This window comes from Apodemus sylvaticus, chromosome 22 (genome assembly GCF_947179515.1).
Source record: "Apodemus sylvaticus chromosome 22, mApoSyl1.1, whole genome shotgun sequence".
In the NCBI taxonomy this organism is placed as follows: Eukaryota; Metazoa; Chordata; class Mammalia; order Rodentia; family Muridae; genus Apodemus; species Apodemus sylvaticus.
The window spans coordinates 46,729,406-46,864,240 of NC_067493.1; the positions used below are offsets into that span (position 1 = coordinate 46,729,406).

At 48.2% G+C, this 134,835-nt stretch overlaps 6 protein-coding genes across 8 annotated transcripts; 2 read left to right on the forward strand and 4 right to left on the reverse strand.

The window, feature by feature from the left end:
* Window positions 1-1,969: 1,969 nt before the first annotated feature.
* On the reverse strand, window positions 1,970-16,461 carry Arpc3 (actin related protein 2/3 complex subunit 3). Its single transcript, XM_052168037.1, has 7 exons — window positions 16,344-16,461; window positions 12,555-12,654; window positions 7,618-7,694; window positions 5,166-5,234; window positions 4,076-4,202; window positions 3,041-3,135; window positions 1,970-2,293 (listed from the first exon to the last, which is right to left on the reverse strand). The coding sequence occupies exons 1-7, from the start codon at window positions 16,347-16,349 to the stop codon at window positions 2,231-2,233; spliced, it is 537 nt and encodes a 178-aa protein (XP_052023997.1). The 5' UTR covers window positions 16,350-16,461; the 3' UTR covers window positions 1,970-2,230.
* Window positions 16,462-19,295: 2,834 nt separating this feature from the next.
* On the reverse strand, window positions 19,296-28,918 carry Gpn3 (GPN-loop GTPase 3). Of its 2 annotated transcripts, none has more exons than XM_052168316.1 (7): window positions 28,752-28,918; window positions 26,955-27,063; window positions 23,737-23,904; window positions 22,328-22,452; window positions 21,266-21,381; window positions 21,069-21,165; window positions 19,296-20,322 (listed from the first exon to the last, which is right to left on the reverse strand). In XM_052168316.1, exons 2-7 carry the CDS (start codon window positions 27,043-27,045, stop codon window positions 20,131-20,133), a joined length of 789 nt encoding a protein of 262 aa, XP_052024276.1. In that variant the 5' UTR covers window positions 27,046-27,063; window positions 28,752-28,918; the 3' UTR covers window positions 19,296-20,130. The 2 variants fall into 2 exon arrangements, with proteins under 2 accessions (XP_052024276.1, XP_052024275.1); XM_052168315.1 differs by having other exon boundaries at window positions 28,712-28,918.
* Window positions 28,919-29,016: 98 nt separating this feature from the next.
* Fam216a (family with sequence similarity 216 member A) lies at window positions 29,017-36,936 on the forward strand. Of its 2 annotated transcripts, none has more exons than XM_052168317.1 (7): window positions 29,017-29,455; window positions 30,483-30,541; window positions 31,730-31,851; window positions 33,375-33,510; window positions 33,815-33,986; window positions 34,894-34,976; window positions 36,580-36,936. In XM_052168317.1, the coding sequence occupies exons 1-7, from the start codon at window positions 29,391-29,393 to the stop codon at window positions 36,702-36,704; spliced, it is 762 nt and encodes a 253-aa protein (XP_052024277.1). In that variant the 5' UTR covers window positions 29,017-29,390; the 3' UTR covers window positions 36,705-36,936. The 2 variants fall into 2 exon arrangements, with proteins under 2 accessions (XP_052024277.1, XP_052024278.1); XM_052168318.1 differs by having other exon boundaries at window positions 33,375-33,504.
* Window positions 36,937-38,410: 1,474 nt separating this feature from the next.
* On the reverse strand, window positions 38,411-47,028 carry Vps29 (VPS29 retromer complex component). The gene is made up of 4 exons (XM_052168319.1): window positions 46,862-47,028; window positions 41,518-41,709; window positions 39,388-39,623; window positions 38,411-38,886 (listed from the first exon to the last, which is right to left on the reverse strand). The coding sequence occupies exons 1-4, from the start codon at window positions 46,862-46,864 to the stop codon at window positions 38,769-38,771; spliced, it is 549 nt and encodes a 182-aa protein (XP_052024279.1). The 5' UTR covers window positions 46,865-47,028; the 3' UTR covers window positions 38,411-38,768.
* Window positions 47,029-47,121: 93 nt separating this feature from the next.
* Window positions 47,122-77,727, forward strand: Rad9b (RAD9 checkpoint clamp component B). Its single transcript, XM_052168313.1, has 11 exons — window positions 47,122-47,189; window positions 48,746-48,816; window positions 49,813-49,962; window positions 50,147-50,261; window positions 57,338-57,437; window positions 61,411-61,517; window positions 66,752-66,858; window positions 66,945-67,009; window positions 67,849-67,968; window positions 69,236-69,464; window positions 77,085-77,727. Exons 1-11 carry the CDS (start codon window positions 47,132-47,134, stop codon window positions 77,193-77,195), a joined length of 1,233 nt encoding a protein of 410 aa, XP_052024273.1. The 5' UTR covers window positions 47,122-47,131; the 3' UTR covers window positions 77,196-77,727.
* A 1,106-nt stretch (window positions 77,728-78,833) lies between these two features.
* On the reverse strand, window positions 78,834-120,817 carry Pptc7 (protein phosphatase targeting COQ7). The gene is made up of 6 exons (XM_052168314.1): window positions 120,283-120,817; window positions 94,300-94,479; window positions 89,003-89,201; window positions 85,770-85,893; window positions 83,325-83,454; window positions 78,834-82,332 (listed from the first exon to the last, which is right to left on the reverse strand). Exons 1-6 carry the CDS (start codon window positions 120,515-120,517, stop codon window positions 82,274-82,276), a joined length of 927 nt encoding a protein of 308 aa, XP_052024274.1. The 5' UTR covers window positions 120,518-120,817; the 3' UTR covers window positions 78,834-82,273.
* Window positions 120,818-134,835: the final 14,018 nt, after the last annotated feature.

A 134,835-nucleotide genomic window follows, 5' to 3' on the forward strand; every position in this document is an offset into this window, starting at 1 on the left:
CCTGGGAGGCAGAGGCAGGCGGATTTCTGAGTTCGAGGCCAGCCTGGTCTACAGAGTGAGTTCCAGGACAGTTAGGGCTACACAGCGAAACCCTGTCTCAAAAAAAATAATTAAATAAATATTTAAAAAGTCAGCACAAGTAACTAAAGATACAGACAAATGGAACTTGAATCAAAGTTCCAAACTATTGAGCTCAACAGGATCCTATGAGCAAAATACACAAAATATGAGAAAGGCTTTGCAAATGACACATCTGCCAAGTGTCTAGCGGCCAGAATATATAAAAAGCTCTTATAATTCAACAACAAACGTAGCAGAAGCACAACTTGGTCTTCATGCAGTTCTCCCAACAACTGGAGTGGGCTGCCTCAGGGGAAGAGGATGTGCCTAGTTCTGCAGAGACTTGTTGTCCCAAGGTAGGTTGGTATCTGGGGCGCATCTCCCTTCTCAGAGAACTGGACTCTGTGTGGGTAACTGGGAGGTGAGGGGGCCTGCAGTCAGGATGTCAAGTGAATAAATAAATAAATTAATGGAAAAAAATTCAACAACAAGAAGGAAAATGGCTTCAGCCACCTGAAAAATGGTCAACTCACTCGGCATGGTGGTGACACCTCTAACCCAGGACTCAGGAGGCAGATGCAGACAGATCTCTGTGAGTTCAAGGCTAACCTGGTCTACAGAGTGAGTTCCAGGACAGCTGGGGATGCACAGAGCGACCCTGTCTTGAATCTTCCTCGCCCCTCCACAGAAAAGAAAGAAAAATGGACCAAGTCTAAATGGCTGTTTGGAGAAGATGTGTAAGTGGCCAAGTGCAAAGCAGCTCACCATCTTAAAGGGAAATACAGGCACAGTGAGATGCCACGGCCCAGCCCCTGGGAGGGCAAAGGCAAGTGTTGGTGAAGTGTGGAAGAAAACACGCAGGCCTTCTCCAGGTCCCACGTGACTCAGAGGCTCCACCCTGAGGGATATGATAAGCAAGAAAAATGACAACTTGGGTCCACATTAGAAATATCCACATGGCCGGGCGGTGGTGGCGCACGCCTGTAATCCCAGCGCTCTGGGAGGCAGAGGCAGGTGGATCTCTGAGTTCGAGGCCAGCCTGGTCTACAGAGTGAGTTCCAGGACAGCCAGGGCTACACAGAGAAACTCTGTCTCCAAAAAACCAAATCCAAAAAACCAAAAAAAAAAAAGAAAAAAAAAAAGAAAAAAGAAATATCCACATGGCTGTTCTTGGCAACAGTGTTCAGTCAGAGCTACAAGCTAGAAACAACACAAATATCCACTGGATGATGAGGATCTGTACCCAAAGGGAATATTACTCAGCCATAAAAAAGGAATGGACTATGCGTGGATGTGACACCATGGGTGAATGTTGAAGGTGCTGTGTTACGTGAAGGAAGCCGGATATGAAGGGGTAACTATTGTTTGACTCCACTTACATGGGCAGTGGGGAGCTGGGGAGGGGTGGACTTAGGAACGTGCTAAGTGAAAGCAGCCAGATGTTCCGGAAGGCTGAATTATCCACTCTAGGACTCGATTATATGGAGTACCTAGAACAAGCAAGTCAGTGAAGACAGAGAGTGGATTAGATTAGTCCAGAAGCTGGGGGCAGGGAGACTTAGCAAAGGAGGAAAGTCACTGCTACAGGCACATCTTTCAGGGCGATAAAGCATTGCAGAGACCCAGCTCATGGCTATGAAACTGTACACGCAGACTCACAAGCACCTTTCATTCTTTGAAAGGATTTGATGGAGCCCCGGTAGTAGGGGACTCCTACCTTCCCAGGACAGGGAGTCAAGCCAGGAGGACTTAGGTTTAAGGCCCGCTTGGGAGAGAAAATGAGCCATGGGGCCAGCCTAGGCTACACAGTGAGGTCAGCCTGGACTACACAGTGAGGCTGTCTCAAAAAGACAAAACAATCATAAAGAGAAAAATAAGCCCCACCCTTCAATACATAAAAGGTACAGTGTTGTGTAAGCTTTTTCTCAAAAATGTTTTAATTCAATGTTTAACATAAGCAGCGACATTTATTACATTTTAAGTACCAGCCTGAAATTGCCAAAAATTCAAATCACCCCACACCCACCCTCCAAATTCTTGACCAAGAGCTTTCCCGGCAAAGACAGGCTCTCCTCTCTTCGAGACACGTTATGAACACACACAGGACTGTGGACACCTTGATGTGACGCTGCCCACGGCTCTGCAGGGGAGGCAACGGCCCAGGCTCCTCTCACTGCCCAGGCCCCGAGAGACTCTTGTTCATGAACTGTCTCTTCACAAAGCAAGTCCACCACTGTCAAAGGCACAAGACAGAGCGTGCGCTCAGGGTCAGGGCACACAGGGCACCGCACAGTGCAGGGGGCCAGCGATCCAACTTCATTATGATAAACAAGTGTAAACAGCTGGCCCCTCCCACTAAACTCAAAGGTGACCCCACGAAGCAGGGACACGGGCCCACCCGGCCCTGCACGGGCGTGAGGCTCGCATCCACCCACAGGCAGGAAGGCCTGTGAGGCAGACACGGCCGCATGCCTGTGTACTGCAGATCTAGAGGCCAGGATAGAAGGAGCTAAGGTCACCTGTGGCCACAAAGCCAGCTCAAGCCCAGCTCGGGCCACTGTCCCAACCTCCCCAGCCAAGGGGCCCTGGCATGGACTGAACACACACAGATTGCTCCCTGTGCCTGTTCCTTACTTGACGCCACAGAGCAGCCATTTACACAGCATTTACAGTGTACCTAGGTGTGGGTAACCTGGGGGACTTCAAAGCCCACAGAGATGCACACAGGTCGTATTCAACTGCCATGCCATTTCACAGCAGGGACCGACGGCCTCAGACTGCGGCTGTATGGCCACCAAGGAATGGCTGACTACACGTCCCATCCATGAACCCTGCTCATGACGGAGACGGAGGCAGGCACTAAACGCTATGCTAGCCATTGTCTTCCCGTCAGGATGGTGACCGCTCTCCACAGCTGGCCTCAGTGGTTTAAAAGGCAAAGGACCGAGCTCCGATTAAACAGGCAGAAGGGGCGCCTCACCTTGCTGGGCTTATCATTCTGAGGGTCAAAGACTTTCTCACAGAGCCTCAGTCCGGTCTCTTGCCTGAGCTGCTGCAGATACGCCCGCATCATTTCTGCAATACAAGGAAATCTGTGCGGGAAGGAATCCTAAACACGCACGCGTGCGCGAGGTCTGTCTGACACTGACCTTGGCAAAGGATCAACACACACACACACACACACAGAAAGCGCGTGCACTCGCAGGAGCTGCGTCTCTCCTTCCACTGTGTGGGTCCCAGGAATCACACCCAGACTATCAGGCTTGCGTTGGGGCCTTTACCAGCTGAGCCGCCTTGTTGCCGCAGAATGGTTTTCTAACGACATTCACTCTGGCTCAGCAGTCTCTGCACGTGACACTTGTCAGCAAGCTCTCTTGTGAAAGTAAGGCAACACACGTGTGCTGAGCTCCAGTCAGCGGGCTGGGGAGGTGGTTCAGAGGACCAAGAGCCTACCATGCATGAGAACTGGAGATAGAACCTTCGGCACCCACATAACCGTAGAGTGGGCAGGGCGGCTGGCCCTAGGAGGCAGGGGCAGGGATCCCGGAGCCGGCCGGCCGGTTACACCAGCTCCATCTGTGAGCTCCAGGTTCAGAGAAAGCCTGGCTCAATACGCAATGTGGACAGTGACCCGACACCAACCTCTGGCCTCGGAGTACACATGCACACAAGTACACTCACACACAATTGACTTGCCCACGCCACAAACACTAATACCAATCAAGGCAAAACAAAACCACCAGTGGGCGGAAGGTGAGTCGGAGAAGCTGGACATGACATGGCGCCAGAGCCTTACAATCTCAGCACCTAGGGAGCTGGGGCAGGAGAACCGTGAGTTCAAGACCAGTCTGGACCACAGAGAGAGATCGTGTTTAGGAAACAACCCAAAAACCAACACCAAGAGTAAGAGAGAGACGGGACGGCCACACATGGATAGAAGCATGGGCACACACACACAAACACACACACACACACACACAGAGGCGCGCGCGCGCGCTTCCAGTCCTGTTCTTACCATCCTCCTGTTTGCTCGCAGGTTTAGCATAAATGGCATTGAGAGGGAAGCCAGGCTCTCCGGGGATGGGAAAGTTGGTGATCCCTAGCGTGTACATTTCCTTCTCACCTTGGCTCTTGGAGCTGCACTAAAATCAAAGGACATAGTTGATAAGAAAACAGGAGACTAGCCGGGCGGGGGTGGCGCACGCCTGAAATCCTAGCACTTGGGAAGCAGAGGCAGGCAGATTTCTGAGTTCGAGGCCAGCCTGGTCTACAGAGTGAGTTCCAGGACAGCCAGGGCTACACAGAGAAACCCTGTCTCGAAAAAAAACAAATCCAAAAAAACAAAAACAAAAACAAAAAACAACCCCCCCCCCAAAAAAAGAAAAAAAAAACATGAGAATAATTCCTGAACTGCAACCCCTCACTGCATGCAGTTGCCAGGAGTGTGTGTGTGTATGTGTGTGTTCTATGAGTGCCCGTCTGCAGTGCGTGAACCTGCAGCCCTCTTAGCCCACTGCTCCCAAGAAATAAGCCCAGAGAAACTACCGCTCTCAGGGGAGAAAGCAGTGGAACACAGAGTTAAAATACTAAAAACGAAGCTTGCCACATAGGCACACATTTCTCTTCATAAATGCACACAATCATATCTTTTAATTTTTTTTTTTGAGACAGAGTCTTAATATATAGCTTATGCTGTCCTTGAACTGGTGACATAAGCCAGGCTGGCCTTGAACTTACAGAGATCCACCTGCTTCTGCCTCCTGAGTGCTGGGATTAGAGGTGGGCGCCTCTACCCAACGGTTGGCTCTTACTAGTTAAAATTCTGAAGCAGTGGCGAATGTGGACTCCAGAGTCAGCTCTGTGAAAGAGCTGAGGCCTGGACACGGGGAGACCCTGGCATGCTGTACTGCTGGCCACCGCTCTCAGGGGAGAAAGCAGACTCCCACCTGCGCATCTAACAGCTCCCAGGCTTCTGCCTCCCGGTCAGTCCCCGAAGGGTTCAGAGACACCCTTAGCTTGTGCCCAGGTCTTGGCAGACCTGGGCGGCTGTGAGGGGCAGCCTCTCCCTCTCCGCCGTCCTCGTGTGAGGAGCCACGTCCCATTACCTTTTGGAGTTTCTTGAGACACTCAGAAATATAGAGTGTGATGTAGATCAAGGTCCTGTCCGCTTCATTCTACAGGGGAGAAGAAAACAACACAAGGGCCACGTGAGGGGATCCCTCACAGCACCTCTGCCTCCTGGTCCGCTGCCATCCAAAGGGTGCTGTTTCCCCAAACCCAGCCGCGGCTGCCCCGCCCCGCCCACAGCGGAGAGCTGGGGTCACCACAGGGCGGCTCATTTTAAAAACTCTTTTTCCCTGGAGCGTCTCTGAGAACAGACACAGGCCTTCCTTGGCAGTAGAAGAAGCCACTGCACACGTGGTGAATTCTGGGAGAGTTCTACAGGCCCAACATCCCCACCAACCAGAACCGAAGACAGTGGGTGACTGCTGATCAAATGTCACCTGCACCCCAGTTTTACAGTTTTATTTATTATTATTTATTTAAGCACACTGTAGCTGTCTTCAGACACACCAGAAAACAGCATCAGATCCCATTACAGATGGTTGTGAGCCACCATGTGGTTGCTGAGATTTGAACTCAGGACCTCTGGAAGAGCAGTCGGTGCTCTAACCGCTGAGCCATCTCTCCAGCCCCCCAGTTTTACGGTTACAGTAAAAAAAGATCACACGTGCCTCTGCTCTCTGCTTGTTTCTGAGAAAGGGTCTCTGCTCCACAGCCCTGACTGGCCTCTCCTTCAAGCCTCTGGCTCCTCACAGGCGAGCCCTGCCTCTAGCCTGCCCCTGTCACACCTTGCAGACACAGCACAGGCCGGCTGTTGGTCCACATCCTGATGGACCCGGGGCCGAAGGTGAAGCCACAGTTTACACAGCGTCAAGAGCAGTCCTTGCCCTGTCTGTGCCTGGCTCAGCGCAGCAGCTCGGGAGATGTCTGTGGTACCATCTGTCCCCCCATGGCCAGGCCCTCTACCCTCCCACTCACCACCCTCCTCACAGGGAGGGAAGGGAGCCGAGGTCCAGGGAAGGACCAGGGCACTCACGGTTCCCTCACCTCCATCCCAGGTCCACAGCACGGCAGTGCGGCAGACCACCTGACCGGCTTAGGACCAGACGTGGTCCAGATGCAGGAGCAATCTGGACTTGGGGACGTCTGCACAGACGTCAGCAGTTAAACACCCTGAATCAGAAGCACTCCAAAAGCCAGTCTGCCGTTCAGTCCTGAATGTTTCAGGATTGTCTGTCTTAAGAGTGGGGGAGGGAGGCCATTGTTCTTGAAACACACTCTCAGCGTGGAACTCACAACCATCCCCGACTCAGCTTCCCAAGTGCTGAGATGACAGCAATTGATTTTCAATATCCAACCTGCATCCGAAAAATGAATGGGAGGCTGAGGCAGGAGGATTACCCCAAGTAATCCAGACCAGTTCTGCCAATAAAACAAATTCCAGCCAGGTGGTGGTGGCACACGCCTGTAATCCCAGCACTCTGGGAGGCAGAGGCAGGTGGATTTCTGAGTTCGAGGCCAGCCTGGTCTACAGAGTGAGTTCCAGGACAGCCAGGGTTATACAGATAAACCCTGTCTCGAAGAAAACCAAATCTAAAACCAAATTCCAGCCAGGGCTAATAGCAAAACCCTGTCCCAAATCAAACAAGCAGCCCGTGAGACTTCTGACCGGTTCTCCACGACCGTGGGTCTGGTACGCCATGGGGGCTTAATCAACACAGAATAAGTAGAGATGGGTCTGACAAGGCCGGAGGATAATAAGTTGCTTGGGCTTTGTGGCTAATGACCAGTTGTGACTGGTCAGCCACTGCTGAGTGTGAACACAGACGCAGTGAATGTGGTAACACACTGGCATGGCTGCGCTCCAGTGAAGCTGATTTGCAAACACCGGCAGTGCACAGCAGTAAAGAACACAGAAGAGGAAGAAGACAAAGGAGGGGAGGGGCGAGGAGAGGGCTGAGCGGTTCAGAGCGGCCGCCTCTGCAGTGGACCAGGTTTGTCCCAGAACACACATGGCAGCCGACAGTCATTTGAGTTGTAGGGGATTTAACTCCCTCTTCTGGCCCCTAAGGGCGCTGAATACACGGAATGCATATACACACACACACACACTACATTTTTGTTTGTTTTGGTTTTTGGTTTTTTGAGATAAGGTTCCTCTGTGTAGTCCTGGCTATCCTGAAACTACCTTTGTAGAGCAGGCTAGCTCTGAACTCACAGAGATCCCCCTGCCTCTGCCTCCTGAGTGCTGGGATTAAGGGTGTGTGCCGCCACGCCCAGCCTACAATAAATAATCTGAAATAAAGAAAGCAAGATAGCAAGCAGGAAAGAAAAGGAGGAGGAAAGGAAGGAAGGAAGGAAAAGAAGCTCACACAGCACCCCTCAGGGTCTCTTCTCACATCCAGTTACTTCACCAGTTAGCCCTCACAGCAACCTTGCCTTCCAGGCAGATTTTTATCCCCATCTGAAAACCAAGCATTCCCTGGAAGTTACCTTAATTTCATAGTTCTTGAAGAAGACATTGGCCTTGAAATAATAGATGGCTTCATCCACAATGTCCGTGTCTTTCGCTAAGCGGGAAACAAGAGAAGACAGAGACCGTCACTAAAGGCACACCTCACACCCAGAGGCTGTGAGCACGGGTGTCCAAGCCCAATTATCCGGAGATCTAGGACTTGGATAAAGGAAACCAGGGAAACAGCTGCAGGCTCTCGGCTGGGTTCAGTTCCTGGGGATCTGGCGCCCTCTGCTGGGCTCCCAGGGCACCGCGCAGCACACATTCGGGCAGTGGTGGGGCACAGCTTTAATCCCAGCACTCTGGAGGCAGAGGCAGGTAGATGTCTTGGTTGGAGGCCAGCCTGGTCTACAGAGCGAGTTTCCAGACAGCCAGAGCTACACAAGGGAACCCTGTCTTGAAAACCAAAAGCAAGCCGGGCGGTGGTGGCGCACGCCTATAATCCCAGCACTCTGGGAGGCAGAGGCAGGTGGATTTCTGAGTTTGAAGCCAGCCTGGTCTACAGAGTGAGTTCCAGGATAGCCAGGGCTACACAGAAAAAAACTAAATCAAAAAAAAAAAAAAAAGAAAAGAAAAAGAAAAAACAAAAAACCCCAACCAAACGGAACCCTTATGTGTGTGTCTGTAAGTATGCCACAAGTGTGCAGATGTCCACAGAGGTCAGAGGGCATCAGATCCCTTGGAGCTGGAGTTACAGGTGATTGTGAGGGCAGTGTAGGTGCTGAGAAGAGGCAGGAAGTGCTCTTACCCTCCGAGCCACCCCTTCAGCCCGAACACAGTGTAACCAAGTGTCCCATATAATTCTATTTGAACCCCCACACTTGTCATTTCAGGAGACTTGCTCAAATTATTTAGGAACATTGGGGACATTTCCTTCTTTTTATGAAAACTGTGGCTTAAATCCAGCGTGTTCTAAGTCGCTACAAACTGAGGGAAGCCAGAGCACTGTATGACAGACACACATCTCGTTACACAATTTCTTTGGCAGTCTGTTCTCTCTTTTTCATTTGGAAAGGTCAGACTTCTGGGTTTGACGAGCTGCAGCTGGCTACACAGCTGCCACCGTTCTCGAAATGTGCGGCCTCACAGCGGCCCTGCGGCCACGGCAGCTCCCTCACAGCCTCGCTGCTGCCTCTGCTGAGGGTCCCGTCGGAACTCTACCTTCCTGCTCTCAGCATCCAACTCCTAAGAAAAGGAAACTTCTCCCCAGAACCCAAAGGAGACGGCGGAGGAGCGGAGACCTAGACAGAGCCTGGCACACAGAGGCATGGAAAGCTATCTGCACAGCAAAAGGGATTTCTCTACAGCCGAGGCTTGAACCCAGGGCCTCACAAATGCTCTACGCAAGCTCTGTCACGGGGCTGCACCTCTGCCTCAGACCTCAGCTCAGCTCGCGACAAGGACATCTACTCCAACAGTTCCAGCCTCTCTGGGAGGAGGAAAAGCCACCCTCGAGTGCTCAGTTTCCCACGGTCTCATTCTCCTTGCAGACTCAGCCCAAAGGTGGCCGGTGCGCTCATTCTGGGACGGCTGTGTCTTCTAGCGCAATGTGCTTTCTGTAGCCGTGGGCAGGGCTCACTGGCCAACGCTTTTCCCTCTGGCCTGTAACTTTTAAGTACTGCTGTTCTCCTCAAGTCTGTCTTTTTCCATCTGTTCCCTCTTCTCAGAATCAAGCAAGCCCTGTGGTGACTTGCCAAATCTATTCAGTTTACTTATATTTCAACCGGTGTTGCAAACAAATTCATTTAAGAGGAAGTCAAGTGAAAGAATCTGTCAGAGGAAGGAGGGGCGGGCAGAGAAGAGGTCACAGGTGGGAATCGTAACTGTGTGCTTGGAGACCATGACTACAACTCGGGCCAGACATTCCCAGGGGCTGGGTGCCGTGTCTGCAACAACAGAAAGGACACTGGTGGCGGAGCATCTCAAGATATGTCAGTACTGGAAAAGGGGATTCGGGAACAGTGAAAAATTGCCTCAGAAATCAAATGTGGGCTCTGGAGTGCAGCTGAGGGCAGAGTAGACACCGCCCTGATGACTACAAACAGTAACAATGGGTTGGAAAGGTGTGTGACCCCAAAACTCTCAGACCAGACTGGGAAACAAAGCTGTGATCAGATATCAAAAAATCAAAACAGCTGGGCATGGCAGTTGTAATTAATATACACACCTTTAATCCCAGCACTCGGGAGGTAGAGGCAGGCAGCATCTCTGTGGGTTCAAGGTCAGCCTGGCCTACAGTGTGAGTTCCAGGACAGCTAGGGCCACACAGAGAAACCCTGTTTACACACGCACACACATACACAAATTAAACAAAAAAACCACCAACTACCAATCAATAAATGGACTACTGAACAGATACTTATCAAAATAAGAAACACAAATGGTCTATAACTATTTTAAAAGTGTTCAACATCCCAGTCCCAGGGATACACATTTAAACTGCTCTGAGACACTCCCTCACCTCCGTCAGAAGGCCCATCATTAGGAGGTGTAGTGGCCAGCCAAGGCTAGACAGGAAGACCCCATCTTTAAAAAAAAAAAACAACAATGACGTCATGGGCTGGAAAGAGGGCTCAGCGGTTAGGAGCACTGGCTGCTTTGCAGAGGACCTGAGTTCAGTTCCCAGCACCTACATGGTGGCTCAGAACCATGTGTAACACCAGTTTTAGGAACTCCAGTGCCCTCTTTGACTTCTCTGGAGACCAAGCACAAATATGATATATATATATACATCCTGGCAGGCAAACATTCACACACACAAAATCAAAATAAATTCTTTTATATTTTTGGTTTTTTGAGGCAGGGTTTCTTTGTGTAGCCCTGGCTCCCCTGGAACTGACTTTGTAGACCAGGCTAGCCTCAAACTCACAGAGATTCGCTAGCCTCTGCCTCCTGAGTGCTGGGATAAAAGGTGTGCCCCATAACTGCCCAACTTAAAAAGAATAAAAAAAACCAAGGCTGCTGTTTTAAAAACCTGACAACAAGTGACAGGGAGGCTGTGGGGAAAGGGAACCCTGATTTGCTGGCGGCAATCAGTGAATTACCACAGCCACTGTGGGAATCAGTTTGGAGGGTCCTCAAATGGTTAAAAAAAAAAAGAATTACCATCTAATGCAGCTATTTTACTCCTGGGCAAACACCCAAAGGCCTCCTATCCTGCCACAGTCTTATTTACACATCTGCGTTTATTGCTACTTCATTTAGATAGCAAGGACAAGGAACCTAGCTACTTGTCCATCAACAGATAAACAGATGATGAAAACGTTGTTACATACAGACGGAGCATCATTCAGCTGCAAAGGTAAAGGAAATTGGGCTTTTAAAAAAGATTTATTTATTTTTATGTGCATTGGTGTATTGCTGCATGAATGTCTGTGTGAAGACGTCAGATCCCCTGGAACTGGACTTACAGACGGCTATAGGCTGCCGTGTGGGTGCTGGGACTCTGCTCTCTGGGAGCAGCCAGTACGCTAAGCTACGAACCATCTCTTCAGCCTCCTGATAGCGAAATCATGGAATGTGCAGGAAAGAGGGCGACCATGCAAAGTGAACCATCGAGGGGATCCAAACTCTAGACAGGAAAGAACACGGCTTTCCCCGTGTGAGGACCCCAGCCTGTGACACCCTCATGGAAGCAGGTGTATGTGTGTGCACTGAATAACATCTGTGAAGAACACCAAGGACCAGGAACCTCAGCGAGAGAGAAGGACAGACAGCAGCTCATAGGCCTCCAGGACGTAAAGCTACTTTCCCCATTTTTCAGCTCTGTCTTTGGTTAAAGCGTGAAACGCCAGCAGAGCCCCACGGCCTCGGCTGGGTACTGTAACCACCCACCCAGAAGGTCCCGGAGGCTGACAGAGCTGGAGTGGCTTCCTTAAACCAGCTGGGTTTTTTTGTTTTGTTTTCTTTTAAAAGGCAAAATTAAAAAAGAAAGAAAACAAAACGAGCCACCACCGAAAACCAAACAAGTTAAAATAAGGAACAAGCAAACAACAAAAACCACTAAGAGAGCAAAGAAAGTTCAGAAAAGCAAAAGTTTTGAGTAGGAGGGAGACTTGGGGTTGCGGCGTGGGGGGTGGAGGGGGGACATTCTTGGGAGCCCAGCATGGGGCAAGCAGAAGCAGCAGCAGCAGGAGCACCGCAAATGACCTCGGCTTGGTCTGAACTCTAGGCCCACCAGGGTTTCAGAGAGAGATTTTCTTACGCTGGGGTTCGGTGGGAAACCGACAGGGGGCGCTGTGGAGATGGCTCAGCGGGCAAGCATGCTTGCAGAGAAAGCTCCACTACCCGAGTTCGGATCCTGGGGGCTCACGTAAGGTCTGACCTGGTTTATTATCTTCTTACCACCAACTGTGCACCGCGGCTCACCTGGGCTCTCGCTCACTAATCAGAATCAAAAGCACGTGGCTTTTTTTTTTTTTTAAGTTGACCAAGGAAGTAATAGCAAGGTTCATTTTCCTTCTGTTTTTGCAGACAGGTTTCTCCCTTGAACTACCAGACTCCAGCCACCTCCTACCTCAGCCTCCTAGGTACTGCCCTCAACACATTTCCTCTTTTTTGGAGACAGACTTTTACGTTGCCCAGGTTGGCCTGGAACTTGCTGAGACCGTCTTTGAACTTTGGCTCTTCTTGCCTCCTTCCAAGTGCTAGGATTACAGCCGTGAGCCACCGCACGTGGCTCTCAGTGTACTAGGGGCACGGGACCCAGGGTCTCCCGCGTGCCAAGCAAGGTCGCTACCCACGGGGCCACGCCCACAGCCCGCAGTTCCTTCCAGCTCAGGCAAAGGTCCTGGAGGGGTTCGAACCCAGTTTCCTGTGGGTAAAGTGTGACAGGAAACCGGGTGATGGTGCCTCAAGCTAAGCTCTTCCCTGCTCTCAGTCTGAGGTCGGCTCTGAACCCAAACAAAAGACTTACTCTCCCGAGGGGCGGGTCCTTTGAACTGGCTTCGGATGGGCAGCAGCGCCATGTTGCCGAGGAGCTTGGTGTCGGGGTCCATCAGAGAAGAGTGATAAGCCTGCGGGGCCAGCCCAGGGAAGAGAGAGAGCAAGTGTCAGCAGGAGACAAGGCTAGCCTCCCAAAGGAAAATACCCTCAGGACCAACCGGGAGGACAGGGCTGGCAGCAGCCATAGGAGCCAGTGCCTGAGTCAAGAGAGCCAAAGGCTGGATTCTGAGACTGTCACCTGGTTGGTTGGCACAGCCGTTCCCTCAAACTAGACGGACACGCAAAACAAAGGCAGGCAGCACCTAAAACCTCATCATTTAAAAAAAAAGTTCACTTTACCGCTGTCTCTTACTACATTTTTCTTTCTTTTTTTTGGGGAGGGCGGGGTGGAGGTTCAAGACAGGGTTTCTCTGTGTAGCCCTGACCGTCCTGGAACTCAAGGTGTAGACCAGATTGGCCTCGAACTCAGAAATCTGCCTGCCTCTGCCTCCCAAGTGCTGGGATTAAAGGGGTGTGCCACTATGCTTGTCTTTATTATTTATGTTTTTAAACAAATACAAAGTTATTTGTATTTTATGTACGCTGCCTGAATGCACGTCTGTGTGAGGGTGTGGGATCCCTTGAAACGGGTGGGTGCTGGGAATTGAACCCAGGCTTGCTGAAAGAGCAGCCGGTGATCTTAACTGCTGAGCTGAGCCATCCCTCCAGTCAGGCCCTGTCTATGATATATTCTCTGTCTCTCTCTGTCTCTGTCTCTGTCTCTGTCTCTCTCTCTCTCTCTCTCTCTCTCTCACACACACACACACAGTTTCTGTGAGACCAGTTTTCCTATTCTGTGGTGTGTGTTTGTGAATCTGGGTGGCCATGTAGGAATGTCAGAAGCCACCATCAAGTGATTTCCTCAGTTGCTGTCACTGAACCTGACATTCAGCACCTGGACAGACAGGCGGCCAGCGAGCCCGTCTTTGCCTCTCCAGCACTGGGCTTACAGACAGACGCTACCAACCTGGTCTCACTGCAGCCCTGGCTGGCCTGGGCCTCCCCAGGCCGACCAAGCTGACCCCAGGCTTAGAGATCCAGCATGTGCCTCCTGGAACCATAGCCTTAGGCTAGCCGTGCAGTATGGAGGGCTGTTTCCTCCGGTTCTGCGTTCAGTGACGTGAGCAAGCGGTTAGCAGGCACATTCCGCTCCAGACACAAGAAACAGGCTTCCCACCCCTTCCCACCCTCCAGCAAACCAGGACCCAAGCTCTAGTTCTGAGATCCACCACTTCCTGTCTTTATGAGCAGAGCATGATTCTTCCTTGAACCTGTTTCGTTTCCCCACCCCACCCCCTTCAACCACAACACGTAGCCCAGGCTGGCCTCTCACTTATCTGTAGGAGAGGATGACCTTGAACTTCTCACCCTCCTGCCTCTACCTCCCCAGTGCTGGGGTGACTGGTCTAGATAACCACAGTCCTGGCGACTAAACCTAGGGCTTCAGGCATGCTAGGCAAGTGCTCTGTCAGTTAAGCTCTACTCCGGTCCCCGCCAGCCTGTTTCTAAAAGTGCAACATGAACAAGACACACGACACCTTTGGTGAGTAGGATAAGCTAAAGAGAAGGAACTGTATTGATGGACAATTTTATATGCTGGTTTCTATGTCTCCTGTGAATGAAACTGTTTGTTCATTCATTCATTCATTCATTCAATGGCTGTTCAGCTCCTTTTCTGTGTAAGATACAATGAATGACAGTGTGATTTTTTTTTTAATGACTAAAAAAATATCTTGGGGCTGGAGAGATGGCTCAGCGGTTAAGAGCACTGACTGATCTTCCAAAGGTCCTGAGTTCAAATCCCAGCAACCATATGGTGGCTCACAACCATCCGTAATGAGATCTGATGCCCTCTTCTAGGGTGTCTGAAGACGGCTTACATGTAATAAATCTTTTTTTTTTTTTTTTTTTTTTTTGGTATTTTTCGAGACAGGGTTTCTCTGTGTAGCCCTGGAACTCACTCTGTAGACCAGGCTGGCCTCGAACTCAGAAATCTGCCTGTCTCTGCCTCCCAAGTGCTGGGACTAAAGGCGCGGCCACCACTGCCCAGCGTCACCCCTTTTCAAAAATAAGAAAGATGTGGGAATACAGCTCAGTGGTAGAGCATCTAGGTAGCATGCCACGAGGCCCTGGGTTCAATTCCCCACTGCTGCCCAAACACACACAGCTCAAAGCTATGCCTGCTCTCCTGTTCATTACTAATAAGCCTTATCTATGCCAGCCTCTTGCCCACATCCTGGGTCCCCTGTTACCCCAACCCGTCACCAGGCACTGGTTTATTTTCTTTTTTTGCACATGATAATGAATGCGTGTGTGTGTGTGTGTGTGTGTGTGTGTGTAAGGACAGAGGTTAATGTTGGGTGTCTTCCTCAAGTGCCTCTAGTTGTGTGTGTGTAGTATTCATGTGTGGTGTGTACATGTGTGCATGTAGGTATGTATGTGCATGTCTACAGGTGGAGGCCATAGGTCTCTTTCTTATCTGCTTTGCACCGTGTATTTTTCGGCAAGGAGCCTCAGGGAACTCTGTACATCCCTAGCTCTGAAATTGCAGACACCAGTTGCCTTCCCTGTCTGTTTTACTTGGGTGCTAGGCACCCAAACTCAGGTCCTCAGAGAGAGAGAGAGAGAGAGAGAGAGAGAGAGAGAGAGCGAGGGAGAGAGACAGTGTCTCTCACTGAACCCAGAGAGAAGAGAGAGAGAGAGAGAGAGAGAGAGAGAGAGAGAGAGACAGTGTCTCTCACTGAACCCAGAACTTGCTGACTTTTGGCAAGGCTGGTCAGCCAATAAGCTCAGAGGATCTGCCTGTCCTTTGCCTCCTCAGAGCTGGGGTCATAAGCATCAGCTGCTGTACCCCGTAACCCCACCTCCTGCACAAGCTCTTTCCCCAGCCTCCTCACCCCCGTCCCCGGCCCATTTCTTGGGAGACAGACTTTACAGCTATGTAGCCCAGGCTGGCCTAGAACTCACCACTACATAGTCCACACTGGCCTGAAATTTGCAATCCTCCTGCCTTGGCCTTCGAGTGTTGGGATGAGAGTTAATTGCCACCAGGGGTAGGCTAGCTGCCATCTATCTACTTTCGTCACAGCATCTGTTAAGATCTGAAGCTACTTCCTATTTATATTTACATGGTTATTGTCTACCCGTTAAAATATAAGCTCCTTGGGTGGGCCTTAGTCGCTGCTGGTTCACAGTGAGCGTTCAGGAACACTTGTCCGATGTAGGCAGACGTTATTCATGTGTCCCTTTACTAATCTGCAATCAGCATCCATTTCCTCCCACTCGGATGCACATGAAAAATGAAACTCCTGGAAACCAGCGCTGACTCGGCGGCGGTCTGGGAGTCGGGTGGGAGTGACAGCAGGAGGGCGAAGGAAGGGTCCGTCAGGGTCGTGAAGTCTGACAGGTGACTAGAAGCAGGCCGACCCACTCCCTGGGGCGGAGGAGGAAGTGGAAATGACAAGGGGGAAGAGAAAAAGGAGAAGCCGGACCCAGGATTTAAAAATAGATTAAAAGCCACCGTTCCTAGGTTCGAGGCTCTAGGGTGGGATCTGGAAACACTGCAGGACTGGGGGGGGGGGGGGAGCAGCGGGGCGATTGAGCCGGTGCTGGGGGCAAAGGCTAGGGACCAGGGCGGAGGTTTCCTTCTCCCAGGCCTTCTCCTGCCTCCCCTCAGGCCCTCGCCCGCTCGGCTCCCCGCCCTTGGGATTCGAAGCCTTACCGGCATCTTGACGGTGTCCGGATTCGATCCAGAGAAGCTGAATCCAGAGAGCGTAGCGTTTCCGGCGAACTAACCAGGGTGGAGTGGGCGGAAGTAAGCCGGAAGAGGCGGGCCAAGAGAATAAACGCACTTCCGGTCCCGCTTCCGCTGTTTGCTACCGCTGCGCTGATAGCAAGGGACGCCAGGGGGCGCGCCAGCATTAAGCTCTGAGTGTGGAGCATGCGTAGAACGCGTTCAGAGAAAAAGGGCTGGAAGTCCCTCTCAAGTGCTCAATAATCAACTCCCGTTTTTTGCTCTTTCCCAGGCTTCAGCTGCAAGCCCGATACCACTCAGTTGCCTGATTTACCCTTCTGCTATGTCCAGGTGTATACTTTTACCACAGTGCAAGTGGAGCAGGTCAGATCTTACTTTGGAGCCCAGGCTGGTCCCTGCAATATCTGGCTTGTACCCCAGTTCTTACATGACCGCTGAGGAGGCAAGTTCTGGGTTTGACTCCTAGGTCAACATGACTACCTGTATTATTCTGGGCAACTTAATTTACCTCTCTGTGCCTCTGTTCCTCACCTAACTATAGAGACGGCAGTACTTACCACGAGTCTCTCGGGATAAACTCAGTCTTCAGAAACTCTTACACACTGAGCCATCTCGGTGGCCATTATTTTTATCTTTCAATCTTTGTTTTGTCGTCTTATGTAGACCAGGCTGGCATATACATATGTACGAATATGAACTTATCTGCCTCCACTTGTATTCAGGAATTACAGCTGTGTGCTCATCACACCTGTTAGTTTTATTTTTGCCTATTTTGCTTAGTTTTATGATGCCCATTGTGGTGTTTCTGTCTCCCTATCTTCCTTGTCATGTTAAGACAGTCAGGTACCAGCACAGGGTTAAAGGGCAGAAAGGCCCGGGCCTACCCCTTGACCGGTCTGTCACCCACTAAATGTGTGTCATCTATCATTCCTAATCTTTCAATAAGGTATGGCGCATGTCTTCCCCAACCATGGCAAGGACGAATTGGTCATGAAAACCAAGCACATTATAATGGCCTGAGTGATGCCATGTGTCTGAAGGGATGTAGACAAACCCATCACTGACACCCATCATATATGTATGCAAGTATATATTTAGAGTTTCACTGTGTAGCCCTGGCTAGTCTGGAACCTGCTTTGTAGACCAGGCTGCCCTTGCCTCCCAAGCACTGAGAAGGAGGGTAGATGTACCACCATACCCAGACAACCACTTTTTACGTTTTTGAGACATGTCATTAACTATGGAGCCCAGGCTGGTCCCTGCAATATCTGGCTTGTACCCCAGTTCTTACATGACCGCTGAGGAGGCAGGTCCTGGGTTTGACTCCTAGGTCAACATGACTACCTGTATTATTCTGGGCAACTTAATTTACCTCTCTGTGCCTCTGTTCCTCAGCTAACTAGAGACGGCAGTACTTACCTCACGTAGGGAAGCTGAAGTGAGCCACAAGAAACGTCATGAGGGGCTGGAGGGATGGATGGCTCAGTGGTCAAGGGCACTGACCTCTTCCAAAGTATTTCTTTGGTCAACAGACTGAGGCAGCCCCCACTTTGTCACTCCTGCATCCCCTTTTCAAGGTCAGTGTGGCCAGGCTGTGTGTGAGGATGTCCACTCCACCCATCTGTATGTCATCTTCACCTCCCGTGAGGTGGTCAACTCTCTGAAGTCAAGTCTTTAAAGCCCAGACGTCCAAGGAGGACAGCAGAACTGTCCCCACTTTGACCCCGCCCAAAGGTTTTTTGGCTTTTTTTCTGAGAAGCAACCATGGAGACGGGAGTTACAGAAACAAACGCTAACACCCTCCCCCACCCCACAGGGGACGTTCCTGGGGACCTGTCCAGCGGGTGTCCAGAGACCAGAGACCAGGCGGTGTTCAGCTCTCCCACAGTCCTCGGCCACAGAAAGTCACAGGCAGCTCAGCCCATCCCACACCAGGCCCTTGTCACGGCTCACCAGTCAAGGCACAGACATGTGACTCTTCCCAAGCCTTGGCCTCTGGGTGCCAGCGACTACTGATTCAGAGGGAACCTCACTTGGCTTCATTGAAAGCGGATCAAATGCCAGGCAGTAGTGGCGCACGCCTTTGATCCCAGCACTTGGGAGGTGGAGGCAGGGGGATCACTGAGTTCGAGGACAGCCTGGACTACAGAGTGAGTTCCAGGACAGCCAGGGCTACACAGAGAAACCCTGTCTAATTAAAAAAAAAAAAAAAAAAAAAAAGGAAACGGATCAAACACAGCTATGGGCAACCATGACAATATTCAACCTGAGTTCCATTTCTATGAGGGCTTGATTATTATCACCATGTAGGTTGGTCACCAAATAACCAAAGGAGCCTTGGGCCTTGCTGCAAGGATTCAATGAAAGAATTAGGAAATGCTTTGTACCGTCACGTCTACCTGGGCGTAAAGCGCTCCAGCCTCCCTCTGCCAGAGCCTGGCCTGCGGGGTGCTGGAGCGAACCTCCCAGCTGGCTGCCATGGCCTGCTGCACCGCTGCTAACAGACTCTGAAAAGCTGAACTTAATTCAATGTAAGTTAAAAAGAAAAACTGTTTCTTCTGCCTTAGGGTACGCAGTATTCCAGGGAAATCTAAGCTTTTAAATTCTCAGGGACTATAAACCAAAATTTTTTGTTTTTCTCATTTTTGAAAACACGGCCTCATTCTGTAGCCCAGACTGGCATTGGTCTCATGACAATCCCACCCCAACCTCCTGAATCCTGAGACTATAGTCACGAGCCACCATGCTCACACGGACACAGACTGGATTTCTAAACAGTCACTGCCGACATTCTGACCCCTGGGGAAATTAGCCTGTTTCAGGGTTTTCTGGAATGTGCATTTCAGTCTGTCTGGGACAGAAGAGTGTAAAGAAGACCTGTTTCCTCTTTGTGTATATTCACATATGCAAATCTCAAACTCAGTTTTCATTTTTAATTATATAAATAATACATGTTTGACTTGGAAAAATAAGATTTATGTATATCCTTTCAAATATTTTTCATTTTGATGTAGATGTATGGTTTTTTGTTACAATAATTTGTGCCTCTCCAAAAACAAACAAGTAAATCAAAAGAAGACCCCTCAAAAAATAAAAATCCAATTGTAAAAATGAGGTTACATTAGCTCTAATTACATGTGTGTATGCACACGCACCCCTCCTCGTGCACGCATCCACACGCATATAAATGCACACATTGGTGATGTATGCATGTGGCAAGGTTGATTTATATTATATACAAGTCTTTGTGCATTAATTTCTACTTTGATTTTTCAAAAATCCAAACAAAAAACAAACAACAACAAAAAACAAAAACAAAACAAATCCAAACAATAGTGTCAGGATAAAATCTCCTGAAAGGCCTGGCAGTGGTGGCACAAGCCTGTAATCCCAGCACTCTGGGAGGCAAAGGCAGGCGGATTTCTGAGTTCGAGGCCAGCCTGGTCTACAGAGTGAGTTCCAGGACAGCCGGAGCTACACAGAGAAACCCTGTCTCGAAAAACAAAAAACAAAACAAAAAAACCCAAAACAACAACAACAAAAATCTCCTGAAAGAGCAGCAGGTTCAGAGGTCAGAGCACAGAGCACAAGTCAGGCTCGCTCACCCGACCGACCAATAGCTCGCTCTCTCCCTCGCTCGCCCCCAGAGCCCAGCGTTCCTCACAGACACAAGCAGCAGCTTCCCACGGCCACCCTCTGGAGAGGAGCACTCCACAACTCGGCCACAGGCGGGACGGTGGCTTCGTGGTCAACCTCACTCTTTCTGCCGTTCTTGAAAGTACTCATCGAGCATGGAGGAGGACTCCTCTTCGTGCTCCCTCGGCTCCTTGAACTCCAGGTCCTCCCCGTACTGAATGGCAAAGTCGATGTGCTGCAGCACGATGTTCATGCTCTCCTCGTCCGACTGGTCGTACGGCAGAAAGCGGACCATGCTGTAGTCGTCGACCTACAACGTGGGTTTGGAGAAGCAGGTGATTCCCACTGCAGGCCTGTTTAATAATCATTTCTACTTCCCCTCAACAGTGCAGCTGCTCGGCAGGCAGGGCGGCTCAGGGGTAAGGTGCCTGCTGTCAAGCTTGCTAAAAGTAACAACCTCATCTTGATCCTTCAAATACACACGATGAGAGGAGAAGATAATCACCTCCTGCATACTGTCTTCCTGGCGCACATGCGCGCATGCGCACAAATAAAGGTAAAAAAAAAAACAAGGAAGCGGGGGCTGCAGAGAGGGCTCAGCGGTTAAGAGCACTGACTGCTCTTCCGAAGGTCCTGACTTCAAATCCCAACAATCACATGGTGGCTCACAACCACCCGTAAAGAGATCTGACTCCCTCTTCTGGAGTTTCTGTAGACAGCTGCAGTGTACTTACATATAATAAATAAATCTTAAAAAAAAAAAAAAAAAAAACCCAAGGAAGCAAACACACACTCACACGCACTGGGCAGGGAAAGGAGCCCTGGAGAAAGACCACCAAGGCTGACCTTTCTGACCTCTGACCTGCTAGAACTGTGCTGCCCCACTGTTACCTGGGCAGCTGCCTGCACTAACCATCACGTCCCTCCCCACCCCCACCCCAGCTTCTCACAGGGGACAACACTGACTGTGCTGCACACAGTGCACACGGGCTGGCCATGGGCAGATACCCGTGGAACCACTGGAGAAGGCCTATAAGGCACCACTGGGACGCTTACCAGGCCACACACGGCCTTCGTCAACTTCTTGAACTTTTGGCTTCTTAAGTCACCTGTTGAATCTTCTAGCAGAGAGTACATGTCTGGATCTAGAAACCTTTAAAGTGAGAGGGAGACATGAGGGAAGACACCGCACCGAGGCTGTCCCCAGGGGCAGAAGGCTCGCCCGACAGAGCTCTGCTGCGGACGGAACTCACTTCTCAATTTCCTTCTTGGCTTTCTTACTCAGCAGGTCCATCTTCGTCATGATGTTAACCTGTGGGATCTCTAGAGAAATCATGGCACTCAAGGCAGCCAGGATGCCAGAAATAAACTGGAGAAGGAAAGAGAACAGAAACGACCAGTTATCACCAACAAGGGCCTCCTGACTCACTGGAAGGACACTGTACCCAACCCAAAAGACTAATCTTACAGGGAAAGACACTGCTAAAAAGCTGGTAGACGCCTGCCTGGCCTTGAAGGAGAGAAGGGAAGATGAGACCTCATCGACGTGAGCGGAGGGAGAGGCAGGCCTTTAATCCCAGCTGCACAGATGAGGATCCAGTTCTGGGCCAGCCTTTGCTATACAGAAAGACTGTCCCAAACCCATCAATGAGTCACTTGATCTACCTTGATCACATCTCTGGATTTTGACCATGACATAGGCTTCTTTTCCACTAACACCCCTCATGACTACTAATGAGAAAATGGAGTCTTCAATTTCTAAACAGGAATAAAGGTCCTTAGAAAATTAAAAGTAGACTTTTCTGCTTATTTTTAATCTTCATATTTGAGATACTGTCTTACTCTGTAGCCCAGGCTAGCCTTGAACTAGCAGCAATCTTCTTGCCTCAGACCCCTGAGTGCTGCGACTGCAGGCACAAGCCACACACCCAACTCACTATTTTTAAATATACTACCTGATACAGTGCCCATTTGCCTCGATTCCTATTTCATAAGCAGGTCCCCCAATCTAGTTTTCTTCTTATTTTTTTGGAGCCAGGGAACTCTGGCTAGCCTGAAACTTGATTTGTACTCCAGGCTGGCCTTGAACTCAAAGAGATCCTTCAGACTCTGCCTCCTAAGTGCTAGGATTAAGGTCACCACACCCAGCTATATCTGTTTCTTAGGTAAACATATATTTACATCGCAATTTGATCACTGGAGATACTAAATACATGTTATAGCCTATGAACTGTGGAGACTCACACAGAATGAGCAGAGACTGTCACCTGCTTCCTACCCAGGGCTGAAAATGTACAAGAGATCCCTCCTCAGACCTTGAACGACTCCACCATGAACTGAGAGTCAACCAGGAAGACCCCGCACACCCGGAACTCCCACTGCTCCAGCTGCTGGACCAGCTGCTTCATCACGGGCAGGTGGGTGTAGAGCTCAATCTGACCTGCAGGGGGAGCACAAGGGCAGGTGGGAGGGGTCACTGCAGTGCCACGCCCACCCCGCCAGCGAGATGCTGCAGAGATGGAGTCAAGGCAGGAAGGGCACAGTGGAGACATGTCTAGTGAGTGGGAAACCATGGGTTTAAGTCCAGGCACTGAAGGAGAAGGACACCAGCTCCTGCCACACATCCAGGTGCTCGGCTTTGTGCTGTCTGTGGTGCTGGGGACTGAACTGCAGCCTGTGCACACTAGGCCAGTATGCCACGACAGTCCATCTGCTCAGACGATGCAGTTTTTCCCTTTGATTTTTGTGGAGGTTTTGCATGTTGTTCCCAAGCGTTATTGTTTTGATTTATGCATGTCTGTATGCCATGTGTTTGCAGCTGCCTATGGAGGCTAGAAGAGGGCGGCAGAGCTCAAGTTACAGAAGTTGCTGGGAATTGAACCTGGATCATCTGGAAGAGCCTCTCTTAACCTCCGAGCCACCGCCCATTCCTGGCACCCAGCTGTTATGGGAACATTACAGGCTCCCAGGACAATCACAGAACCTGAGGTACAGCCACCACAGGGACGTCAAGCAGACTATATTTTTACATTTCTTTTTTTCCAGGGCTGGGGATGGGACGCTGTGGCAGACTGCCTCCCTGACATGAATTAGCCCAGGACTCAACCTTCAGCACAGAAACAGTAGCACAGGACAGAGAGGCAGCTAGGGAATATTCACACCCGTCTGTCTGTCTGTCTGTCAGTCACACGCACACACGCTCGCCCTTCTGAGGGAGGCCACGTGTTTAATTAAAAGCAAGAGAAAGAAAGTGGGTGAAGGCCACACACGAGGGAGGCTGGCCAGGCTGCAGTCCGCAGCGCACGGGACACCTGTCCTGCCCAGTTTCACCTCACAGCACCGCTGCTCCCCAGCCACCCCGCCTCCGTCTGCCGACGGCTCCTTGTCTGAGGCCCTTTGCCTGCACAGCTCTCTCAATTTTGTCCCACAGCCTAGTTTAAAGGACAACTGACAGTTGCCTCCTGAACCCTTCTTCTGTAGGACAGTTTATGTTCCTTCTGTGAGTCACCTGCCAAAAATATTAGTCAGGGGTGACTGTTTCTCCTACTCGCCTGCCACTGAACCAGAAGCTCTCTGGCCAGCCCCGGCTCCCTTCCTCCTAAGGCTGATTTCAGTAAGCACTTGGTAAACCCATGGGATAGACTGAGCCAACTGGGTTCCTGTCCCCACGAGGACACAATGTCACAGCTTCAGGGCAGACTGGACATTCAAGTCACTGATGTACCTGGACAGTCAAAAAGGATGTAATCGTCCTCAACATGGCCTAGGCAGCTCTCCAGCCAGTCAAAGTTATTGGCGAAGTACTCCATGCAGAACACCAGCCCTCCGTTGGGACCGAACCGCAGAGAATCGTCTTCCATCACGTCGTCCACCTCGATCAGTTCTCGGATGTCTGGAGAGCCAGGCAGGGACCAGAGTGAGTATCAACTTGGAAAATTTAAATCAACGGGTATATAAAAAACTTGCGCTAGGCAGTGGAGGCACACGCCTGTAATCCCAGCACTCTGGGAGGCAGAGGCAGGTGGATTTCTGAGTTCGAGGCCAGCCTGGTCTACAGAGTGAGTTCCAGGACAGCCAGGGCTATACAGAGAAACCCTGTCTCCATAAAACCAAATCCAAAAAACCAAAAACCAAAAACCAAAAAAACCTTGCACACTGGGCTGGGACGACGGCTCGGTGACTAAGCGAGCTTGATGCACAATCGTGAGGACCAGAGTGTGAGTTTCTGACACCCACGTAAAAAGCTAGACATGGCCGCACATCAGTAACTGCAGTGCTGTGGGCAGAGACAGGAGGATTGTTGGGGGGATTGTGTCCAAGGTTCAGTTAGAGACCCAGCCTCAAAGGTGGAGATTGAGGGACCAAGACAGCTGACCGAATATTACTGCAGAGACATCACACAGTACAACTATGCAGACATAAGAGGGGAGGGGGGCTCTTCTTTGAGTGTTTGGTGTTTTGTTTTGTTTTGAGACAAGGTCTTAGACCAGGCTGTCCTAGAACTCAGAGAGACCTGCCTGCCTCTGCCTCCCGAGTGCTGCCACACCCGGCTTGGAGGGGGAGCCCTTTAAGCTCTGCTACAGAATAAAGTCCCAGGTGTATCATGAAGGGAAAATTTAAGGCATAGAACTTCCTGTAAGAATCAAATGTGCTGAAGAAAAAACCTGGCTATGATGTCCTGCACCTACCATCTTAGCTCTTAGGAGAGTGAAGAGGTCTATACTGCTAGGTCCTGTTTCAAGACAAAAACCAAAACCAAACAACAAAATACAGAAGTCCACTACACACACCTTATATATATACTCAGGCTGGGTTTTATTTTTTTTATTATTTATTTATTTATTTTTTGAGACAGGGTTTCTCTGGGTAGCCCTGGCTGTCCTGGAACTCACTCTGTAGACCAGACTGGCCTCGAACTCAGAAATCCACCTGCCTCTGCTGCCCAAGTGCTGGGATTACAGGCGTGAACCACCACGCCCGGCTCAGGCTGGGTTTTAGATGCAGGAGTTGATTACAGAGGAACACATCAGAAACCAGCACCTCTGATACCTAAAGGAGCAGGCTTGACAGTGGGGCCACGATTCCAGAGACTTTTCTGGACACTTCCTGCTCTGTGTGGCTCACATTTGGAACCATTTGGCTATGCAGTGCCTATATCAAAAAGTAAGCTGCCGGCAGTGGTGGCACACGCCTATAATCCCAGCACTCTGGGAGGCAGAGGCAGGCGGATTTCTGAGTTCGAGGTCAGCCTGGTCTACAGGGTGAGTTCCAGGACAGCCGGGGCTATACAGAGAAACCCTGTCTCCAAAAAACCAAAACCAAAATCAAAAAAAAAAAAAAAAAAAAAAAAAAGTAAGCTAAAATGAAGCCAACTGCTGTCTCTTAACCTGATGATCAAGAAGCCAGTTAACTCCTGGGCCTGATTACACATTGGAGATGGGGAGGGGAGCACTCACCCTGGGGTGGGAGGATGGGAGCTGTGTGACGGACCTCCAGAAAGTTATTCAATCCACACAGAACCGAAGTCGCCTCTGTGAGGCCTCCGAGGTCCCTCAAACATCTTTCTGCTTAAGGAACTGAGTGCTTCACCCACATGATTCCCAAGCAGCAGCCTTTCTCTCAGAGACAGAAGGTGGCTTCCATTTCGTCTTCAGCCTGCTCCCCGACGCCACCTCCTACATGGCCATACACTCCTCAAGAACACACCCCTGGTCACATCTGTGATGTCAGCAACCAGAGGGAAAGGCAGGAAGTTTAAAAGTACAAGGCCATCCTTGGCTACATAAGGAGTTTGGGGGCATCTCTAGCTATGTGACTCCTTTCCAAAACTCAAGCAAAAGTAAAAACGTTCTGTGGCCGCATCCATACTGCAGAGCCTTCGCCCCGGCTCTCCGTCCCCTCCCACCAGCTGTTGGTTCCACTGCTCCACTGCTAACTCAGGTCAAAGCTGCCAACGTCACCGTGGCCCCACACCTGTCACCGTCTCGGACAACTGCTCTGTTGGACCTATGTAAACGACGTCTCTGTCCTTTCTATAGCTTACTGATGCCCCTCCTCCATCAGCCTCCAGGGAGCACGGCGCGTCAGGCTCAGCCTAGGTCCCTCTGTCTAACCAAACTCTCTCTCAACATGAGGTCAGCTCCCCTGGAACTCAATGTGCCCAGATTTGATTTACTCATTTATTTATTTTGCTGCTGGCTCAAATATTTGCATCTTCCATCTAAGTGAGCAGTTCTGTTTGAGGTTTACTGTTTTTAATGAAAAAAAAAAAAGCTTTGTTTTCGTCCACTGAGTGCTGAGGTGACAAGCACTACCTCCTCACTTGGTGCTGTGTGGTTGGTGCTGAGGAGAAACCCAGGGCTTCATGTACCTAGGCAAGCACCCCACCACCAAGCCACACCCTAGCCTGAGCCTCACCCTAGCCCAAGCCTCACCTTTTGTTCTTGTTTATTTATTTATTGTATATACAATAGTCTCCCTGCATTTACACCTGCACATCAGAAAAGGGCATCAGGCCCCATTACAGATGGCTGTGAGCCACCGTGTGGTTCCTGGGAATTGAACTCAGGACCTTTGTAAGAGTAATCAGTGCTCTAACCGCTGAGCCATCTCCAGCCCTGAGCTTCACCTTTTTAAGCCAGCACAGGTGCTTTTTACTGGGGGAAAAACCATTTTACTCCCAACTTACCAGAGTAAGCAACAGAGATCAGAGGGAAAGGCAGGGAGGCACCCACCCTGGAGTCTCCCAGCAGAGACCAGAAAAGGAGGCCACCGTGCCCGTACCCACAAACACCACCACGTGGCCCAGGGCCTCATCTCAGTCCTCATGACACCAGGGGTGGGCACGGAGTAACTGAGCGCCAGGTCCTGGGCTGAGCAGCCAGTTCCCAGTGCCTTCTGAGCTTTACTGCGCCTGAAGAAGGCAGCCCTGCCAGGACTCACCAGCCATCACAGGGTAGCTGAAGTGCTCTGCCGCCGGGTCCAGGTTGACCACCTGGACAGATCGGTTGAGGGCCTCACAGTGCTGAACCATGGTGGAACAGTAGGTGCTCTGCAACGTTACAAGGTGGGGGTGAGCACCCAAGGCAGCAGAGTGCCCCCCTCCACACCCCCAGACACGGCCCCCTCTCTGAGCCAGTGTCCCCCCAGGGAAACCCTGGGAAGGCAGCGAAACCAGAGCTGCTAATCAGGATGTGGGGCTTGCGCTCCAGGAAGGTTCTTAACACACTCCACAAACTAACAAATTATAGAAATGACCTCCACCGTGATTCCTTCGGACATCTGTTCTCTCTACCTGGGGCAGCCCCTCCACCAGAAGACAGGCCCTGTGGAATCGCATGGACATCTCTGTACTCTGAATATTCTGTTTATTGAACATTAAAATGAAACAAGCACCCCCACAGACTCTAGGAATCCCTCAAACGACATCATTCCCTTAATATGCATTTACAAAGAAACACTGTATCACAATTAAAAATAAAAACCAAGCGCATGCCTGTAATCCCAGCACTCTGGGAGGCAGAGGCAGGCAGATTTCTGAGTTCGAGGCCAGCCTGGTCTACAGAGTGAGTTCCAGGACAGCCAGGACTATACAGAGAAATCCTGTCTCAAAAAAACCAAAAACAAAACAACAACAACAACAAAAACCAGAGCCTGGTGGTGGTTGTGGTAAACACCTTTAATCCTGGCAGTAGGATCTTTGTGAGTTAGAGGCCAGCCTGATCTACAGAGGGAATTCCAGGACATCTAGGGCTACACAGAGAAACCCTGTCTCAAAGGGAAAAAAAAAAAAAAAAAAAAGAAGAAGCTGAGTCTAGTGGAGCACACCTTAAATCCCAGCCTTTGAGAGGGCAGAGGCAGGGAGATCTCTGAACACCAGGCTAGATAGCATGATATATATAATGAATTCCAGGCCACTTAAGAATTAATAAAACTCTGCTCCAGAAACAAAGAATAAAAAGGCACCCCCCCCCGCCCCCAGTCCCACACACAAGGAAAGAAAGCCTGCTATCAGCATTCTTTGGGGACTGGACAGATGACTGAACACTTAAGAGTGCCTGCTGCTCTTGCAGAAGACCTGGGTTTTCTGTAAGTGACAGCGCTTCTGGTCTCTTTGGGCAGTGTCCACAAATGGTGCATATACATATATCCGAAACCCATACCCCAACTTTATCCCCACTTCCTGGGGTCGGAAGGAACCCAAGGTCCAAAATTCTGAGAAACAGGGAAGACCCCATACTGGGTGTGTGGCAGAGGGCCTGTTCTACAATTAGACAAAAACAGACTCAAAACTCTGGGCAGAACTAAGCGTATGATTCCGAGCAAATAAACCTTCCTGTGTCTATAATCTGTATAAGATCAAGCACACACAGTGGTTCTGAAAACACCTGGAACCTCCAGGGCAGTTCCTGGAGCTTAAAGCTACCCCACTGCTATCAATTTAAAGTTAGGTGTTGTGTGTGGGTGCGTGCACACCGAGGCTGGAGTTAGAGCTCTGTGTGGGTGCTGGTAAAGAGCTAAAGTCTTCTGGAAGGTCAGAACAAGCTCGTAAGCGCCCAGCCTTCTCTCCAGCCGCCCAATAGCTATCAAGACTACTGTTACTCTCAAACCAAAACAAGGTACAAGCAGAGAGCGGTAACGAATTACCCAGGGTGCCCCGGGGCCCAGCCGCCCACGAACCGCAGCTCCTCGAGCCTCACCTTCCCGCTACCCGCGGGGCCCATGACGAGCTGCGCATACCGAGGCATGCCGGCTCTCCGCGTTCACACAGCCTTCTGCCACACTCCCTTCAGCCTTCGCGCAATGGCCCCTGAGTTCCGGGAACGTACGTCGGAGCCAATCGCGACCCAGATCGCTTGTTCATCAAGGGTATTTACTACACCTAGGGCTACGGAGCGTCCCGAAGGCCAAAGCCCTACGAAACGCGTAACGTGAAAAGAGGAGGCGGAGACACGAGTTCACGCGTGCGCAGAGAGAGCTGCGAGCCGTTGTCGGTTGGCCCACAGGCGAAGGCGGTTGCCTGGGTGATAGCGGATCGCGAGTAACGCTCCGCGCCCCAGGGCCGGAGCACCGGTTCTTGGGTTTGACTCATAGGGTGACAACCCCAGGTTTGCGGCTCCTCTGAGGGTCTAGAATACTGAGGTGGAAGCCTCCTTTTGCTTTAGGGTGCGTGTGTATGGATTTGCCCTGACGCGTCCTTGTCACGGCGCGATGCCAAGGCGCAGGAGCCTGGTTACCTGAGGTTACTCCGCCTGCCTCGGGTCTAGCTCCAGGATCTCGGGCTTCCTCCGCCCGATCCAGGAGCCGCTAGAGCAGGGTCGGAGGGTAGAGCCGGAGGCCGCGGACTCACAGCGGGTGTGGCGCACGCGTGCGGACGGGATGCCGAGCCGTTGTCCCGGGGTCGCGGGGCCGCCCGCCTTGGTCCGGACGGAAGGCGGCGAAGGGTGAGGCCTGGGACCCCTTGCGGAGGAGGCGCGAGACGGGCAAAGGCTCTAGCGAGGCCCGGACTCGGCCGCCTCGGAGCAGGACAGCCACCGAACCTGGCGGGGAGCCGAGGGCCCAGCCGCCCGGGCCGGGCGCGGTGTTAACCATTCCCCAGAAGGTTGAGGACAGGTGACTTCTGCTGGCACAGCTGGATGCCATGCTTCCCTGTCCCCTCCTGGCCTCCTTCCTTAAAATCAAGAGCAGGCATGACTGGGATCCAACTAGGCCCGCAATCATGGCTCTTGTAGAGTCTGCGTCCCTGGCCATGAAATAAATATTTATGTTTATTAATATACACTTATTATCAAATGTACACTTTATTGTACGTATATATTGGTGCTAAGACGTCTTAAATATGCGATGCGGTTCCAGTTTTTCTTCCCTGTTCTTCACAACGCTTGGAAGTGTGCTGGCTCAGTGGACTCACACTCACTGAGAAGCTACAGGAAGCAATTTAATTTTTTGAAAAATGTAAAAAGAACAGATACAAGATTGGAAACACTCCAGACCAACATACTAGTTCCAGCACAACATAATTGTACGTTTCAGTACAGAAATTACTTTTATTAAAGAACAAGAAAGATAACCATGTGGATAAATACAGAAACCAAGCAAAGTACAGGCCAGGTCTCACTGTAGAATTAGACTAGGACGCTAGGAGACCAAATTTAACTAAGTACATTCTGGTAAAGAAAACATTGGACCGGAGATCCAGCTCAGTGGTAGTAGAGCACTTGCATAGTGTGGGTTCTATCTTCTAGTAACAGACACACTCACATGTTCATCCTAATATGATAAAAGTCTGACCGCTCACTTAGAAAAAGCTTTATTCTTTTTTTGTACCCAATCTAGTGGAGAAAGTTTGTAAGACATTGATGAAAACAGGAAAAAGCAAAGAGCATGTGAAGCAATCTTTGTCTTTAGACTTCAGTCCTCAGTGGCTATCAGGCTGCCAGATTACATAGCATGCGTGTCCTTTTCTAACAGATCAGCTGGACATTCTTACCACCAGAATTCCAGAGGCACTGGCGAACAGCAAAAAGCAGGTAATGCATGTTGGTGACAGACTCAGAGAAGCTAGGTTACCTGTGACTAAGTACACAGTGGTGCTTTACCAATAGGCTCAAAGGGCTGGCAGCTAAGGGCAGTGTGGTCACGCTAGACTACCTGAGTTCAGTTCCCCCAGGACGCACAGGGAGGTGAGAACTTTTTTTTTTTGAGTTGTAGTCTTTCAAGAGTTTCAAAGATAAGCTCTTTACCTTAATATGATTTTTTAAATTCTTAATTTTTTAAAATTTATTTATTGTTATATGTAAGTATACTCACTATAGCTGTCTTCAGACACACCAGAAGAGGGTGTCAGGTAGCAGATCTCAATACAGATGGTTGGGAGCCACTGTGTGGTTGATGGGATTTGAACTCAGGACCTTTGAAAGAGCAGTCAGTGCTCTTTGAGCCATCTCACCAGTCTTTTGGTTTTTTGAGACAGGGTTTCTCTGTGTAGCCTTGGCTGTCCTGGAACTCACTCTGTAGACTAGGCTGGCCTCGAACTCAGAAATCCGCCTGCCTCTGCCTCCCAAGTGCTGGGATTAAAGGTGTGCACCACCACTGCCCTGCAAGATTTTTTTAAAAGTACCAATGAATTGTAAAAGAAATTTGTTCAGAATTAGTAATGGTTGGGAAGCGCAGGGCATACCTGTTGTTTACACATGGACTAAAGGGAAGAATCCTGCATAAGCATTAAAAACCATAAACTATTGCACAGGAAGCACTTTGAAAATACCTATTTTCTGATCAAGTGGGGGGGAGGGAGAGGGAGAAAGTGCGAGCGAGCGAGCCTTACTAATTGTGCAGGCTAAGGGTTTAGGGGAGGTAGACTGCTGGCTGTGGGGACATGGCTGTGTGTGCAGGGGATGCCAGAGGATAGTTCTGTGGAGTCACTTCTCTTGTTCTGTTTTACAGTCTCAGATTGCCAGACATGCTGGGCAGAGCCTTTACCATCTTGTCAGGCCTGCATCTCTTTTTCATTTGTACTGAACTGCTGATGGGTGATTCTGAGCATCTTTTTGTGTTGATTCCAGATGTTTGTGCACTCTGAAAATAAAGGGCATATTATATATTCTCTCAAAATTTAACCGACATAAAGTATTATAACTGCTTCAGGATAATCACTGGTGGTCATAAATGTGTATTATTCATATTCTTAGAAACTCATATAATGTCTTTGCCCACAGACAGAATCAAGGAGGGACACAGAGTGTCCTCACACATTGCCAAACTGCAGGAGTTATGGAAAACTACTCAAATCCAAACAATTCATATCCCTAAATCAATGACAGATGCATCTTTTCTAAAGGTAAGACAGAATTTAACATTTTAACTACGTTGTGTGTGGAGGTCAGAGGGAACCTTGACCCTCTGTGTCCTAGAGATCAAAGTCAGGCTGTCAGCTTGGCAGCAAGCCCTTAGCCTGCTGAGCCACGTTGCCAGCCCCTGGAATGTTTCTGAAGGATGCTGAATACAAGGTCCAGGGCCTCAAGCATCCAAAGCAATTTGTGTCTGAGCATAAGCTACTTAGATAGAATGTAAGGCCCTGCAGCCTTCGTGATCTACTTAACACTGTCCGTGAGTCCATGAAGGGAGCCCTGGCAGAGCTGTGGTGTGACCGTGGGGCCCAGCCACTTCCTCTCTTCCTCTGGCTCTTTCCTTTGGACACCCTTTTCTTGACTCTTGGCATGTGCACTTGTGCACATATAGACATACAATTTAAAAAATTTTGGTTGGAAGGTAACTCAGAGTGTTCCACAAACATACCAGATATTTTTCTGATTCTGGAAAATATGTTTCTTTAGCAGAGACAGAGCACACTAAGGTGCTTTCAGGTACCACCATCTTATATCTCAGAAATCACAGTAAGAAGGCAAGGGTGGGAGATGGCTCAGCTGCTGAGGGTGCTGGACACCAAACCTGAGCCTGCATCGAATTCCTGAGATCCAACAGTGGAAGACAACAACCAAAAGCTGCAAGCAATAACCCCAACCTCCACACACACTCACAAACACTCACATACACACTCACATGCACAGGACATGAAATCAAGCAAGCAAGCCACCAAGATGTCCACCTTGAGAAGACAGATGGGGTCTAAAGCTTACGGACAGAGAGCAGGGCTCCTTTTTTAGTTCTAGGTTCCTCTAGTTCTCAAAGCTCAAAAGATACAGGAATTCTTGTGGGTGGCAGCTACAGCCATTTGCATGATAAACTGTCATTTCCTTCTCTGGGCAAGTTGAGATAACTGAATTCGCTTATGAGAACCATAAAGATGAGGTGAGACAGCCCACAGCGTCTATCCTTTCAGTAAGAAGACTACCGACTGTGTTCTACAGTGTCAGGGGTCTCTGCAACCACCAAGGCCAGCATTATGTCAGTCTGTGCAAGATAAAGCAGTTCACTTCAACACAACTCAGTAGCTGGTGTTGGGTTCAAACTTTGAGAGTCTTACCTCCAGTAGTTTTAGGTATAGGTAAGCACAGCATTTGGGAAAATGTTTTCTGCTGATAAATAACCCCATGTACACAGCTTAGAACATGACTACATCAAAATTCTGTAAAGTAAAAGATAGGTACTATAGATTAACTGTGGAAGAGGCTCAAGGGTCTTTCCTTGACAAGGATCTGGAGAAGCATTTTGTGTTGCCTGGCAACACATAATACAATGGCACTAGACTATTAATCACAGGTTAAATATATACATCTCTCCCTTAGAAGAGACGGGCCTGTGTATTTGACATTCCTAGTTCTCCCAGTGTTTATCTGTGGACACAAGGACCGACATGCCTCCTACACTGCAGTGGTCAGTAGCCCCCATTCTGTCTTTCAGCATCCAGAACTCACCCAGGGCCAGAAGCGCTACCTGTGCAGCATTGCTAAGATCTGTAACTCCAGCTATCTGCGGACCTTAATGAAGAGGCAGTACATGCATCTGTTTCATCACGGGCCACACAAGCCAGGCAAGGGTACCTCCACTTGGTTTCTGGTCAGTTCTTAGGAGAGAGTGTCTTTCTTTCTTTCTTTCTTTCTTTCTTTCTTTCTTTCTTTCTTTCTTTCTTTCTTTCTTTTTTTTTTGGTTTTTTGGATTTGTTTTTTTTGAGACAGGGTTTCTCTGTATAGCCCTAGCTGTCCTAGAACTCACTCTGTAGACCAGGCTGGCCTCAAACTCAGAAATCCGCCTGCCTCTGCCTCCCAGAGTGCTGGGATTACAGGCATGTGCCACCACCACCTGGCGAGAGAGTGTCTTCTAAGAGGTGATTTGTGTTCCAGGTGTCCTCACTCACCATCGAGGCCATATCAGCTCTCGCTACTCACAGAGACAGCATTCCCCCTGTACTACATGGAGACACCATCTGGAGAGAGAAGACTCTCTGAGCATTGCAGCTGAAACACCTGAAATGATCATACATTCCCTTTGGCGACCCCTGAGACACAAAGAAGGGTCTGTCTGTTTCTTGAGTTTAAGAAGGAAAAAAATGTACCCAGTTGTGTGGAAGGGATCCTCCTGAGATTAAAACTCCCATTCCTAATACATTCACTCCACTAATCTCAGATGAGGGAGGCTACTTCTTCTTCATGCAGTGAGTGGAATATGACACTTATGGGCGTTTGCATTTCCATGACAGGATATAGCCCAAGGAATGCCTCAAACGCAGGGGACCCTCTGCCCTCAGCTGTTCACGTGCTAGCAGTACAGGTGTGCCACCTGCACAGTATCTGTGGATTTATAAACATTTCTTGATCAGGGCAAGAAGGTTTGGCAAGTAAAAATATTTGCTATGTACACCCAGCAACCTGTGTTTGATCCCTAGAACCCAGGGTAGAATCTGGTAGAAGAGATTCCCCAAAGCTATTCTCTGACCTCCACACATGAACCATCATAACACATGCACCCATATTCAAACACACAGTAAAGAATAAAAGTCTTGGATCAGCTAGAGATAGACTGAACTTCCTATTCAAATTCCAAATAATGCAAATGCCTCCAGAACCTGCACCTGCAGAGGGGAGGAGTACTACACAGCAGGAGGAAGGGAAAGAAAAGCAGGATCTCTCAGTACTTGAGAAGATGAGGAGGTTAAGGACATCTTGGTCTACTTAATGAATTTGAGGCATGCTTGGACTACATGAGATTGTATTTCAGAAAATAACCCACAGCTTACAACACAAATGTGTTAGTATCCTAGCTATGATAATTGTGTTATACTTCAAGGTTAATAGATCACAGGAGAATCTGGGAAATGAGGGGCTTTGGTAATTCCAGCAGCTAGTAAAAAGAATCTTATGTTGAACACTGACAGAACTGTTCACTGTACTGTCTCCAATGAAAATATTTCCCTTTTTCACAGGTTAAAAATTGGATATGCATCTAAAACAAGATGCAAGTCCTTGAAGATTTTTAGAAGACCAGGCAGACTGTTCTTGCTACCAGGTAAATTGGAGCAAATGTGGAATTAGACACACGCACACACGCACACGCGTTACAGATTTTTGTTTTTAAAACAAGGTCGCATAGAACTGACCAATCCTTCTGTCTCTACCTCTAAGTACTAAGATTATAGGTGGACAGAATTACCATGCCTGCCTTGCACTTTTGAACACTTAAAAAATACTAAAACAAATATAGTCATTTTAATTGTCTTGATTACACATTTTAAGTGTGAAGAGCTCTAACCATGGTGGTACGACACAGGTCCCAGGGCAGAAGCAGGGAATCTGTGAGCTCCAAAGCAGTCTGCTCTACAGAGCAAACTCAAGACCACTCAGAGCTGCTCAGTGATACCCTATCCATCTCAAAAATCAAAACAACTAAACATGAAGAGCTTATGGTTCCCATCAAAAGAACTCACCAGAGATTGAGATTTGAGTGTGTCTTTTTTCCTGTGCTAGGTACGGGTTCTGCTCCTAGACCTCTGCTCCTAGTCCTTCGGGTTTGTTGCTGTGACTGTTGGTTTTGTTTTAGGCCAGGTGTCTCTCTAGCACAGACTGAATACCAAGTGCTGGGACTACAGACTTGTTCCAGTACACCCCGCTTCACATGAACTGTGTAGCCGCCTGCCAAGCATATGCAAGGTCCTATTCCCAGACGTCAGGGAAGGGCCGGGAGGTGGTTAAGTCTGGTCTAAGAAGGCCATGGAGACACTGCAGAGGAAACTTTGTTGAGGTCCTCAAAGCAGGAGGAAAAACTAAAGGATATGGAGACACTGAAAACACAATTGACAGGTTACCATAACTCCTAATTCCCTCAAGCAAAAGACTTTGAAAATCCATGGGAACAGTGTTTACTAAGTGTGGTACCCACACTTACAGTGCTGTGACTCTACCGTAAGAGAGACTTGGGGAAGTAAGTGGAAGGTGACTAAGTTGAAAACAGGGGATTTTGTCTGCTAGAAGCTTCATATGCTGAGCCATTCTGAAGCAGTGTTTAGCTTTTGATTTCCAGGCATGCATGTTGGTGTACACCTTTAATCCCTACCCTCAGGGTGCAAAGGCAGGTAGGTGGATCTCTGAGCTTGAGGCCAGACAGGTCTGACATACCAAGTTCCAGGACAGCCATGGCTACAAGTAAGACACTCTCAAAAAATAAGTGAATGAGTCTGGAGAGATGGCTCAGCAGTTCAGAGCACTGGCTGCTCTGCCAGAGGTCCTGAGTTCAATTTCAAGCATCCACTACTCTAGTTCTCCCCCACCTCCCATCCCATCCCCACCCCCCAGCACCCCCCAGCTCCCAAGATAGGGTTTCTCTGTATAGCCCTGGCTGTCCTGGAACTCACTCTGTAGACCAGGCTGTCCTCGAACTCAGAAATCCGCCTGCCTCTGCCTGGGATTACAGGCATGCACCACCACTGCCCGGCAACCACCACTCTAGTTCTAAGAGATCTGATGCCCTCTTCTGTCATCTGTGGGCACCAGGCGTATACACACACACAGTACACAGACAAACATGCAGGCACAACACTCATACACATAAAATAGTAATAAAATTAGAGAATTTTATTTCCAGAACACATTATAAACACTTCTCTTCCCTTCAGTTTCTGCTAATGATTATCAACAATGTATGAATGAAGAAACAAAGGAAGAGGATCTACTGAATAAGTGCATGCAGTCCATGTCCATTCAAGAACAAGGCTCCTCTCACGTCACCCTGACAGTCTAATCCTCCACCAAGTTCAGCCATCAGCTAATATCTAGAGGCTGAGTGGACAGGGAAGAGTTGGGACCATGTATGGGATAGTGCTAGTAGTAACTGGTATGTTAAATTTGGTTGTTGAGAAATTTATAATAGCCGCCTTCGTCTAATATATTTGTGTTATACTGTGTAATGTATGCTTGTTTCTAGCTAGAACAATTAAAATTGTACTTGCCAAATAAAACTGAATTTTAATTTAGTTTATCTTTATGTGCACATTTATCTTTATGTACACTGGTGTTTTCTCTGCATGTCTATCTGTGTGAAGGTCTTGGAACCCATAGAGCTGGAGTTGTAGGCAGTGTAGGCAGCCATGTGGATGCTGGGATTGAACCCATCCTAGAAAAGCAGCCAATGCTCTTAAACTGGCATTGAGCCATTTCTCCAGCCCCCTGAATCTGGCAAATATAGTATTTCTTCTTTTAGTTTATACATTTATAGTTTATGAGTTTATAAATATGTGTGTGTGTGTGTGTGTGTGTGTATAATTGTTGATTATTCCATAAGGTTTTTCTTTTTTTTAAAAAAGATTTATTAGCCGGGCGGTGGTGGTACACGCCTGTAATCCTAATCCCAGCACTTGGGAGGCAGAGGCAGGCGGATTTCTGAGTTCGAGGCCAGCCTGGTCTACAGAGTGAGTGCCAGGACAGCCAGGGCTATACAGAGAAACCCTGTCTTGAAAAAAACCAAAAAAAAAAAATATTTATTATTACATGTAAGTATACTGTTGCTGCTTTCAGACACACCAGAAGAGGGCGTCAGATCTCATTACAGATGGTTGTGAGCCACCATGTGGTTGCTGGATTCAAGACCTCCAGAGAGCAGTCAGTGCTCTTATCCACTGAGCCATCTCTCCAGCCACCACGGTTTTTCTTGATTAAACTAGAAAACTGAAAAATATTTACACAGAATAGTATTTGCAGATCTCACCTTGAAAAGCAGATTGGTCAATATTTGCTATTAAATATAATTTTTAAAACTATGGATAAGATAGTCATAGTGATAGTACACCATTGATTCTAGTGCTTGGGAGTCAGAGACAGACAAAGATTTCTGTGAGTTCAAGGCCAGCCTGAACTACACTGAATTCAGGTAAGCCAAGGTTAAATAGTGAGACAGTGTCTCAAAAATAATTGTTAAATCCAAACAAACATTGGTGCACCAAGGCTGAGCTGGACAGTGGTAGCCACACCTTTACTCCCAACACTCAGGAGATAGAGGTTTGTCTGTGTAGCCCAGGCTGTCCAGGAACTTAGTCTTTAGACCTGACTGGCTTTAAACTCAGAAGGTCCACCTGCCTCTGCCACCCTAATGCTGGGATTAAAGGCATGTGCCACTACCGCCTGTCTAATATCTGTGTTTTATAATGGTCTCAGGTGACCCCTGTAAAAGGGTCATTAGACCCCAAAAGGGTTTCGACACACAGGTTCAGAACAACTACTCTAACACATCTGCAGTTGTGTGTACTTCACTCTCGCACATCTGCAGTTGCATTTGGTTTCTCAATGTGTTTGTTTTGCTTTTTTTGAGACAGGGTCTCCTGTGCAGCTTTGGCTGGCCTAACATTGCCAATGGAGACCAAACCGCAAATGAGAGATCCACCCACCTCTGCCTCTTGAGTGCTGAGCTTTCAAGTCCATGGTTTTTAAATTAAACACAGGTTTTCAAGAGTCTAAATGGAAGGTACACGTTTATTACCAGAGAAGAGAAACACACACAGTCTGGACTCTTTCTCTTCATGCATTACTTTTGTAACAAAGTCCAAATACCAACTAGGAAGATATTTACAAGGACAAACTTCCTAACAAGGCCCTGCACTGTGGAGTGGGCTTCTTTTTATAGAAACCATATACTGCAAACTACATATATTCTTAACAGTTTACAAGAAGCTTTAGAGCAACTATGTATTAACAGAAGACTTTTTAGTGCAAAATATTATAAAAGTGATACAACTGTGTGCCTCTTAAGTGTTTAATTATTTGATTTGAACAAGGAAATGAGAAAAAATAAGTGGAGGAGACCAGCCTGGCTTTACGACTTTTTATACTCAATTCGTTCTACTTTCACATCATCTCCAATTAGCTGATAGACGTAAGTGACCACAGTAGAAGCCTGGATGTCCATCAGCACAAATGAAGGAATAATATTTCTGGAAGAGAAATAAACAAGGTCAGTGTTTTATAGTAAAGCAATAGTACTTGTAAATTTTAACTCAAGGTACTGAACAAAAGAATACCAGTGGGGCGGTGGTGGTATATATGCCTTTGATCCCAGCACTTGGGAGGCAGAGGCAGGTGGATCTTCTAAGTTCGAGGCCAGCCTAGTCTACAGAGTGAGTTCCAGGACAGCCAGGGATACACAGAGAAACCCTGTCTCCAAAAAAAAAAAAAGAAAAGAAAAAAGATTGTTGATAAGGACTTATTTATTACCTTTACTTATTTATTTAGTGTGTTATTTGAGATAGGATCTCACTATGTAGCCCTGGCTGGCACTGAACACAAAGAGATCTACCTGCCTCTGCCTCTGGAACACTGGGACTGGATCTTTGCACCACCACACCAGCTCTTATTTAAAGGTTGTATCTATAGAACGTCACCCACGTCATTACTACCTGTTCTAAAGCTCTCAATGCCTACGTTGTGGTACTTACGTTTCCAAGGCATTATAGGCCCCGGTGGCAGAACCTGGGTTAATGTAGAATTTATTTTCATGTTCAAATGCTTCAAATTTGTGTGTGTGTCCTGAGATAAGAATGTCCACATCAAACTGCCTCTGCAGCAGGGCTAGGCTGGCCATGTCTCCCCACGGGATAACCTGGTGCCCGTGGATCAGACCGATCTTGAACTGCCCCACAGTCACGACCTTCTGTTCTGGGTAATTCAGATTCTAATAGAGAAAAGAGACAAAACACATTTCAGACAGAATGAAACTTAGTTTGTTTACATATTCAACTTATAGGTATCTTAAAACAGCAACCCACAACAAATACACTTAAAGTTTCTCCTCAACCTGTGATACTGCAATGGCGCTTAAAACATAATTCAGCTGATGTGAACTGGAAGCTGTCAAACCGCTTTACTGACTTAATTTCTAAACAGGTTCTTTAGGGCATGCTTTAAACAATAATTATTCCTATGTTGGTGAGATGGTTTAGCAGGTAAAGGTCCTTGCCAACAAGCCTGGAATCTATCACTGGATCCCACATCATGGAAAGAGGGAACTGATTTCCACAAGCTATTGTCCTTTGACCTTCATATAGCACTGTGGCAGACATGGACAAGTATGTACAAATACTGTAATAATCCCTTACTTGTGATTTTCACAACTTAAGTTACACATTCTATAAGCTGGGATTTATTCAAATTATATTCCAGGCTTAATCATGATACCCATTTTATGGATGCAGGAACTAAGGCACAAAGAAGCTGAAATAACTTGCCAAGGTTATATGCCAGAAAGTGGTTGAGGTGAGATCCAAACCCTGGTTACACAGCTCTAGAGATTGTGCATTTAGCAAACTAGAAATGAAATTTAGCCTTGTTAATTAAACTTTTAAACACAAATACAGAAGCCTTAATTTTTTTTTTTTTAAATAAACTAGGCCTACATTCTAATGAACAAGTAGGCTGTCAACAGACAGTGGTGGCACATGCCTTTAATCCCAGCACTTGGGAGTCAGAGGCAGATGGATCTGTGAACTCTAGACCAGCCTGATCTACAGAGTTGAGTTCCAGGAGAGTCAAGAGTAGACAAACTCTCAAAAAACCCAAAGAACAAAAACAAGTATACTATCCTTCCCTGTCTCCCTCGTCCTTCATCACCATATTTTATCCCACATCCTTTTTTTTTTTTTTTTTTTGGTTTTTGGTATTTTTCGAGACAGGGTTTCTCTGTGTAGCCCTGGCTGTCTTGGAACTTACTTTGTAGACCAGGCTGGCCTTGAACTTAGAAATCCGACTGCCTCTGCCTCCCAAGTGCTGGAATTAAAGGCATGTACCACCACCGCCCAGCTACCCCACATCTTTTTATATCTGCTAAATAAGAACCCTGTATGTTCATTTTGTGTGATATAAACTCTTTGTTTTTTGTTTTTTTAGTTTTAAATTTTTATTTTCTGTGTGTCAAGTTTATGTGCCATTATACACCAACCAAATGGAATAATTTTTGAAAAGTTTAAGAATCCTAAAAGCACAAAGTAATTTCTTCATATTGGAATCAGGTTTATTCTTGTGAATTATGCAATTCCAATCATGTTTATCGAGGATCAGAAGAAAAGTAACTTGTCCAGAATCGTATTACTTAGTAACTAATGAGCAAAGCTTAACTTTAAGAACTATTTCTTACTCCATATCTTATTTCATATCCCCTATATTATGAAAAGACTCAGTTAGACTGGAATCCATGTTGTATCTTCAGGCTACGCAAATAAAGTATATAGAAATGAAACAAAATGAACTTACTGTTTAGAGCTGGTTTTTATCCTCAATAACTCATCATATATGTGCCCAAGTCTGAGAATGTCTGAGTCTACAACACTTCTCGATGCAAACTAATGGAGACATCACTGAGAATTCTATACTTGGGAGACATAATTGTGATGCTGAGGACTGAACCCAGGCAGTTTGCATGCTTAGACAAGTGTCCTACCACTGCATGCCCAGTTCTAGAATTCGTTTTCAAAGGGGCAGGGGAGGAAGAATGGAAAACTTGAGTCTAAAGGATAACGTTCACACAAAGAAGTAAGAGAGGGGCAAAGATGGGAGGGAAAGGAAAATGGCACCTCATCGAAGTCTCCTCTCACGATGTGGACATCACCAGCCAGAGTCTTGAGATAGTCATAGCTCTCCTTAGTGCAAAGGTTTCCAGTGCAGAGAATGTGTTGGATTTTTCCTGGCACCAGGAGTTTTTTAAATTTGGCCGGCAGGCTGTTGCACCGGTGTGGGATGTGCAGATCTCCTAATACCAACACCAACTTTCAGGGGTCAGAGTGAAAAAACACAGCATTAGACATGATATTAACCGACATCATCCTCCCATCACCACCCCTTTAAAAAGAGATCCAAAACAGAGCAGAAGTCACTCAGTTCCTATCGTGGGTCAACAAACACCATATCTAGTCTAAGCCAATATCATCTTGAATGTCAAATTTATGTTATTTATTTATAAATAATAGGATAAAATCAAGTATTCTAAAATGATTCATCAGCCAGTTTTGAGAGCATGCATCTATAATCCCAGCAGAGACAGAAGCCAGAGACCACCACAAGTCCAAGGCCTACCTAGCTATACAGGGAGCTCTAGGCCAGCCACCACTATATACAGATCCTTTCTCAAAAAAAGTAAAAAATCATAAAAAAATGACTTAGAAATACATAAAATTATATTGAATAAAATGAAACTGCAAAGTGAATAACATACTGCTGGGTTCTATAGCATGTTTGGTAGTTTTGAAGAATGACAGTAATTCTTATTTCTGCAACTATATAATATAAAACCTATTTAACTGAAAAGCACTGTTAAAGGAAATTATTGGAAATGAAATAATATGGGTTAGAGAGATGGGTCAGATGTTGAGAGACCTGGCTGCTCTTCCTGAGGTCTCAGGTGCAGTTCCCAGCACCCCCATGACAGCTCAGTACCACCACATGACTGAGAAAGGTGGTGCACACCTTTAGTCCCAGCACTCGGGAAGCAGAGGCAGGGCGAGCTTGGGAGTTTGGGGACAGCTTAGTCTACAGAGAGAGCTCCAAGCCAGCCTGAGAGAACATAGGGAGACTCAGAAAGGAGGGAGGGGGGAGGAGGGAAGAGAGAGGGGGAACGAAAGAGAGAGGGAGAGAGAGATTGATTATGTGGGGCATGATGGTTCATGCTTGTAAATCCAGTACTCAGTAAGGTGAGACAGGAAAATTACTTCTTCAAGGCCAACCTGGGCTACATAGCAAGCCTGGGCTACATAGCAAGCAAGTTCCACTTCTAGGCCAGCCAATGCTGCAAAGTGAAACTATCACACACACTAAATACATACATACATACAATATATGTATATAAATATACTAATAGAAAAAAAAGAAATAGTAGGGAAAAGGTTAATTTCACAGTATATGCTAAGAACTTTTTGGAGAACATTAAGCCAAAAGTAACTAAATTTGTTATTTCAGTGTGCCTCAGGGCACTAACATCTATGCTTAGAGTCTCAGTAGATTCGTATGTACATCTGGTTTTTAAGTTTTACTATCCTTGCTTCCTTTCACTAGAAACTCCCACTGTCATATCTGAATAACCTGGATAAGACAGCTTCTTCCATCCCTTCAGTATAGTTTGTAAACTTAAAACAACACTTTCACAATCATTTATGTGCATCAGAGAAGTAAAACAAACGGAGTGGTGAGTTTAGCAGAAGGCAGCTGGGAGCTACCACAGAGTCTCAGATGACAGCCCTAAGGAGGAAGAGCTAGGCAGATCTCTGTGAATTTAGGACCAGCCCAGGCTACAAAGCAAGTTCCAGGCAAGCCAAAGTTACAGTGAAATCCTGTCCAAAGTGTGTATGGGGCTTGGGGGGGGGGGGGCAGTCCTATGAAACTTTAAATTTAAAAAAAATCTCAAGACTGAACAAAATAGAGAATAGTTTAAAAGTTCATTTAAGGACAACACATGTCCCCAAAGAGCAACAGAAGACTTTCCCTGTTGATTGGTATGAGCCAATCATTCCAGGATTTCCTCATTACAGACTTTCCACACATCAGTGCACATAATCTTTACCTGCTGTTCAAAGCATGGCTACCCCTGAACGGTATCAAAGGAAGCATTACATGTTTAATATGATAAAGCAAGTAGTTCTGCCACCATGATGTTAAAACTATTTTAATATAGTTAATTTGGCAGCTGGGGAGTGGTTTAGTGGTTAAGGGAGCTTGACTGCTCTTCCAGAGGATCTATATTCCCAGGACATGGTGGCTCACAACTGTCTACAACTCCAATTCCAGGGCATCTGACACCTTCATAGCTGGCCTTGGAGGATACGAGGCACACATGTAGTACAGTCAGGCATGCAGGCAAACACATCCAACACAAAATAACTAAATAAAAAAATTTAATTAAAATTTAAAATCAATCAAAAACTAAGATGTGGCTGGACAGTGGTGGTGTACACTTTTAATCTCAGCACTTGGGAGGCAGAGGCAGATGGTCAGAGTTTGAAGTCAGTCTGGTCTACAGATGGAGTTCTAGGACAGCCAGGGTTACGCTGAGAAACCCTGTCTTGAAAAACCCCAAACCAGTTGGGCAGTGGTGGCTGCATGCCTTTAATCCCAGCACTTGAGAGGCAGAAGCAGGCAGATTTCTGAGTTCGAGGCCAGCCTGGTCTACAGAGTAAGTTCCAGGACAGCCAGGGCTACACAGAGAAACCCATCTTGAAACAAACAAAAAAAGAAAAGAAAAGAAAAGAAAAATCCCAAACCAAAACAAACAAAACAAAAAAATTAGTGAAATGAGATGATTACAAAGACAAACTTGATTCATCTCACAACAAAACCAAAAGGAACAGTTATCAGGAGACAGAGTGGCTGAAGTAACAGGTGGGTGGACACAAAATGATCACACTTTGAAAGCTAAAACCAGTACAGAATATCTACCCCCATCCATAGACATGCTTCGGCACACAGCATCTTCATTTCAGGGGAGGGACCCTTCAGATTTGGATTTAAGGACAGAGTTACTCTGGGATGCTGACATTTGAGGAAAAAGGAAAGAAAAAAATTCTGTATTAAAAGAGCTCCGAACTCAGGGTATATGCCTAAAACAGATTCAAAATCCCTGGAACTAAAAATGAAATGTTCAGTGAGAATGTACCAGAAAGAGGTGATTATTCATAACACTGTTATCCTGATTGAAGACGTCAACTATATAAGGTGCCACAGAACCCTTGACAACTAGTGTGTGAAGACTGACTGGATGAATGGCCTTGCAGGCAGCATCATGGCTCCACGCTAAGGCAGAATCCTATGGTTTTCTGCTGGTGACCAAGTTATGGGAAATAGAGCTACATGACACATCTCAAGAATGCCCTTGCCTAAATCCCACAGGGACAAATCAGGTTAGACGGACAGTAGAGGCAGCAAAAGATCAGGAAACCAAAGACTTGTCAAATTCATATATAAGCCAAAACCCCAACAAAGCACGGCAAGTTGGTTACTCCCTATCTGACAGAGCTGGAGAGGGTGAAAACCCAATCAGTTATCAGCCACCCAACCACCATTGTTAGTAGGAGCGGAGAAAAACTTACTCTGTGCCCAGCCTTAGTGGAATGAAGTTGATTGCAGACAGGGGGGATGGAAAAAAAGGGGGGGGGGGTGAAACATGACCAATGTTAAAAGAAAGCAACAAAAGTTAAAAGAAAAAAACAAACAAAAACAAAAACCCATACCAAATATGCAAAAATTGTTAATGATTTCTGAATGTTATGGCAGGAAATGTTAAAAATCAGCTGTGCCGAAAATAATTCCAAAGGAACTACTCGCTTTCTTTTTAAACACAGGACAAACAGCCACACACAGCAAACTGTTGATGTTGTTCTATATTTTCTAAGCTTGTTTTCCACACCAACTCCTGTTCCTTTATTTCTCATTCTCTCTACTCTCTATAAGATTCGATATTTATAATTTGAAGAATTCATCAGGAACAGGTTAAGGTTAATATTTTCTCATTCCTGGGGTCTTGTTATCTATCTATCTATCTATCTATCTAATAAATGTTTGAGGTTCTAGTATTGAAAACTCATGCTCCAGGGTAAGTCATGTGCCATAGAAGGTATTACTAGCAGGAGTACTTTATCATGTGACGAAAATGTCAAGGAACGACCAAGCTCAGTGTGGTGGCACACTCCTTTGGTGCCCACTCTCGGAGACAGAGGCGGGCAGATCTCCGAATTCCAGGCCAGCCAGGGCTACATCCTAATAACCTGACTTAAGACAGGAAAAGATGGCTCACCAATTAAAAGCACTTGCGGATCTTACGAAGGACCCGGATTTGGTTCCCAGTACCCACATGGTACCTCACAGCTGCCTGTAACTGTAGTTCCGGGGGACATCCCAAGCCCTCTGGTCTCCTGTGGCACCAGTACTTGTTTGGCGCACATAAACTCACGTAGAAACACATGCACAAAAATTAAAAATTTAAAAGAAATGTGCAGCAGAGCAGAGCAACTGCCCTTAAACGTAAGCGTTCACCTCTCAAAAAGACTTCAGAGACATGAGGATGGAATCATCCCAGCAAATTCTTCTTCCTTGCAAGTGTCTCCAAATTGCCATCAATGAACTAGTCTACTTTACACTGGAATCTAAAGCAACAATTCGCTTTTAGAAGCAAACAATCCAGTGAATATAAGCATATATCTTTGAAACAGCTTATAAAGCCACCCTTTTAAAGGTTGCTTGCACACGAATAATCTGTGAAAACGCAACGCGTGCCCATCAGCCAGACAGGTGCCTTCAGTGTAACCTTCAGCGGCACACACAGCAAAGGTCAGCAGAAACCCCCCCGTAAACTTTAGAGAGCACACAGTGCCTTCGACGACCTGGTTACAGGGACCTGTCTGCTCTCCAAATTTCACACAGAAAAGTCGTAGGGGCAGCAAACTATTGGGGTGCAAAGGCCTGATGCGGACCGGGGAAGCTAAGGCTCTCCAAACAACGCGCGCGTCTCCGCAGACCTCAAACGACCCCCGCGAGCGAGTTCGCTCTATGGGGTCGCGGCGGTCACCGGAGACGAGCGGTCCCTTTCCGGGTCCCCGTCCGCAGTGACCAGTGCGGCGGCGACTTCGCGCTCTGCACCGAGGCCGCCTCACCCCGAGCAAGCCGGGGAGGGACGGGAGGGAGACGTGCGGCCACACCGACGGCCGGAGGCCTCCCCGGGCCGCCCCGAGCCGATCTCGTGACAGGACGGGAGGCCGGGTCCGCCTCGCACGCCCTCTGGCCGCTGGGGCGAGGGGCGACGCCAGGCCGAGCCGCACCCTCGGCCAGCCGCGATCCTCCCGTTCCTCCGCCGCGGCCACCGGATCCTCCTCGCCCCCTAAACCGGACGCCGCAGCATCCCGGCCCGACCCGGGTCGTCGCCGCCGTAGGGCTCACCATCCTGTCACCGGGGCTCCGTTCAATCACCACGAACGCCGCCGCCCTCTTCCTCAGGCTCTCTCGGTGACCCGCCCACCTCTTCCGCCACCAATGAGACGCGGAGTTTGCGGGAGACTCTCCTACGGGGGCCCGTAAGGGTCCTTCCCCGGCAGAAAGCAAAAAACGGCGCTGTGAGAAATTCCTCGCGGGTGGGGCAAGGTAGAGGCTGAGCTCGCGGAAAGTGCGGGCGACATCCGGGCACCTGCAGCCGGCGCGCTTCCGCCCGCCATGCCTGCTATCCCCGTAGCCATGCTGAAGTGCGGGATGACGGGCGGTCAGGTGAAAGGTGGAGCGGCCATTCTTGCTTTGCTACTTGGAAGAGGGAAAATCTAACGCCCGTGCAGGGTCTCCATCGCCCCCTTACGCCTCCTCTGCCGTTCTTCGCCACGACTGACGACGCGAAGCCCGGGCCATAGCGCCCCTCACGCGGGCCCTGCTGGGCTTCGAATAGCATGCCAGTCCTCTTTCTTTTATTTATGCCTAGTATTTAATTTGGTGACCAAGAAATGAATTGTGGCACTGGGCCTTAAGCTCGGATTGATGAGGGAGGATTCGAGGGGGAAATAATACTTGACCAGCAAAAGTACTTTTGAGCCGAGAAAAAACAACCTGCTCTTTATTCGAGATTCTGCCGGAGACATTTTTTGGTGGTGGTGGTTTTTGGTTTTGTTTTAATATATGATCTCGAACAAGCCTCTATGTCACTCAGTCGAAATATGAGATTAATATTAACTAGCACCTTAGTTGAGAGGTTGTTAGAAGCAGGGACTAAAAGTATACATAATGAACTCAGTAATTAGAAGGACTATATGGAGAACTATATCGTAAATAGCCTTATAAGGGGGAAAGCTTGGGCTGGGGACGGGGTTCGTGAGTCGACAGACAACTTGCTTGGCATGTACAAGGAAGGCCCCGTGTTCCAGCCCCCTGCAGCAGAGGTTGGGAGAACTCAAAAAAAAAAAGAAAAAAGAAAAAAGAAAGAAAGAAAGAAAGAAAGAAAGAAAGAAAGAAAGAAAAAGAAAAACCAAAATGAATAAGAGCATTAGTATGGAAATTGGTTTACAGGAAAAATAATGTTGACTTTTATATCAATGCATATTTATTGAATCCTTACTGCATAGGTAGGTAAGGGTATACAGCATTTCCTAATGTAAACTAGTCTATAAAATGCTGTGTGGGTCAGCAGAGCAACTTAACTCTCAGGTGTATTTTGAGCTTTGTTCTACCCTAAACGTTAAATGTAATCCCTCAGTGGGAAATTGTTCAGACATATTCAGAAGAAAGGATTTCAAACCACTGTTTCCAGCTCTGTGGTAACACATACATTTGGACACTGTGTGGTAAATTCCTGTCATGGTGATGTACTTTGCTAGGGTTTGACACAGTGTCAAAGTTGAGATCGTTATAGTCTAACATAGCATGTTGGAAGCCAAGATGTTCAATATTATTATAGTATGTATAGCCCATGAATCAAGCCTTTATCCCAAGATCAAGCTCAGAGCCATTGGTAGAGCCAGGGTGAAACAGGTTAGTCAGAACAGGCCTTGAAGTTTGGGTAGGATGGTTGCCAACAATTTCGGATAACTAGTGTTTTGGTTGAAGAGTAGTCTTGTCTCTGTAAAACCAAAATCCCCTATTTCCACCTCTGGCAGTCTGACCCACAGGGCAGTAACAGAGCTCAACAGAAGAATCAATTGAATTTGACAGGCATGATTGAGTTGTTGAGTCAATCCCACCATCCTCTCCAGTTTTCACTTGAGTCCTGTGCATGCAGAAGCAGTCTTGTGATTTATCTTTACTGCTCGGGAAGAGTGTGAATGGCGCCTTTCTTTTCCTCCGTAGTATTTGGGAAAGCAATACAAACTCTGTCACGAGTGAGCGATGGACTGTGGCTGGACCCTTCTGAGAAAGGTGTAAGTAAGTCATTACAGAGTCAGGTGTGCCTCAGACCCCAGCACTTGGAAGGCAGAGGCAGGGGGATCTCTGTGTGTAGACCAGCCTAGTCTACAGAGTGAGTTCCAGGACAGCCAGAGCTACACAGAGAAACCCTGTCTCAAACCCTCCCCTTCCTGTCAAAACAAAACAAAGAAACAAAAACAAAACAAAAAAGATCAGTGTGATGGCATAGGCCAGGGAGGCAGAGGTCAGACAGCTGTATATCAAGGGTAAGACCAGTTTGAACTATGAGAACCTATCTGACAAGCCAAAATCAATTAAATTTAGAAGAATGTTAAGTGACTGGTCATATATTAAAGCAAGAGAAGATGTTTTAAAAGTGCTAAGTCCAAGCAAGGTATGGTGGGTAAAATCTTGAGCACTTAAAAATTCTGAAACCCGCCGGGCAGTGGTGGCGCATGCCTGTAATCCCAGCACTTGGGAGGCAGAGGCAGGCGGATTTCTTGAGTTCGAGGCCAGCCTGGCCTACAGAGTGAGTTCCAGGACAGCCAGGGCTACACAGAGAAACCCTGTCTCGAAAAACAAAACAAAACAACAACGACAAAAAAAAATCTGAAACCTGACAATTATAGGCCTGCATTCCCAGGATGACTGAATTAGGCGATAGCTTCTCCCCTTGGGCAAGGTATGAGCTCAGTCACTCAGGGCTCCTCTCTGTCAATTTCTACTACTTCCCACATTAACATATGGTCATGTGGACATTTACAGTTTTATGGTATCAGAGCTTGAGATTATACATTTTGTGTGTGTGTGTATATATATGTATGTATGTATGTATATATATATACATATATATATATATAGAGAGAGAGAGAGATACACATATTAGGTACCATGTGCAAATTCAATACACATGGTTTTATTTGAATGTATTTGTGGCATTGCATTCACAGTAGGATCGACCCAGGGTAGAAGTCGGTTTTCTCTGAAATAGCTCACTTATTCTTTTCCAGCTTGCTCTGAGAGCTGTGAATTCTTGTCATTCCACATATGGCTATGTCCTCTTCTCGTCTATGTTTTTTCAACATTATCAATGGTCACCCTCAGCCATGATGAGTGATAATGACGTACCACTGAACTTAAATTGCAAACTGGCAATAAAGGTAAACACAGTTGGCTTCCTCTTACATGGGAGAGAAATCCTCCTTCTGTAGGTCTTCACAGCTGCACTAAATCATTTCGATGCCATTTATGAATACACAGACTTTCATCTGTTGGGTTTTTAAAAGTTAATGGGGCAGCCCTAGTAAGTGTGTGTTTAATGTTTACGATGCATTTATGTTGCAGTCGATTCTGCCAATCTTTAGATGTCTGAATTACCTTGAAAGAAGTATAGAGAAGTGCACAATAGTCACCAGAGTGGACAAATGCAAAGTCGTCATTCAGTTCTTCGGCAGGCATGGTAGGTGTGGCAGAGAGCAGTGTGTTTCCTAATGTCTTTATGCGTACAATCTGCAGACTCTGTGAAGTGGGTCCTGTACAGGGATGGAGTGCGGCAGGGGCGTCTCTGCAGGTGTAGTGTAAGTAAAGAGGCCACTGTTGCCTCCTCAGGACTAAATGGCACAAGCTCGTCTGCATGCAGAACAAAGCAGCTTTTTAAAACATCTGACCTGGGAGGTGGATCAGTCAGCCTTGCAAGCAAATGATCTGACATCATGATCAGACCTGTGTAAAACACTGTAGGTGCGGTGGCACATGCTAGTGGATCCAGTCCTGCAGAGGCAGAAGCAGGCAGGGTCTCGGGGCTCCCTGTCCCCATAGCCTAGCCTGCTCAGTGGGCTTCAGAGCAGTGAGAGGAAAAAGGACCCCAGATGGAAGACAGGCCCTGAGGAATGACTCCTGAGGTTGACCTCTGGTCTTATGTCACACACACACACACACACACACACACAAGCACACATGACACATGCTCCCTACACAAATGTTAATCAAACATAAACTGGTTTTTCTAGCTGGACACAAGGGCACACATCTCTGAACCTAGCACTCAAGTGGCAGAGACAACAGGGTCATGAGTTCGAGGCCAGTGCAGCAATATAGGTAGTTTGAGGCTCTCAATTACGGAGTAAATTAATTCACACTTGTAACATTGGTCTAAATCTTCTGTGTTCAGGAATGATCTTTCCATACAACTGTTAGAATCATACTTCTTAATTTTGATTTACATTTATCTTAATATATTTTTACTTCCCTGTGTGTTTATAACCCTTGGATTTTACTCTATAAATACAAATGGTGTAGCAGTATTTCTCCTTTCTTTGAATCTAAATCCACATAGCAGAAAACCACATAAGGAACATAAAGACAGCCTAGCTGACCATCACGGGATGTAGCCGTGAATCCTGTTCCACAGCATGTTAGCTTTGTGGAAGAACACGCGTTGCAGGAACCTTCCCTTTCCCATGTGTGCACTGGGAGTGGCTTTGCCCTCATGCCACAGGCCACTGTGGAGAGAAAGTGAGGTCTTACAGGGCAGGCCTGGGCACAGAGCCTGTTGCAGAGTGAGGGCTCCTCAGCCATGACTCCCAGTGGGTTTCAGAGGTCAGTGTCTGAATCATCTCAAACATGGCTCCATTAGAACTAGTCCCAGCAAATATCTCTGTACTAGACTTAGTGGTGTGTGTCTGTAATCCCAGTACTTGAGCAGGTTAGAGGCAGAGGGATCAGAAGTTCAAAGCTATTCTTAGCTACATAGCAAGCTACAGGCCAGCCCAAAATACATGAGTTTGCCTTGAAACAAAGGCAAAAATTGAAATAAAAATACTTGTGATTAATCCATTTAAGATAGTCTTTGCAGGGTGCTTTCATTGTGCAGAATGCTTTAAGAACACCCTTACAAAGATTAAAGGGGGAGTCAGACAGTTCAGCCCCAAAACATTGGCTCAGCTCAGGGTCAGAGTTCAGTTCTGCTACAGGCACAGCTCAGTCCAGGCTGCCCGGCGGCTGCTGCTGCTGCTGCTGCTGCTTCCGCTTCCCATGCCTTCTCTGCCTTCTCCCCTCTTCTTTGTCTTCTTCCTCCTCCTCCTTTCTCCTTCTTTTCTTCCTTTTCTCCATCTCTCCTCCTCTTCTTGCTCCTCCTCTCATCCCTCCTCCTTTTCTTCTCCTTTCTTCTTGTCCCTCCCTCCCTCCCTCCCTCCCTCCCTCCCTCCCTCCCTCCCTCTCTTCTTTCCTTCTTCTCTCATTGTCTTTTTCTCTCTGTTCACTCACTGGATTTGGTTCACAACACACAATGTCAGTACCACCAAGAGCTTCCTAAAATTTACCTTGTACATCCCTTGACACAGTGCTTGACTCTGCTGTGACTAGACCAGCCTGTGCTCTACCTGGTTGCCTGGGGCAGTGTCGTCGTCCATTTGGCTAATTGCCATATCTGGACCACTTGCTACTGTAAGGTTACATCACAGCGTCCAGGACCTGGGAGCGGGGTGGGGGGGGGGTGCTGCCCAGCCTCAGCCCCGGGCCACTTCTATCCAAGGCTGCAGAGGTTTGCAGTTTATGCTTGCGACATTTTGTAGTTAGCTGGTGGAAAAACATTGTTCGGGTTTAGTTGAGAAAAGTCTCCTGAGAAGATACTCAACTCAGTTGACTGCTGGAAATACAGATGGGGACTTTAGGGGGAAATTAAGAGTAATGTCAGTTTAGTTCTTTTGCTAGTAGAAAACCTGAAGTGCCAAAATAAACTAGTCACCTTGACTCAAACCATAAACCTGCAGAAGGGCAATTGCTAGACATCTGCTAAAAGGAAAAGACTGCGGTCCTCTTAAAGCTCCCGTCCATCTGTTGATGTTCCCCCCCCCCCAGTGCTCTGTTTCCCTTTGTACTAGCCACCAAGTCTCTCAACACAAATGCTGCAGAGTTCAGGAAGAACTGGGCTCTTTACTCGAGTTCTGTGCTAGCTCAGAGACAGGCCTGCACAGAGAGGGGCTTCCAAAGGGTCTGGTGGGTCTGGAGAGAATGGAGCTCTGACTCATGCACGTGTATTCAGGAAAGTGGGGGCTGGAGTTGCTTAGGTTTCTGTTGCAAGGTAACTATAGGTGTGGTTAAAAAGAAACACTGACTAACCAACCACGTTGAAAGCACAGCTCTACAGATAAAGTAGCTGTGTAATAATAGTGAATCCTTAGCTTAACTATTTTGGTGTCTCAGGAGTTCTCTGAAGCCACTGAGAGATGTTCTGAACTTTGTGTGGATGAACCTAAAGTACATCTTCCAACAGCTATAACTAACAGCAGTGGCTTTTATGGAGTGTGTTCGCCATGGGCAGCGAGACTTAGATGACACAGAAGATATTTTTGTAGCAGAGATTTGTCAACTTTTGAGCTTAGTGTTTTCCCAAAACATCAGCCCCAGTGCTTCCTTTCACATAGGTCAGATGAGGTATGGTGTCTTTAATGCCAGCTGTCAGGAGGCAGAGGCAAGTGGAACTCTGTGAGATGGAGGTTAGCCTGATCTACATAATGAGTTCCACTTATAGGACAGTCAGGGCTACATAGTGAGGCCTTGTCTCAAAAAAAAAAAAAATACTGTTGAGTGTAGTAGTGGACACACACCTCACCCTCAAAAGGCTGAAGCAGATTTTAAGTTTGAGGCTAGCCTGGCCTACATAGTGAGTACTAGGGAAGCCGAGGCTAAATATCAAAACCCTGTCACACTCAGAGAAAGAGCCAAATGACTGATTATATCATTCTAGAGTTCAGAACTCTGAAATATCTTCTCATTTACCCAGAGACAGGCCAGTGACCATCCAATGCCCTAATCCTTATCCAGGGACCAAGAGCTATAGCATGTTTCCCGGCATCTATGTTCAGATCCACAGGTAAAACCCAACAGCAGAAAACCCTGTCTGTGTCGTAAGGTGTGGAGGACCAGTAAGACGGCTTAGCAAGTAAAGGTTCTTGCTGCCAATCTGATGACCTGGGTTCAGTCCCTGCAGTGTACACGGTGGGAGGAGTGAACTGACTCCAAAAGCTGTCATTCGGCCTACACACACACACACACACACACACACACACACACGCCATAGCATAGGTACTCCCCACACGCAAAACAAAAACACATACTGAAGAAAAGTTAGTGGCCCGAGAAATGGCAGAGTGATTAAGAGCACTGGCTATTTTTTTTAGTGCAGAATTCATATCCTGCACCCACACTGGGCAGCACACTTCTAACCTTGGGTACTTCCTTGGGCATGTGTATATATACATACATATAAATAAATGATTTTTAAATAAAAAAGGTCTGAGAACATAGATTTTATCTGATTTTTTTATCTGCTAGTGTTACAGAATTAACTTGCCAGTGAGAAATCATGCCAATGCTTAGAGATTAATAAAGAAAAACTCTTAATAATAGCAGGTGACTGGTTCTGGCTAATGCACAAAAAGGGAACCAGGCCTGAACAAAAATCCCATCTGTTTACATAGTTTCATGGCCCCAAGTTATACTTTGCACAGTTAAACATGTTTCATAGAGTCTAAAATTCCAAGGTTTAGCTATGAGGACAAATGGAGAGACTTAGATTTACAATGTAAAATATTATCATAGTTTTCTTGGGACAAAGCAGGGCTGCTTTTCCTAGGCCGTAGTTAACCAGGGCCATCCTGTCTGGCTGGGAAGAATGATGCTATTTCAGCTAAAAGAACCTGGACTTAATGAAGGGCCAGGACTTAATGACTGCCCTGACCCAGCTGCCACCTTGGACTGCACCACAGAGGCATGCTCTTTAACATGGGCATGAGTCTAATGCCAGCTGCGTACTAGGACTGTCTCCTGTTGTTATGGATAGGGCCTAATTGGAGGCAATCTTAGTGAACACATCTTAGAAACACTCAGCTAACCTACACTTCAGTTATCTACAGAGCATGGTTGGTACTGATCATCTTTGAGCTTTAACTCAATTCTACTTTGTGTAACTTATTTCCTAAACAAACTTCCTAGATCCTTTATAACCTCAGTTTACCATTCTAGTTTCTTCTATATTGCTAGTTCAAGGTCTTAAAACCATCCCTCTATGGTGACCATCAAAAGTTGCCATATTAGCCAGGTGGTGGTGGCGCACACCTGTAATCCCAGCACTTGGGAGGCAGAGGCAAGTGGATTTCTGAGGCCAGCCTGGTCTACAGAGTGAGTTCCAGGACAGCCAGGGCTATACAGAGAACCCTGTCTCGAAAAAACCAAATCCAAAACAAACAAACAAACAAACAAACAAAAAGTTGTCATATTATCTGTAGCCCCTCACTTGAGAAGTTGGAGTCTGTCTCCCCACTTTGAATCTCAGTGTGCTTTTTTTGTTTTGTTGTTGTTGATGTTTTAATATATATGGGTGTTTTACTTACATAGATATATCTGTGTACCATATTATCTATGCAGTGCTTGAGGAGACCAGAAGAGGGCATCAGGCCATCTGGAACTAGGATTAAGGATGGTTATGTCGCCATCTTGTGGATTCAACCCAGGCCCTCTGGGAGACCAGCCCACGCTCGTAATGACCTAGCTGCCTCTCCAGCTCCAGCTTACCGCGGTCCTATTTTTATACCAGCAGTGGTTTGCCTAGGTTCCTAGCCTGGGCCTCCCAAGGCTGTCCTCATCAGCACTGTCTCAGAACTTCTCTGTCAGCCAGAGAAGAAGCCAGGGATAGACTTCTGGGATGGACGATATGGCCTCAGCCACCCTTGTCCTCCCTCTGAGGTCTCAGACAGACAATGAACCCACCTCAGATGGTCCCCCACAGCTGAGCCTATGTTAGACCTCAAGAAGCACTTCGTAAAAGCATTAGAAATAGCAGGTGTTTGCTGTTCCAAGAAACCCAGCGTGGTGTGCTCTGCAGCCAAAAGAACAAAACATGATAATACATAAATGTACATGTTTATTAAGTTAATAACAGTACTTGGGTTCAGTAGTGCATACTCAGCACTCATGGGCAAAGGCAGATTTACTAATTCTTGAGGCCAGCCTGGTCTACATAGTGAGTTTCCAGCCGCATCAGTCAGGCAGTTCTTGTTGTTCAGTGAAAACAGAGCAGCAACGAATCTGACCAAGTATATAACCTGAGAAATGCGTCAAGTTTTATGTGAGACTAGGCCTGATTAGATCTGCCTAGCTCTAGAAATCACTCTGTAGACCAGGCTGCTGCTGAACTTACAGAGATCTGCCTGCCTCTGCCTCCTGAGTGCTGGGATTAAAGGTGTGTACCACCATGTCTGGCAGTTTTTTTGTTTTTTGTTTTGTTTTGTTTTTGTTTTGTTTTGTTTTTTGTTTTTTTTCCAAGACAGGGTTTCTCTGTGTAGCCCTGGCTGTCCTGGAACTCAGTCTGTAGACCAGGCTGGCCTCGAACTCAGAAATCCGTCTGCCTCTGCCTCCCAGAGTGCTGGGATTACAGGCGTGTGCCACCACTGCCCAGCTTAGCAGTTTTTAAAGAATTTTTAAACTTAAAAAAGTGTAAGTGTGTGTGTGTGTGTGTGTGTGTGTGCACGTGACATGGTTCAAACTAAAGTCATCAGTCTCGGTGGGAAGATTGTCCGAGCCATCTCTTTCATCCTCATAGATCTTACAACTGATGGTAACTCCAGTTCCGGTTATCTAGAACCTTCTTTCAGCCTCTGTGAGCACCAGACACACATGTACTGCACAGATATACATGCAGTGCATATACATAAATAAAGGCAATACTCATAGACATTGATCCAGTTCTCCAGCCCCTGAAACACCAAGCATTTAGGCAGGACCACTCGACCCATATTGCTATTTCTCCTACAGTAAAAAGAAATCACTGGTTGGGCAGTGGTGGCTCACGCCTGTAATCCCAGCACTTGGGAAGCAGAGGCAGGCGGATTTCTGAGTTCGAGGCCAGCCTGGTCTACAGAGTGAGTTCCAGGACAGCCAGGGCTACATAGAGAAACCCTGTCTTAAAAAACAAAACAAAACAAAACTGTAAAGAAATCACCCACCAGATTTAGAGGTCTATAAAGTCCTATAAAGAAAGCCTAGTCCTGAATAAAATATTCAAAAAGAGCCTGTAGACCCGTGACCTGCAGTACCAATTACTGTTTCACATGCATTCAAGACGTTTCTTTTCAGGGCTAGACACATAGGTAAGTTTTCAGAGTGCTCGATTACCATACAAGCAGCCCTGGGCCTGGCTTCCAGTACTTGAGCATGATGGTGCATGCCTGTAACTCCAGCTCTTGGGAAGTAGAGGCAGGAGCGCCAGGAGTTCAAGTTTATCCTCAGCTGTCAAGTTTGAGACCACTGGGCTGGGTGAGACCTGTCTAATTTGCTGAGATGTGACATGTTGCTCCACGTCCACTAGGGGGCGACAACACATTTCCTAATTAGGGCCACATTCCACTGCAGACTGTATGCACCTGCTGCACAAGAAACATTAATTTTATTGCTCTAATTTAGCTGTGAAAGGCAGGCTTTTAAAGCCTGTTCATTTTGCACTTACAGTTATTAAGAGGTTGCTTTGTTCTCTTTAAGGTATTAAAAGAACTCACAATGTGTATTTTCAAGACAGCCAGCCCTTGAAAATTCTCTTTGAAAAGAGCTTGTGTGCGAATATCCTGATGATTAAACCAAGGTAAAGGGTCTCCTGATGCCTCTTTCTCTTCTGAACACAGCGTCCTCGTGCACTGAGCAATTCACCCCAGAGCTTTTCTTTCCTTTTTAAGATTATTTTTAAGTCAGCACACAACTGCTGCGCTTCTGTGTGACGTTTCATGCTGTGTACATTGTGCTTTGGCCACACTCACCCCGTACCCTGTCTTACCCCCACTTCCTCCTAGAGCTTCCTAGCCAGTTACATTTTTTACAAAAGGCTAACACGAGACTTAGAACAATCACTGACATCGTCAGGAAGACTTGTTAGAAAGACAGGTGGCAAACTGCTTAAAGGCAGCAAATTAGTATCTGGGAGCTCTGAAATATCCCACCCATGGCTTCACACTTCAGTCCAGTCAAAGAGGAGCCTCCATTGTGAGACTTCACACCTATACAACTTCCCTTTGAGCCCTAGGACACACAGCCTGAACACATTTGAACATTTTAATGCAAATTGATTTTCTTATTCTGTTGTTTTCTAGTTATTGGAGTGAGCCACTTTTGTCCCGGAAAGGACACTCATTCAGTTCTGTTGCTGCATTGACTGTTAATTAGAATGATTCTGGAGCAAAGCTATTCTATCTTACTGCTTTTTTTTGTTGTTGTTGTTTTTTGTTTTTTTTTTGTGTTTTTGTTTTTTTTCGAGACAGGGTTTCTCTGTGTAGCCCTGGCTGTCCTGGAACTCTCTCTGTAGACCAGGCTGGCCTCGAACTCAGAAATCCACCTGTCTCTGCCTCCCAGAGTGCTGGATTACAGGCATGCGCCACCACTGCCTGGCTCTTACTGCTTTTTTAAATTATAAACGGAATCCATGTTCCCTGCAGCAGGTCCACACATACTGAAGGATGCAAGGGACTTCCCTCCTTCGCAGTCCTCCGTGCTCGTGTGGCAGGGTAGCTGCTAGCAGTCTGCAGACTCTTTATGGCACCCGGCTCCCTACCATCACCCCCAGGCTGTGTGTGAATGCACGTGCTACTGTGCATGTCCAAGGCCAGAGGCCGGAGTGAAGGAGTCAGGTCTTTCCTTCTACCACACAGGTCCTGGGGATGGATGGCTCTCAAGCTGTCAGGCTTGGCAAGCTGTGCTGTGACCTCTGAGCCGTCTCTCTGACCCTAAACTTGTCTTTGAGACTTAAGCTATTGTGAGGAACTTTACATCATTCACTTAAGTCAGTCTTATTTTGAGTAGTTGCTTTTTTTTTTTTTTTTTTTACATTGTGTGTCCAAGCTATAATTTCCTACTGATTACCTTACAAGGGAACAGTTAGGTAGCTTCCTCATTTTTGATGTCAGAAACAGTAATGTATCTATTCCTGCTGAACAAATTTTCCCCAAGTGTCGAGCCTTCACAAATCAGGCAATTATGAATCTGTTGAAATAGCTGGGTCTCTCCTGAGTTTGAGGACAGGTACCACTAGGACTCCAGTGTCACCCTGGGGAGGCTGTGCTGAACTCACTGGTGTGGCTACTGGAAGGAAGCTCAGGAAATCCACTCCAAACTTGCAGATCGCTGCTCAAAGTTTTCACATATTCCAGGTAACGATGGGAAAGGGTTCCCAAGACAGCGCCCTCTACACGCTCCGGTCAGGACTGCCTCCGCACAGCGCCTGCTATTTTTTTCTCTGAATGAGTTTAAACCCAGCTCATACTCTAGGGAAGGGATTAGGGATCAAGGACCGGGAGGTGAGGGCCTTTAGGGCCCTGGTACAGAGTGCCTAACAGTCTTAAAACGGAATTAGGGGGTCACAGCTGATAAACTTTAACCTCCAGAGTGCTCTGACACCATCGGAACAGTTTGTCACTTCACACTCTGACCAGTCCAGAGTCCTTCTAAATAGAGGACATTATAAATCATTACAAATTCTGACAACCTCATAGGTAAACTTGTTGCATTTTCATTCTTAACAGTCTGAAAATTATATATTTATTCACAGCTTATGTTTACCTGAAGTGAGCATCTGACTGTTAGGACTGTAGGTGTGTACTACATGCCTGGCAACTTTCTTCTTTGAATTGCACATTCATGTTGCCTTTTAAAATCAAGTTTATTTGGTATCACGTTGTCTGGGGTGTAACAAAGTGATAGAAAAAAAACCTTTTGCTTGACACGTACAAGTGTCTGGGTTTTGTTCCTATAAACACAAAGGAAAAAGTTTCTTGGAGCCCCAGTACAGGGCAAGCTGTGGCAAAAGAAACATGAGCTCAAGTCCAGCCTGGGCTACAAAGCAAGGCTCAGGCTCAGCACAAATGTACTTGGCATTTGTATAACACCTCCACTTTAAACAAGGGAGAAGTCCCCAGATGAACTTGATAATTGCTCCTAGCATTCTGGCACGAAGATACACAGCTAACTAATGTCTAGCATCAGGCTGACAACTAAGACTGTATAAATTCTAAGAACATCATATTTATCCCACAACACCTCAAGTTCGAGAGGACAACAGAACTTGCAGTTTCTACTTGTTTTGTTATAATGCAATTTTATTTTATTTTAATTTAAAATATTGTATTTTTATATAGAGAGATATTTTGTCTGTGTGTATGTCTACACACCATGCGCATACCTGCCCTCAGAGGGCAGAAGAGGGTATTGATCCCCTGGAACTGGAATTCCAGCTGATTGAGAGCAGGGATGTGGATGTTAAGACTAGAACTTGGGTCCTCTGCAAGATCAGGCAGTGCTCTTAACTGCTGCAACCCAATAGAAACCCAATAGAAACGAGCAGAGAAGATCTGTGCATGTGCAGAGAGCACAGGGAGAAGCTCTGTGTCGTGGTCACTAGGAGAGCAAACTGCCAATCACAAGCCCGAGGGCTTCGCCATGAGTTCTCCAGAAATGGGGGTGCTGTTCAAAAGGCATGGTAGCTCTCACCTGCAATCCCCTCAGGAGCCTGAGGCAAGAGGATTACCTTGAGTTCCAGACCAACCTAGGCTACAGAGTGAGGAGACCTTGTCTCAGAAAAAAAACCAAAAGAAGAAAATAACCCAAAGGGGATCTGTAATAAAAGGGTATTTGGATGCCAGGAGAACTTTGAGGTGACTGGCATTAATTAGATAGTCTAGGAGATTAACAGAAATCCAGGCCATAGGATGTGTGAGAACCTTTACCTCTTATTTGGATTAGTTTGCAGTTGTTGGGAAAAAAAACAGCATGACCAGAGCAGTTTATCAAAGAAAGCTGTGCTGGGCATAATGGTGCACACCTTGAATCCCAGTACTCAGGAGGCAGAAGCAGGAAGATCTTTGTGAGTTCCAGGCTAGGGTTGTCAACACAATGAGTTGAGTTCCAGGACAGCCTGGACTCCATAAGTAGAAACCCTGTCTCAAATAAATACATAAACATAGTTTAATTGGGCTTACAGTTTCAGAGGATTAGAGTCCACTGTGGCAGCAGGAACTGCAGAGATCTCCCCTATCAGAACTGCACGTAAGAAGCAGAACTAACTGCATATGGCACCTGTCTTTTGAAACCTCATAGCCACCCCAGTGTCACACCTCCTCCTCCAAGGCCTCCTAATCCTTCCCAAACAGTTCCATCAACTGGGACCAAGTATTCAGACATCCAAGACCTATAGGGACCATGTCAGTTCCAACCGCCATGTGGGTGTCTGGCTTAGTTCACCTCAGCTGTACACGAGCAGCTCCGTCTTCTACTGTCTCCTTATGGCATGGAACCAGAGTGGAAGGTGCCATCCCGCCCTCTGCTCACACTGCAGCCTCCACATGCTTTCCCAAGGCAGCACCAACATCTCACATGCCCTGGATTTCTCTCAGTCGGCCTGCAAATGAAGGTACAATTTAAAGATACTCACAATAAGAAAGAAGGTGGACCTTCGAGGAAGCCTCTTAAATAATCAACAGGCCTGTTTATTATTTCCAGATTCAAGACTTGAGTACCAGTAAGGTCTTAGCTGTTTTTCAAATAACATTAGCACTTTCCATCACATTTTACAGAGTGCTGTCTGAGGCCATTGCTCTGCTAACATCAAACCAAGAGGAAGTCACCTTCTCTGTTACTCCAGGAAACTTTTGCCTCAAGAGTTCGAGTGGGGAATCGCTGGGTAAGGCTGATGTCTGCCTTGGGCTGGGCTGGGTTGGAATGTACTTCCTGCTTCTTCCTGGCGCCACATGGTGTGCTGTCACTGGTATAATGGCATCTGCCACCTGAGAAGCAGCTAGGTAGACAAAAGTGGATGTGTCTGGGAGGTTCAGACAACTCACAGTTAAAGTGTATGGCTTTGCGTTTCAGTTACTTTAAAATGAAGAGTGGTTATTGGAAATATAAGTATTTTCATGTTAGGACTGACTTCCTGTCATTCTCCCTCCTAACTAGCTCAGGTTGACTTAGAACTCACACTTCTGCCTTGGCCTCCCAAGTAGCTGGGATTGCAGACTCTCTCTAATATGCCCAGCTTGGATTAAGGTTTCAAGGTCTGTGTCTCACGGTTCACTGCCCTACGGGGCCAGCAATCTAACTGAGACTACATGTGACAAGGAAAGTGCCTTGGAGTTAGAGCTTTACAGTATCCCAAACAGCACGCACACAGGGCAACACGTGGATATTCCCTAAGTCTAAATCAGTCCCCCAAGACTGTGTAGAAGGGGATTTTGGTGATGAGCCCTGGAACGAGGACCCCTTGGGGCCCACCTTTCTCGGTGCAGTGCCTGCACCAGGGATCTTCCATTCCTTGTGACTTTGGGAGACATTTTGGAAGAAAAGGAGCCTCATCCTTATCTTGCTGTACTGAAGAACTGTTATGGGCCTCACGCCTATCCATGCCTCTGCACATGCACACTAGATGGGTGTTCTGCTGCTGAGCCCTGTGCTAAGTCAGAAGCTGTGGTGTGGAAGGTGAAAGGTCAGTAGGTGAAGAGCTTGCCCTGGGTCCAGTTACTGATGAGTTTCTGTAATATAGCTCAGGGATCACTTGACCTTCTAAAGCAGGCTGTGAGGTAGGTGTAGTTACTGACATGAATAATGGACGCACAGAGTGGCCTCCCTGGGTCACACTTCATCAGTAGTCACCGGGAGCCTAACATGTCGGTCCGTGAGCTTCAGCAGAAGGCTCCTGACCTGTGACTTTGTAATGGCTTCCCTTGCACGGCTTGGAAAAAGACCCACATGACTGGTGGAAGGATCTGCCTGAGTGGAGGTGGCTGCTGAGGAGCTCGTGAGCACTGCACTGCCAAGAGGAGCTTTCTACTGAAGCTACAGCACGGCTGACCCTTGTTACTGAGTTCCTCTGCTACAGCACTAGCTGTGGATGAGCCTTTTGAGAACCGTAAAGCACCTTCAATACTTGGGACTGCACGGGCGCTCCAGGAGCCTGGGTGAGGCGTGGCGGCACTGAGACCTGTTAGAGGGTCTCCCCTGTGTGGGTTAGCTTCTCTCCAGGCCCTGTGTCATGGGCATTTGTAACCCGTCCCGCGGGTCAGTTATTCCAGGGTTCCGAAGGGGTGCTACCTGCGGGTCAAAAAGGGGGGGAGAAGGAGGGAGGCCAAGCACCAAGAATGACGAGCCAATCTGAGTTGTGTCAAAGCCTCGTTTAATGTTCTGGGGTACACAGGTTTTAAGGCTTTCAGGAGAGGCGTACCCCAAGGCAAGGACAAAGGAAGGAAGGGCAATCCTAGCAGTTTAGCAGGAAGAGATAAGGGTCCTCCGGTGGAGACAACAGGTGTTTGCACAGGCTGGAGCCTGCCGCAGTTATCTCAGGACTTCCTTCCACCACAATTACCGGAGTCAGCAGGTGATGATGCAGGCAGGATCATTCTGCAGTATCTCGAGACAATGGCTAAACCAATGCCCGCGGAAGAGGCTCTAGTTGATTGTTCTTTTTTTTTTTTTTTTTTTTTTAAAGATTTATTTATTTATTATATGTGAGTACACTGTAGCTGTCTTTAGATCTCATTATGGATGGTTGTGAGCCACCATGTGGTTGCTGGGATTTGAACTCAGGACCTTTGGAAGAGCAGTCAGTGCTCTTAACCACTGAGCCATCTCTCCACCCCCTAGTTGATTGTTCTTATATTTTAGCAGCCACCACCTTAGGGCCATGAGTAAGCAATAGTCCGAATAGCTCAGGATGACTTCCCACAGGCATTTCCCACACAGTCTGTGTGCTTCTTTGTTTCGAGACAGGGCTTGGCTGGACTAGAACTTTCTGAGTAGACCAGGCTAGCCTTGAACTTACAGAGATCCACCAGCTTCTGCCTCCCAAGGGCCGGGGATTAAAGGCTGAGCTACCACACCCAGCCAACCAAAGCAGTTTTGTAATGAAAAGCTCAAAACACTAACATATATACAAATTACTATAGAAGAAATGTATTGTCAAGGCAATGTCATCAGGAACTAACAATAAATGTTAGAGAATTTGGGGGGAAGAGAGACCTCATTCAATGCTGGTGGGAGTGCACACCAGTGTGGCCGTCTAGGGACCAGTAGATGTTCCTCAAAAAATTAAAGATAAGTCAGACACCTTTAATCCCAGCACTTGGGAGGCAGAGACAGAGGCAGACAGATCTCCAAGTTTGAGGTCAGTCTGGACTACAGAGCAATTTCTTCTACACAAAGAAACCCTGTCTCAAAAAACAAAGAAACAAACAATCTAGAATTACCATGACCCAGCTATTTCACTCCTGGGCATATACCCAAAGGACTCCATGGCTCTACTATAGAGATATTTGCACTCAGTGTTTATTCACCAAAGCAAGAAAATGGAACAGACTTAGTTGTTCATCAATGTGTAAAGAATACATGTATAAAATGGAAAATTATTTAGCTCTAGAGAAAAATAAAATCACAAAATTTGAAGGAAAATTGATGGACTTGGACTGTACAATATTGAGAGGTCAGCCAATCACAAGGAAAAAGACACATGTTCTCCCTCATATGTAGAGTCTACAGTATAGCATATACATACACACACAAGTGTACATGTGGGTATGGTATAACATGTAGGAGGGGAACAAGAAAGGCGGGTGTTAGGTAATGAAGAAGGGTGGAATGTGGGACAGGACATATGTCATGAAAGAGGACAGAATGCTAAGTGCTGTGCTAATTTATCCTGTGTGGAGTTGTTGTTTTGTTTTTGCTTTTTGTGGTGGGGAAGTGCATGAAGTGTAGTTGATAGTGAGAGCATCAAGTCCGAGGGAGGCTCCGCTGTGTCAGCTTCCCGAAAGGAAGGCCGTGCTCCCTGGAGGAGCTCACTGCTGTGTCAGCTTCCCGAAAGGAAGGCCGTGCTCCCTGGAGGAGCTCGCTGTGGTGGGTGGACTTGGAATGGGGCCAGCGTCTCCATACTCTTGAGTATGTTATACTGTAACCCACACATAACAGACCGCTTCAAGTAGTCACTTACTATACTTGTGGGTAGGATGCACCATTATAATTAGACTATTCCAGTTTTCCCCGCCCCAGCCCTAGGGGACCACTCAGCTACTCTGTCTCTGTGTGCGTCCCAGACTGGACACTTGGTAGACAGACGCGGAACCTGTGTCCTTTGTGTCTGCGCTCTTGCATGCAGCAGGTTTTCTGTGTTGTTGCCTTTCCCTGGATCTCCTTTCTCTTCATTACTGATATTCCTTTGCATGGATTGCTACGTTTTCTTTCTTTCTTTTTTTTCTTGGTTTTTCGAGACAGGGTTTCTCTGTGCAGCCCTGGCTGTCCTGGAACTCACTCTGTAGACCAGGCCGGCTTCGAACTCAGAAATCCGCCTGCCTCTGCCTCCCAAGTGCTGGGATTACAGGCGGGCTCCACTACTGCCTGGCAGTAGGCATTTTCTTCTCTTCTCTTACTTACTCTGAGGAATCTGTCTATGTAACCTGGCTCGCCTTGAACTACTGATCGTCCCAAGGGCTAGGGTAATATGGCTGGTCACCAAGGCCTCACTTCTGCAGCCTTCCTCCTCCCCACCTTCCCCCCTCCCCCAGTGCTGGTTTTTGAACGCAGGCCTCAACCACAATAGGCAAGCACTCTGCTGCAGGGTCTCGGTCCCCGCCAGACCCTTCTCTTTTTCGGGATCAGCTCTGCCTAGTTTAGAACTCACCAAGCAGCCTTGAACTAGTGGCTGTCCTCTGCCTCAGCTTTCTAAATGCTGGGTTGTAAGTATGAGTTGTCAACCATGCCTGGCTTCCAGATGTCTTTTTAGTTTTTATTTTGAGACAGAGGCTGAGATGTGCAAGCTGGCCTAGAACGAACTTTGTTACCTTTTAAGTCATGTTTGTATAATTTAGTCTGATATATCTCTTTTATATGTTAATTAGTTAGTTAATGGTTTTCCTTTTCTATTTATTTATTTATTTATTTATTTATTTATTTATTTATTTATTTGGCTTTTTTGAGACAGGGTTTCTCTGTGTAGCCCTGGCTGTCCTGGAACTCACTCTGTAGACCAGGCTGGCCTCAAACTCAGAAATCTGCCTGCCTCTGCCTCCCAAATTCTGGGATTAAAGGAAGGCGTGCGCCACCACCGGCTGGCAGTTAATGGTTTTCCTAGACAGGGTTTCTTTTTGTAACAATCCTGGGTATCCTGGAACTCACTCTGTAGACCAGGCTGGCCTTGAATGCACAGAGATCCACCTGCCTCTCCCTTTTGAGTACTGGATTAAAGTCGTGTATGCCACCATGCCCAGCTTAATTTATTTTTTAAAATTTTTTGAGAAGTTTTAAATTGTTAGTATTTTGAAACAGCATAGGGTATATGGTTCACTAATAAAGTATAACTTAATTTTATATGTAAGCTATATAGTAGTCCCTTTTAGTGATGACCCAGGCCTATAATTTCAGTAATTGGGAGGTAGAGACAGGAGGATTAGGAATTCAAGGCCATCTTTGGCCACAGCAATTTTGAGGTCAATCTGGGCTACATGAGACTTTGTCTCACTAAAACTTTAGATAGATAGATAGATAGATAGACAGACACAAATAAATGAAGTAAAAAGACGGTATTCTGGTTATTGCTGACAGCAAGCCATTCTAAAATATCATAGCTAGGACAGTCCTTTGTACCCCTCAGGATTCTGCAGGCTGATGTAACTCAGGGTGGTTGCCACTTGGGGCCTCACTAGCTGTAGTTAGGCAGTGATGAGCTAGAAGCACCCAAAGGCCTGCAGGCAGTCCCCAGGCAAGCTGGCCTCTGCTGAGACTAGTTTGGCAAGATTAGAGCAGTCACTGGGCTCCTTAGCTTCAGGGGTGGAGTGTCCCTTAAACCCCACCTTCTGGGCAGAACAATGACTCCCCTCTATGATTAACTCATTGTTAGCACATGCTGCCTTTTAATCATTTTCCTACATCAAACAGATTTAACCAGCTCTGTGTACAGTGAGATGTCATTTGGACCGGAAGAGTTTGACTTCTTTCAGGTTGGATTTGATACCGAGATAACATTTTGCTTTAAAGAACTGAAGGTAAGCAAATGCCAATGTCAGCGTTGAGGGTGACTTTTCTTAAGGACCTTGGGGCTGATTCTAACCTTCCACTCCTCTCCCTGCAGGGCATCCTCACCTTCTCTGAAGTCACCCAAGTGCCCCTCTCCATCTACTTTGACTTTCCTGGAAAGTAGGTCCTCTGGAACCCAGCTGGGCTTGCCTCTTCCCTTTGTTAGTGTAACAAAAGCCTCTGGAGCATGGTGGCACTGTTACACCCCAGGGCCTTTCATTGTTATCAGCATGTCTCCAGGAAAGTTCGGAAGATGCCACTGCATGGTGCTCTAGAATCATCCTTTGGCCAAAGGCTGGAGGGAGCACATCTGTGTTCACACACACGGGAGGTTGAGGCAGCGGGAACAGGAGTTTAATGCTAGCTTTGGCCACACAGTGTGTCTGAGGCGAGCAAGTACTACTAGACCTTGCCTCAGAAAAGCAAAAATAAGTAATTTGGCCTGGGCAGTGGTGCTGCACACCTTTAATCTCAGCACTTAGGAGACAGAGGCAGGCAGTTTTTTGGGTTCTAGGCCAACCTAGTCTATAGGGTGAGTTCCAGGACTGCCAGAATTGCACAGAGAAAACTTGTTTTGAAAAGAAAAAAAATAGGAATAGTGATAAATAATTTGGTACTTTGACTAAAAAAGATAATTCTTCTGCAATGTGAAACATTTGACTGGCTCCTGACAAAGTTGTCTAATTATGCATGCCTTAAGCCTGGAAACTCTGTGTGTGAGCCTTTGATGTAGTTTAGAGCTAACGTGGAGTCAGATTGCCTTCCTGTGGCTGGAAGGGCTTCCCAGCCCTCAGGACTGCCAGCCTGTGGGAAAGCCTGCCGAGGGGCACAAGGGGCGCGAGGGGCGCGAGGGGCGCCTGTCTGCTCTTGCCGCTTCTCTGTTGCTGAGTTGGGGTGCTTGCTCAGTGTCCCTTCCACCTGACAGAAAGGGACATGGTTTGTGCTGATTGTCCTTCCAGACCGGTTGTCCTGAGTGTTGACGACATGCTCTTGGAGGCGAGCTTTATCTTGGCCACGTTAGTGGATTATCCAAGTAGGACATCTTCACCACAGTCACTGCGCCTTTCCCAGGCGCGGAGGTGAGGCTGGAGGCTTTTTATTCTTCTTCCATAATGTTAGGGGAGGGCAGTGCTGCCATCCACCCACCTGTGAGGCCACAGGCCAGCCCCGGGGCTACTCCTTGCCTTCCCCTTGTTTGACAGAAGGCACCTTGCTCTTCACAGTTGCACACAGCAAGCTAGCTAGTCTGTGAACTGGGAATTCTCCTGTCTCTGTCATAAGAACATTGAGATCACGGATGCACATTACTGAATCCAGCTTTAAATAGATAGATGCAAGCTCTGGTCCTCACAAGTGTATAGTGAGTGCTTTCCCTCTGGTGTTGAAACAATTGAATACGATACTAGATCAGTGTTACCACAACCGGCTCACGGTCTTCTTCATGCTGTATCCTGTTCTCTCCATGACATACACATTGCAGGAATGTTCCAGTGTCATCATTTATGATTTGAAAACATGCATTCTCCTGACCTCGTAAAGCTTTATCCATAGGCCAGCATGTGGGCCAGTGGGACAGACACTGGGGGCAGTAAGCCTGATGACCTGAGTTGATCCCTGGGACTCAAACACGATGGAAGGAAAAAACCAACTCTTGAAAGCTGTCCTCTGCTGTCTGAGCATGTGTGTGTGTGTGCATGCCTGCCATGGCACACGTGCAGTCAGGATCCCAGGGATCACACTCAGGTCAGGGTCGGCAGCAAGTGCCTCCTCCCGCTGAGCCATCTTGCAGGCCCACAGCTGAACTTGCTTCATGTGATCCCATCTCAGTTATTTTTCTATTACTATGTTAAAACAACATGGCCAAGGCAACTTATAAAAGAAAGGATTTAACTGGACTTATGGTTCCAAACGGTCAGAGTCCACAACAGTGGAGCAAAGGCATGTGACAGGGACACACATGTTCACATGCTGACCCACAGACTGGGACCAGAGAGTGCACAGGGACGGTGGGAAGTTTCTGAAGCCTCCAATCCCATAGCAGTGATACACCACCCCCACAGGCCACACCTTCTGATCCTTTCCAAACAGTTCTACCAGCTGGGGACCAAACACTCAAACAGATGAGCCTGTGGGGGCTGTTGTCATGGGTCCTATGAGCATAATCCTTGGGGTGTTGGGGTGCTGAACTCAAGCCTGTCCCGGGCATTTCTAGATGACTGGGTGCCTCTCTCAACAAGTGCTTCTGTTCTGTTCGTAGATGTCATAACCCACAGCTCCCATTGTCATTTCACTCTGCTTTCTTGATTTCCCTGTAAACAACTCCATCCCATCCCTCTGAATGCCCAGGTCAGACCCCACACAGGCCCATGCCCAGGAGGGTAAAAGCCAAGTCAGCCAGAACCCGGAGAGCATCTCTCGAACAGCGCCCAAAAGGCTGTTTCCCAAGGGTCCTCCTGACAGCAGCTCTGCAGCAGAGACCAAGAGAGCCAGCACCAGCCAGGATGGCATCTGCGAAGTGCCTGAAAGTGTTGTCAGTGGCATGGAGGAAGGGCCAAGCCCTTCCCACCTCAGAAAGGTAGGAGAGCTGCACTGAGGTTGGCCAAGGCAGTCAAGTTCTCCAGCACCCACCTTGCTGTAGGCCTGGCCTGGCCTCCGTTTCACGGTGGCTATTTCTCCCAGGGATATTTACATTCTTTAAGCTAATTCATCCCCTCTCTCCTCTTCCTCCTCCACCCTCCTCTCTGCTCCCTCCTGCTAGAATTTCTTCCGCCCTCTGCTTTCCTTGTGTATATATGTGTGTGTGTCACATGTTTTGTTATGTGTCATCGTGTGGTCCACAAGTGAGTGAACCGTGCCGTGCTTATGTTACTGTGATGACCTCCATGCACATTCATTGTCTAGCAAATGACTTCAGTTCATTTTCTTTATGACTAAATACTTTTTTTTTTTTTGAATTTTGGTTTTTTCGAGACAGGGTTTCTCTGTGTAGCCCTGGCTGTCCTGGAGCTCACTCTGTAGACCAGGCTGGCCTCGAACTCAGAAATTTGCCTGCCTCTGCCTCCCAGAGTGCTGAGATTACTGGCATGCACCACCACCATCTGGCTAGAATTCCTTTTTTAAAAAATAATTTGTTCTTATTTTGTAAGCATTGGTATTTTGCCTGCATGTATGTCTGTGTGAGAGTGTCAGACCTTGGAGTTACAGTCATGAGCATGTGGTTTCTGGGAATTGAACCCAGATCCTCTGGAAGGGCATTCGGTGCTCTTAATCGCTAAGCCATCTCCCCAATAAAATCCCATTGCATAGATATACCATGTTTATTTATCCACTTATCTGCTGATGGACAGATAATGTGGCTACTGTAATATAATGCAATAAAAGTGGATGTGCAGGTATCTCTTGGGTCTGTTAAAAGTCCTAGAGTTGTACAGTCACAAGAATCCAGAAGCGATACAGCTCGGGCATTTATATGGTGAGACGTGTCTAGGCTTTGGTTTGTTCTGGAGAGGCTCAGGTCACCAGGTCACAGGTGTGCCGCTCCAGCTGGCTTTTCTTTGTTGTGCATCAGACAGCATCTCGTGTGGTCCCCGCTGGCCTTGAAGTCCTGAGCCTCCTACGTTCTAATTACAAGTGTGCCAACACATTTAGCATATATTTATATTTCTGAGGAATCTCTGTGCTGATCGCCATGGGGTCTAGATTAATTTACATTCCTACCAGCAGTGTACAGTTGTCCTGCTTCTCACCATCCTTGCGGGCATTTGTTGTGAGTTTTTGTTTTAGATGGTGTATGTGTGTGTGTGCGCTGCGTGTGCGCATGCACACATAGTATGCCTGAGTATATTACATATATGCACTAAATGTGTTGTGTGCGATGTCCATGGAGGCCTGGGTCAGGCCTGACAGTTCTGGGAACTGAATCTGTGTCCTCTGCAAGAGTGGCAGTGCTCTTAGCCACTGAGGCCTCTCTCCGGCCCCTGGAATTTCTTCTGTCTCTGTTTTCATGTTTGTCTGTGTGTGCACACATACATGCGTGCACATGTAGAGGTCTAAGGACAATTTGCAGGAGTCAGGGCATTGATTCCAGTTTATCAGACTTGGCAGACAGCACCATTACATGACGAGCCATCTTGACAGCCCCCTTGTTTGCTTTTTGGATATTTTTTGAGTCTATACATTATAGATACTGCTCCTGTCTGATGTGAATCTCTAGGCTACCCCAATCTGTAGGCTGGCTGTTCATTGAGTCTTGCTCACTTTGCTGTGTAGGGTTAGTCACACAATGCCAGCAGTCAGCTCTTACCTAAACTGCTGGAGTCCTTTCTACAAAGCCCTTGGCTGTTCCTGTAATTGAAGTGTTTATCTGTACTCTCTTCTAATTTCAGTTTCTGTTTAATGAAAGTCTTAAAATTTGTGCGTGGGCACATGTGCACACGTGCCGCAGCACAGAGAGCTGCTGTCTGGGACGAAGCTGTGGAATCAGCTCTCTCCTCCCACTCTGTGAGTCCCAAAGGCATTGTATGTGTTGTGTGGTATGCACACACGCGCTTGTGCCTACACATGTGGGCACATGGAGGCTCAAGGTCAATTCTGTGGCTTTTTTCTTTATTGAAGCGGTATTTGTGGGGGCTGAAGAGACGGCTAAGTGGCTGGACACACCTGATGCTCTTGCAAAGAACCCGAGTTTGCTTCCAAGCACTCCATTGGCAGCTCACAACTGCCTGAAACTCCAACTCCAGGGATCCTGCACTGTCTCCATGCCCCTGCAGGCACCTGCGTGAATGAGAACGCATGTCTGCACATGTGCACATACGTATCCACACAAGTCTTTGAGAAGGAAGAACCAGCAGCTTTAGAGTTGCGATCCAGGCTGCGATCCAGGCTTTGCCTCTGAGCCAGTTCACTGGCTCTCTGTCCTGGCTGGTTTTGTGTCAATTTGACACAGGCTGGAGTTATCACAGAGAAAGGAGCTTCAGTCGGGAAAGCGCCTCCATGAGATCTGGCTGTGGGGCATTTTCTCAATTAGTGATCAAGTGGGGGAGGGTCCATTGTGGGTGGAGCCATCCCTGGGCTGGTGGTCCTGGGTTCTATAAGAGAGCAGGCTGAGCAAGCCAGGGGAAGCAAGCCAGTAAGAAACATCCCTCCATGGCCTCTGCATCAGCGCCTGCTCCCTGACCTGCTTGAGTTCCAGTCCTGACTTCCTTTTGTGATGAACAGCAGTGTGGAAGTGTAAGCTCAATAAACCCTTTCCTCTCCAACTTGCTTCTTGGTCATGATGTTTGTGCAGGAATAGAAACCCTGACTAAGACACCCTCCATCTTTAGTTTTTGAGACCAGGTCTCAGTGAACCTGGAGTTCATTCCTTCAGTTAGGTTGGCTGACCGATGTGCTCCAGGATTGGCCTGCTTCCACACAGCCTTGGGGTAACAGACAGTACCCAGATTCTTACCCCAGTGCAGGGATCCAATCTCAGGTTCTCCTGCCTGCGCGCCAAGCACTTTCTCCGTTTGTTGTTTTTTGTTATCAAACGAGCAGCTGCAGGTTTTCTTACACAAACCCTGTGTTCCAGGCGCACTGCACTCACCACGTGCTGGAAAACCCTGTGTACCACACAGCAGCTGTGCTGGCTTCCCTGCAAGTTAACCACTCTGACTATTTGTAGTCCCACAGTTTCTGCAATTACAAACTGTCACAAGCACTTGGGAGGCAGAGGCGGGAGCATCTCTGAGTTCAAGGCCAGTCTGGTCCACAGAGTGAGTTCCAGGCCAACAGAAGTGCTTTGTAAAATCTTGTCTTAAAACTATTAAAAGCTCTAAGTACAAAATGGGTCACACGTGCATCTCCTATAATTAGAAGTGTACCCTCAAGGTAAATTGCTCCTGAAAGTGTGATAACTGAGCCAAGTGTGTGCAGATACTGCGTGAGGCCTGCCAGTGTGCCTGCTGCAGCAGTGAAGGGAGTGACCGTTTCCCCGAGTCTGCAAACAGCTCGGAATGACAAACTGGCAAAAAACATTTCCAAATTTATAGTTCAGAAATTTTTTTTTCTTTTAAAATATTTTTATGTGTATGTGTTTGCCTGCATTTATGTATGTGTGTCACGTGTGTACCTTGTGCACACAAAGGTCAAGAGTTAGATGTCTCTGGAGTTAGGGATGATTGTAAGCCCCTATGTGGTTGCTGGGAATCCAACCTGGGTCCTCTGCGAGAGCAGCCCTTGCTCCTAACCACAGAGTCTTCTCTCTAGTTCTAATCATTTACTTTTGAGACAGGGTCTTTCTACATAGCCCTAGCTGTCCAGGAACTCTCTATGTAGTCCAGGCTGGCCTCAAACTCACAGATCCACCTGCTTCTTAGTTTGGGGATTAAAAACATTTTGTTTTTATGTGTGTATGTCTGCCATGTGTGTAGTGCCTAGAAATCAGGAGGCAGATCCCTGGGACTGGAGTTCCAGGCCGTCGTGAGCATCCATCTTGGGTGATGGGAACTGACCTCAGCTGGCAAGAGCAGAGCTGTAATTGCTGAGGCCTCCACTCTTCCTCCACAGGGCTTTAATTTGCATTTCTCTGATTGTGAGTGAAGTGGGAGAGCTTCTGGGAAGCAGACTCACTCGGGTCTTAGAAGGAAGTAGCAGCACACTGGCCAATTGCAGCCACAGCCCTGGCCTCTGTGCACAGGCTCGCTGCATACAAAGGCTTCTCAGCCGCTACCTGTGATGTTTGATGTACCCAGCTACATAGCTTATATTGGATTTCTTTTGTTGTTGTTGGTTTCTTAGCCACAAAAAGCCTTTTTCCTTTACACAGTAAAAATTTAAAAATTCCAGATGATTTTTGAGCTAATTAGAAAACTTTTCCTATGCCGGTTAAGAAATTCACCCCTTTCCTCTTATGTTCACTCGCTGTGCATCTGGAGTCTCTCTTCATGCATGCTGTAAATTATGGGTCTAAGTTTGTCTCTGCAGCTACCCCAGAAGCCTTTAAAATTATAGTGTGCCTTTGCCCCGGGCTCTGGTGTCTCCTTTGCCATGTTATAAACTTGGTATACTTGTGCCAGTCTCTGGACCTGCTGTGGTTAACCCTGTAGTGTCTTCCGTATTCTCTGCCACTATATCAGTTGCTTTTAGTTCGGTAGAATAGTTGCTTTTTGCAGACTTATCTTTTTACATGTGAATATTTGCTTGTAACTACACTTTAGTAACTCACTGATCTTCCTATGAAGTGTCTGTTAGTATCTAAATTATTTTACACTTCCTTTAACTTGCACAAAGCACTATGATGCTGTCCTGCTCCCTCCTGTAGCCCGAGTGATGATTCTCTCTTTAAGCCCACTTGTGTCTTTCAGGACTGTGTTAGAATTCAGACTTTAAAAGATTGTTTTCTTTAATCCCAGCACTTGGGAGGCAGAGGCAGGTGGATTTCTGAGTTCGAGAACAGCTTGGTCTACAGAGTGTGTTCCAGGACAACCAGGGCTACACAAACTATATATATATATATAGTTTTTAAGGGCTAGAGAGATGGCTCAGCAGTTAAGAACACTGACTACTCTTCCAGAGGACCTGAGTTCAAATCCCAGGAACCACATGGTAGCTCACAACCATCTATAATGGGATCCGATGCCCTCTTCTGTGTGTCTGAAGACAGCTTCGGTGTACTCATACACATAAAATAAACCTTTAAAAAATGTTTTTAAGACAGGGTCATGTTGCCCAGGTTTATGTCAAATTCCCTTTGCAGTTGAAGATGGACCCCTAGCCTCTATCTCCCAAGGGCTGGAATGTACTACCACACCCCTTTCCCTGTGGGAGGTGGTGCTGTGAGAACAGGGTCTATGTAGCCCAGATGGAAACTCCTAGTCCTCATGCCCCAGCCTTCTGAGTGCTAGGATTAAAGTGGGCACCACCACACCTAGCCTTCCTAGGGGGTTGAGTATCTACTGTTAAGTGTATTCCTGGCCAGGGATGGGGCACGGGCTAGGAGTGCCAGCACGTGTCAGGGTCAGGCCAGGGTGAGTTCCAGGCCACCCAGTCAGCTTTAGAGATTCTGTCTCTTAGTAAAAAGTGAAGGAGGTAGGGATCTGGAGCTCTATTTTAGTTGGTAGAAGGCTTGCCTAGGATGCCCAGGGTTCTGGGTTGAGTCCCCAGCATCCCAGCCAGGTGTGGTGGTGCACATAGTGAGTCTGAGGCTACATGTCTGTTGCCTGCTGTAGATATTTTTCTCTATCATTTGTGTGTACAGTTATTCTGTGTATTGATTTTATGTCCGTTTGCTGAATTATCCTTTCTTTTTCTTTTTTTCTCTCTCTCTCTCTTTCCTTCCTTTCTTTTTCAGACAGGGTTTCTCTTTGTAGCCCTGGTTGTCCTGGACTTATTTGCTCTGTAGACCAAGCTGGCCTGAAACTCAGAGATCTCCCTGCCTCTGTCTCCAGAATGCTGGGATGAAGGTGTGTGCCATCACTGGCCGGCTGCTGAATTGTCTTCTTGATCTTGTTAGGTTCTCCCAGCACAGTCATCCCCATGTAGGCATGGCCTTGTTTCCTTCTCAGTGCCAGGAGTTAAGTTCTCACTTCCACTGATCCTAAGTTACAGCCAGAGTCCGGCATCCTGCTTCATTCCTGTCTTAGCAGGAGGGTGTGGTGACATGCTACTTTCTTAGTGTGTGTGCCTATTTGAGTACTGCACCCATAGAGGCCAGAGGCACTGGATACCAGTAGCCAGAGTTACATTGGCAGTTGTGAGCCCGCCCAGGTTCTAGGAACTGAATTCAGGTCCTATGAAAGAGCAGCAAACACTTACAGTTTAGCCATCTCTGCAGCCTCTTGTGTTGTTTTGTTCTCCCTCTGCCCCTCACAGCTCCTGCTGTGATCCAGAGCCAGTATCTACCTGCCTTGCTTTGTGGTGCTGGCGACAGAGCCTGGGTCCTTTAGCACACTAGCAGAGTGCTCTACCACTGAGCTCCAGCTCAGCCCTCTTTTCCATGTGTGTGTGTCTGTGTGTGTGTGTGTGTGTGTATTGTTCCTGCTTTGGCACAGGAAGGGCTGTTAGCCAGCCTCAGATTTTAAGCCCAGGTAGACATTAGGAACAAGGGCAGGTGGCAAAGAGCAGTCACTCCAAAGCGAAGTCAGGCAATGTTCAAACACCAAAACATTTTAGCCAGAACTGTGCAGCTTCAGAGGCTGCTGTGAAAACTAATGAGTGAGAGCTACTGCTCAGGACCTGGCACCTGGACAGAAGAGGCTGTGTACTCACTCTAGCCTCAGGGCCTTGACCTTGCTTAAGGCCAGACTCTGGAAGCAAGGAACTGCTTCCAGTTGAGCCTGAGGCAGCTGCCCTTTAACAGGTGGACACAGATTTCCCACAAGAACAGCACGTGTGCTCTCCAGCTGCAGAGGTTAGAGTGAAATGGCTCTCTCAGGGCTAGGTATCAGAGTGCCACTTTGTGCCTTTCAGTTTACTGCCATGGCCAGAGCCTGGCACCTTCCTGCAATCTTAGGCTCCTAAGTCACCACCTTCTTTCTCTCAATCCAGGCAGTCAAGTTTGTACCCTATCTGACTGGTAACATCTGCTTTGCAACCTGATCCTATGTGATGTGATGGGGTTTCTAGGGTTCTGTCCATGGTGATGGCTATTGTACTGCTCACGACAACCAATCAGGTTAACTGCAGTGAGGGATCAGAAACTGCACAAGACATCTCTCCAACCTAGCTCCTGTCCTGTGCTACAGGAGACTGCTTCAGGCACAGGGCTCATTCTCGGGAAGTGCTGAGGAGAGTCTCTAAGTACAGACAGTTACTTGCCTGTGACAGAGAAGAGGCAGCAGCTGGAGAGGGCAGCGGGTGAGACAGCTAAGCAGCAGTAACACTCAGGCTCCCGTTGACAGAGCAGCGGGTTGGTGTTAGGGGTCGTCAGCTTCAGCCTCTGAGTGCAGAGATGGGATGGGGAAAGGGAGCTGGCTGTTGATCCCCTTTGATTGGAGACCCAGTCTTGGTGGACATTTTTGTAGTTCCAGGAGAGGTCACAGTGGACTACCATTCACAAAGCCCTGTCTTGGGCCCTATATTGTTCAGCAGGCAGGATGTCCACGATTCATCCCCATCAGACAGTGACAGCACTCATGGCCACATTTCTAAAAGCAGCAGCCGGAGCCTTCAGTGAGCAGGCAATCTTCAGAATAAACTACCATCTTTTGTTTTCTAGTTTTGCTGTATGTTCTTTGGAGCTGTATCTTGTGAACGACAGGAGCATGCCAGCTACCCCCTGGACAGCCTGGCCACAGCAAGTGACAGTGAAGAGGACGTGAGTGGGTGAGCGTCCACGCTACTGCGCAGGGATAGCTGCCTGGCGCGTGGCTCCCGGAAGGCCAACTGGGACCAGAGCAGACTGTCCCAGGATGCCCGGACAGCGCCTCTGCTCTTGCCCTGTCACTGTGCACTAAAATCCACGTGCCACATGGGGGACAGAGCTGGCAGCACAGGAACGGGTTGTCAGGGTTTGGGTGCCACTCTTTACCCTGCAGCCTTCACGTGTCCTGTGCTGGTCCCCAAGGCACACGTTCCTCAGCATGGGGCGAGGTGGAGCTTCCGTGCCTGACTGCAGACAGCAGGAATCCGGCTTAGGCGACCACCTGACAGGTTTTGTCTATTTTTTTTTCAGAGTAGAGAAAAGGTTGTGAATAAAAAACCACACAGTTACCGTTTCACTTTGTGGCCATTTTATATATTATACAATTGTATCTCCCAGCCCTCCGCTGCTCTGGCTCCTGTATGCTATGCAGGGAGATGCAGAAGGCATGCCGTCAAGTCAGTGTGAGTCACTGGCACACACAGCAGCCCGTGCTCAGCCTGGAGTGGAACGAGGCAAGGGGCAGGGGCATGCGTGTCCCCTGCTGCTCTCGGATCTAGCTACTCACATGCAGATTAAAAACCTGGCCCCAAACACACTTATATAACATCTCATGGTGTAGGACTCTCTCCCAAACCTGTGTACAGTCCGTTATAAGCGACAAAAGGAGCCTTCAGGAACATCTTATTGCTAACTCCTTGAAAAAGCGTCAAACCATAAGGAAATGTCAACCCAGCAGGCCACTGTACTTTAGACTCAGTGCTGCCTATGTGGGTTAGCATGCTTCAGAAATGTGAGCAGAGTTCCAGCTGAAACCAGAGTGACTGGGTTCTTGCAGCTTAGCAATGAGTCACAGCTACCCACAGTAACCTAATAAAAACCCAACTTCATCCTAAAATGTTCCTCTGTGAATGAAAACAGGCTTTCCAGAAGCTTTATGTGGGAGCTGACAGTGCCTGCCTCTCAGCCTTGTCCTCTGTTGTAGGCGCAGGATCTGTGAGTCTCATGTTTACACTGATAACTGGACTTCAGACATTCCTACCCCGCACAGATGGCCGCAGAATGACTCTGCAGGTCTCCCTGCTGAGGACAAGGCCTGGGCCCACACACCGAAGCAGCTTCCCAAGGTTGGCTGCAGCACTAGTCTGCCCAAGACTGACACTGTGATACTACCCCACACTCAGGGCTTTGCACTTCCAGTGGAGTACAAGGTGTGTGTGCGTGTGTGTGTGTGTGTGTGTGTGTGTTGCCAGGATGGAGTCCAGGGCCTCACACATCCTAGGCTAGTGCTCTCCTACCGTCCCCCCTCCACACACACACACACAGCAGAATTTTTGGTAGCTGCTTCACTCAGTACTGTCAGGAAGGCACAAGGCCCCAGCTGCAAACCCTCTATCTTACACTCAGTTGTCAGTCCACTTTGCTGGATTTCTGAGGAAGATAAGCAGCTGTTGATAAGTAGCCATGCCGGGCCAGGCTCAGTGGTACAGCACACAAGACATAGCTCTGAGTGCTGGTTCACTGTCGGCTGGGAGCTGAGGATGTGGAGACGATGCTGATGGTGGTGTCTCAGTTCCTGACCATTCAAACCAAGGGAGTGGCAAATAGTATAAATACTATCTTTATTAAATATCTTTACAGTTTATTTAAATGTATTTACAGAACTATTCCTGCAGAAGTTCTATTTCAGACATGGATTCAGGTCATTGGCTCTGGTAGGACAGACGATGATAGTCTCAACAGAAGACGCAGTTCATGAGCGAGCACAGACTCAGATCCACGCCCTCATTTACCCATCTTTGCCACAAGCTACCTGCTAACAGTTACGTTTTGACAAGGACATTGCTTTATTGACAAGTTCAGTTGTGTGATAAATTTACTTTTTTGAAAGAAATAGAATCCAAATGTCTGTTCCATATTTTGTTTTATGAGCAGATTTTTTTTTTTTACTATCCAAAATTCTTTTAAATGTAAAAATGTGACAGTCTCCAGGAAACTGAGTGTTACAACTTTGCCCAAGAGAGCTGCTATACAGTAACAGGGAGCCACAGCCTACTCAAAAGGACAACATGCCCAGCTTCAGCCAAGCCTGCCCTGCCTCCACACCCTTCCCGGGGACGGCAGCCCTGCCCAGGGCTGTGCCCATCTGCTGGCTGCTCGAAACAGAACGAGGGCAGTGGCAGAGGGCACTCTCCTGCCTCGGAGCTCATACCCAGTCTCTACTCCAGACACAGCCCAACCCAGACACACACCTGGAATGGATTCTTTGTGAGTTTGTGCCTTTCGGCCACGCCAGGCACGCATGGCAGCTCGGGGTGCACGGCCTGTTTTCCCCTCATTTCTTTCTGTCTGTAAGAGCCTAGGGACTCCAGCTACTTCATCTCCATTTGATAATTTTATATTTTTTGTGCGCAGGCAGCTTAAGTTCATAGGAAGAAATAAGGTTCTGATATGTTTAGAGTGCACATCTTTAAAACAGAACAAAATAAAAATTTCAAGCATGTGATAAAAATAGTGATTTTTTTTTTATAATACAGTATTGCTTTATAAATATAGATGGAAAAGCTATAAACTTTACTGGTCTTTGGTGCATCCAGAGGGATAAATAATTTGCCATTTGTAAATTAAAACCCAAATTTTCTCTTTTGTTATAAAAGTTCACTCTGTGAGACAAATACAAGTGCTTACATTGCTTGATTTAAAATACAACGCACGCGCACACCAGGTTCCAGATCAGACCTGGCGAAGGGTGTGTGACCGAGCCCGCAGCCTCAGTGAGTGTGAACAGTGCTTGCTTTGCCTGACCTCTGACAGTTATAAAAGTAAGTGTGTAACAAAAAGGACAGGGTGAAGCAAATGGAATATGTGCTGTCACTAGTCCACACGCCAGGCCCGAAGGAATTCTCTCTCGCTGAGTCCTGACGCCTGCCCTATGGTTTTCAGTTTCCTAGAACAGCCATACTGCCTGTCTGTTTCTAACAATCACTGCTCAGAAAAGTGAGTTGACTGAAAGTAAGTTGTATAAAACACACCAATCTACTTTTACAAACATTGGTTGATGAGCTAAATGAGAGCAGGAAAAAACCAGTGACTTAACCAGCTCTGCTCTTAGTAGGAATTAAATGTCGGCATTGGAAAATTAATGCAAAATATATCCAGATTGTAAGGCTACAACACCTCTGCCCCAAAACTAATTACAAACCACAGAGAAGAGCTGAAGTACTCAGTCCTAGAGTCACACACCCCATCTGGATGCAACCTTACTGTTTTAAACACAGACACTGCTAAGAGTTTGTGCAAAATAAATACCCACCATGTGCCCCTCATGCCCCGGGATCAACAGAGTACGACATCTCCTTCTCCAATTTCCCTCCATACCCAGCCCTGTATCTCCTCACCAAAGAACTCAGTGTTGTCAGGTCAGGGTAGTTAAGGCATTCTGACATGTAATTAAAGGTGATTCAAAATAGGAATCTAACATTATGCCAATCTCGGAATAGTAGATAAATTACTGAACAGCTTACAAATGAGTAACTCATTCTTATAAACGAAATGCCTGTTACAAGCATGATGCGCGGAGAGAGCATGACATGTACATGGTACATGGTAAACAATTTAAATAAGACAAGACAGCTACTCAAATATACAAACGCACAGACAAAACCTTTAAAAACAAGTTGAGGTAACCTCAAACACGAGTTCATTGCAGTAACGAGGGAGCCAGTGTCTCCTGCAGAGGAAGGGCCACACAGCTGCTCACACGGTCTTCACACCAGCGTCATATGACTTGCACAGAAACACGGCTTTAACTTAAGGGTTCCTAAGTATATACGGTTTTTCTACCACCAAGTTAATGAAGGAAAAGAACGGACCCAAAAAATATATATATATATCTTTACAGCAGTCAATTGTACACAAACTTTAAAAATAAGTTTACGCTCGCAGGTAATGGGGAAGTCTGAGAAGGAACGTTACCTACTGCAAATGGCTATTGGAACTGTAAACATTAAGCTGGACTCAGGGCCCCACACACAGCTGTGGTCACTGTGAGGGTCAGATCACCACTAGCTTTCCCGTGGGCTCTAGAGATGCAGCTACCACCTCATCACCTTGAGGACGCAACGCAGGTGGGCATGCTCTAGGGTGGGAGGCCCCTGAGGGGAGGAGCAACCCCCAGCCATCTCCACCGGAGCTGCAGCTGCACACTCTAGCCCAGGAAGGCCCGTGGCATCCTTACAGGCAGCGCGGACGGCTTCAGCTACAGCATTTGATTCCCAGGCTTTGAGGAGTTCTGAAATTTTGCGTAGTATTTCCATTACTAGATTTTGGTAAGGTGTCTCCTTCCCTTGTCCCTCTCCTGTAGGCCAGGCCTCTAGACCGTGACCTGGACAAATCAACAGACTGCCACAGCTGCAGTCACAGGGGCACAATTAAGCATCTTTTAAAAAGCACAAAATATCTGCATCCATAGAACAAAAATTTTCTTCCAACTTGTAACCAAAACCATACGCTGCTGGGGTTGGGATGTCATAACCCAGCACAGAGTTAGAGCAGGGCTGTGGGCTCCTGGGAACCAGGAGTCTGTACAGGAAACACAAGGCCACACCAGTCCTGGCAGAGACTGCACCTAGGGGATGCAGGCTTCTCCTGGGATGATCTGTGTGTTTTCTGGTAGAGGTGTCACTATTTACTATTTGTTGAATGTTAACTTCCCTTTAACACACTGAAATTTTGAGTTCACTTTACCAACATTACTTATTTTCAAAACTTCAACTGCTTTCAAAAAGTAAAAGGCTTTGAAGGCCTCCAGGAGAAGGGAGGGGTCACCTCGGGCGTGGCTCTCAGTGGCTGCCAGCAGGTCCGGGCTGGCAGGTGACAGTAGTGGTTCTCAACGAGGATCTCCAAGGTCTCAAACACGGGCCAGAGCATCCGTCACTGGCCACTGAGATCAGTGGCCAAGAAATGTGGTCCTGCCAGCAGGGTCAGCACACATGGCAGGGAGAAGTCGAGGGCAAGGGAAAGGCAGGAGTCACCAGCGTGGCCAGTCAGTCCGTGTACTCAGCCACTATGGAGAGGAGGACGGTGATGTCATCTGGTTTTCCACCTAAAACACAGATGAAACTTAACAGTGTGTTTGAAGGAAAAGTCAAAGATGTGGCCCAGGACAGCGCTCCGTTTGTGGGTTCCATCTGCCATTGCACCAGACTGGAGAGAGTCAAGGCTGCAAGCTCCAGTTTGGGGAGGAGCAGGAGTTCAAGGTCATTCTCAGCTACAGACCTTAGACTCAGCCATTACATGATGCAGGCTCCCAGAGCTAAAGTAAACAAGGCACGGTTATGCCGCACCAAGGCCAGAGCATGGTGGGGCAACCTGTAATCTCTGTACTTGGTGGGCTGAGGCAGGAGGATCACCACATATTTGAGGCCTGCCTGAGTTATCTATGACCTTGTGATTTAGCTGAAGCTTAAACCCACCTTGCTGCTTTCCCACTAGGTGGCTGTAGTCGGCCACAGCATCACATGAGTGCAGTGAGAGTCGGCAGGACGGCTCCAGGCCGGCAGTCACACACGGCACTGTCCTAATTTGGACAAACATGTCCAGTGTTTGGAAACTCAGAATAGCCTGTATTCTAATCTGCCAAGTAGCTATGGCATGCGCTTTTCTCTGTTTTAACATTTCCTCAGCTCAGATGTGCTCAGCACGTAGTAATATTACACTAGCGAAAGCTGGGCAGCTCCACACAGCTGATACCCCGTCATCCAGCCAGGACTGGCCTGATTCCCGGTCACATCACGGTCACATCACGCTGTAGATCAAGGGCAGTGTCCTACAGCTCCCTCTGCAGACCGCAGCAGCAGTCTGGAATCAGCCTGCTCCTCAGGAGGCAGAGCATTAAGCTGCTGGCAATGTGGCCGGGGAAGGAGGGAGTGCGGGAGTAAAGGGCTTCAGGTTCCAGGCTCTCCTCCAGTCAAGGTCGGCTCTGAAGGGTGACTCAGAGGAGCAGAGCCAGCTGGCACCCTCGCGACCTTGCTGAGAGGACACACGCACACCTACACGTTCTCACCCAGAGCTCTGAACCTTCTACAGAATGCTTACCTCTCACATTTAATCCGTTGTCACATGCGAACTGTGCAAACGGTGACATATAATTTGGGTCATAGGCCAGCTCGTGCGCCTGCTCAGCGATGCTTCTCGCAGTCCGCTGGATACTTTCATAATTGGAATTCTAAAATGAAGGACGGAGTTATTTTTACCACGTTGCTGCCTCGTGTGCGTTCTGCATGAGAACACTTGGTGCAGACAGCGCTGTCGGGTAGAACGCTCACCTGAGCATTTCCCCAGCCCTTAACTTCTTCCAGTTAGAGAAGACATGAGACAGGGTCACAGGGAGCCAGCCCCTCAGAGCAGGGCCCTGCTTGAGAAAGCCTTTGGTTGAGATGGCTCCACATTTTTATTAAGATTTTCATTTTTTGGTTTTCCATTTGAAAACTTTAAGGTATTCTTGCTAAAATGGGATGATCTGAAAAGGTGGGCTCGGGCCACATCTTCATGGCGCCTCAGAAGCCCCCATGTTTATGAACACACCAAGCTAGCCATATTTGCTTTTTTCAAGTAAGAGGTGCCCTGGTGCTGGCTATGCTGAGGATGGCTTCCAGGCCCACATGTTACAGCTTTGCTCTGTGTTCTTCGGCCACGCCCTGTCCCAGCCACTCCCACTTCCTCATCTATAAAATGGGCACTGGAGGACAGGCCTCCTCTCAGCCCTCACTTCAGAGGCTCCAAATCTTTCAGTCTAAAATGTCAACCAGCAGAGGGCGAGGGCAGCTGGAGACATGGCTCCAGAGATTAACAATTTTGGCACTTCTGGCAGAGGGCCCAGGTGACATCCTAACACTCACTTGATGGTTCACACCGGTTCACACCGGTTCCAGGGAGCCGACACACTCTTCTTGCCTCCACAGGCACTAGGCAAACACTCATATACATAAGATTTAAAAAATACCAAGTTTATAAAGAAATGAAAAGCCTTGGTCTGTGTGTCTAGGCCACCCCCTTACAGGGGCCTTTCCTAGCCAGTCTAAGATAGCAGCCCCGTTACTGCCAACCCTGCCGCCAGACTATCCTGCGTATCCATCTCCTCCTCCCAGCCACTCTCCCCTGGACTGGAAGTCCCCGGAAGGTGGGCTCGAGTGCTTTCTGCTTACCACCGTCGCACACAGTGCCCCAGACACACACAGTGCCCCAGACACACACGGTGCCCCCCCCCCGCCCCCCCCCCCTACACACAGTGCCACACACAGTGCTCTGTACACACAGTGCCCTGTACACACATAGTGCCCCAGACACACACAGTCCCCCCCCCTCCGTACACACAGTGCCATACACAGTGCTCTGTACACACAGTGCCCCAGACACACATGGTGCCCCCCTACACACGGTGCCCCCCCTACACACAGTGCCACACACAGTGCCCTGTACACACACAGTGCCCCATACACACACAGTCCCCCCCGCCGTACACACAGTGCCACACACAGTGCTCTATACACACAGTGCCCTGTACACACACAGTGCCCTATACACACACGGTGCCCCAGACACACATGGTGCCCCCCTCCGTACACACAGTGCCCCAGACACACACAGTGCCCCTCCCATACACACGGTGCATCCCCCCCCCTACACACAGTGCCACACACAGTGCCCTGTACACACACAGTGCCCCATACACACACAGTCCCCCCTCCGTACACACAGTGCCACACACAGTGCCCTGTACACACAGTGCCCCTGTACACACACAGTGCCCCGTACACACACAGTGCCCCATACACACACAGTACCCCCATACACGCAGTGCCCCATACACACACAGTGCCCCCGTGCACACACAGTGCCCCGTACAAGCGCAAGCGCACACCACAGGGCAGGCATGGTGTTAGGACCCCCTTCATAGTTTTGGCTACTGTTCCCTGCCATCCTGAAGGATAAGACTTCCTTCTTCCCAGTTCAGACAAGGACACTAGAAGAAGCACCCCAAGCCAGAATGGCGAGGCGCTGGATGAGAAGGGAGTCTCTGCCGGCCAGGACTTTCACTGGGCTAAGAGAATCTGGAAAGCCCAGCTTCGGTCTGGCCCTGCCACCTTTAGTGGGAGAGGCCAAACTCCCTCAGCGCAGCTCTGGTCAACACCCACACTCCGCGCTGCCTGGTCTCAGCCTGACCTCCAGCCTTGCAGCTGCAGGGTGTGTGGGAACAATAAAGGAGAAAGGGATAAGCGACTGCAGAAAAACCAGGAGACCAAACCCTCTGACTCATGCCCTATGGAGGAGGGTCAGGCTGAGCCCAGGGCTCCCCCAAACCCCTCTAATGTTCCCACTTGTAATCACCTGAAATATTACATCCATCACTTCCTGAAGTTCAAAAACTAGTCCTTCCCAAACCAACAAAGGGACAGGGTAATGGGCTCAGTAAAACTCGGCAGCGCAGCGAGTGCAGCTCCCCGGCCTCCCTCCCTGCTCATCAGCCTCCGGGGTCATTACCTTCAGTTTTTTCAGCTCCTGGAGGATCATGTAATCAGGCATGTTGTCAAAGAGACCATCTGTTGCTGTCAGGATGATATCTCCTAACTGGACATCGAAAGACGTGCTATCAGCAGCATCCGGGCTGTGGCAAGGACAGAGGAGGACGGGCAAGGTGAAGGAGCCCTTCAGGGATGTGTCCAAGGCCTGACTACCTGCCTTTTCCAGGGGCATCAACTAAAGAAGCTGGGCTAGGGAGGGGGTCCGCAGACAAGCATGAAGCCCATCAAGCCTGCTTACTGGAGTTCTCCATCCCAAGGGCCCACGAGTGAGAGAACTGACTGCCACCAGTGTCCTGTGACCTCCACACTCCCGCTGGGGCATTAACCTCATCTCACAGCACAAAGTCATCCCGAAATGTCAATCCTGAGAAAACTGGCTGACGGCATCACCTGTCTGCATCAAAGGCTCAACACACGCCCTGGAGTCAAGCTCAGTCCAGGCCGAGACCAGTCATAGCACGCGGCTCAAGAGGAAGGGCTCCTGAGCAGGTCTAACCTCTGCTATGTGCAGGGCAGTGCTCCTGTCCAGCCTGCAGCCTCTGATCCCAGCCGCTCCCGTCCACCACTGTACCCTTTTGGCTCTCAGAAGGCTAGTCACCCACAGACAACATGAGTTCCTGTAGGAATGATACTCAGGATCACCCAGAGAGGTGTAGGCACAGTTAAGGACTGTGTCTCCCACCCTGTTCAAGTATGCCCGACATAGAAAACTTCAAGAAACATGTTCAATGGTGTACTGCAAAGCCAGACTAACCCTCTGAATCAAGAGAAAATCTTTAAGATGCTAAATAGAAAAGGCAGGAGTATGTGGTAGGTACACCTGCTTTTGTAAGGGGGAGAGGGCACACTCGGAGATTTCTAAGCTCAGATCATTAGTCTAGAGAGAGGCCAACCCCAGAGCTGTGGCTGTGCCAGAGGCAGGAGGGCGATGGGTTGCCTTTTGGTTTTTGGCACAAGTTTTCCATTTTAGAGAGAAGGTCTCAACTTGTAGCTCAGGCTGGCCTTGAACTCAAAATTCTCCTGCTTCCAGCCTCCTAGGTGCTGGGATGACAGCTGTGTGACACTGTGCCCAAGCTGGGTACAATTTTTAAAGAATGAGATAGCAGGTATTTTTTTCTGACAAAACCTAAAGGAAACAGATCTACTGCTGGGGGCACGCAGTCAGGGGCTCACAGCCCCAGGAGGCTGGCTCTCAGTCTCTCCTGAAGGCCACCTTCACTGTTTCCCAGCCTGAAGGGGCAGGCAGAGGAGACGCCTAGCTGTCCACCTAACCCTGTGGTAAGGAGCAGCAGCAGGAGGACCTTAGACACTACCCAAGAGAGGCCAGAGCCAAAGCACTCCAGGCTCAATAGAAACCCTGCTCGTGTGTAGTGAGTACTAAGAACACACAAGTGAAGCCTTGTACATGTCTGAGGATCTACTCAGAGCCCTGAGCAAAGTCCTGGCTCAGCTCGGCGTGGCCGAGGGGCGGAGGAAGCAGACATCTAAGGATAAGGGTGATAACTAAGGACAAGCAGCAGAAGGGAAAATCACCATCGTACTGGTGGGACTTGGGTCAGTTCCTTCTGCAAAAATCAAGCCTGCATGTAAGACTCTGGCGTGCTGTCTTTGCAAGCGCATCGGGTTCTAGAAGTGCAGATTAATGACCAGGTTGGAACGGGGGCTCAGTTTTATGCTGAGGTTTTTCTTTCCCCACGAGTGGCCTTTGCCATTCTGCCTGTGTGAGCCTCAACCCCTTTGGACAGTCTGTGCTCTGCTAACACTCCCACCCACGAGCTTGGTGCCCCGCCAGCTGCAGCTCTGCCCATTCCGACTGAACACACTGTGCCGCTGGAAACTCTCGACCACACTGAAACACGAGCCACAGTCACATGCCGGTGAGCTGGGCTCCACGGGCGGCCTACCTCCACTGTACGCCAGGGCAGCGGGCTGGGCTGCTGGCCTGCTTGTCCCAGATCCTGCTTGGGGATCTGGTACTCAGAGGCCAAACCAGGCAGCAGCCAGTGAGGAAAAGGGAGCACCGGGAAGGAGGCTGTCAGCTGAGGCCTTCGCTCCACAGGGCCATGGCTACAGTGTATTACAGCACACTCCACAGCACAGAACGCTGGGTCAGAGAGGGGGCTCAGGGACGGCAGGCACCTGCTGCCAAGCCTGACCCGGGAACCCACCTGCCAGGAGAGAGCCGACTGCACACCTGGGCCATGACACGCACGCACTACCTCCAGCACATGCGCAGGAGAAATACTTTAAACACCGGTAAATGTGTGATCAGATGTTCTCCCACCCGAGGCAGTCCGCACACCTGAGAGCTCACAGGGCCTCCCCCTCAGCAGCAACATTCTAAGTTTTTGAAGACTGGGTCTTTCTAAATATAGTGCAGGCTGGCCTCCAACTGGTAATCCTCCTGCCTTAGCCTCCTGAGTGCAGGGATTACAGGCGCAAGCCCCGTGCCTACCTAGCAAGCAGAGGATTGAAACGGACAACACTAAATACCGAATTATAGAATATCCTAGTTCCAGAGTCAAAGGCGGCATAAATCAGCCCCTGTTTCATGTTAGTTCGGCCTTGAGCTCTGGTTCACCAGGAGGTAATAGGTAGAGAGGAAGTATAAGCAAGAAGACCATTTACTATGAGCCTCTTAACTGAAGAAACTCCACGCAGGGGCTGCCAGTTAGCACATGCAGCCCCTAGAAGGTAGCCAAATAAAGTGTGGTCCAAGCCTTAACCTTACTATAGTCTAAGAAAAGAACAAACTGAAAATTAATTTTAAAGTGCTCCAGTTACTTTGAAAAGACTCCTGGAGGTTTAAAAATAAACGAAGAGACATTAGCCATCATCAGGAAAGAGAGAGGACCCTAGTGAGCCCATTAGGGACGGAGGCAGGCCTGGCCGCTTCTTTTCTGTTGGGTGCACGTGTGAGGAGGACCTCGGAGTGGGAAGTTATTCTGACAGGTAAGATGGACAGAGGGCCGTCAGCCAGTGAGCTGCTGCGTGAGAGAGAACGGGACTGCGTGAGAGAGAACGGGACTGTGTGAGAACGGGACTGGTGGAAGCCGGACTGGCCTGCGCGTACTGCCTTCAGCTGCTGTGTTCAGAGCCCCTGGCAAAGCCCCTCTAACTGGGCCCGTGGAAGGTTGTGTCTCAGGAGAGGGCAGGAGGGAGGCATGGGCCGGGCGCCTCCTGCTTGCTTACCTGTCGCTCAGGACGACGCCCTCAGCCTCAGGAGGGGCGATGGAGAGTTGGAATGGAGTGTTGAAGTAGTGCTGCTGCTCGTCAGACCTGTGCACGACCTCGCCGCCCCGGACCACCAGGAAGCCAGAGTCACCCAGGTTCGCTGTGTGCAAGCGGTGGCTACTTCTGTCCAGCACCACGATGCAGGCTGTGCTGCTGCCTACAGACAACATGGCATGGGCTCACTGCCTCCCCTGGGCTGCTGCCCATCAGCACTCGACTCCAGGGAGCGGCAGGGATGGGAATCTTTTGTTTACACAGGATCATCCATGTTTGCCCCACACCCAAGAACCCCGAGGTGCTGAAGACAAGGGGCGTGGAACATGGTGACCAAGGTACACGCTCTCCTTTGCAGACACGCGTGCCAGGCCCCACCGCAGGTCGCTGTGTCTTAATACGTAATTGCTGGAATAAGGTTCCTGCAGCTGGCACTGCTTTAGTTATGGCGATGCGATGTCACTAAACTTACTGACTTTTAAGACAGGGACATAAGCAGGCTCCTAGACGGACTGCCCTCCGCTGAAGCCATGAAGCACTTTCCAGAGACTTATGACTTACTATGGGGTCACCGGGCCAATTTTCGAAAGTGGCCTGATGATCATCTGTTCCCTCTCCAGAGGCTGGTGCCCAGGAGAACAAGGCCCACCTTGCCGGCAGTCAGCGAGCACTGCATGCGACCACTGCTGTACGAGGCCCACGGTCTCTGGCCTGGCTGCCTCCACCAGGAGAATATGTGGCTCACCAAGAAACAAACGGAGCCTGTCTGCCTGGGGACCGCTGGCAGCCAGTTGTCTGAGATTCTTAACAAGAACGGCGAGAAGATAACACAGGAAACCTGCTCACTCACTCTTACTCTGGGGAGGCGCTGGGTAAATTAATCTGAGAGTCACAGAGCCCTGAAAACATACATACTCGTTATCCAGCAGGTCTCCCTGAGAGAAGCCATGTAAGAAGACCATAAGAGAGGCAAGTCAGACGGAAAGACAAACACTGGCTCAGAGCTAGAGACCCCGAGGGAGCTACGTGTCTCTGGCCGTGCTAGCGGGCAGGCTGGCGGCCACAGGGCAGAGGCTTTGCTAGCATGAGCACAGGCCTGCACCCAGCTCCAGAACAGCTCAGTACCGCCACACTCAGCGCCTGAACTGAACCCCGGGCTCGGCCACTGTGAAGCACTGTGGTCAGTTTCCTCACCCACGGCAACAGGACGCAGCCCAAACCCCTCACAGAGCGCCATGAGGAGAAACCAGGCACACCAGGGGGAACACCGAGAGCGGGTCACCCGGCCAGACACTGGGGCAGTGTGCTAAAGAGCACACTTGGGAAGGGAAGATGAGTGAACTAAGTACATTAAAGCTAGTCTTGGCGGGCTGGAGAGATGGTAAAGAGCTCTTAACTGCTCGTCCAGAGGTCCTGAGCTGAATTCTCAGCAAGATATGGCGGCTCACACCCATCTCTGACTCTAGTTCTAGGGGACCCATCCAACGCCCTCTTCTGGCCTCTGTGGACACACATACGCTCAGGCACACACATACATGCACAGGTAAATTGACTTGAGATGTCACTCAGCTGCCCAATTGCTCCCTGCGCATGCCCACGTCCTGAGCTCACTCATAGGTATCACGCAAAACAGATGCAGTGGTCCACAAAAGGGACCCCAGTATTCAGGACATGAAGGCCAGAGGTGGAGAAACTCACGGTCATCCTCAGCCACACTGAGTCTGAGGCCAGCTTGGGCTGTGTGAGACCCTATCTCTTAATAAATAAATAAATAAATAAAAAAAAAAAAAAAAAAAAAAGCTAGCCGGGCAGTGGTGCCGCACGCCTTTAATCCCAGCACTTGGGAGGCAGAGGCAGGCAGATTTCTGAGTTCGAGGCCAGCCTGGTCTACAGAGTGAGTTCCAGGACAGCCAGGGCTACACAGAGAAACCCTGTCTTGAAAAAAACCAAAAAGTTAAAGCAAGCGACTATGGAGACAGTAATCCCAGGGCACTGCTTTCAGCTGTGCATCCCCAGCAGGCCTCTCAGGGCCCCAAGTTTCTTCCAGCCAGCTGTGGAGAGAGTTCCTACACACCTGCCTCACCCAGTGTGTAAGCAGAGCACACTCAAAGCCACAAGCCACTCCCCTGTGCCGACACATGAGGGAAACAGAAGCACAGCAACTACAGTCATTGGTTTCTCAGTGGGATTCCAATATTTGTTATCTTGTCCCAAAGAAAAGACATAATTTGGGCTGGAGATGGCCCAGTGGTTAAGAGCACTGGCTGCTCTTCCAGAGGTGTGTGTGTCAGGTCAGGGAGGTGTGAGGGTCGGGGAGGTGTGTGGGTCAGAGAGGTTGCTGAGTTCATTTTCCAGCAACCACAGGGTGGCTCACAACCATCTGTGATGGGATCGGATGCCCTCTTCTGGTGTGTCTGAAGACAGCGACAGTGTACTCATGTACATAAAATAAATAAATAAATAAATAAATAAATAAATAAATAAATAAATAAATAAATCTTTAAAAAGAAAAAGAAAAGATATAATTTAATGTAAAGAATCAACATAAGCCTCTTCCATCATTAGTGTCCAGCTATTTGGCTTCCTTATATTCTGAATCAGGCTGACTAAAAGTGGCTCTGACACCCATTTGGTGCCTACGGAAGGGAAAACAGTGGGTGCTGTGCCAGCCAGGGGCGCTGTCAGAACCTGCTCTATGGCTTGCTGTGAAATCAGCTTTCCTTCCTAAAAGCCTTGAGCTACTCAACATTACAAAACGGCCACACAAAAGATCTTTTGGGAGCTGATGAAATTAAATCTTGAGAGTGAAACGACAGGGCCTTGGAGCTGCTCCTCAGGAAACACCCGATGACTCACTGTGAAAACCTCAAGCCACCATTTCATGCCCCTGTGGAATCAAAATGGTCCTAGTGAGTCTTGGGGCTTCCACAGCACGGCCTGGCTGCTCACTCCCCTCCCCCTCCCAGGGACCCAGCACCTTGTGAAGGCGAGGGTCGGACCTCAGATGACCGGGCCGCACGGGCAGTGCCTGGGCAAACCTCTCAGGTTAAAGAGCAAGTATGTTTACCACTCAGCCATACAACCTTCTTATCTCTGACACCTCAGACACTTCTTTCTTCCGTGGTGCTGGAGACCGAAGGCATGGTGCGTGCTAGCTCCCTGCTCTACTACCGTGTACAACCCCAGCTGCAGGACCCATTTTATTATTATTTTTTAAGGCAAAGACTCATTGTACAGCTCTGGCTGGTCTGAAACTCACTCTGTATATCAGGCTGGCCTCACTCAGAGATCCGCCTGCCTCTACTGCCCAAATGCTGGAATTAAAAGGTATCATGGCAGCAACCCTTTGGAGTCTTATGAACTTATTAATGTATTTAAAGATTTCTGAGGACACTCATGTCAACAATAAAGGCTTCTAGAGTATTTCTTGCTTTGTAAACTTTTTTAACAGTTGCTGGATTAGAAAGCAAAGACAGGCTGGGGAGATGGCTCAGTGGTTAAGAGCACCTTAGCTCTTCCAGAGGAACGGAGTTTCATCCCCAGCACCCACATAGAGTGGCTACCAACACCTGTGTCTGTCTCTCCAGCTCCAAGGGATCCAGTACCCTCCCCTAGAGTCCACAAGCACACACACACATACAACATTCACTAAAAATAATAAAAGACTCTTAAAGCACATTCCAGCCACTGTGTTCACAATTATGCCTCAGTTCTGCACACTCTCAGCCAGATCTCCAATTTAGTTGCAAACGCTGTGGAGGTGTGTGGGTCGGGTCAGGGAGGTGTGTGGTCAGGGAGGTGTGTGGGTCAGGGAGGTGTGTGGGTCAGGGAGGTGTGTAGGTCAGGAGGTGTGTGGGTCAGTTCAGGAGGTGTGTGGGTCAGTTCAGGAGGTGTGTGGGTCAGGGAAGTGTGTGGGTTGGGTCAGGAGGTGTATGCATGCCAAACATGACAACAAAGTGGGTCAGTGGGTTTTAGAAACGATGATAATCCCAGCATTGTACGTAAACTTCATTGTACGTAAAATTATATCCTTAAATTTACTATCTCTGTTCCCTTGGGTGAATGGGAAGGAAGGGAAATGTACAGAAAAAACCAAAACACCCCCCTTCAAATCTTTTAGGCAGAAAAAAAAAAAAGGCAGGACATTCTGCACGTAACTGGCTGCTCTAGGCCCAAGTAAACGCCCAGGTAGGGGAAATGGTGCCCACAGAAAGTGCTGGAAACTGTCTAGGAAAGTGCTTTCCACTCACAGGTTAAGTGATTTGCCCACAGTCATTCGGCTCTGACAGAGGAACTAGGACAGAACCTAGAATGTCCCACTGACCCGAGACAATCTCTGACAACATCAAGAGAAGCAGGGAGTTGGCCCAGCAAAGGTCCTGCTGGCCCGCACCCTAGCTCCAGGACCCAAGTGCTGCAGAAAACATGTCCTCCGGGAGGCTGTGCTCTGACCTCTGCACTGTGCTGTGGCACCCGTGACCCCACACACAAAATAAATAAATGAAATGGAATGACAAAAAGCGGTCAGGGGACTGCACATTGGCTCAGAAGGTGAAGTGTTTGGTGCCAAGGCCTGACCGCCTGAGTCTGATGCCTGTGGGAAGGGCACAATGGACCCCCTCCCGAGTTGTCCTCTGACCCACATCAACGGGTGCACACACATACACTGCTAATAAAATAAAGACTTTAGGCTGGGCGGTGGTGGCGCACACCTGTAATCCCAGCACTCTGGGAGGCAGAGGCAGGCGGATTTCTGAGTTTGAGGCCAGCCTGGTCTACAGAGTGAGTTCCAGGACAGACAGGGCTATACAGAGAAACCTTGCCTCAAAAAACCCCCAAAAATCCAAAAACCAAAACAAAAAAAAAAAAGAGAGAGAGAGAGAGAGAAAAAGAAAAAGAAAAAGAAAAAAGAAAGACTCTAAAGGAAGGAAAGTTACTACTAAGCTGAACCCAGGAGAGTGCTCAGTGGAGGAAGACAGACGTGGGCGAGAGCGTCTGTGGAGGGCTCAGGGACATCTTATGACACTGAGCAGAAGCTCACTTTAAATTTAAGTGTGGGCAAGGGGGGAGAGGGGGCCCTAGTAACCAGAAAGGTTCTGGCAATTATGATCCTGGGCAAGATTGATGGCGCACACCTTTGATCCCAGCACTCAGGCTGGGCAGCAGCTCTCTGAGTTCGAGGCTAGCCTGGACTACAGGTAGAATCTGGTTTGTCTGGCTCTCAGTGGGGGCTGTAAGGAGGCCACAGACTTTCTACTCACCCAGCAAGGGGACTTTGTTCTGCAGCAGCTCGCAGTAGCTCGTGGTGAGAATCCCAACAGGGTTGCTGGGGACAAAGCGTCCTTCCTTCACCAACCGCTCACATGTTCGCATTAAAGTCCCTGAGAACTGAGATGGGTCCACTCCATAGTCTCTCCACCCTCCGACGCCATCCGCAACTCCTGAAAGAGAAATTGCCCTGTCAGACCCTGAGCGTTGACTGAGAACGCAGCGGTGAGGCAGAGCTCCTCCCTCCCATGCGCAAGGCCCCAAGTTCCCTCCCAAGGACCGCCTAAAACAAGAAACCACAGTTCACCAACGTCCCAGCACCCCTTCTGCCAGTTCTCCCTAACGGCTCACCCAAGCACACTGGTGTGCACACTCACAAAGCCTCATTTGGGAGTGTCACTGCACAAAGGAACCTGGCCTTTAGAATAAATATATATGAATAAGCAATAGCACACGCCTTAATCCCAGCACCTGGGAGGCAGAGTCGGAGGGAGCTCCGGGTCTGAGGCCAGCTGGGTCTACAGAACGAGCTCCCGGACAGCAAGGAGACCCTGGGATAGAACGGACTAGATTGATTTATGTGAGGGTCTTCCTGGCATCGTGTGCTGCGGCCTGCAGAGGGCGGAAGACACTGGAGCCTCTGTGAGCCGCTATGTGGATGCTGGGAACTGAATTCAGGTCCTCTGCCAGAGCGGCCAGTGCCCTGAACTACTGAGCCACCTCTCCAGCCCCTGGCTTTTTTTCTTTAAGTGCCAATGTCAATGGTGATAACTGTAGGGCCAGAGCTGGGAATTAGAACGAGGAAGAAAAAAGCAGAGCTAGAACAAGTGCTCATGCGCACAGAGCCAGGTCCCAGAAACACCAACAAATGAAGAATAAAATGGAAACCACATTCCATCTCTTTCCTCCTCCTTCAGAGAAAAACAAAACCCTGCCCTGTCCAGCTGGCCAGGCCATGTGTGCTGAGGGGCTCTGGGAAAGGCTACTCCACACTGAGGTTTGCTGAGTGGACTGTGAGAACTTAGAAGGCACAAGGGAGGGTGCTCTCGCTGTTTTATACTGACTAGAGATTCCAACAACACTCTGGGAGCTCGGTCCGGTACTGCAGGGCCATAATCCAAGCTACTCGGGAAGACTGTAACTACCGGCCAGGCTGGACAATTTCTTGACTCGGCCTCAGTAAGTCAGTGAGAAAGGGGCAGGGTGGGGCACAGCTCAGGGGCAGGGCAGGGTGGGACACAGCTCAGGGGCAGGGCTCCTGCCTAACATTCACAAGACCCAGTGCTGCAAACAGAACATTTTAGTAGAAATTACTAGAGAGGTTGATTTCAGATTTTCCTTTTTCTTTCTCCCCCCCCACCCCTTTTTGAATCAAGGTGTCTCTGTGTAGCCCTGGCTGTCCTGGAACTCACTCTGTAGACCATACTGGCCTTGAACTCAGAAATCCGCCTGTCTCTGCCTCCCAGAGTGCTGGGACTACAGGTGTGTGCTACTACTACCTGGCTTCACTTTTTCTTAACATATTTAAATGATTCTATTCTACCGGATCATGCTAGTGTAAACTTTCACAGGCCACAGCACAGAGTCTGCTCGGCGCTCCCTTTAGCACCAGGGAACGAGTGTTCAGTCAACAGAACCTGCACGTCACTGCGTCACTGCTGTACCGTATCCCATCGCGCCCCTTGCAAAACAACTAGCGTCTTAACTCTTTCCAAAGTTAAAATCAATTCCTGCCTACTGGTGTTAAAGAAACAGAAAAGTGTCAGACATGTGCACGCTATGAAGGTTTTCTATGACTTTTCTGGAAGGATCTATAAGAAATATGAACAATAATTGTTTAGAAATAAGGGACTGATTTCTCAATGTCTAGGGCAGGGGTTCTCAACCTGCGGGTTCTGATCCTTTGGGGTCAAACAACCATTTCACGGGGTTCACCTGAGACCATCAGAAAAGATATTTACATTATGACTCATGATAGTAGCAAAATTACAATTATGAAATAGCAACAGAATAATGTTCTGGTTGGGGGTCACCACCACATGAGGAACTGTATTGAAGGGCTCGCAGCATTAGGAAGGTTGAGAACCGCTGCTCTAGGAGTAACTGGAGTCACAGCTCAGGGTAACGTTAGAACACCTGCCTGGAATGCGTGAACTCTGTGACATACCATCTGGTACTATTCTTATCTTCACCAAAAGCATATGCCACAGCTTTATCTTACTGTGCGTATGTTATATGTATATGCACATGTGTGTGAAGACAAGAAGTCAACAACTTTCTATCTTACTATCATCATTTGTGTGTGTGTAAAATGGAACCACAGTGCCCTTGTGGAGGTCAAGGAACACCTCCATCATGGTGGTTTTCTCCATCCACCTTGTGTGGCTCCTGGGACTCCAGGTCACCAGGCTCGCACGGAAAGCAGCCTTGCTGACCACTGAGCCACCTCGCTGGACAGCCCCTCCCCCAGCACTGCGACCACAGGGTACACTGCCACCTTAGCCTTTTCCGTGGCTGCTGGAAGCAAGCTCCGGTTGTCCGGTTGTCATGCCTATGCGGTGGGCACTTCGCCCACAACAGATGCTGGCAGCTCCCTATCTTCCAAAAGTTTATTTTTAAATTTGAGGGGAGGGGCAGACAAGATGGCTAAGTTGATAAGAGGCAAGCAGAATTTGATTTTTAATTAAGTAAACAAGCATGGTGGCTAATACCAGTAATCCCAACCCTGGGGAGCTGGGAAAACAAGAGCTCAAGGCCAATCACTCAGAGATAGTGAGTTGGAGGCCAGGGTGAGCTACACACACACACACACATGGATGCACATACACAGGTACATGCACACACACATCAAAAAGAAGAAAAAAGCAGGTTTGCGTGTTTATTTCTTATTTATTTGTATTGTAAGGCCGGAGCACTCTACTACCTAGCTACATCTCTGGGCCAAATCTAGCTCCTTCTGAGTGTGAAATACCCCTCCCACACAGCATTTACATTTGTGTACATTCATCTGTCGCAGGCATCTTCCAAGCACGTACGTGGACAACCCTGGCTTACCATGGTGAACACAGGAAGCTCCCTGGTGGAGCATGTGGGAAACAGAAGGAGCGAGCGGAGGAGGAGACAATGGCGGCAGCTTCCTCCACAGCCTGTGACCACCAGCAAGCTGAGCCTCCCTTTGGAGCAATTCCAAGCCAGCTGATGGGATGGGAATGAAGCCTGGCCTCTGTGTCAGAATAACGGGGTGGAGGAGAGGGCGACAGCAGAGGCGCTTCAAGCCTGACTGTGAATGGGGTGCTGTTGACTGAATGAGCCATACTCGCCTCCACCTCCCTGATGATACACGGGGAACTTCCCACATCACTGAGTTCACGCACAATGATGGCAGCGCTGACAAAGGCGAAGGCAGGCCCCTTGGGCCTGCTCTGTGGGAAAGCCCACCTCAGTGGGAGCTGCCAGGTGAGGTTTGCAATCACGGAAACCTGGGAACCTAGCAGCAGCTGGGGGTACAGGGAAGAGCCACAGGAGACACCCCTCAGCTCACAGGAGCAGGTGTAGACAGGGAAGAACAGACAAGGGGAGAATGCTTAGGCCGTGCTTCTGAGGAACTCTTACTTCACAGGGCTTAAATGTTAATGATTTATGTTAAAACACAGAATTGGAGATTCCAGTCCTGGGCACACCATCCGATGATGAATCAGGCATTCTCTACTGCACGCACAGGGGAAGAATTTGCTCTTAACCAGGCCCTGGTCCAACAACCACAATTAACTTAAATTACAAATCAGCGGGCTGAGTGGCTGGACAGTCCTTCCTTCCATGCCAGCCATCTTCTCCAGGAGCTACCTGTTGCCTTTAGTGGACAGATCCCAGGCAAAATGCCACTGCTTAATCTCTTGAGGGGAAAAAGAAACTCAACATTACTTCAGCTTTCCCATGAAGCCAAAGAGGGAAATTTACATCTGGAAATCGCTCACTAACCTACCAGGGGAAGAGGTGGTGCGGGACCAGAGTAACCTGTACCTCGTGTATTTCTGACACTCAGACCACAAAGAGAAGGCGAGGCAAGCCTGAATAAAGCTGCTATTCAAAATGTCTATATAAAAGACAAAAGACCCAAATTGCTAAAACTGTGACTGGGAAGATTCCTAAAGCCAGTGCGCAGCAGCCCCGCACTAGAGTCCTAGCGTGAATGGGACATGTTTACTGGCCTTCTTTGCAATGGCATTCTAGCTGTCCCTAGAAGGTCCTCTAATTTTCATACGGAAGGGCATGGGAAGGACCTGTCTCACGGGGAGCTGATCCTCCTTGGGACTACTGGGGCAGAGAGCTGCTTGCTAGGAAATGTAAGGCACCCTGGATTACAGAACACTCAGTGCCAGCAACAAAACACTGCATAGCGGCCTTCGAGGTTCACTACGGAACACACAAAAAAGGTTTTGGGGTTTAATATGTTAATTAAGTGTATTAAATAAAATTAACTGCATTGTGTTGATCTAAGTTTTATTACACTTTTAATTAGGGGTGGGGAGAGACATAGGCATTCCAAAGTCCACGTCAGTCAAATATGTGGGAGTCCAGAGTTCTCCTTCCCCGTGTGTCCCAGGGAATCAGACTTAGTAGGCGAGCCTTTGCCTTCTGAGCATCTTTCTGGCTCTCAGTCTCCACTGTTTCCCCCAGGTCTGATCACTTATTTGTGACTTTTATTTATTTTGGACTGAACTCAGAAGTAGAAGCACTCAGCAAGCAAAGCCTACATCTCCTGGTAATCTGTTCCTGGCAGTTTTCTTTGGCTTCCTTCCTTCTCTTGGCCAAACGTTTATCCAGCAGCCTCTCATTTTCCTTTATTCTGTTTCTTCAGAGCAATAGGTCTATGTTGCAGGACCCGTGTAATAAGACGCTCGATCTTGGGGGCATTAGTCCTGGCCTCTCGTTTTCTTTGTTTAAAGGCTTCTGATGACATTTGGTGGGAATTATCTCCTTTAGAGAGATTAAAAAGCTTTTGGATTCTGCTGGCTCTTTTAAGCCCCAACTGCCAGGGAACAGCAGTATCTGTCAGTCCAGGAGTATCGTCCTCTGTCTTCGGTTTTACAGTAGCCAAGTTGAGAACACTCAGATTGGCACCCACAATGCATCTGTAAAGAGAGTTGTGCCTCCTCTCTCCAGCTCTCCTCAGTCTACAACAAGAAACCTAACTCAACAGCAGGAGCACTCTCCCAGGGTCAGGACTTGGTTCCATGGGAAAACGGCCTCCTTGCCGTTGCTCTGGACCGCACGGCTTCCCACTCTTCCCCAGCGTGCTGAAGGCCCTGCCGCCCATGCTGTGCTGTGTGCTGTGTGAAACTTGGGAAGTCTTTCCCCTTGTAGACTAGTGAGCAATTCCCAGACATAAACTAAAGTTTTCCCTCTATGGCTTTATTGGAAAGTTGGAGTGCTGTTTGGGTTTTTTCCCCCTCAAGAGATTGAGCCGTGGCATTTTGCCTGGGATCCTTGTCTGATGAAGGCAACAGGTATCCGAAAGGTCGTGCTACCCCGGGAGACGCCTGGCGGTGTGGAAGGGCTGTCCAGTCATCCACACCCTGCTATCCCACATGAAGCTTTCGATGAGTTTCTGACAGCGAGTGTCTGGGAAGGAGATACTCAGCTCCATCCTGACACAGCCCGGAAGGGGTCATCAGAGCTCCTTTCTTTGTTTTCTTTTTGTTTTCTATACAGGGTTTCTCTGTGCAGCCCTGGTTGTCCTAGAACTCACTCTGTAGACTAAGCTGGCCTCGAACTCACAAAGACCCACTTGCCTCTTCTGGGATTAAAGGCTTGGCCACCATAGCCCAGTGGCCTCCATGTTTTTGAAACAGATTTATACCATGTTGCCAGGCCAGTCTCAAGCAATACTCCTGCCTCAGGCTCTGCAGTGGGTGGGACTATAGTCCCAGCTGGCACGCGGCCCCTTCACTTTGACTGTAACTACTAAGAACTCCAAGACTGCACACGTGGCTTGCAGGATCTTGCCACAGGACAGCACTACTTACACAACAGAAGGCTGCCAAGGCGGCTCCCGAGTGGTAAAGACAGAAGCGAAGCTGCGTTTTATGAGAACAATCCTCAGAGCAGGTGCAGAGAACGGTCTGGGAGCACGGAGAAATGGAGGGGCAGGGAGAAATGGAGGAGCACGGAGAAATGGAGGAGCACGGAGAAATGGAGGAGCACGGAGAAATGGAGGGGCAGGGAGAAATGGAGGGGCAGGGAGAAATGGAGGGGCAGGGAGAAATGGAGGAGCAGGAAGAAATGGAGGAGCAGGAAGAAATGGAGGAGCACGGAGAAATGGAGGAGCACGGAGAAATGGAGGGGCAGGGAGAAATGGAGGAGCACGGAGAAATGGAGGGGCAGGGAGAAATGGAGGGGCAGGGAGAAATTGAGGAGCACGGAGAAATGGAGGGGCAGGAAGAAATGGAGGGGCAGGGAGAAATTGAGGAGCAGGGAGAAATGGAGGGGCAGGGAGAAATGGAGGGGCAGGGAGAAATGGAGGGGCAGGGAGAAATGGAGGGGCAGGGAGAAATGGAGGAGCACGGAGAAATGGAGGAGCAGGAAGAAATGGAGGAGCACGGAGAAATGGAGGAGCACGGAGAAATGGAGGAGCACGGAGAAATGGAGGAGCAGGGAGAAATGGAGGGGCAGGGAGAAATGGAGGAGCAGGGAGAAATGGAGGAGCACGGAGAAATGAAGGAGCAGGGAGAAATGGAGGGGCAGGGAGAAATGGAGGAGCAGGGAGAAATGGAGGAGCACGGAGAAATGGAGGAGCAGGAAGAAATGGAGGGGCAGGGAGAAATGGAGGAGCAGGGAGAAATGGAGGAGCACGGAGAAATGGAGGAGCAGGAAGAAATGGAGGAGCACGGAGAAATGGAGGAGCACGGAGAAATGGAGGGGCACGGAGAAATGGAGGGGCAGGGAGAAATGGAGGGGCAGGGAGAAATGGAGGAGCACGGAGAAATGGAGGAGCAGGAAGAAATGGAGGAGCACGGAGAAATGGAGGAGCACGGAGAAATGGAGGGGCACGGAGAAATGGAGGGGCAGGGAGAAATGGAGGGGCAGGGAGAAATGGAGGGGCAGGGAGAAATGGAGGGCCGGGCAGAGAAGGTTACGATTAGGGCTAGAACAGGCGATTGCTGAAATAACCAGCAGGGACTCCTGGAGCCCAACCACATCATACTCCACATCAATACATTTCTGGGTTTTGTTTTGTTTTTGAGGCAGGATCTCTTTATGTAGTCCCAGCTGTCCTAGAACTTGCTATGTAGGCCAGGCTGGCTTTGACCTCACAGAGATCCTCCTGGTTCTGCCAGGAAGTGGAAGGAATTGCCGGGCTATGTGCTCAAAGTGGTTTTATTTTAGGAATGAGAATCCTGGTCAAACGGCTCACCCATTTTACATTCTGTGTACTGTCTTAGATCAGATAAGTGATTGAGGTCAAGGAAGTACCGTGTGCCCAGCCTGTGATCTATTCCCCAAGCAGAGAAGGAGGCTGAGTTAGTGAGTGGCCCTTAATGCCACCTGAAGTCAGCATGCAGAAGCTGCCTTTAATTCACTGCAACTATCTTATGTCTCCAGGAGCAGCTTGAGTGACTCCTTTGACCCTAAATTCAATCACCACAACTCTCATTAGATTAAGATCATGGGCACACATCAGAAGAGCTGAGCAGACGCCTGAGAAGACACTGAGGAGAGCGGAAGGCCTCTCTCTGGCCCCGTCGCTACAGCCTGACCTGGAAGTGATCAACCACACACTACTTAGGAAGTGACCAACTACACACTACTTAGGAAGTGACCAACCACACACTACTTAGGAAGTGTCCAACCACACACTACTTAGGAAGTGATCAACCACACACTACTTAGGAAGTGACCAACCACACACTACTTAGGAAGTGACCAACTACACACTACTTAGGAAGTGACCAACCACACACTACTTAGGAAGTGTCCAACCACACACTACTTAGGAAGTGATCAACCACACACTACTTAGGAAGTGACCAACCACACACTACTTAGGAAGTGATCAACTACACACTACTTAGGAAGTGACCAACCACACACTACTTAGGAAGTGACCAACCACACACTACTTAGGAAGTGATCAACTACACACTACTTAGGAAGTGATCAACCACACACTACTTAGGAAGTGATCAACCACACACTACTTAGGAAGTGACCAACCACACACTACTTAGGAAGTGACCAACCACACACTACTTAGGAAGTGATCAACTACACACTACTTAGGAAGTGATCAACTACACACTACTTAGGAAGTGATCAACCACACACTACTTAGGAAGTGATCAACCACACACTACTTAGGAAGTGACCAACCACACACTACTTAGGAAGTGACCAACCACACACTACTTAGGAAGTGATCAACTACACACTACTTAGGAAGTGACCAACCACACACTACTTAGGAAGTGATCAACTACACACTACTTAGGAAGTGACCAACCACACACTACTTAGGAAGTGATCAACCACACACTACTTAGGAAGTGACCAACCACACACTACTTAGGAAGTGATCAACCACACACTACTTAGGAAGTGATCAACTACACACTACTTAGGAAGTGACCAACCACACACTACTTAGGAAGTGACCAACCACACACTACTTAGGAAGTGATCAACTACACACTACTTAGGAAGTGACCAACCACACACTACTTAGGAAGTGACCAACCACACACTACTTAGGAAGTGACCAACCACACACTACTTAGGCCATTACACTTGGGGTTTGCTTTTTGAGAGAGGGTCTGTCTCTCTCTCTCTCTCTCTGTCACCTGAGGCTGTCCTTGAAATCTCCTTTCTGGCCTGACCTCCTGAATGATTACAGGCAGGAGCCACTTATAAGACACAGATCTTAGGAGTTTTAAAAAACATGGTGTTAGCCAAGCAGTGGTGGCGCACGCCTGTAATCCCAGCACTTGGGAGGCAGAGGCAGGTAGATTTCTGAGTTCGAGGCCAGCCTGGTCTACAGAGTGAGTTCCAGGACAGCCAGGGATACACAGAGAAACCCTGTCTCGAAAGAACAAAAAACAAAACAAAACAAAACAAACAAAAAACCAAAAACATAGTGTTACGTTTTCCATGTACTAATTTCCTAAGTGAAGAAATGCAAATGAAGCAAAGCCAGCTCCGCCCCCTCCCACTACCAGGCCGACCGCTCGCAGCATTCCATTCTTGGAGCCCCTCCCACCTCAGGGCTTTCTTTCTCACCTTTCCTTAACAAATTATTCTTTGCTCAGTTCAATTTATTGAAATAAATCAATAAATTTCAATTTATTTTGAAAGTTTTATTTACTTATTTTATGTACATGAGGTACACTGTGGCTCTCTTCAAACACACCAGAAGAGGGCATCAGACCGTATTATAGATGGCTGTGAGCCACCATGTGGTTGCTGGGAATTGAACTCAGGACCTCTGGAAGAGCAGTCAGTGCTCTTAACCACTGAGCCATCTCTCCAGCCTCTCTAACTATTTTTATAAATGGAATCTAAGTAACAATTTTTCATTTTTTAAATTAGAATACTTTCCCCTTCACCTGTCACCGCCATACAAAAATGGCACTGAAGGGCTGGGATGGAGTTCATCTGCACAGGGCAAGTCCAGCAGCCCTGTGCCCGGAGCTCAGTCCTCAGCATGGCAGGCACTTTAAACTGTGTCTCCCCAGCAGCTTGCTGTCACTCTGCAGAAGGCAGGCCCTGGGGAGGCCTTGAAGCCAAGCTGCCCTCAGCAGGAATGCCTCCAACAGCCACAGCAGGTACACGCTGAGACTGCTTTTCTTTTTTAAGGTGTGTGTGTGTGTGTGTGTGTATATACACATACCAATGCCACATGTGTGTAGGTCCTGAAAAGTCCTGAGAGTGTCAGGTTCCCTTGGGCTAGAGTTATAGGTGGTGGTGAGAAACTCAACTTGGGTTCTGGGAACCAAACGTGGGCCCTCTGCAAGAGTGATACTGGATCTTAATGCAGAGCTGTCTCTCCAGCCTCTTCTCAGTCCCCTTACACACACCTCCCAGACTGACCTTTGATTAGGTCTCTGGACAATGACGCCTAGAGAACGCTGCCTTCCAGTTCTAATATAAACACCAGTGAAGGACACACGGCACTTCACCTCTATCACAACATATTTAACTCAGGCCACAGCAAAACTGCCAACTGCACACAGCATTGGCCATGGGAGCACGTCTCACTGACGCAGGAGCCTTACACTCCAGCAAAGAAGTTGCTTCTCAGGGGTTGGTTTTCTGTCAGTAAAACACATCTCATGTGGCTTGGATGGGAGTACCTGCTATAAAGGGAAACTCTAGGACAGAAGCCTATGACTCAAGCTGGAGCTAAGGGCTGAGTAACAGATCAGGAGCCGCTCGCTCACAGGCGGGCGGGTCGACTGAGACAGCACTTAGCAGTGTTTCTCCACCTCTATAGAGATGGAGACTCTCACCAGGCCAGAGCTCCCCTGCAGCACTGGCAAGGCATCACAACACAAAGACCAGGATCCGATGAAGATGAGATCTAAGCACACAGTTAACTCTGTAACAATAGGAACAAGTCATATTTACACCAACATTTCTGAAGCTTCAACTACTGGGGCATTGGGGAACCCTCCCCTGTGACTCAGGACTGAGAAATGTATCTGCAAATGATTATCCCAAAGGGAATGAAAAAAAGCAAGATTACTGAAAAACTATGTTCGCCCCTCAAGTTGCTGCCCAGTCCAATGGACGCTGATGGTCCTCAGTCCTCAGGGGAGGGATCACAGGGGTTACAGTGTTCTGCCAGCCTAACACATTCCCTCTGCACAAAGCTTCCTCAAAGCAACCACCGTGCATCAACCACAAAGAAACCTGCGTCTGCCGGCTCCAGAGGGAGCCTCCACTAAGCTCTCTAAGGAGAAAAGCTAAGATCAGGCTCAAGGACAGAGAGGAAGAAAGGATCCACCCTGTGAGAAACCCAGACTCTGCCAAAGAAATGGACTGCCCAGGGCACCAGTCACGAGACCCAAGCAGGGGCAACGGCCTATTCTAGAGGTTTCAGAATGTGAGCAAGGGAAAAATAACCACTTATTCCTTAGCCTAGTAAACATGAAGACTACTCAGTAATGAAGCTAAAAGAATGTGCACATATGCACCACACACACACACCTATCTTTGTTGTTTTTAAAAGCAGTAAGAAGCCCTGGAAGGAGGGTGAGGAAACAAGAATGTGAAGAGAAACTGAAATAACGTGTGGTGTGTGTGTGTGTGTGCGTGTGCGTGTGCGCGTGTGTGGGCACAGAACTGACGGAGCGAGCCTTCCTCAGAACTCTCTGCCTTACTTCTTGACACAGGGCGTCACTTTGGCTCTCCAACTTTAGCTCCCCATAACCAATAACTCAAGCTCCAGTGGTGCTGACTTCTCTGGCCTCAGAGAGCACTTGTACTCTCTCATGCATTCTCTCCCCCCATGCCCTCTGCTACACACACACACACACACACACACACACACAACCAAAATTAAAAAAAAATCTTAAAAAAAAAAAAGCAGCTGGGTGTGGTGGTACATACATACCTTTAATCCTAGTACTTGAGAGACAGAGAGGTGGATGTCTGTGAGGCCAGACCTGTATGGAGGCCTGGTCTACACAGCAAGTTCCAGGATAGCCAGAGTTACATAGTAGAGCCCGTCTTTTTTTTTTTTTTTTTAAAGACATATGCTTACTGTTACTGTGGAATTATCTATTCTAGCTCAACTGCCAACGGCAGCTTGGCGAACTGGTTGGTAACTTACAGATTTACTATGAATTGCTGGCCAGCCAGACTCCCTCCACACACCACAGAGCTGATGGCTGTCTCTCTGAAGCCACTTCAATCCTTTTTGGCCTCCAACACAATCCTCCCCAAATGTTGAGTGCTGTTAACTTTGCTCTCTGGTCTGGAGGAAGCAGCCAACGGGCCATCACTTGGGAGGAGAGAGGTCCTGCCCGGGCCGTGCCTACGGTCAGCTGAGGGCCTAGGAAGGGCTGTCCACGGGCCGTGCCTACGGTCAGAGCTGAGGGCCTAGGAAGGGCTGTCCACGGGCTGTGCCTGTGGTCAGCTGAGGGCCTCGGAAGGACTGTCCACGGGCTGTGCCTGTGGTTAGCTGAGGGTCTCGGAAGGGCTGTCCACGGGCACTCTTCTGAACGGCATCTGTTGGCCTGCATTGACCCCTTGGGATGAGAGAGGGCTTTTCTTTGTTTTAATTTGTAAGATTAAATCTACACCATTGACCCTAAGGATTAATCTAATATTTCTAACACCTGAGTGCCCCTTTTCCTCCTCTCTACCCTCTACACCAAAGTCTGACTGCCTGGCCCTTAATTCCTAAACTCATTCAATCCTTCTGTCTCACCTCTCCAATGTAATAGGTAGGAAACAGGATACCTCAAAAAACCGTGTATGTTTAACCTAATCTCGGTAGTGCCTGCTTTTTTCATTCCTCTGTAACGTAAGGAGCTGGGCCTGACCAGAACAGCAACCCCTGAGAGAAGATGAGTGCCCCAGGCAGGCCTTGCAGTGCCCCCCACCCCAAGCCCCGTCCTCTGGGCTGGAGAGACGGATTAGCAGCTAAGAGCCCTGGCTGCTCTCCCAGAGGACCTGGGTTCCACTTCCAGCATCCACCTAGCAGCTCACAACTGTAACTCCTGTTCCAGGAGATTTGAGACCCTTACACAGACAGACAGACAGACAGACAGACAGACATGCAAGCAAAATATTAATGAGCATAAAATAAAAATAGCCAGGTATGGTGGCACATGTCTGTAATCCCAGCACTTGGGAGGCAGACGCAGGCAGATTTCTGAGTTCGAGGCGAGCCTGGTCTCCAGAGTGAGTTCCAGGACAGCCAGGACCACACAGAGAAACCCTGTCTCAAAAAATAATAACAATTATTATTATTAATAATAAACCCCACCCACCAACAGCTGGCCATGTACAGTGAGGCCTCAGTGCCACCACTGTCTGTACCCAACCCTGCTGCAGTAAGTGGGCACCTCACGGCAGCCTGCAGATGAGTGATTTCTTCTTTTTCAAAAACATTTTTATGTTTTAAATCTTCATTTTATGTATCTGTATGTTTCTGTGTATTCTACATGTAAGCAGGTGTGTTCAGAGGACACAGCAAGAGGTAGATTCCCCAGAGCTGGAGTGCTGGGCACTGCAAGCCTGACGTGGGTCCTGGGGACAGAACGCAGACCCTCTGCCAAGGCGGCTAAAGGGCTGTCTAGCATTGAGTCATCTGTGCTGGATAGTTTGATGTCAATTTGACACAAAATAAAGCCATCTGAAAGGACGGGACATTAATTAACAAAATGACTCTGGAGAGATGGCTCAGAGGTTAAGCACTGGCTACTTACTCTCTTCCAGAGGTCCTAAGTTCTATTCCCAGCAACCACATGGTGGCTCCCAACCATCTGTAATGGGATCTGGTGCCCTCTTCTGGTGTGTGGGCATGCATGCAGACAGAGTACTATATACATAATAAATACACCTTTACCAAGGAAAAAATAGAAAATGCTACCATAGAAGCCAAACATTGGCCAGGCAGTAGTGTTCAGGAGGCAAAAGCAGGTCAATCTTTGAGTCTGAGGCCAGCCTGGTCTACAGAGTGAGTTCCAGGACAGCCAGGGTTACACAGAAAAACCCTATCTCAAAAAAACAAAAAATGGAAAAAGAAAGAAAACAGAAGACCTCCACAAGATCTAGTCATAGGGCATTTTTTAAAAAATTAGTGATTGATGGGGGAGGGGTGCAGGCAGTTATTGTGGGTCGTGCCATCCCTGGGCTGGTGGTTCTGGGTTCTAAAAGAAAGCAGGCTGAGCAAGCCATGGGGGTCAACCCAGTAAGCAGTGCCCTCCATGGCCTCTGCATCAGCTCCTGCCTCCAGGTTCCTGCCCTGCTTGAGTTCCTGTCCTGACTCCCTTCAGTGATGAACTGTGAGGAAGTGTAAGCTGAATACCCCCTTTCCTCCCCCAGTGGTTTTGGCCATGGTGTCTGACACAGCAATAATAACCCTAATTAAGACACCATCTCAACAGATCAGGTCAGTTCACTAATGCACTATGTGTGTTGTGTGCACGTGTGCAGGGGAGAACGCCACAGCTACCATGGAGGTCAGAGGACAACATGTGGGACTCAGGTCTCTCTTTCACCGCTGTGTGAAGTCCGAGGATAGAACTCAGGCCGTCAGGCTTGGCAGCAAGCTCCCGCAGTTGCCAAGCCATCTCTCCAGCCCTGATTAATTTATGTCCTATACTTTCAAGATTTTTAATAATATCATCAATACATTTTTTACAACAAAAACTATGTAAATCCAATTAAAACTATATCCTTCACTTATATTCAACACTGAAGTTACTCAGCACATTTGTTGACACCTACTGTATGCAAGGGTTACAAGACAGCTCTACAGGGATTTAGATTTCTAAGAGTTCCTGCCCATAGAAGCAGTTACTCCTGTGCTTGGGTGGAGGTTAAGAGATTTAGGACAAGTTACAATAATACAACAAATTAGACATAAACCAGTATGATATGAGATAATATAAACAGTAAAAATGCAAGTAGGAGGCAGCACTAGAAGCACACTGGTGTAGTTCTAGCACTGAGTGAGTGAAAATAGGAGCTCAAGGCTAACCTGGGCTACATGAGACCCTATCTGTTCCTTTTTGAAGGAAACTCAAAAAGCAAAAACTAAAACAAAATCCTAAGCAGATTGTATATCTACAGGAAGGCCTGGGAAAGGGTCGGAATGGTGTGTCGGACAGAAGGGTGCTGAGACGGTTCCTGACATTTTCACCAAGAAGGATAAAGTACAAGTCAGGAAGGCTCAGGGAGAGAGAGCCCCATGGAGAGACTCGGCCTCCAGGTAAATGCCTCCTGAAGCCAGGCCAAGAACCTCTCACCATTAGTCGGTCCCAACAGGGCACTCAGCAGATCCCTGGAGGGACAGGCAGGCCTGCCGCCACCAAAGTCAACACGAGGCTCTGATTTGCCTCAATTGAGGGCTTTGTCCTACGATTAGCTTAGGTAGCGCTGATACCTGCACAGTATTCTGACTCAGCAAAAACCACCTCCAGGAAAGAAGTTACCATCAGTCTCCTTAAGCGGCAGTACTCTGGGCCAGGGAAGGCGAGGCAGATCTGGGCAACTCCAGCTAAGTCTTAGCCTAAGGCGAGTGTCCAGAAGCAGCCTTGCCATCTTCCCTTACAGGTGAGAGGCTCGCACCCTGACCCTCTGAGGACAGCAGTGAACTCTGCCCCCGTCAGAGTGCAGGTGCACGGAAGTCTGCGCGTTCAGAGTGCTGCGCACAGCTGGTTGTGAGAAGCGGGCTGCTGCGGATCATGGTGCACACCAGTAATCCTAGCACTGGGAAGGAGGCACAAGGATCTTGTGTTCACGGTCATTCTTGGCTTCATGGAGAGTTCAAGGTCAGCCTGGGATATGTCAGATCTTGTCTCAAGCAAACACACACACACACACACACACACACACACACGCACACGCACACGCACACGCACACACACACACACACGAGTGGGGATAGATGAAGCCCACAGGTAGAGCTGTGAAGCAGGCCGCGGCTTGGGGCCCACAGCACAGACAGAAATCAAAGATTTTTAAAAAGGAACAGACAGGGCTGGGAGAAATGCCTAAGTGGCTAAGAGCTATTCTTCCAGAGAACCAGATCTGATCCACAGTATCCACATGGTGGCTCACAACTGTAAGTCCAGCCCCAGAAGATCCAATACCTTCTTCTGGCCTACATGGGCACCAGATACAGGCATACACATAGGAAATATCCATGCACATAAAGTAGTAATAAAAGCTTAAAGCAGTACAGCGGCTGGTACAGTCTCCAGGGGGCAGGGCAGGGCTCCCAGCTATTCTGACTGCCATTCATAAGCCGCCAGGCAGCTCTCCAGACACTGGTCTGTGGTCACAACCAAAAGACAATGTCCACTTACAGATAATGTATAAAAGATGAGTGAGAGGATCATTTCTGTTCTCCAGTCAACTCTCCAAGCCTGTCATTCAATAGCTCATTAAATATTTAACAGTGACATTTGCAAGTACTAAGGAAGAAGCATTTATTTGTCTGCAAAAAAACCCCCACAAAGGAACAGAAAGATGCACCTGCACTCTGAGGGCGGGACATGCTTTTTCCCCAGAAGCAACTTCATTTAACAAGGGTCTCTGGCACATGCTGCCTGCTATGCAGGGCTTGCTTCAAATGGGAATTCTAGACAATGAGCAACATACAAAGGGCTAGCCACAGTCTTCTGTCAGTGTGATAACCTCAATGGCTGCTAACATCTTCTCACCCCCAGTGGCTGGCCAACACCTTCCTACAGGCTGAGAGGTCCCTCAGCACCCTGGCCCTCAATGTCTGCATAGCACAGGTGACTCTCATAGGTGTTGCTGTCCCAGTACTCAGCACTCCACGAGCCTAGAGATACTGTCCCCAAGAGTCACTAAGAAACCCTACCTTTCACTCCCAAGCCTGGTCATTTCTCTTGGCAGTCCCAGCCCGTCACAAGCAGCCCTTCAGCCTGCACTTCCAGTGTAGAAATTCTGAGAATCTGCTGGGTGACAACCCATCCCAACCCTTCCTCCCTCCAGTGTCCTGTGACACTAAGTTGTAGTGATTCTGTCTGTCCTGCCTGGTCAGTGACTTCCAACTGCCCTGGTCCAGCCCGTGGAGCTCGGGTCTTTCGGCAGCTCCTGTTTTATCCAAAGCACCCACGTGCAGCTACCTCAGCGCCATGTCCGCAGACCCCTTCCGTGGACAGGCCATGCTCACTCGCTTGTATATGTGAAGTATTCCTTAGGACACAAGGCACTAGCACTGCTGCTTGCCTCTGAAGAGGGGCTTCAAAGCGGAGGCAGGGACAGGGGTGACTCTGGAGAGGGGCTTCAAAGCAGAGGCAGGGACAGGGGTGACTCTGGACTCCAAACCCGCTGCCAGGCTGGGAGCTCAGCTTGGAAACTCCTGAGAAGGTGAGTACGCCAGGCCACTGTCTCTCACACTGCTTTGTGTCTACTCCACGAACTAGTCTGGAGGCAAAGGCTCCATTTCCAGCTTGTTCCTGTCACAGGGCCATGTGTGTATTTTCAGAGAAGTGTCAACAAAGACTCAAGAGAGTAAAAACTTTGTGGTGACTTAGCTAAAATGTTGAAAAGCGTTTTCTACACTAATCAGTTTCGAATTTGAAGTCACACAGCACCCCATGAAGAAAGTGACAGTACCCGGTGAGGACATCCCAGATGAGATCTCATGTCACAGGAAAACTTGGAGACCCATGACCCACTAGTGGCCCACGCTTGGGTCTGGCTTTTCGGGAACACCTCAAGCCTGACCCCACCTGGAGCTGCTGTCCAACGCTGAAGTGAAAACACAGCGCTTCTGTCTGCCTCGCTCTGGGCCGCCAACCTTCAGCAGCTCTGATTCTGAGACGCCAGAAAACAGAAATGTGCAAGGTGATGGGAGCCTTGAAAGGTCAAAACAAGCTGTCAATAAAACAGTCTGTACAAAAAACAACAAAACAAACAAAACCACCAGCCTGCACATTCCTTCACCGGTCACACATTTATTTGAAGGAAGTCCCTTTGTGGACCCTGGTGGAGCTGCAGTCTCTTAGTAGTTTTTGTGATTCACACCGAGGACAGATATAAATTGTGGCCGGCCTAGTGAGTGTATACATGTTAGATGTGACCCCTCCGGGCCGACACGAAGCTTCCTGAAAAAACTGATCCACAGCGTCTGGATAGGCATCAACTGCGACCTTTCTGGAGAGTTTTCCAGTGCCATGTGCAACAGGGCCTTGTGCGCTCCCAGCCTGCTGCAGAGCTCCTTGGTCTGCCCTGAGGAGCATTCCAAATAAAGAGAGGCTCAGCTCACTGTCACTTTATAGCAGGAAACTAAGTACAACCTAAATAATACAGTAGAGGGCCAATTCAGTAAGTTCTAGTGTACACTGCAGGAGATGTGAGGAACTCTGCTCATCAGTATAGACACACCTACACCAAGACATGCAGTGTGGAACACAAGCTAGCACACGGCACTAGTGTGGCAAGGCCAGGGGAGCAGTGCTGATCACGGCCAAGGCATGTGCTACAGGTGGTTCACACACACCTCTTCCGAGCAGGCGTTATTTTATAAGCACAAGCTGAAGCACTAGGAAGGCAGCCGAGTCGCAGGTTCGAGACGAACTTCAACACTAGCCACCCCAAACCTACCGACTAGTCAACTTTGCAGATGAAGAACACGGCAGGGGACAGACCGGTGCAGCTGTGTCTGGAGCAGCAGAACCAACTGTTCTGCCAGTTCCAGTGCTGCCTCCAGGGGATGCGCTCAACTCTTGGAGTCAAGGTATGTAACATGGCTTAGAGGAAAGAAAGGGAGGTCTTCCCTCCTTACACAAAGGACCTGTCTGCCCCTGCAATCTACCCCCAGTCCCCACTTGGCATCTTACAGAAGCGCTCAGCCCCCTTTTCTACCGTAATGATATAAAACTAAACTGAAAGGGCTGTGCCAGGGCCAGCTCAAGCAAGTCTGAACGACTAGTGAGTGGCCTGTTATCAGCGCTATGTCCTCTGTAGCCTCTGCGAGGGCACTGGCCTTAGGACTGATTTTATAAACTTTTGGCCACAGAAAGAACACGAAGCTCACGTTCATAGGTGCTCCTAACAGCAGCAGTGCACGGGATGCCATGCACCGCTTCTCAAAGGGGTGGGAAGTCAACACGTATTTTGAAAGAAAAACTCACCAGGCATATTATTTTCAGTGGATTAAAGTCCAATTTCTTTAGAAATAAGATTCAAAATTACAAAATATTTTCCTGAGAAGTTTGAATCCCATGGCCTAGGCATAGCTGTAGAAAAGACATGGGGGACTACATGAAGGAATTTGGAGTTTAGCTCCAAGCTGACGCTATCCGCTTTGCCTGAGGGCATGCTCTTAGGTCACACTCTGACCTGGTGTGCTGTTCCTGGAGCACACAGGCCGGCACCAAGTCCACCTGGACTGCTTCAGCCATTCAGATTACACAGCGGAGCGATACCTTAGCACCCAAACCTTTCCCCCCACAGGCGCTCGGACTCCTCTGCACCCTACCTTTCCCAGAGATTTAACAAGTCTTTGCAACTCTCTAAAACGCATAAGCATTGTACTTCTAAAATCCAATGGCTTACTGGTCAGAAAGATCCATCCAGAGCCCTCTAGAGACTATTAACATCTTGAGGGAAAAGCTGGAAGTCGGGACAATGTCAAGTCGAACCCGAAGTCTCAGAATTACAACTGGTGGCCAGGAGAAGTAGCTGAAGGCAATGGGTGAAAGTGAAGGTGTCTCATAAGCACCTTCTAACTCACAGCAGGGCGGGGTGGGGCGGGGTGGCGCACAGCTCAGCAAACAGCAGGCACCCTCTCCAGCCCTGTCATTGGCCACCAGCATCTGAAAGCCACACAGCAGCTAGTCAGCACACAGCCCTGTCCCTGAGTCCAGACGGTTCCCTTTCCCAACAGTTCACTCTTTCTTTTTCTTCTTTCTTTTGTTGAGGTAGGGTCTCACCATGTAGCCCTGGCTATCCTAAAACTCACTATGTAGCCCAGGCTGACCTCAGACTAACAGAGATATGCCTGCCTCTACCTCTCAAGTGCAGAGATTAGAGGCCTGTATTACTAAGCTTAGTGACGTTTTCTCTTGAAAACACATAGAGTATGTGACATCAGGCATAGTTAAAGAACTGATTAATCTCAGAACTTTACATAGTTAATTACAAATTAAAAGTTAATTTTCTTTATCTAAAATAATTATATACACAAACTATATCAATATGATAATATGTCCAAGTAAATCCTCTCCCAGTTTTACACCTGAGAAGATTAAAATTACATGGTATAGCCAAGTGTGGTGGCATGTGCCTGCAATCCCAGCATTCAAAGGCCAAGGAGGAGAACCGCTCAGAGTTCAAAGCCAGTCTATGTAGTGAATGTCCATACACACTCCAAAATAATGGATAGCACCTGCTCACACAAAAGCTTATATACAAATATGCCAAATGTTGTTCACAGTATCAAATATGTGAAAATAAATACTGATACCAATGGATGAACAGATCAACAGAATGTAGTATACCCTTGAAACGGAATATTATGCAGTCATGATAAAGGATAAGGCACTGATACTCTCTGACCTCAACTTAAAACAGGTAAAGCTAAAGAAAACAGCCTAGAATATGTGGAAGACCACATATTCTAGGATTCCACTTACACACAATGCCCAGAACAGGCAAACTCAGAGAACTGGCAAGCTCCTACCAAGGTTGGGAAACATCTACAAGTGGGGAACAACTGCAAGTGGACAGACAGGCTTGAGGTTTGGGGGGGAAGGGACAGCAGATTCTGGATTCAGGAAGGCTGTACCACCTTGTGACTACTGAGTATCCATTTTTTAAAGGTACCATGTCATCTCATGTGACTTTGCAACTCAGCTTTGGTATGTATGTATGTATGTATGTATGTATTTTTGACATGTATTGTGGAGCTAGAGTGCAGAGGTCAGTTTGAGGGAGTCAGTTCTCTCCTTCTGCTACGTAGGTCCTGGGGTTCCCAGCCATGTCACGAGACTCGGTGGCACGACGCACCTTTACCAGCCAAACCATGTTCCAAGCACTGCCAGCTCAGCTTAAAACAACAAAAGACTCAAGGTCAACAGATAGACTTGACTTTTTAAAAATTCTGGCTACAAGATGAGAGATGTCTGGACAGGACCTGAGATTCCTGAGAAGACTTCTGGAAACGCTGGTGTTGGTGCGCTCGCTCTCCAGGGATGACTTATGGAAAAGTGCAGTGTTTATCAAGACTGGAAATTTCAAACTGGACCTCACCTATGCACCTGAACTTCACACGTCAACGTTCAAAAGCCAGGCACAGTGGTGCACACCTTTAATCTAACCACTCAGGAGGCAGAGGCAGGCAGATCTCTTATGAATTTGAGACCAGTCTGGTCTACACAGTGAGGTCTAGGTCAGCTATAGCTGCATATAGTGAGGCTCTGTCTCAAAAAACAAAACCAGCACTAGAAAGACAATGGTTCAGCAGCTAAGAGCACCAGCTGTCCGTACAGCGGACCTGCTTTGACTCCCAGCATTCACATGGCTGATCACAACCACTCAGAATTACAGTTCCAGGGGACCCCACCCACCAAGAGCATCAGTCATGCATGTGGTACAACCATGGAGGCAAAACACACACACACACAAAGTAAATATTTTTAAAATGTAAAATACACACATACACAAAACACTGTTACCACCGCCGCCACCACCACCACCACCACCAACCCCACCAAAGAATATTTTTAAGATTGGCAAGACTCACAGAAACACTTCAGAATCCTGGCCCAGTAAAAACTCAAAACCAAAGGCTGGAGTAGAAAACGGTTTTATTTTCATGTTTAGGTTCCAAGTTAAACCAAGCTTAAACAAATATCCCCCAGCTTTTAAGAGCGGCTTCACAGCTCCGTCTTCAGAGGCCAGAATTTATAGTGCACAGACCATGCCTGCCATTTCCAAATAAATGGTTTTCTGTAAGCTGTGGTTAGCATGCAGGGGAGTTTTTGTTGCTTTTCAGTTATGAGTCAGAGAGAATAAAGGGATTATAAACACATTCATATGCTCTCTCTCTCTCTCTCTCTCTCTCTCTCTCTCTCTCTCTCTCTCTCTGACTCTTCCCCTCGCTCTGAAGCATCTGACAGCCTCTCTGCTCATTACCAAAACAGGGAGGAAATGAACCTCGAGGCTGTGAAGTCTCAGGTTCTCAGCAACCTTTTGCTGCTGCTGTTGTGCTAGGGATATAGGTGGCTCTCTCTCATGTTCTGTGTACCTAGGAAGGCACAGCCTGTAAAGCAACAAAGCTCAGGGCGAACAACGGAGAGGAACGAGAAGCCCACACGGCTTGAGCCATGCCGGCTTACTCCTGCTGGCCCAATGAAGGGAATGAGCTCTGCCAATTTTCCACGGGATGGGAGTGGTGCTTGGCCTCACCACACCCTCACCACACCCTCCACAGCCAACTTTTCCTAAAAGAAATCCAGTGGGGACAATAACAGTATGAGACATCGAGTCCTCTTTATCACGACTACAGGACAAGTCACCCCTAATTCATTCTATCTATCTATCTATCTATCTATCTATCTATCTATCTATCTATCTATCTATCTATCTATCTATCTAAACTATCTGACAGTTTCTCTGTGTAGCTCTGGCTGTCCTGGAACTCACTCTGTAGACCAGGCTGGTCTTCAACTCAGAGATCTGCCTGCCTCTGCCTCCCAAGTGATGGAATTAAAGACATGTGGCCACTATGACCTGTCAATTTCAATTTTTAAAAAATATTTTTCAATTTCAATTTTTAAAAAATTAAAAACATAATTTATTTCTCACACCCTAGCTTTCAATCCTAACAGTTGAGAAGTCCACAGTGAGTGAACCCCACAGAGATACATAGCAAGAAAGAGTCTCAACTCAAGAGACACGGTCTTTTATGCAGACCAAGCTAGCCTTGAACTCGCATAGATTTACCTTCACGTAATTCAGCTTGTAACTCGTATCAGTTCAGCCTGTGGTAGGATGCTGTCAGTACAGTGGAAGGTGCCATCTGGTGAACTGGTCCATGGCTGCCAAGGACCAAATGAGGCCAACTCAGAGAGTTGTTTCAGGTGACTCCCAGGATGGCTTTCTGAAAGAGCTCCTCCACAACAGGACAGTCCTGGAGAACCTGTTCCTCACTGTTCCCAGGCCCACTCCCCATTTGCAGGTGTGTGTATGCAAGATCTTTGTCAAATCTGACTGCCTTCTTCTTGGGCACACAGGCAGCCATGCGTGTGGCCGTTCTGTGGCACTCTTTCCAAGAGAAGAGCTGGGGCCCTGTCAGACACCCAAGCGTGTGTGGGCTGCTGCATTGTGAAGGCTGTCTGCAGCCTGCCCGTGCTCTCTTCTCTGAAGAGTCCCTTCCACAGCCAAGGATCCTTCAGTCAGTGAACTAAGGTAATCTAAGAACTGAGTGCTCAATGCTAGATACAAAAAGGGAATAAACCTACCGAGGGGTCTGCAGCGATCTGATAGCTGTGATGTTCAAGGGACAACAGGGAAACGTGGCTGTCTAGCCAGAGCCTCCGCATTAAGTCTGACAGCCCACTCCTTTCATCTTCTCCAGATAAGGACAGCAGACTCAGAGTCCACCCAAGACCAGGAATCACAGAGCTACTAAGTTGCAAAACTTCACCTCAAACTGGGCATGGTTTCTGCCAGAGCATGAAATGGTGTCTGTGCTTTTTTAGAAAGGGTTTGACCAGTATCTCCCACATCCTTGTAAATATGCCACAATGCCAAGATAGCAGCATGTTAACATCCAGCATAGGGACTTAAAACAGTCAGATACAGTAGTCCCCTTTCTTCTTGAGGGACTTAAAGGCCCCTAGTGGATGCCTGAACCTCAGAGAGTACTGAACCCTTTAAGTACTTCTTCAAATACATATATAGCTATGATAAAGAATAACTTATAAGTTTATTAAAGTGTAACTTATAAATTAGGTACACTAAGATAGCAACAATATGTGTTAATATTAAAAAACATATTGCAGGAAAAATGATACAAATTAGTAGCCTACATCTTCAGTTGATCTGTTACACTACCTGGTGGGTGATGGAGAGCGGACAGCTTGTAATGAAAAGGCCTGACTGGGCACGCACGCTCACCTGTGGACCTAGCACTCCTAGGACTCAGGAAGCCTAGGCAAAAGGGTTCCTTGAGGCCAGGAGTTCATGACCATCCTGGGCAATATAGCAAGACCCTGTCTCAAAAGAAAACAGTCACAAGACCTCTGGGTAGATGTACAAGATCCTGTCTCACTATTCAGAATGGCATGCAACTCAAAACCGGAAGAGTGCTTTACTCCTGGTATTTTTCAGTTTATTATGCTCAGACCTCAGGTCTAAAAAGTACTAATTACTGCCAATCAATCAAGCCACAAAAAAATCAATCTCAAAAAAAAAATCAATCTCAAAAAAAAAAAAAAAAAATCAAACCAAAACTATCTTGTAGTCAGCTATATCAGATGAACTTTATGGCTCGGTCCATCACTGCTTAACTTGTTTGTAAGACTGCAGCTCCTAACACCTTTAGGTGGTGTTGGGGGCCTCAGGCATGGGAAGCGGCCTACCCCGGCCTACCCACAGCTAACTGCAACTTCAAAGGCAGCACAGATCCTACGTTCCCTACACGAAGGGCTGCCTAGGTGACCTGCAGAAGCAGCTAATGGCAGCCTCCCAAAAAGTGACCCCTGAGTCTAGACAGACTCTATGGTAAATTTGCATAATTCCAAACCCTGGGAGGCTCTCTGAAAGGCTGGTATCAATAGTGCTGTCCAAATACTAAAAGACTTTTCTCAGCACAGATAACGGGGGTTATTCATCAATTAAAACGAGAACCACCTTCTCAGGATCAGACTCACAAACACTTCATGTGACAAAACCAAAACTTACAAGGTTAACTCTGGTATCTGACTTTATAATGTCGCCGGGTGATGGTGGTGCACGCCTGTAATCCCAGCACTCTGGGAGGCAGAGGCAGGCGGATCTCTGAGTTCGAGGCCAGCCTAGTCTACAGAGTGAGCTCCAGGACAGCCAGGGCTACATAGAGAAACCCTGTCTCGAAAAAAAAACAAATCCAAAAAAACCAAAAAAAAAAAAAAAATAAAATAAAATAAAAAAAAGTCATGAGCTGGGAGTTGTGGCACACACCTGTATCCTCAGTACTTGGGAGCTGAAGGTCGGTAGGCCTGCAGTAAACAGCAAGTGGGCTACAAAAGCCACCGTTCTCAAGAAAATAAGAAAGAAAGAAAAAAAAAAAACAGCAAACAACTTCTGTCACAAAAACTACAGCTTGCTTCGATGCCACATTTTGTCTAAACATATGAGGCTTTAAGTAACCAAAAACTCAATGTTACTGGAGAAGTGAAACCAACCTGACATTTGAACCTAGGAGCCAATGACAGTATGTCCTTCAATATCAAAGGAAGAGCTTCGCGAACTGAAACCCTTTCGTGGCATAGGCAAACTCTTCAAGGGCATACCCTAGGTAGAGTTTCTGACAGCTCTCTATCTCCTCTTCCCAAAGGAGTAACTGGGATAGATTAGGAAGCACCTGTGGCCTAAAAAGCTCTGACCGAGTCTCCAAGCTTTTTTGGCTGCAGCCTACAAGCAGGTCCAGCCATTCTATTTTGGGTCAAGGAGACCTTCTGCCACCCCCAAGTGACCTCAAGTAGACAGGTTGGGTTTGGGAGAAAAGCACCGCTAGAATTTCTAACCAGGCCACCCCCAACCCCGTGGTCCTTCCCGAAAAGGATGGAAATCCGGGGACGATCCTGGCGCGGGGGTGGGGGAGCGACCAACGACGGGGGGCTGTGGGCTCCCGCCGTCTGTCTGTCTGTCTTCGGGTCTGCTCCGGACCCCGCAGTTGGGGGTCCGGGCCGTGGCGTCAGGAGGTCGCCAAGAAGCCGGGATTCCCGGGGCGCACAGAGGGAGGAGGGAGCGAGGCAAAGCGAGGTTAGCAGCCTGCAGGTGTCGCCGAGCGAGGAGGACGAGGTCGCGTGGGGGCTGTGACTAAGAAGAGTGCGGTTCTGCACCGGGACAGACTGGACACATTCCCAAGGCGGTGACCTTGGGCACGTGGCTGCACCGCTCTGCCCCTCAGTTTCCCCAATTCTAAAGTGGGGGTGGGGGAGGATCGTGAGGCAGAAAACGCGTCTCGGGGTGCTCGGCAGGGCGCTGCGCTCAGCGGAGGGAGCAGGGAAGCCTCGCACTCCGGAGTCCCCAGGAAGCGGGCTTGGGGCCGGGGGACTCACCCAGCACGTCGGCCGAGCGGTGGCGGGCCACGAAACACGCGTCGTCCCCGTAGCACGCGCCCTTCTTGAGCAGGCCCTTACGGAAGTCCTTGCCGAAGCCGCAGCCCGCCGTCACCAGCCCGTAGTCGCCGCTGCTGCCGCCGCCGCCGCCGCCGCCCGCCCTGGGGTCGGTCTGCGACAGGCCGCCGAGCACGGCGCGGGCCACCAGTCGCCCATACGACAAGACCGAGAACATCGCCGCCGCAACCCCCCCGAGGAGGCGCGGGGCCCGGGGCGCCGGAGGACGCCGAGGCCCGGAGCCGGCTCTCTCCTCAACCGCAGCAGCGCCGCCGGGGCGTTCCTCAGGGCGGCGCGCACTGGCCACTGCCGCCCCTGCCCGCCGCACGGGGCCTCGCACACGCTCTACCGCACGCACTGGAGCCAGAGCGAGGTCAGAGCCGGCGGCTCCTCCGCCTCAACCAAACTGGGGTCCCGGCTGCAGCCACCGCCGCCGCCGCCATCTTCCGCTCCACTAGCGTGTTCCGGGCCGCGCCGGCAGCGCCGCCCCCTCTCCAGCCCCGCCCCGGCCCCGCCCCCTATTCGCGGCTCAGGTCCAAGCCCCGCCTCTTCGGACTCTCAGCCCTATGTAGTCACCGGAATCGAGCCTGCGCAGAGGGTGTGGGCGCAGTGTCTCCTGGAAATCGTAGTTGAGCAGTTATAGTTGCTTTGGCGTTGGCTACCTGTGATCCAGGAGTTAGATTTCCCAGACGACTGTAAATTATTGAAAATGACACGTAAGCTGGGTGTTTTTTTTGGGGGGGGTGATAAGAGTGAGGGGTCCTGTTTTTTTTTCCTCTCTCACTCTCTCTTTTTTTCCTATTTTCTGATTATTTTGAGATAGAGTCTCATCAGGCACAGGTTGACCTCAGACTCACTGTCACCAGGGTTGGCCTTGAATTCCTTCTGATCTTGCCCACAGCTTCCCAAGTGCTAGGATTATATATTATGTGCCACTATATCCTATCCAACAGTTTCTTTCACATGCACATAGCACACCACACGCACGCGCGCACACACACACACACACTATTTACATAACTGTAAGAAACCAAGATTACTGGGCTTCTACACCATCTAGTATACTCAGTGAGAAAGGGCAGTGCCCAATCCTAACATTTCCATTATCCGTGTGTCTTGAAAGCCCCTCCTCTAAAACGTCTGTACCCTAGATCCCAAGCTTGCTGGTCCACCAGGCCAAGCAGGTCTTTTTCCTGCCTCTGATTAGGAGGCCTTCAGAAACTGTGGCGGGCTGAGAACCAAGGATGCGGTGCCTTTCCCCGGCCATGGCTGCCTTCTCAAGAGGGCTATCCCTTGGCAGAAAGAAAGGGCCAGGCATGATGCCATGTATCTCTAATCCCTGGCGGTTAGGAGGCAGAGGTAGGCAGATCTATGAACTTGAAGCCGGCCTGATCTGCATAGTGAGTTATAGGTCAGTCAAGGCTACATAGACCCTGTTTCAAAAAAAGGAAGGAAGGAAGGAAGGAAGAAAGAAAGAAAGAAAGAGAAAGAAGAGAGGGTGAGAGAAAGAACGAGGGGCAGTTTCTATTTTATTTTTTCTAAAGCTCTTGGCCTACCTTGGACAAAGATCAAACAGCCTTCCCAAAATATTACCTATTATAATTTATTTCCCTTGGAAATTATTTCAGTTGAATAGCAGCTAGGATTTACTCTCATTATCATTATTATTATTATTATTTTTGGTTTTTTTGGATTTGGTTTTTTTGAGAAAGGGTTTCTCTGTGTAGCCCTGGCTGTCCTGGAACTCACTCTGTAGACCAGGCTGGCCTCGAACTCAGAATCCGCCTGCCTCTGCCTCCCAAGTGCTGGGATCACAGGCGTGCGCCACCACTGCCCAGCTATTATTATTATTACTGTTCTTAAGAGAACTTTTTAGATTTATTCTTTTTAAAGATTTATTTATTGGGGCTGGAGAGATGGCTCAATGGTTAAGAACACCGACTGTTCTTCTGAAGGTCCTGAGTTCAAACCCCAGCAACCACATGGTGGTTCACAACCATCCGTAATGAGATCTGACATTCCCTTCTGGAATGTCTGAGGACAGCTACAGTGTACTTACATATAATAAATAAATAAATCTTTAAAAAAAAAAAAAGAGCGTCAGATCACATTACGGATGGTTGTGAGCCACCATGTGGTTGCTGGGATTTGAACTCAGGACCTCTGGTAGAGTGATCAGTGCTCTTAACCACTGAGCCATCTCTCCAGTCCATTGTTCTTATTTTATACTTTTTGTCTACTACATGTGTGTCCTGTGTCATGTGTGCAGTGCCCATGGGAACCCAAAAGAGAGCATTTGATCTCTTAAAACTGGAGTTACAGACAGTTGTGAGAGGCCTTGTAGGTGATGGGAATCAAACCCAGGTCCACTAGAGGAACTCTCAGTTCTCTTCTGTCAGTGCTCTTAACAGCTGAGCTATCTCTCCTTAAGTGCTGAGCTATCTCTCCAGTCTCTAGATATTTTATTTTAAAGACAGGATCTCCTATAATTTAGGCTGACCTTAAACTTTCTATTTGCCCAAGGCTGACTTGAACTCACACTCCTTTTCTTCCTTCCTCTACAGGCCAATTGCCGGGCCTTATAAGCAAGCACACACTAGCATGCCCAGTTTAGCTCATATACACTGTAGGTGTGTGTGCATGAATACATTCACATTCAGGCTTCCTGCCTAGCCAGTGGGGGTGGTATATAAATGACCTAGGTTCCAGATACTTTTTCTACCTATTCGGTGTTTTGTTGCGGACTGGCCTCCTGCCAAGCACACAGCTGCCCCAATACCTTTGTCTTTACTCTTTCTTCTACCAGTTAGGATGTAATTCCATATCTAAGGGTCCTGTGTTTTCTGTTGTGTTCCCAGGCCACAGGGATTTCACTACAATCTGGGTTCCTCAGGAGTCGGGGGTAAATTGGCATCATATTGTCGGGTTTAATCTAAAGTCTGGCACACAGGAGGGGAGTGTGTAAATGTCTGATCTGTTTGTTAAAAGAAAGAGCAACAGACTGGGAATCCTACATATCAGGATGGAAGGAAATGTTTGAAAAGGTGGAATTCACAAACAATAGAACCGGCCCTTTAGTAATCCAGTGTGAAATAATTTTTAGTTTAACTTAATATTGTGGACAAGCATGTGTGTGTGTGTGTGTGTGTGTGTGTGTGTGTGTGTGCGGCACATGCACAGTTGCATATCCGGGGTATGGGGATTGGGGACAAGCCATATGTATGCAAGACAGAGGTCAAAGGGCAACTATCAGGAGTCAGGTCTTCCCTTCCACCTTTACACAGGTTCTCGGGATGGAACTCAGCTTTCCAGGGCTGCACAGCGCATGCCTGAGCCTGTGGAGCCCTCTCACACCCCATAATTTTTAATTGGATCATAAAAATACCTCATCCAGGAACATTCGTCTTTTTCTAGATTTACTTCGAAGAGGATTCCAGCTACTCTGGAGATTCCCATTTAATGCTCCTTTTTTTAAAAATGCGGGTTTTTTTTTTTTAATATACCTGAAGTCCTGCCAACTAAACACACATCACTGTGCCACCTAATTACTCTGGTCCTTAAACACTTCTGCAGGGCACAGTGTGCCAAGCCCAAGCTCCTGGAACTCAGGGGTCTCCATCAGAATCGAGCCTGACGAATAATCACTTCCTGTGGCGAGTGGCAAGTGGCTGGACTCACAAATGAAACAGAAGTTCACTTTTGGGATAAAAGGGGAAGCGTTCACACCTTGCTCTGTATGTGTGTGTGTGTTACAATACAATAGCTGGCACACGTCCTAAAGAGGGGGCAGCGCCTCTCTGGAATCCTCTGCTTGGCATTTCCATCTCTGCCAACTGCGCTGAAGGTTGCCCTTTAAGCCACACACGCCACTAGCCAGTCCCAGCCAGCCTGTCAGGTAATCCTACCCCAAGGACAAGCTTTTTTTTCTAAGATGGTATGCCAACCTGTTCCTTGCCCTGTCTGGCTCCCGCAGACCAATCAAACATTTTCAAGGCATGTATAATTACCCAATTTCCGTGTCAGTCATGAAAACCGGTTGGATCTGGCCAGTGGGAAGACAGGTGGCTCACTCGCCTGGCATTTGCCATAACCTATGTCCCCAGTGAGTCTGCTGTGGCGGCTTTGGGTGTCACGTGCCTTGAGTTCCCAGCCACTGAGATTTCTGCCTACCGGTTGCTCTCAGAGGCATGTGGCAAATAGTTCTTTCTCAAAGCTCCTGTGTGCTTTTTTTTTTTTCCTCTTGCATGTGCAGGGGTGGTGGGGTGGGGGAGAAGAGGGTCCCTGGAATTATTGGTTCTAGAGCCAGCCAGCTCTGAAGTTTCATCAGAGAAGCCATGAGGAAGGACTTTGCAAAACACCTTTCTCGCTGCTCTCCCCTAGGGGAACCATTCCAATTTGACATTTTGCTGTACTTGAGAAACCCTGAGTTTGCCTCCTTAGCGGAGTTACATTCCTAGCACTTCAAGGATTCCTGGGAGGTCAGTGGCTGCTCTCAGAGGCCAAGAAGTGGTGAAAATACCATCCAGGCTCTCCGAGCACCTCTGTGCCATTAGGAAAGAGCCTTGCACAGGGATCACCATAGCCTCTGCTACTAATAGAAGAGAAAGAAAAGAAGAGGCGTGTATTTTCTAATGAGAACACCCTGCCAGGCCGGGTCAGAGAGCTCTTCTGATTTCTATTTTGCCAGCCTAAGGAAAAGGAACGCTAGTTGTTAATAAGTGGAAGGCTTTCTTAACATCAATACCATTGACATTTGGGACAGGATATGTCTTTGACGGAGAGCCTGTCCTCAGCCCCAGAGGGGACTTGGCAGCATCCTCAGCTTCTACCCACTAGATGCTGGTAGCACCCTGTCACTCCCACGGAGGGATAAAGGGAAAGGCCTGAGCTGTCTCCAGATACACCCCCGGAAGGTTCACTCACTCCTGGTTTAGAGCTAGCCAGTTATGGCAACACCAGGCAAGTGAACAGGATATCGGCAGGTGTCCATTAGGTCACTGAGTCTAGCCAGGGAAGAGGTTAACACCCAGCACGTGGAGAGAAAAAGCAAGTGCCGTCAGTCTAGTAAAGGAAGTGGAATCGGGAAGGAGAAGTGTGTCGAAAGGGTGGGGAATGCCAGGTCAGATGAAGAGGTGACACTCTAGGAGCTGGGGCTGCGGTTCAGCGGATAGGGTGCTCACTACCGTACACAAGGCCCCGGGTTGGATTGTGAGCACTACATAAACCAAGTACAATTATGCTCTCCAAATTCAGGAGGTAGAACCCAGAGCATCAGGAGTTCAAGGCCAGCCTCGGCTACATGATGAGTCCCAGGCCAGCCTGGGCTGCTTAACACCCTTCTGAAAGAAGAAGTAAGCAAGAGGAGGAGGACTTGTCATCCCCAAAGGAAAGCATATTACTGTTGCCAGGCCTGAGGGAGAGGGAGACAGTACGGAGGTTGCTGTGAGGGACTTCAGAGACTGGAATCACACAGGGACCATGTGGCACAGCCTTATAAAGTCTGTAATAGCCATTGAGTCCTAGACGGTAAAGAGAATTCCATGGAGTGTGAGTCATATCTCAAAGGGCCCTACAGAGGGTGACCCATGCCAGTCTGGGGGGGGGGGCTGTATAATACCAACCCAGGTGCCGCCATACGCTTCATTTATATACTTGGTATTCGGAAGCTCTTGGGCTAGAGAGCCACGGGCAGGCTAGACGTGATGCTAATATGGTGGGAGGCTCCGCCCTGAAGGAGAGTAACAACCCCGCGGTGGGCTGAGCTCCCACACGAACTAGAAAGAAGGCAGCCAGCCTGGCAGTGGTGGCGCACGCCTTTAATCCCAGCACTTGGGAGGCAGAGGCAGGCGGATTTCTGAGTTTGAGGCCAGCCTGGTCTACAGAGTGAGTTCCAGGGCAGCCAGGGCTACACAGAGAAACCCTGTCTCGGAAAAAAAAACCAAAAAAGAAAGAAAAAAAAAAGGAGGAATCAATGCCCACCAGGGCTCCAGAGCAGGTGGGAAGCAAGCTTGGGACTCTGAGGGCTGCCACCCCGGCTTCTTGGGAAGAACCAACTGTGATATTCATTGACGCCCCCTTCTAAAAATCCAGCTGGGTCTTCAAGAGAGGATCAATCACAAATCACACCAGTTTCCCCTTGGACTTAAGCCTCCGGCTTTGACTTGCAAAACAAAGCGTTCTGACAGACCCTCCACGTGACCGGCTTCCATGGCTACCCTAACAGTGTCAAGAACAAAGTTCCTACAGCAAAGGCGGCTGAGCAGGAGGAGCTTCTGTCTTATTTGCATAGAGAAGTGGGAACAGGTGCCTCTCCTCAGCGACTGAGAAACAACTGAAGGAAATTTCTGACTTCTCTTTTTTTTCTTTTTTGGATTTGGTTTTTTCGAGACAGGGTTACTCTGTGTAGCTCTGGCTGTCCTGGAACTCACTCTGTAGACCAGGCTGGTCTCGAACTCAGAAATCTGCCTGCCTCTGCCTCCCAGAGTGCTGGGATTACAGGCGTGCGCCGCCGACGCCGACGCCGCCGCCGCCGCCGCCGCCGCCGCCACCACCACCACCACCCGGCTTCTGACCTCTCTATACAGACTGCCCTTGCAGCAGGCTCACAAAGATCTGCCTGCCTCTGCCTCTCCAGGGCTTGAATAAAAGATGTGTGCCACCGCATCTGGGATAAACCTTTTCTTAAAATTACACTTATTTATTTTTATTTGGCACATGCGTACATGTGCACAGAAGTCAGAGGGGAACTTGAAGTGAATTCTCTCCTATCTTTGGTTGGTTGGTTTGGTACTTTAATATATATGAGTACAGTGTCACTCTCTTCAGACACACCAGAAGAGGGCATCGGATCCCATGACAGATGGTCCTGGCCACTATGTGGTTGCTCAGAACCTCTGGAAGAGCAGTCAGTGCTTTTTTTTGGGGGGGGGGGGAGATTTGGCTTTTTCGAGACAGGGTTTCTCTGTATAGTCCTGGCTGTTCTGGAACTCACTCTGTAGACCAGGCTGGCCTCGAACTCAGAAATCCGCCTGCCTCTGCCTCCCGAGTGCTGATTAAAGGCGTGTGCCACCACTGCCCGGCTCCTTCTGTCTTTTTATGGGTTCCAAGGATTACACACGAGTCATCAAGCTTGAAAGCACCTTTACCCACTGAGCCATCCTACCAGCTCTCTTCATTTGTTATAAAGTTCAAACTTGGGGTCTGGGAATGTGGCTCAGTGGTAGTACATGCTTATCTAATGAGTACAAGGTCCTTGTTTCAAGACTTGACCCCACAGCACTGTAAAAGAGAAAAGGAGAACGGGTTAAAGGAAGGAAGAGAAGCCAGGGTTTGGGAAATGGGTTTTTTTTTTGTTTTTGTTTTTGTTTTTGTTTTTTTTTTGTCTTTAAAAACAATTGTTTTGGGGGACTGGTGAGGTGGCTCAGTGGTTAAGAGCACTGACTGCTCTTCCAGGGGTCCTGAGTTCAATTCCCAGCAACCACATGGTGGCTCACAGCTATCTCTACTGAGATCTGATGCCCTTTTCTGGTGTGTCTGTCTGAAGACAGTTACAGTGTACTCACATACATAAAATAAGTAATTCTTTAGAAAGAAAGAAACAAACAAAGAAAGAAAGACTTCCTGCCTAGGGACTGAAGAGATGGGTCTGAGGCTAAGAGGGCTCAGTGCTCTTTCAGAAAACCTAAGCTCAGTTCCCTTATATTAATTACTTGTATTAATAACTCCAGCTCCAGGGGTCAGGCACATGTGCACGAAGAAGAAACTCAGGTCTAGAATACACGAACAACTGCAAGTTAATAAAAAGTGACAACAACAAAAATCTAAATACCCACAAGACAACTCAGAAAAGAAAGCCCTTATAGCCAGTAAATAGGAAGAGATACTCCCAAGGCGTCCATAGGGAGACGCCTGCAGTATAGAGGCTAGCTCCAACAGCATGGGAGAGAACGTTAGCCTTTGAACCAAGACTTCTGTGTAACATGGAGAATGGAAACTGGGGAGAAGGCTGTACAACACAAGGACCAGAGTTTGAGTCTCAGAATCTACATAATCAAAGCTAGACACCTAGACGTGGTGCTGAGTTGTGTTGTAATTCCCGAGACAGGTAGATTCCTGGGCCTCACTGGCCTGCCGGCCTGGCCTTGCTAGGCAAGCACTAGGTCAGTGAGAGACCCTGCCTCAAATAAGACGGACAGCCTGAAGACTTAACAGCAGAGTGACACACACACGCACACACACACACACACACACACACAGATTGAGAACAACCAGCTTTTCAATGCCCTGGAGGAAACTGGGCACGTTGACTCAGACCTCTAACCGCAGCACTCAAGAGACTAAGGCAGGAGGATTACTGAGAGTTTGAGTCTGGCCTGGACTATCTAATGTCCTGTAGTAGTTTCTTTGGAGATTAAAACCTATTTTGGAGGGAAGCTCCTTGAAACTCAGGATGTTAAGGAGTAGGTAAAACACTAGGATATTTTAAGATGGTGTGTGTGTAGCAAGCTAGTCTAAACTGAAACATTTCATCCTGCAGGGAAGCTCCTTAAGTCAGGAAGTAAACAATTCAAATTAGCTTCAGGAAGTCCCTACAACTGATCAGATTCACTAGACTCCGCCCCCAGCCCCATGCATATATAAGCAGGAAGGCCTATTGAGTCACTCAGCTGAGTTTCCTGGAAAAGATACTTTCTACTGGCCTCGAACTCAGACCTCATCCATATTCCTATAAGTAACTGCAATAAAAGTCACTGGTTCACCAAATTGGACTTCTGTCACTAGTGGCCTTCCAACCTAGGGTGATTGGAAGTTCAGTCTGTCACTGTCCCCTCTCTGTGTAGGGTGAGTACATGATTATTCATAGATCCCCGATTATAGTCTCACGTGACACATAAGGAAAAGCTTGTCTCCCAGTAGGGTGTGGGTGGGTGTGAGGGAGCCAGAAGCTGAGTGTGAAAATGAGGAAGTAAACCTTGGTGAGGCTGGGCATGATGAGAGAACTTCCTGTATAGGTCACCTGCCGGTCACAGAACTTGGCCTGTTTGGGGTGCAGAGTGATGGACGACGGGGAGAAGTCCCGTGGTTTTCTTTTTGGTCCTTGTCTGTGTTTGTGTAACCCAGAGATTGCGCTTTACGTCCACATCAATGGCACTGGAAGGAAATTCTCCAAGGCCCCTTTCCTTTACCTCCCAGTCCCGTTCTGTGTCAGTTAACAGATCTCACTGCTAATTACCTGGGACAACAGAAGGAGTGAGAAGCCAGAATGTCATATATGACTCTCACAAACGCACCTCAGAAAGAGATTCAGCTTGTCAAAGCCAGAACAGTGAATGTGGTGAAGTTAGCGGGGTGTGGTGGTGAAGACCTTTGATCCCAGGACTCCAGAGGCAGAGGCAGGCCAAGCCCTGGGAGTCTGAGGCCAGCCTAGTCTACATAGTAAGTTCCCAGACAGCCAGGGCTATGGCGAGAGACCGTGTCTCCAATAAAAAATAAAAAATAAAATGTAAAGCAAAAAGTCATAGTAAATAATGTCCTTTGTAGATGTTAAAAAAAAGCATTTTATTTTTGAGGGAGAAGCCCGGTTAAGGCTCTGACTCAAACTAACATTCCTCAACTGAGTTATTTTCAGGGGGACCCCTCATCTTCCCTGAAAGAAGACTCTAGAGCCCTTGTCCACAGTAAGTTCTAAGTGTCTTTAAAACTCTTTATTTGTTCTTTATTGGGGGCGGGGGAGGAATGTGCATGGAGGTCAAAGGACAAGTCGTAGGATTCTATTCTTGATTTCCAACTTGTGGGTCCTAGGGCCGGAACTCTGGTTGGCAAGCCTGGAAAGAAACAATTTGACTCGCTGGACCGTTTTCCTGACCATTGGGTGTTTTGTTTTTGTTTTTGACTACTGTGATCTCCCTGGTTCTCCTCATCTATTAGGTGCTCAGTTAACATTTGCTAAATAAACGGGAGCTAATGAAAAGGAAAAAAAGAAATAGTTTTGCTTCCCCTTGGAGATGAATAATTTTCATGACAAACGCTGCCACCTGCAGGTCGAAGGTGGAAGTGTAAGGTTCAGAACAGCAAAATGTGGAAACCTGCCAACTTCATTCAAAGGCAATATTACCTTTTCTTTAGTTTTATGTGGACTCTAATCAGCCTGCACCTGTCCTTTCCAGCTGTGTAATGTTCTCAAGCCCTTTGAAAGCTCACTGAGTGGCTACTGCCTTGGGACCCCACATTTTGCCACGGTCACCATTACAGGTGACACAACACAACCACACTTTACTAGCAGATGACTGAAGTGGGGGATTTGAACCCAAGCACTGCTCTAAAAAATGTGTCCTGAATTTTTTTATTTTTGTTTTTCTGTGAGTGAGGGTATGTGTGTGTGTGTGTGTGTGTGTGTGTGTGTGTGTGTGTGTGTGAGAGAGAGAGAGAGAGAGAGAGAGAGAGAGATGAGCGCAATCTCCACAGAGTCCACACGAGGGCGACAGATTACCTAGAGTTGAATTACAGTTTCCAGCAGCCTTACAGTGGGTGCTGGGAATTGAACTTGGGTCCTAGTATGTGTAGGTGTCTTGCTAAGGCATGTACAGAGGTCAGAGTGTTGTGTCCGGGTCACTGCAGGATCCCCAGGAGATATATTATATATATGTGTGTGTGTGTGTGTACATATATATATACATACATAAACGTATATATATGTATGTATATATATATGTATATATATATAGAGAGAGGACAACGTTTAGAAGTTGGTTCCTGTCCGGCTGTCATCTGAGAGCAGCAGCCGTGTCCTTGCACTACCCCATGGCTGTGGCCTCAGCAAGGGCCACAAGGTGACAAAGAACATCAGCAAGCAGAGACACAGCCGCACCGTGGGTGCCTCACGGAGCACGCCAGGTTTGTGCGGGACATGATCGATCCAGGAGATGTGCGTCTTCAAGCCCTTGAGCAGAGCGCCATGGAGTTGCTCAAAGTGCCCAAGGACAAGCGTGCACTCGAGTTCCTCAGGAAGAGGGTGGGTGCGCACATCCGTGCCGAGAGAAAGCAGGAGGAGCTGAGCCATGTCCTGGGGCCCATGGAGAAAGCGGCGGAAACGAAGGTCTGATGCACCCTCCCCCGATAAACGATCGTTCCTACAAAACTAACAAGAAAAGTTGGTTCTCTCTATCATATGGGTCCCAGAGGTCAAACTCAGGTTATCAGGCTTGGCCTGGACCCAGTGAGCCATCATCAGGATAGCTGTGCGTGTGCGTGTGCGTGTGCGTGTGCGTGTGTGTGTGTGTGTGTGTGTGTGTGTGTGTTGTTATTTTGTTTTCTGTTATTGTTGTTTGAGATAATGTCTCCGTATGTAGCCTCAACTGGTTTGTAACTCTCTATGTAGACAAAGCTTGCCTCAAACACAGAGATCCACCTGCCTGTGTCCCTTACCATCAGTGCTGGGATTAAAAAAGACTCTGCCAGCCGGGTGGTGATGGCGCATGCCTGTAATCCCAGCACTCTGGGAGGCAGAGGCAGGCGGATTTCTGAGTTCGAGGCCAGCCTGGTCTACAGAGTGAGTTCCAGGACAGCCAGGGCTACACAGAGAAACCCTGTCTCAAAAAAACCAAATCCAAAAAAAAACAAAAAACAAAAACAAAAAAAACAAAAACAAACAAAGAAACAAAAAGACTGCCACTAAGTCTAGTGCCTGTCGGATTTTTGGCCTATTCTTCAAGACAATTTAGATTCAAAGCAGAATCAAACAGGGTAGAGTAATTTTTCCTGTACAAGCCCCTGCCTCAGCCTTGTGTAGTGTAGTGTTTTTCCTCACAGAAAGCTCTTACCGTCTTCTGTCTCTCTAATGTCGGATACAGAGATGTTGCCTGAAGCACAGAAAATATGGCAGACGTCATGGTCATGGTTTTGCTTTTCAGAGGCGCACCCCTAAAGTGACGTAAAGGGATCAAAGGATGAGCAGGAACAGAGAATGGGAGAGAAGATTGTTTATCAGACACCCAAGGTTGGGTGGACTGGTTGATGGTTAAGATGCTTCTGAAGGTCATGAGTTCAATTCCCAGCAACCACATGGTGGCTCACAGACTATCTGTAATTGATATGTAGTTGATGCAATCCGATGCCCTCTTCTGGTGTGTCAAGGATAGGGTGCTCATATCCATAAAATAAATAAATCTTAAAAAAAAAAAAAAAAGAACAAAGAAAAAGAAATCCACGATGGGAGAGAAGACTGGTTATCGGTAATTTTCCCCAGGTCTTTTCTCAAGGGTAGGACCAGCAGTCAGGCTGAGAGCTGGAGTTCCTTGGGAACGCCAAGCCTTGCTAAAGGAATTGCTGAGTCAGCAGGAGCCAAGGAACTCCAGAAAGCTTCCTGGCGTGAGGCTAGGCCCATAACCCAGTAATTCGTGAAGCACAAGCAACATCCGGAGCCAATGACTTATTATCCAGTCAAATTTTTAATTTGTAAAGAAGTTCAGTGTCATTGCTGTGAAGGGGCACCGTGACCATGGCAACTCTTTTTTTTTTTTTAAAGATGTATTTATTTTATGTACGTGAGTACACTGTTGCTCTCTTCAGAGACACCAGAAGAGGACATCGGATCCCATCACAGATGGCTGTGAGCCACCATGTGGGTGCTGGGAAGTGAACCCAGGCCTTCTGGAAGAGCAGCCCATGTGCTTCACCACTGAGCCATCGCTCCAGCCCCAAGGAAAACATTTAACTGGAGCTGGTTTACAGTCACCATGGGAAGAAGCATGGAAGTACGCAGGCAGACATGGTACTGGAGAGGTAGAAAGAGTTCGACATCTTGATCCACTGACCTGGGCTTAAACATCAGAGACCTCAAAGCCCACCCCTATAGTGACACACTTCCTCCAACAGGGCCACACCCTCCAACAAGGCCACACCCCCTACTAATGCCACTCCCTATGGGTCAAGCCCTCAAACACATGAGTCTATGGGGGCCATTCCTATTCAGACCACCACAGTTTGGCTCAGGGTTCTGGGAAATTTTGTGCTTGTTTGTCTCTGAGATGAAAGAGTCACTATGTGACCTATATGACCCACGCTGGCCTTGAATTTACCTGCTTTAGGGTCCTGAGTGCTGGGATTACAGTTGGGATTATGGCCACCATGCCTGGCTTTTAATATACTGTACAATGGCTCATTAATAGTACATTTTTATTATTTCTTTTAAGGATTTATTATGTATACATCTCTCTCTCTCTCTCTCTCTGTGTGTGTGCGTGCGTGCATGTGTGTGTGTGTGTGTGTGTGTGTGTGTGTATGTGTGTGTGAATGCAGGTACCAAAAGAGGAAGTCCACTCCCCCAGATCTGGACTTACAGACAGCAGTAAGTCACGTGGCGTAGGTTACAGGAACTGAATTCTGGTCCCCCACAAGGGCAGTAACCCTTCTTAACCACTGAGCCATCTCTCCAGCCTCTATTTTGCATTTAATTCTGTCTATTCTTTCCAGTAAACTTGGGGTCACAGGTAACGTGCATGTGCTGCAACGCAGGCTGCAGCAGCAGTGCTGACTGAAGAGGCACCATGGGGCTTCGGGAAGAGGCGACTGACTGAAAGAGGAACTTCCTGCAGGTCCCCAGAGCAACGGCAAAAACATGTTTACATCACAGAACTCCACGTGGAAAGAGCAGCAGATTTCAAAGGGGCTAAGGGTAGCTCCATTCCTTTTTGAAACTTGATTTCCATACCATGTAGACCGTTTAACCTTGAGAGAGAGAGAGAGAGCGCGCGCTAGTTTGACGCCAGCTTGTGCTACAGGGGTGACCCTGACTTAAAAAAACAAACAAACAAACAAACAAACAACTATCTGACAATGAGACACCACCACAGGCCTGTCAAGTTAGACAAAAACAAAATTGGAAATGAAGTTGAGCACACCCTACCTCCCAGTGTTTCCAGAGCATCGGAGACTGGAGCTGACAGACTCTGTTGGTGGGAAAAGAACATTGGGGAGGACCTCCGGAGAGAGGTTGGGAGTTCCTTCTAAACTTACAAACACACAAGACCATCGAATGCACTCCAAGAGAAAAGAAAACACAGGTCCACTAAAAGTCTATAGTGGACTGTCAAAATGGCTTTCATTACAAACCACTGAAAACTCAAAACCAAACCAAATTCTACTACCCAGTAGATGAACAACTTGATACTTCCTGCCAATAAAAACGTTGAAGGGGAAGAAACTCCAGCGGAGGTGATTATATTGGTTATTTTTACATACCCACTTTTGAATAATGGAAGATGAACTCACTGAACTACAGGAAAACAAAAACAAAAACAAAAACAAAAAACAAAAAACCTAACAGATGAGTCCCCAGTGTCCCTAAGGCTTGCAGAATGTATGAGCAGATGCAGTCTACTTGAGTTTTGAAGTCAAATGTCAAAAAATTACATTGGGGTTATTAGAGCTTGAGATTGGATAAGAAGACTTTGAGAATTTTTCACAGAATGGTTCGAAGTGTGGGACTGTAATACTTGA

What these genes read in the sequence shown, in the direction of transcription:
- Pptc7 (XM_052168314.1), bottom strand. Translation starts at nt 120,517, where the DNA reads ATGTTCTCGGTCTTGTCGTATGGGCGACTGGTGGCCCGCGCCGTGCTC. An exon ending in GGCGTCGTCCTGAGCGACAG is followed by an intron (nt 85,894 to 89,002) that starts GTAAGCAAGCAG and finishes TCCTTGCCACAG; the next exon opens with CCCGGATGCTGCTGATAGCA. An exon ending in CAACGGATTAAATGTGAGAG is followed by an intron (nt 82,333 to 83,324) that starts GTAAGCATTCTG and finishes TCTGTGTTTTAG; the next exon opens with GTGGAAAACCAGATGACATC.
- Rad9b (XM_052168313.1), top strand. Translation starts at nt 47,132, where the DNA reads ATGCCTGCTATCCCCGTAGCCATGCTGAAGTGCGGGATGACGGGCGGT. An exon ending in TCAGTTCTTCGGCAGGCATG is followed by an intron (nt 50,262 to 57,337) that starts GTAGGTGTGGCA and finishes GTTCTCTTTAAG; the next exon opens with GTATTAAAAGAACTCACAAT. An exon ending in TTCGAGTGGGGAATCGCTGG is followed by an intron (nt 61,518 to 66,751) that starts GTAAGGCTGATG and finishes TACATCAAACAG; the next exon opens with ATTTAACCAGCTCTGTGTAC.
- Arpc3 (XM_052168037.1), bottom strand. An exon ending in AGGACCCGCCCCTCGGGAGA is followed by an intron (nt 7,695 to 12,554) that starts GTAAGTCTTTTG and finishes TTTCCCGCTTAG; the next exon opens with CGAAAGACACGGACATTGTG. An exon ending in AGAATGATAAGCCCAGCAAG is followed by an intron (nt 2,294 to 3,040) that starts GTGAGGCGCCCC and finishes TGCCTTTGACAG; the next exon opens with TGGTGGACTTGCTTTGTGAA.
- Vps29 (XM_052168319.1), bottom strand. An exon ending in TGAGAGGAGACTTCGATGAG is followed by an intron (nt 39,624 to 41,517) that starts GTGCCATTTTCC and finishes TTTCTCTATTAG; the next exon opens with AATCTGAATTACCCAGAACA. An exon ending in GCCTATAATGCCTTGGAAAC is followed by an intron (nt 38,887 to 39,387) that starts GTAAGTACCACA and finishes TTTCTCTTCCAG; the next exon opens with AAATATTATTCCTTCATTTG.
- Gpn3 (XM_052168315.1), bottom strand. Translation starts at nt 28,759, where the DNA reads ATGCCTCGGTATGCGCAGCTCGTCATGGGCCCCGCGGGTAGCGGGAAG. An exon ending in CAGCTACCCTGTGATGGCTG is followed by an intron (nt 23,905 to 26,954) that starts GTGAGTCCTGGC and finishes CTGGCTCTCCAG; the next exon opens with ACATCCGAGAACTGATCGAG. An exon ending in CATCCTTTTTGACTGTCCAG is followed by an intron (nt 22,453 to 23,736) that starts GTACATCAGTGA and finishes CTCCCCCTGCAG; the next exon opens with GTCAGATTGAGCTCTACACC.
- Fam216a (XM_052168317.1), top strand. Translation starts at nt 29,391, where the DNA reads ATGCCGAGCCGTTGTCCCGGGGTCGCGGGGCCGCCCGCCTTGGTCCGG. An exon ending in CGGACGGAAGGCGGCGAAGG is followed by an intron (nt 29,456 to 30,482) that starts GTGAGGCCTGGG and finishes CTTTTCTAACAG; the next exon opens with ATCAGCTGGACATTCTTACC. An exon ending in CAGATGCATCTTTTCTAAAG is followed by an intron (nt 31,852 to 33,374) that starts GTAAGACAGAAT and finishes TCTGTCTTTCAG; the next exon opens with CATCCAGAACTCACCCAGGG.